This window comes from Schistocerca nitens, chromosome 3, assembly GCF_023898315.1.
Source record: "Schistocerca nitens isolate TAMUIC-IGC-003100 chromosome 3, iqSchNite1.1, whole genome shotgun sequence".
NCBI classification, from domain to species: domain Eukaryota; kingdom Metazoa; phylum Arthropoda; class Insecta; order Orthoptera; family Acrididae; genus Schistocerca; species Schistocerca nitens.
The window spans coordinates 92580012-92724190 of record NC_064616.1 but is presented as its reverse complement, the minus strand read 5'-3'; positions in this window follow the sequence as shown (position 1 = coordinate 92724190).

Genomic DNA, 144179 nt, shown 5'->3' with positions numbered 1-144179 from the left:
GCCAAAGTAAAAAAAAAAATGTGTATTTGGGTGAGCAACTAGCAGGAATCACTATGACACTCATAGGGTAGCCAATGCCTCGTCACCAGCATAATCACATCAGCAACTTCAAGAAACCCCTGGCAAAAGTTACAATGACTCTTAAGATACACAACTAGTGGCGTAGCTATCAGGCAGACTGGAAAGAGTATCTAAAAAATGTGTATTTGGGTGAGCAACTGGCAGGAAACACTGTGACTCTCTTAGGGTAGCCAATATCTCGTCACCAGTATAATCACAGCTTCAAAGTCAAGAAACCGCTGGCAAGAGTAACGATGTTTCTCTTAAGATACACAACTAGTGGCGTATCGCTTCAGGCAGACTGGCCACAGTATCTCAAAATGTGTATTTGGGTGAGCAACTGGCAGGAAGCACTATGACTCTCTTAAGGTAGCCAATGCCTCGTCACCAAGATAATCCCATCACCAACTTCAGGAAACCGCTTGCAAAGGTAACGAAGCTTCTCATAAGATACACAGCTAGTGGGGTGTCACTTGAGGCAGACTGGCCAAAGTAAAAAAAAAATGTGTATTTGGGTGAGCAACTAGCAGGAATCACTATGACACTCATAGGGTAGCCAATGCCTCGTCACCAGCATAATCACATCAGCAACTTCAAGAAACCCCTGGCAAAAGTTACAATGACTCTTAAGATACACAACTAGTGGCGTAGCTATCAGGCAGACTGGAAAGAGTATCTAAAAAATGTGTATTTGGGTGAGCAACTGGCAGGAAACACTGTGACTCTCTTAGGGTAGCCAATATCTCGTCACCAGTATAATCACAGCTTCAAAGTCAAGAAACCGCTGGCAAGAGTAACGATGTTTCTCTTAAGATACACAACTAGTGGCGTATCGCTTCAGGCAGACTGGCCACAGTATCTCAAAAAGTGTATTTGAGTGAGCAACTGGCAGGAATCACTATGACTCTCTTAAGGTAGCCAATGCCTCGTCACCAACATAATCCCATCACCAACTTCAGGAAACCGCTTGCAAAGGTAACGAAGCTTCTCATAAGATACACAGCTAGTGGGGTGTCACTTTAGGCAGACTGGCCAAAGTATCAAAAAAATGTGTATTTGGGTGAGCAACTAGCAGGAATCACTATGACACTCATAGGGTAGCCAATGCCTCGTCACCAGCATAATCACATCAGCAACTTCAAGAAACCCCTGGCAAAAGTTACAATGACTCTTAAGATACACAACTAGTGGCGTAGCTATCAGGCAGACTGGAAAGAGTATCTAAAAAATGTGTATTTGGATGAGCAACTGGCAGGAAACACTGTGACTCTCTTAGGGTAGCCAATATATCGTCACCAGTATAATCACATCTTCAAAGTGAAGAAACCGCTGGCAAGAGTAACGATGTTTTTCTTAAGATACACAACTAGTGGCGTATCGCCTCAGGCAGACTGGCCACAGTATCTCAAAATGTGTATTTGGGTGAGCAACTGGCAGGAAGCACTATGACTCTCTTAAGGTATGCAATGCCTCGTCACCAACATAATCCCATCACCAACTTCAGGAAACCGCTTGCAAAGGTAACGAAGCTTCTCATAAGATACACAGCTAGTGGGGTGTCACTTGAGGCAGACTGGCCAAAGTATCAAAAAAATGTGTATTTGGGTGAGCAACTAGCAGGAATCACTATGACACTCATAGGGTAGCCAATGCCTCGTCACCAGCATAATCACATCAGCAACTTCAAGAAACCCCCTGGCAAAAGTTACAATGACTCTTAAGATACACAACTAGTGGCGTAGCTATCAGGCAGACTGGAAAGAGTATCTAAAAAATGTGTAATTGGGTGAAGAACTGGAAGAAATCTCTATGACTCTCTAGAGGTAGCCAATGCCTCGTCACCAGCAGAATCAAATCTGCAACTTCTAGAAACCCCTGGCAAAAGTAACGATGTTTCTCTTAAGATACACAACTAGTGGCGTATCGCTTCAGGCACACTGGAAACAGTATCTAAAAAATGTGTATTTGGGTGAGCAACTGGCACGAAACACTGTGACTCTCTTAGGGTAACCAATATCTCGTCACCAGTATAATCACATCTTAAAAGTCAAGAAACCGTTGGCAAGAGTAACGATGTTTCTCTAAAGATACACAACTAGTGGCGTACCCCTTCAGGCAGACTGGCCACAGTATCTCAAAATGAGTATTTGGGTGAGCAACTGGCAGAAAGCACTATGACTCTCTTAAGGTAGCCAATGCCTCGTCACCAACATTATCACATCACCAACTTCAAGAAACCGCTTGCAAAGGTAACGAAGCTTCTCATAAGATATACAGCTAGTGGGGTGTCACTTGAGGCAGACTGGCCAAAGTATCAAAAAAATGTGTATTTGGGTGAGCAACTAGCAGGAATCACTATGACACTCATAGGGTAGCCAATGCCTCGTCACCAGCATAATCACATCAGCAACTTCAAGAAACCCCTGGCAAAAGTTACAATGACTCTTAAGATACACAACTAGTGGCGTAGCTATCAGGCAGACTGGAAAGACTATCTAAAAAAGGTGTATTTGGATGGGCAACTGGTAGGAAACACTGTGACTCTCTTAGGGTAGCCAATATCTCGTCACCAGTATAATCACATCTTCAAAGTCAAGAAACCGTTGGCAAGAGTAACTATGTTTCTCTTAAGATACACAACTAGTGGCGTACCCCTTCAGGCAGACTGGCCACAGTATCTCAAAATGAGTATTTGGGTGAGCAACTGGCAGAAAGCACTATGACTCTCTTAAGGTAGCCAATGCCTCGTCACCAGCATAATCACATCAGCAACTTCAAGAAACCCCTGGCAAAAGTTACAATGACTTTTAAGATACACAACTAGTGGCGTAGCTATCAGGCAGACTGGAAAGAGTATCTAAAAAATGTGTATTTGGGTGAAGAACTGGCAGGAATCTCTATGACTCTCTTGAGGTAGCCAATGCTTCGTCACCAGCAGAATCAAATGAGCAACTTCTAGAAACCCCTTTCAAACGTAACGATGTTTCTCTTAAGATACACAACTAGTGGCGTATCGCTTCAGGCACACTGGAAACAGTATCTAAAAAATGTGTATTTGGGTGGGCAACTGGCACGAAACACTGTGACTCTCTTAGGGTAGCCAATATCTCGTCACCAGTTTAATCACTGCTTCAAAGTCAAGAAACCGCTGGCAAGAGTAACGATGTTTCTCTTAAGATACACAACTAGTGGCGTATCGCTTCAGGCAGACTGGCCACAGTATCTCAAAATGTGTATTTGGGTGAGCAACTGGCAGGAAGCACTAGGACTCTCTTAGGGTATGCAATGCCTCGTCACCAACATAATCCCATCACCAGCTTCAGGAAACCGCTTACAAAGGTAACGAAGCTTCTCATAAGATACACAGCTAGTGGGGTGTCACTTGAGGCAGACTGGCCAAAGTATCAAAAAAATGTGTATTTGGGTGAGCAACTAGCAGGAATCACTATGACACTCATAGGGTAGCCAATGCCTCGTCACCAGCATTATCACATCAGCAACTTCAAGAAACCTCCTGGCAAAAGTTACAATGACTCTTAAGTTACACAACTAGTGGCGTAGCTATCAGGCACACTGGAAAGAGTATCTAAAAAATGTGTAATTGGGTGAAGAACTGGAAGGAATCTCTATGACTCTCTAGAGGTAGCCAATGCCTCGTCACCAGCAGAATCAAATCAGCAACTTCTAGAAACCCCTGGCATAAGTAACGATGTTTCTCTTAAGATACACAACTAGTGGCGTATCGCTTCAGGCACACTGGAAACAGTATCTAAAAAAATGTGTATTTGGGTGAGCAACTGGCACGAAACACTGTGACTCTCTTAGGGTAACCAATATCTCGTCACCAGTATAATCACATCTTCAAAGTCAAGAAACCGTTGGCAAGAGTAACGATGTTTCTCTTAAGATACACAACTAGTGGCGTACCGCTTCAGGCAGACTGGCCACAGTATCTCAAAATGTGTAATTGGGTGAGCAACTGGCAGGAAGCACTATGACTCTCTTAAGGTAGCCAATGCCTCGTCACCAACATAATCCCATCACCAACTTCAGGAAACCGCTTGCAAAGGTAACGAAGCTTCTCATAAGATACACAGCTAGTGGGGTGTCACTTGAGGCAGACTGGCCAAAGTATCAAAAAAATGTGTATTTGGGTGAGCAACTAGCAGGAATCACTATGACACTCATAGGGTAGCCAATGCCTCGTCACCAGCATAATCACATCAGCAACTTCTAGAAACCCCTGGCAAAAGTTACAATGACTTTTAAGATACACAACTAGTGGCGTAGCTATCAGGCAGACTGGAAAGAGTATCTAAAAAATGTGTATTTGGGTGAAGAACTGGCAGGAATCTCTATCACTCTCTTGAGGTAGCCAATGCTTCGTCACCAGCAGAATCAAATGAGCAACTTCTAGAAACCCCTTTCAAAAGTAACGATGTTTCTCTTAAGATACACAACTAGCGGCGTATCGCTTCAGGCACACTGGAAACAGTATCTAAAAGATGTGTATTTGGGTGGGCAACTGGCACGAAACACTGTGACTCTCTTAGGGTAGCCAATATCTTGTCACCAGTATAATCACTGCTTCAACGTCAAGAAACCGCTATCAAGAGTAACGATGTTTCTCTTAGGATACACAACTAGGGGCGTATCGCTTCCGGCAGACTGGCCACAGTATCTAAAAATGTGTATTTGGGTGAGCAACTGGCAGGAAGCACTATGACTCTCTTAAGGTAGCCAATGCCTCGTCACCAACATAATCCCATCACCAACTTCAAGAAACCGCTTGCAAAGGTAACGAAGCTTCTCATAAGATACACAGCTAGTGGGGTGTTACTTTGGCAGACTGGCCAAAGTATCAAAAAAATGTGTATTTGGGTGAGCAACTAGCAGGAATCACTATGACACTCATAGGGTAGCCAATGCCTCGTCACCAGCATAATCACATCAGCAACTTCAAGAAACCCCTGGAAAAAGTTACAAAGACTCTTAAGATACACAACTAGTGGCGTAGCTATCAGGCAGACTGGAAAGAGTATCTAAAAAATGTGTAATTGGGTGAAGAACTGGAAGAAATCTCTATGACTCTCTAGAGGTAGCCAATGCCTCGTCACCAGCAGAATCAAATCTGCAACTTCTAGAAACCCCTGGCAAAAGTAACGATGTTTCTCTTAAGATACACAACTAGTGGCGTATCGCTTCAGGCACACTGGAAACAGTATCTAAAAAATGTGTATTTGGGTGAGCAACTGGCACGAAACACTGTGACTCTCTTAGGGTAACCAATATCTCGTCACCAGTATAATCACATCTTCAAAGTCAAGAAACCGTTGGCAAGAGTAACGATGTTTCTCTAAAGATACACAACTAGTGGCGTACCCCTTCAGGCAGACTGGCCACAGTATCTCAAAATGAGTATTTGGGTGAGCAACTGGCAGAAAGCACTATGACTCTCTTAAGGTAGCCAATGCCTCGTCACCAACATAATCACATCACCAACTTCAAGAAACCGCTTGCAAAGGTAACGAAGCTTCTCATAAGATATACAGCTAGTGGGGTGTCACTTGAGGCAGACTGGCCAAAGTATCAAAAAAATGTGTATTTGGGTGAGCAACTAGCAGGAATCACTATGACACTCATAGGGTAGCCAATGCCTCGTCACCAGCATAATCACATCAGCAACTTCAAGAAATCCCTGGCAAAAGTTACAATGATTCTTAAGATACACAATTAGTGGCGTAGCTATCAGGCAGACTGGAAAGACTATCTAAAAAAGGTGTATTTGGATGGGCAACTGGCAGGAAACACTGTGACTCTCTTAGGGTAGCCAATATCTCGTCACCAGTATAATCACATCTTCAAAGTCAAGAAACCGTTGGCAAGAGTAACGATGTTTCTCTTAAGATACACAACTAGTGGCGTACCCCTTCAGGCAGACTGGCCACAGTATCTCAAAATGAGTATTTGGGTGAGCAACTGGCAGAAAGCACTATGACTCTCTTAAGGTAGCCAATGCCTCGTCACCAGCATAATCACATCAGCAACTTCAAGAAACCCCTGGCAAAAGTTACAATGACTTTTAAGATACACAACTAGTGGCGTAGCTATCAGGCAGACTGGAAAGAGTATCTAAAAAATGTGTATTTGGGTGAGGAACTGGCAGGAATCTCTATGACTCTCTTGAGGTAGCCAATGCTTCGTCACCAGCAGAATCAAATGAGCAACTTCTAGAAACCCCTTTCAAACGTAACGATGTTTCTCTTAAGATACACAACTAGTGGCGTATCGCTTCAGGCACACTGGGAACAGTATCTAAAAAATGTGTATTTGGGTGGGCAACTGGCACGAAACACTGTGACTCTCTTAGGGTAGCGAATATCTCGTCACCAGTTTAATCACTGCTTCAAAGTCAAGAAACCGCTGGCAAGAGTAACGATGTTTCTCTTAAGATACACAACTAGTGGCGTATCGCTTCAGGCAGACTGGCCACAGTATCTCAAAATGTGTATTTGGGTGAGCAACTGGCAGGAAGCACTATGACTCTCTTAGGGTATGCAATGCCTCGTCACCAACATAATCCCATCACCAACTTCAGGAAACCGCTTACAAAGGTAACGAAGCTTCTCATAAGATACACAGCTAGTGGGGTGTCACTTGAGGCAGACTGGCCAAAGTATCAAAAAAATGTGTATTTGGGTGAGCAACTAGCAGGAATCACTATGACACTCATAGGGTAGCCAATGCCTCGTCACCAGCATTATCACATCAGCAACTTCAAGAAACCTCCTGGCAAAAGTTACAATGACTCTTAAGTTACACAACTAGTGGCGTAGCTATCAGGCACACTGGAAAGAGTATCTAAAAAATGTGTAATTGGGTGAAGAACTGGAAGGAATCTCTATGACTCTCTAGAGGTAGCCAATGCCTCGTCACCAGCAGAATCAAATCAGCAACTTCTAGAAACCCCTGGCATAAGTAACGATGTTTCTCTTAAGATACACAACTAGTGGCGTATCGCTTCAGGCACACTGGAAACAGTATCTAAAAAAATGTGTATTTGGGTGAGCAACTGGCACGAAACACTGTGACTCTCTTAGGGTAACCAATATCTCGTCACCAGTATAATCACATCTTCAAAGTCAAGAAACCGTTGGCAAGAGTAACGATGTTTCTCTTAAGATACACAACTAGTGGCGTACCGCTTCAGGCAGACTGGCCACAGTATCTCAAAATGTGTAATTGGGTGAGCAACTTTCAGGAAGCACTATGACTCTCTTAAGGTAGCCAATGCCTCGTCACCAACATAATCCCATCACCAACTTCAGGAAACCGCTTGCAAAGGTAACGAAGCTTCTCATAAGATACACAGCTAGTGGGGTGTCACTTGAGGCAGACTGGCCAAAGTATCAAAAAAATGTGTATTTGGGTGAGCAACTAGCAGGAATCACTATGACACTCATAGGGTAGCCAATGCCTCGTCACCAGCATAATCACATCAGCAACTTCTAGAAACCCCTGGCAAAAGTTACAATGACTTTTAAGATACACAACTAGTGGCGTAGCTATCAGGCAGACTGGAAAGAGTATCTAAAAAATGTGTATTTGGGTGAAGAACTGGCAGGAATCTCTATCACTCTCTTGAGGTAGCCAATGCTTCGTCACCAGCAGAATCAAATGAGCAACTTCTAGAAACCCCTTTCAAAAGTAACGATGTTTCTCTTAAGATACACAACTAGCGGCGTATCGCTTCAGGCACACTGGAAACAGTATCTAAAAGATGTGTATTTGGGTGGGCAACTGGCACGAAACACTGTGACTCTCTTAGGGTAGCCAATATCTTGTCACCAGTATAATCACTGCTTCAACGTCAAGAAACCGCTATCAAGAGTAACGATGTTTCTCTTAGGATACACAACTAGGGGCGTATCGCTTCAGGCAGACTGGCCACAGTATCTAAAAATGTGTATTTGGGTGAGCAACTGGCAGGAAGCACTATGACTCTCTTAAGGTAGCCAATGCCTCGTCACCAACATAATCCCATCACCAACTTCAAGAAACCGCTTGCAAAGGTAACGAAGCTTCTCATACGATACACAGCTAGTGGGGTGTTACTTTGGCAGACTGGCCAAAGTATCAAAAAAATGTGTATTTGGGTGAGCAACTAGCAGGAATCACTATGACACTCATAGGGTAGCCAATGCCTCGTCACCAGCATAATCACATCAGCAACTTCAAGAAACCCCTGGAAAAAGTTACAATGACTCTTAAGATACACAACTAGTGGCGTAGCTATCAGGCAGACTGGAAAGAGTATCTAAAAAATGTGTATTTGGGTGAAGAACTGGCAGGAATCTCTATGACTCTCTTGAGGTAGCCAATGCCTCGTCACCAGCAGAATCAAATGAGCAACTTCTAGAAACCCCTTTCAAAAGTAACGATGTTTCTCTTAAGATACACAACTAGTGGCGTATCGCTTCAGGCACACTGGAAACAGTATCTAAAAAATGTGTATTTGGGTGAGCAACTGGCACGAAACACTGTGACTCTGTTAGGGTAACCAATATCTCGTCACCAGTATAATCACATCTTCAAAGTCAAGAAACCGTTGGCAAGAGTAACGATGTTTCTCTTAAGATACACAACTAGTGGCGTACCGCTTCAGGCAGACTGGCCACAGTATCTCAAAATGAGTATTTGTGTGAGCAACTGGCAGAAAGCACTATGACTCTCTTAAGGTAGCCAATGCCTCGTCACCAACATAATAACATCACCAACTTCAAGAAACCGCTTGCAAAGGTAACGAAGCTTCTCATAAGATATACAGCTAGTGGGGTGTCACTTGAGGCAGACTGGCCAAAGTATCAAAAATATGTGTATTTGGGTGAGCAACTAGCAGGAATCACTATGACACTCATAGGGTAGCCAATGCCTCGTCACCAGCATAATCACATCAGCAACTTCAAGAAACCCCTGGCAAAAGTTGCAATGACTCTTAAGATACACAACTAGTGGCGTAGCTATCAGGCAGACTGGAAAGAGTATCTAAAAAATGTGTATTTGGATGAGCAACTGGCAGGAAACACTGTGACTCTCTTAGGGTAGCCAATATCTCGTCACCAGTATAATCACATCTTCAAAGTCAAGAAACCGCTGGCAAGAGTAACGATGTTTCTCTTAAGATACACAACTAGTGGCGTATCGCTTCAGGCAGACGCCACAGTATCTCAAAATGTGTATTTGGTTGAGCAACTGGCAGGAAGCACTATGACTCTCTTAAGGTAGCCAATGCCTCGTCACCAACATAATCACATCACCAACTTCAAGAAACCGCTTGCAAAGGTAACGAAGCTTCTCATAAGATACACAGCTAGTGGGGTGTCACTTGAGGCAGACTGGCCAAAGTATCAAAAAATATGTATTTGGGTGAGCAACTAGCAGGAATCACTATGACACTCATAGGGTAGCCAATGCCTCGTCACCAGCATAATCACAGCAGCAGCTTCAAGAAACCCCTGGCAAAAGTTACAATGACTCCTAAGATACACAACTAGTGGCGTAGCTATCAGGTAGACTGGAAAGAGTATCTAAAAAATGTGTATTTGGGTGAAGAACTGGCAGGAATTTCTATGACTCTCTTGAGGTAGCCAATGCCTCGTCACCAGCAGAATCAAATCAGCAACTTCTAGAAACCCCTGGCAAAAGTAACGATGTTTCTCTTAAGATACACAACTAGTGGCGTATCGCTTCAGGCACACTGGAAACAGTATCTAAAAAATGTGTATTTGGGTGAGCAACTGGCACGAAACACTGTGACTCTCTTAGGGTAACCAATATCTCGTCACCAGTATAATCACATCTTCAAAGTCAAGAAACCGCTGGCAAGAGTAACGATGTTTCTCTTAAGATACACAACTAGTGGCGTACCCCTTCAGGCAGACTGGCCACAGTATCTCAAAATGAGTATTTGGGTGAGCAACTGGCAGAAAGCACTATGACTCTCTTAAGGTAGCCAATGCCTCGTCACCAGCATAATCACATCAGCAACTTCAAGAAACCCCTGGCAAAAGTTACAATGACTTTTAAGATACACAACTAGTGGCGTAGCTATCAGGCAGACTGGAAAGAGTATCTAAGAAATGTGTATTTGGGTGAAGAACTGGCAGGAATCTCTATGACTCTCTTGAGGTAGCCGATGCTTCGTCACCAGCAGAATCAAATGAGCAACTTCTAGAAACCCCTTTCAAACGTAACGATGTTTCTCTTAAGATACACAACTAGTGGCGTATCGCTTCAGGCACACTGGAAACAGTATCTAAAAAATGTGTATTTGGGTGGGCAACTGGCACGAAACACTGTGACTCTCTTAGGGTAGCCAATATCTCGTCACCAGTTTAATCACTGCTTCAAAGTCAAGAAACCGCTGGCAAGAGTAACGATGTTTCTCTTAAGATACACAACTAGTGGCGTATCGCTTCAGGCAGACTGGCCACAGTATCTCAAAATGTGTATTTGGGTGAGCAACTGGCAGGAAGCACTATGACTCTCATAGGGTATGCAATGCCTCGTCACCAACATAATCCCATCACCAACTTCAGGAAACCGCTTACAAAGGTAACGAAGCTTCTCATAAGATACACAGCTAGTGGGGTGTCACTTGAGGCAGACTGGCCAAAGTATCAAAAAAATGTGTATTTGGGTGAGCAACTAGCAGGAATCACTATGACACTCATAGGGTAGCCAATGCCTCGTCACCAGCATTATCACATCAGCAACTTCAAGAAACCTCCTGGCAAAAGTTACAATGACTCTTAAGTTACACAACTAGTGGCGTAGCTATCAGGCACACTGGAAAGAGTATCTAAAAAATGTGTAATTGGGTGAAGAACTGGAAGGAATCTCTATGACTCTCTAGAGGTAGCCAATGCCTCGTCACCAGCAGAATCAAATCAGCAACTTCTAGAAACCCCTGGCATAAGTAACGATGTTTCTCTTAAGATACACAACTAGTGGCGTATCGCTTCAGGCACACTGGAAACAGTATCTAAAAAAATGTGTATTTGGGTGAGCAACTGGCACGAAACACTGTGACTCTCTTAGGGTAACCAATATCTCGTCACCAGTATAATCACATCTTCAAAGTCAAGAAACCGTTGGCAAGAGTAACGATGTTTCTCTTAAGATACACAACTAGTGGCGTACCGCTTCAGGCAGACTGGCCACAGTATCTCAAAATGTGTAATTGGGTGAGCAACTGGCAGGAAGCACTATGACTCTCTTAAGGTAGCCAATGCCTCGTCACCAACATAATCCCATCACCAACTTCAGGAAACCGCTTGCAAAGGTAACGAAGCTTCTCATAAGATACACAGCTAGTGGGGTGTCACTTGAGGCAGACTGGCCAAAGTATCAAAAAAATGTGTATTTGGGTGAGCAACTAGCAGGAATCACTATGACACTCATAGGGTAGCCAATGCCTCGTCACCAGCATAATCACATCAGCAACTTCTAGAAACCCCTGGCAAAAGTTACAATGACTTTTAAGATACACAACTAGTGGCGTAGCTATCAGGCAGACTGGAAAGAGTATCTAAAAAATGTGTATTTGGGTGAAGAACTGGCAGGAATCTCTATCACTCTCTTGAGGTAGCCAATGCTTCGTCACCAGCAGAATCAAATGAGCAACTTCTAGAAACCTCTTTCAAAAGTAACGATGTTTCTCTTAAGATACACAACTAGCGGCGTATCGCTTCAGGCACACTGGAAACAGTATCTAAAAGATGTGTATTTGGGTGGGCAACTGGCACGAAACACTGTGACTCTCTTAGGGTATCCAATATCTTGTCACCAGTATAATCACTGCTTCAACGTCAAGAAACCGCTATCAAGAGTAACGATGTTTCTCTTAGGATACACAACTAGGGGCGTATCGCTTCAGGCAGACTGGCCACAGTATCTAAAAATGTGTATTTGGGTGAGCAACTGGCAGGAAGCACTATGACTCTCTTAAGGTAGCCAATGCCTCGTCACCAACATAATCCCATCACCAACTTCAAGAAACCGCTTGCAAAGGTAACGAAGCTTCTCATAAGATACACAGCTAGTGGGGTGTTACTTTGGCAGACTGGCCAAAGTATCAAAAAAATGTGTATTTGGGTGAGCAACTAGCAGGAATCACTATGACACTCATAGGGTAGCCAATGCCTCGTCACCAGCATAATCACATCAGCAACTTCAAGAAACCCCTGGAAAAAGTTACAATGACTCTTAAGATACACAACTAGTGGCGTAGCTATCAGGCAGACTGGAAAGAGTATCTAAAAAATGTGTATTTGGGTGAAGAACTGGCAGGAATCTCTATGACTCTCTTGAGGTAGCCAATGCCTCGTCACCAGCAGAATCAAATCAGCAACTTCTAGAAACCCCTGGCAAATGTAACGATGTTTCTCTTAAGATACACAACTAGTGGCGTAAGGCTTCAGGCAGACTGTCCACAGTATCTCAAAATGTGTATTTGGATGAGCAACTGGCAGGAAGCACTATGACTCTCTTAAGGTAGCCAATGCCTCGTCACCAACATAATCCCATCACCAACTTCAGGAAACCGCTTGCAAAGGTAATGAAGCTTCTCGTAAGATACACAGCTAGTGGGGTGTCACTTGAGGCAGACTGGCCAAAGTATCAAAAAAATGTGTATTTGGGTGAGCAACTAGCAGGAATCACTATGACACTCATTGGGTAGCCAATGCCTCGTCACCAGCATAATCACATCAGCAACTTCAAGAAACCCCTGGCAAAAGTTACAATGACTTTTAAGATACACAACTAGTGGCGTAGCTATCAGGCACACTGGAAAGAGTATCTAAAAAATGTGTATTTGGGTGAAGAACTGGCAGGAATCTCTATGACTCTCTTGAGGTAGCCAATGCTTCGTCACCAGCAGAATCAAATGAGCAACTTCTAGAAACCCCTTTCAAAAGTAATGATGTTTCTCTTAAGATACACAACTAGTGGCGTATCGCTTCAGGCACACTGGAAACAGTATCTAAAAAATGTGTATTTGGGTGAGCAACTGGCACGAAACACTGTGACTCTCTTAGGGTAACCAATATCTCGTCACCAGTATAATCACATCTTCAAAGTCAAGAAACCGTTGGCAAGAGTAACGATGTTTCTCTTAAGATACACAACTAGTGGCGTACCGCTTCAGGCAGACTGGCCACAGTATCTCAAAATGAGTATTTGTGTGAGCAACTGGCAGAAAGCACTATGACTCTCTTAAGGTAGCCAATGCCTCGTCACCAACATAATAACATCACCAACTTCAAGAAACCGCTTGCAAAGGTAACGAAGCTTCTCATAAGATATACAGCTAGTGGGGTGTCACTTGAGGCAGACTGGCCAAAGTATCAAAAAAAATGTGTATTTGGGTGAGCAACTAGCAGGAATCACTATGACACCCATAGGGTAGCCAATGCCTCGTCACCAGCATAATCACATCAGCAACTTCAAGAAACCCCTGGCAAAAGTTGCAATGACTCTTAAGATACACAACTAGTGGCGTAGCTATCAGGCAGACTGGAAAGAGTATCTAAAAAATGTGTATTTGGATGAGCAACTGGCAGGAAACACTGTGACTCTCTTAGGATAGCCAATATCTCGTCACCAGTATAATCACATCTTCAAAGTCAAGAAACCGCTGGCAAGAGTAACGATGTTTCTCTTAAGATACACAACTAGTGGCGTATCGCTTCAGGCAGACGCCACAGTATCTCAAAATGTGTATTTGGTTGAGCAACTGGCAGGAAGCACTATGACTCTCTTAAGGTAGCCAATGCCTCGTCACCAACATAATCACATCACCAACTTCAAGAAACCGCTTGCAAAGGTAACGAAGCTTCTCATAAGATACACAGCTAGTGGGGTGTCACTTGAGGCAGACTGGTCAAAGTATCAAAAAATGTGTATTTGGGTGAGCAACTAGCAGGAATCACTATGTCACTCATAGGGTAGCCAATGCCTCGTCACCAGCATAATCACAGCAGCAGCTTCAAGAAACCCCTGGCAAAAGTTACAATGACTCCTAAGATACACAACTAGTGGCGTAGCTATCAGGTAGACTGGAAAGAGTATCTAAAAAATGTGTATTTGGGTGAAGAACTGGCAGGAATTTCTATGACTCTCTTGAGGTAGCCAATGCCTCGTCACCAGCAGAATCAAATCAGCAACTTCTAGAAACCCCTGGCAAAAGTAACGATGTTTCTCTTAAGATACACAACTAGTGGCGTATCGCTTCAGGCACACTGGAAACAGTATCTAAAAAATGTGTATTTGGGTGAGCAACTGGCACGAAACACTGTGACTCTCTTAGGGTAACCAATATCTCGTCACCAGTATAATCACATCTTCAAAGTCAAGAAACCGCTGGCAAGAGTAACGATGTTTCTCTTAAGATACACAACTAGTGGCGTACCCCTTCAGGCAGACTGGCCACAGTATCTCAAAATGAGTATTTGGGTGAGCAACTGGCAGAAAGCACTATGACTCTCTTAAGGTAGCCAATGCCTCGTCACCAACATAATCACGTCACCAACTTCAAGAAACCGCTTGCAAAGGTAACGAAGCTTCTCATAAGATATACAGCTAGTGGGGTGTCACTTGAGGCAGACTGGCCCAAGTATCAAAAAAATGTGTATTTGGGTGAGCAACCAGCAGGAATCACTATGACACTCATAGGATAGCCAATGCCTCGTCACCAGCATAATCACATCAGCAACTTCAAGAAACCCCTGGCAAAAGTTACAATGACTCTTAAGATACACAACTAGTGGCGTAGCTATCAGGCAGACTGGAAAGACTATCTAAAAAAGGTGTATTTGGATGAGCAACTGGCAGGAAACAGTGTGACTCTCTTAGGGTAGCCAATATCTCGTCACCAGTATAATCACAGCTTCAAAGTCAAGAAACCGCTGGCAAGAGTAACGATGTTTCTCTTAAGATACACAACTAGTGGCGTATCGCTTCAGGCAGACTGGCCACAGTATCTCAAAATGTGTATTTGGGTGAGCAACTGGCAGGAAGCACTATGACTCTCTTAAGGTAGCCAATGCCTCTTCACCAACATAATCCCATCACCAACTTCAGGAATCCGCTTGCAAAGGTAACGAAGCTTCTCATAAGATACACAGCTAGTGGGGTGTCACTTGAGGCAGACTGGCCAAAGTATCAAAAAAATGTGTATTTGGGTGAGCAACTAGCAGGAATCACTATGACACTCATAGGGTAGCCAATGCCTCGTCACCAGCATAATCATATCAGCAACTTCAAGAAACCCCTGGCAAAAGTACCAATGACTTTTAAGATACACAACTAGTGGCGTAGCTATCAGGCAGACTGGAAAGAGTATCTAAAACATGTGTATTTGGGTGAAGAACTGGCAGGAATCTCTATGACTCTCTTGAGGTAGCCAATGCTTCGTCACCAGCAGAATCAAATCAGCAACTTCTAGAAACCCCTTCCAAAAGTAACCATGTTTCTCTTAAGATACACAACTAGTGGCGTATCGCTTCAGGCACACTGGAAACAGTATCTAAAAAATGTGTATTTGGGTGAGCAACTGGCACGAAACACTGTGACTCTCTTAGGGTAACCAATATCACGTCATCAGTATAATCACATCTTCAAAGTCAAGAAACTGCTGGCAAGAGTAACGATGTTTCTCTTAAGATACACAACTAGTGGCGTATCGCTTCAGGCAGACGCCACAGTATCTCAAAATGTGTATTTGGGTGAGCAACTGGCAGGAAGCACTATGACTCTCTTAAGGTAGCCAATGCCTTGTCACCAACATTATCCCATCACCAACTTCAGGAAACCGCTTGCAAAGGTAACGAAGCTTCTCATAAGATACACAGCTAGTGGGGTGTCACTTGAGACAGACTGGCCAAATTATCAAAAAAATGTGTATTTGGGTGAGCAACTAGCAGGAATCACTATGACACTCATAGGGTAGCCAATGCCTCGTCACCAGCATAATCACATCAGCAACTTCAAGAAACCCCTAGCAAAAGTTACAATGACTCTTAAGATACACAACTAGTGGCGTAGCTATCAGGCAGACTGGAAAGAGTATCTAAAAAATGTGTATTTGGGTGAAGAACTGGCAGGAATCTCTATGACTTTCTTGAGGTAGCCAATGCCTCGTCACCAGCAGAATCAAATCAGCAACTTCTAGAAACCCCTGGCAAAAGTAACGATGTTTCTCTTAAGATACACAACTAGTGGCGTATCGCTTCAGGCACACTGGAAACAGTATTTAAAAATGTGTATTTGCGTGAGCAACTGGCACGAAACACTGTGACTCTCTTAGGGTAGCCAATATCTCGTCACCAGTATAATCACAGCTTCAAAGTCAAGAAACCGCTGGCAAGAGTAACGATGTTTCTCTTAAGATACACAACTAGTGGCGTATCGCTTCAGGCAGACTGGCCACAGTATCTCAAAATGTGTATTTGGGTGAAGAACTGGCAGGAATCTCTATGACTCTCTTGAGGTAGCCAATGCCTCGTCACCAACATAATCACATGACCAACTTCAAGAAACCGCTTGCAAAGGTAACGAAGCTTCTCATAAGATACACAGCTAGTGGGGTGTCACTTGAGGCAGACTGGCCAAAGTATCAAAAAATGTGTATTTGGGTGAGCAACTAGCAGGAATCACTATGACACTCATAGGGTAACCAATGCCTCGTCACCAGCATAATCACATCAGCAACTTCAAGAAACCCCTGGCAAAAGTTACAATGACTCTTAAGATACACAACTAGTGGCGTATCACTTCAGGCACACTGGAAACAGTATCTAAAAATGTGTATTTGGGTGAGCAACTGGCACGAAACACTGTGACTCTCTTAGGGTAGCCAATATCTCGTCACCAGTATAATCACAGCTTCAAAGTCAAGAAACCGCTGGCAAGAGTAACGATGTTTCTCTTAAGATACACAACTAGTGGCGTATCGCTTCAGGCAGACTGGCCACAGTATCTCAAAATGTGTATTTGGGTGAAGAACTGGCAGGAATCTCTATGACTCTCTTGAGGTAGCCAATGCCTCGTCATCAGCCTAATCAAATCAGCAACTTCTAGAAACCCCTGGCAAAAGTAACGATGTTTCTCTTAAGATACACAACTAGTGGCCTATAGCTTCAGGCACACTGGAAACAGTATCTAAAAAATGTGTATTTGGGTGAGCAACTGGCACGAAACACTGTGACTCTCTTAGGGTAACCAATATCTCGTCACCAGTATAATCACATCTTCAAAGTCAAGAAACCGTTGGCAAGAGTAACGATGTTTCTCTTAAGATACACAACTAGTGGCGTATCGCTTCAGGCAGACTGGCCACAGTATCTCAAAATGTGTATTTGGGTGAGCAACTGGCAGAAAGCACTATGATTCTCTTAACGTAGCCAATGCCTCGTCACCAACATAATCACATCACCAACTTCAAGAAACCGCTTGCAAAGGTAACGAAGCTTCTCATAAGATACACAGCTAGTGGGGTGTCACTTGAGGCAGACTGGCCAAAGTATCAAAAAAATGGGTATTTGGGTGAGCAACTAGCAGGAATCACTATGACACTCATAGGGTAGCCAATGCCTCGTCACCAGCATAATCACATCAGCAACTTCAAGAAACCCCTGGCAAAAGTTACAATGACTCTTAAGATACACAACTAGTGGCGTAGCTATCAGGCAGACTGGAAAGAGTATCTAAAGAATGTGTATTTGGGTGAAGAACTGGCAGGAATCTCTATGACTCTCTTGAGGTAGCCAATGCTTCGTCACCAGCAGAATCAAATCAGCAACTTCTAGAAACCCCTTTCAAAAGTAACGATGTTTCTCTTAAGATACACAACTAGTGGCGTATCGCCTCAGGCACACAGGAAACAGTATCTAAAAAATGTGTATTTGGATGAGCAACTGGCACGAAACACTGTGACTCTCTTAAGGTAGCCAATATGTCGTCACCAGTATAATCACAGCTTCAAAATCAAGAAACCGCTGGCAAGAGTAACGATGTTTCTCTTGAGATACACAACTAGTGGCGTATCGCTTCAGGCAGACTGGCCACAGTATCTCAAAATGTGTATTTGGGTGAGCAACTGGCAGGAAGCACTATGACTCTCTTAAGGTAGCCAATGCCTCTTCACCAACATAATCACATCACCAACTTCAAGAAACCGCTTGCAAAGGTAACGAAGCTTCTCATAAGATACTCAGCTAGTGGGGTGTCACTTGAGGCAGACTGGCCAAAGTATCAAAAAAATGTGTATTTGGGTGAGCAAATAGCAGGAATCACTATGACACTCATAGGGTAGCCAATGCCTCGTCACCAGCATAATCACATCAGCAACTTCAAGAAACCCCTGGCAAAAGTTACAATGACTCTTAAGATACACAACTAGTGGCGTAGCTATCAGGCAGACTCGAAAGAGTATCTAAAAAATGTGTATTTGGATGAGCAACTGGCAGGAAACACTGTGACTCTCTTAGGGTAGCCAATATCTCGTCACCAGTATAATCACATCTTCAAAGTCAAGTAACCGCTGGCAAGAGTAACGATGTTTCTCTTAAGATACACAACTAGTGGCGTATCGCTTCAGGCACACTGGAAACAGTATCTAAAAAATGTGTATTTGGGTGAGCAACTGGCACGAAACACTGTGACTCTCTTAGGGTAACCAATATCTCGTCACCAGTATAATCACATCTTCAAAGTCAAGAAACTGCTGGCAAGAGTAACGATGTTTCTCTTAAGATACACAACTAGTGGCGTATCGCTTCAGGCAGAATGGCCACAGTATCTCAAAATGTGTATTTGGGTGAGCAACTGGCAGGAAGCACTATGACTCTCTTAAGGTAGCCAATGCCTTGTCACCAACATTATCCCATCACCAACTTCAGGAAACCGCTTGCAAAGGTAACGAAGCTTCTCATAAGATACACAGCTAGTGGGGTGTCACTTGAGACAGACTGGCCAAAGTATCAAAAAAAAGGGGATTTGGGTGAGCAACTAGCAGGAATCACTATGACACTCATAGGGTAGCCAATGCCTCGTCACCAGCATAATCACATCAGCAACTTCAAGAAACCCCTAGGAAAAGTTACAATGACTCTTAAGATACACAACTAGTGGCGTAGCTATCAGGCAGACTGGAAACAGTATCTAAAAAATGTGTATTTGGGTGAAGAACTGGCAGGAATCTCTATGACTTTCTTGAGGTAGCCAATGCCTCGTCACCAGCAGAATCAAATCAGCAACTTCTAGAAACCCCTGGCAAAAGTAACGATGTTTCTCTTAAGATACACAACTAGTGGCGTATCGCTTCAGGCACACTGGAAACAGTATTTACAAATGTGTATTTGCGTGAGCAACTGGCACGAAACACTGTGACTCTCTTAGGGTAGCCAATATCTCGTCACCAGTATAATCACAGCTTCAAAGTCAAGAAACCGCTGGCAAGAGTAACGATGTTTCTCTTAAGATACACAACTAGTGGCGTATCGCTTCAGGCAGACTGGCCACAGTATCTCAAAATGTGTATTTGGGTGAAGAACTGGCAGGAATCTCTATGACTCTCTTGAGGTAGCCAATGCCTCGTCACCAACATAATCACATGACCAACTTCAAGAAACCGCTTGCAAAGGTAACGAAGCTTCTCATAAGATACACAGCTAGTGGGGTGTCACTTGAGGCAGACTGGCCAAAGTATCAAAAAAATGTGTATTTGGGTGAGCAACTAGCAGGAATCACTATGACACTCATAGGGTAACCAATGCCTCGTCACCAGCATAATCACATCAGCAACTTCAAGAAACCCCAGGCAAAAGTTACAATGACTCTTAAGATACACAACTAGTGGCGTAGCTATCAGGCAGACTGGAAAGAGTATCTAAAAAATGTGTATTTGGGTGAGCAACTGGCACGAAACACTGTGACTCTCTTAGGGTAGCCAATATCTCGTCACCAGTATAATCACAGCTTCAAAGTCAAGAAACCGCTGGCAAGAGTAACGATGTTTCTCTTAAGATACACAACTAGTGGCGTATCGCTTCAGGCAGACTGGCCACAGTATCTCAAAATGTGTATTTGGGTGAAGAACTGGCAGGAATCTCTATGACTCTCTTGAGGTAGCCAATGCCTCGTCACCAGCATAATCAAATCAGCAACTTCTAGAAACCCCTGGCAAAAGTAACGATGTTTCTCTTAAGATACACAACTAGTGGCCTATCGCTTCAGGCACACTGGAAACAGTATCTAAAAAATGTGTATTTGGGTGAGCAACTGGCACGAAACACTGTGACTCTCTTAGGGTAACCAATATCTCGTCACCAGTATAATCACATCTTCAAAGTCAAGAAACCGTTGGCAAGAGTAACGATGTTTCTCTTAAGATACACAACTAGTGGCGTATCGCTTCAGGCAGACTGGCCACAGTATCTCAAAATGTGTATTTGGGTGAGCAACTGGCAGAAAGCACTATGATTCTCTTAACGTAGCCAATGCCTCTTCACCAACATAATCACATCACCAACTTCAAGAAACCGCTTGCAAAGGTAACGAAGCTTCTCATAAGATACACAGCTAGTGGGGTGTCACTTGAGGCAGACTGGCCAAAGTATCAAAAAAATGTGTATTTGGGTGAGCAACTAGCAGGAATCACTATGACACTCATAGGGTAGCCAATGCCTCGTCACCAGCATAATCACATCAGCAACTTCAAGAAACCCCTGGCAAAAGTTACAATGACTCTTAAGATACACAACTAGTGGCGTAGCTATCAGGCAGACTGGAAAGAGTATCTAAAGAATGTGTATTTGGGTGAAGAACTGGCAGGAATCTCTATGACTCTCTTGAGGTAGCCAATGCTTCGTCACCAGCAGAATCAAATCAGCAACTTCTAGAAACCCCTTTCAAAAGTAACGATGTTTCTCTTAAGATACACAACTAGTGGCGTATCGCTTCAGGCACACTGGAAACAGTATCTAAAAAATGTGTATTTGGGTGAGCAACTGGCACGAAACACTGTGACTCTCTTAGGGTAGCCAATATCTCGTCACCAGTATAATCACAGCTTCAAAATCAAGAAACCGCTGGCAAGAGTAACGATGTTTCTCTTGAGATACACAACTAGTGGCGTATCGCTTCAGGCAGACTGGCCACAGTATCTCAAAATGTGTATTTGGGTGAGCATCTGGCAGGAAGCACTATGACTCTCTTAAGGTAGCCAATGCCTCTTCACCAACATAATCACATCACCAACTTCAAGAAACCGCTTGCAAAGGTAACGAAGCTTCTCATAAGATACTCTGCTAGTGGGGTGTCACTTGAGGCAGACTGGCCAAAGTATCAAAAAAATGTGTATTTGGGTGAGCAAATAGCAGGAATCACTATGACACTCATAGGGTAGCCAATGCCTCGTCACCAGCATAATCACATCAGCAACTTCAAGAAACCCCTGGCAAAAGTTACAATGACTCTTAAGATACACAACTAGTGGCGTAGCTATCAGGCAGACTGGAAAGAGTATCTAAAAAATGTGTATTTGGATGAGCAACTGGCAGGAAACACTGTGACTCTCTTAGGGTAGCCAATATCTCGTCACCAGTATAATCACATCTTCAAAGTCAAGTAACCGCTGGCAAGAGTAACGATGTTTCTCTTAAGATACACAACTAGTGGCGTATCGCTTCAGGCACACTGGAAACAGTATCTAAAAAATGTGTATTTGGGTGAGCAACTGGCACGAAACACTGTGACTCTCTTAGGGTAGCCAATATCTCGTCACCAGTATAATCACATTTTCAAAGTCAAGAAACCGCTGGCAAGAGTAACGATGTTTCTCTTAAGATACACAACTAGTGGCGTATCGCTTCAGGCAGACTGGCCACAGTATCTCAAAATGTGTATTTGGGTGAGCAACTGGCAGGAAGCACTATGACTCTCTTAAGGTAGCCAATGCCTTGTCACCAACATTATCCCATCACCAACTTCAGGAAACCGCTTGCAAAGGTAACGAAGCTTCTCATAAGATACACAGCTAGTGGGGTGTCACTTGAGACAGACTGGCCAAAGTATCAAAAAAATGTGTATTTGGGTGAGCAACTAGCAGGAATCACTATGACACTCATAGGGTAGCTAATGCCTCGTCACCAGCATAATCACATCAGCAACTTCAAGAAACCTCTAGCAAAAGTTACAATGACTCTTAAGATACACAACTAGTGGCGTAGCTATCAGGCAGACTGGAAAGAGTATCTAAAAAATTTGTATTTGGGTGAAGAACTGGCAGGAATCTCTATGACTTTCTTGAGGTAGCCAATGCCTCGTCACCAGCAGAATCAAATCAGCAACTTCTAGAAACCCCTGGCAAAAGTAACGATGTTTCTCTTAAGATACACAACTAGTGGCGTATCACTTCAGGCACACTGGAAACAGTATCTAAAAATGTGTATTTGGGTGAGCAACTGGCACGAAACACTGTGACTCTCTTAGGGTAGCCAATATCTCGTCACCAGTATAATCACAGCTTCAAAGTCAAGAAACCGCTGGCAAGAGTAACGATGTTTCTCTTAAGATACACAACTAGTGGCGTATCGCTTCAGGCAGACTGGCCACAGTATCTGAAAATGTGTTTTTGCGTGAAGAACTGGAAGGAATCTCTATGACTCTCTTGAGGTAGCCAATGCCTCGTCACCAGCATAATCAAATCAGCAACTTCTAGAAACCCCTGGCAAAAGTAACGATGTTTCTCTTAAGATACACAACTAGTGGCCTATCGCTTCAGGCACACTGGAAACAGTATCTAAAAAATGTGTATTTGGGTGAGCAACTGGCACGAAACACTGTGACTCTCTTAGGGTAACCAATATCTCGTCACCAGTATAATCACATCTTCAAAGTCAAGAAACCGTTGGCAAGAGTAACGATGTTTCTCTTAAGATACACAACTAGTGGCGTATCGCTTCAGGCAGACTGGCCACAGTATCTCAAAATGTGTATTTGGGTGAGCAACTGGCAGAAAGCACTATGATTCTCTTAACGTAGCCAATGCCTCTTCACCAACATAATCACATCACCAACTTCAAGAAACCGCTTGCAAAGGTAACGAAGCTTCTCATAAGATACACAGCTAGTGGGGTGTCACTTGAGGCAGACTGGCCAAAGTATCAAAAATATGTGTATTTGGGTGAGCAACTAGCAGGAATCACTATGACACTCATAGGGTAGCCAATGCCTCGTCACCAGCATAATCACATCAGCAACTTCAAGAAACCCCTGGCAAAAGTTACAATGACTCTTAAGATACACAACTAGTGGCGAAGCTATCAGGCAGACTGGAAAGAGTATCTAAAGAATGTGTATTTGGGTGAAGAACTGGCAGGAATCTCTATGACTCTCTTGAGGTAGCCAATGCTTCGTCACCAGCAGAATCAAATCAGCAACTTCTAGAAACCCCTTTCAAAAGTAACGATGTTTCTCTTAAGATACACAACTAGTGGCGTATCGCTTCAGGCACACTGGAAACAGTATCTAAAAAATGTGTATTTGGGTGAGCAACTGGCACGAAACACTGTGACTCTCTTAGGGTAGCCAATATCTCGTCACCAGTATAATCACAGCTTCAAAATCAAGAAACCGCTGGCAAGAGTAACGATGTTTCTCTTGAGATACACAACTAGTGGCGTATCGCTTCAGGCAGACTGGCCACAGTATCTCAAAATGTGTATTTGGGTGAGCAACTGGCAGGAAGCACTATGACTCTCTTAAGGTAGCCAATGCCTCTTCACCAACATAATCACATCACCAACTTCAAGAAACCGCTTGCAAAGGTAACGAAGCTTCTCATAAGATACTCAGCTAGTGGGGTGTCACTTGAGGCAGACTGGCCAAAGTATCAAAAAAATGTGTATTTGGGTGAGCAAATAGCAGGAATCACTATGACACTCATAGGGTAGCCAATGCCTCGTCACCAGCATAATCACATCAGCAACTTCAAGAAACCCCTGGCAAAAGTTACAATGACTCTTAAGATACACAACTAGTGGCGTAGCTATCAGGCAGACTGGAAAGAGTATCTAAAAAATGTGTATTTGGATGAGCAACTGGCAGGAAACACTGTGACTCTCTTAGGGTAGCCAATATCTCGTCACCAGTATAATCACATCTTCAAAGTCAAGTAACCGCTGGCAAGAAAACGATGTTTCTCTTAAGATACACAACTAGTGGCGTATCGCTTCAGGCACACTGGAAACAGTATCTAAAAAATGTGTATTTGGGTGAGCAACTGGCACGAAACACTGTGACTCTCTTAGGGTAACCAATATCTCGTCACCAGTATAATCACATCTTCAAAGTCAAGAAACTGCTGGCAAGAGTAACGATGTTTCTCTTAAGATACACAACTAGTGGCGTATCGCTTCAGGCAGACTGGCCACAGTATCTCAAAATGTGTATTTGGGTGAGCAACTGGCAGGAAGCACTATGACTCTCTTAAAGTAGCCAATGCCTTGTCACCAACATTATCCCATCACCAACTTCAGGAAACCGCTTGCAAAGGTAACGAAGCTTCTCATAAGATACACAGCTAGTGGGGTGTCACTTGAGACAGACTGGCCAAAGTATCAAAAAAATGTGTATTTGGGTGAGCAACTAGCAGGAATCACTATGACACTCATAGGGTAGCTAATGCCTCGTCACCAGCATAATCACATCAGCAACTTCAAGAAACCTCTAGCAAAAGTTACAATGACTCTTAAGATACACAACTAGTGGCGTAGCTATCAGGCAGACTGGAAAGAGTATCTAAAAAATGTGTATTTGGGTGAAGAACTGGCAGGAATCTCTATGACTTTCTTGAGGTAGCCAATGCCTCGTCACCAGCAGAATCAAATCAGCAACTTCTAGAAACCCCTGGCAAAAGTAACGATGTTTCTCTTAAGATACACAACTAGTGGCGTATCACTTCAGGCACACTGGAAACAGTATCTAAAAATGTGTATTTGGGTGAGCAACTGGCACGAAACACTGTGACTCTCTTAGGGTTGCCAATATGTCGTCACCAGTATAATCACAGCTTCAAAGTCAAGAAACCGCTGGCAAGAGTAACGATGTTTCTCTTAAGATACACAACTAGTGGCGTATCGCTTCAGGCAGACTGGCCACAGTATCTCAAAATGTGTATTTGGGTGAAGAACTGGCAGGAATCTCTATGACTCTCTTGAGGTAGCCAATGCCTCGTCGTCAGCATAATCAAATCAGCAACTTCTAGAAAACCCTGGCAAAAGTAACGATGTTTCTCTTAAGATACACAACTAGTGGCGTATCGCTTCAGGCACACTGGAAACAGTATCTAAAAAATGTGTATTTGGGTGAGCAACTGGCACGAAACACTGTGACTCTCTTAGGGTAGCCAATATCTCGTCACCAGTATAATCACAGCTTCAAAGTCAAGAAACCGCTGGCAAGAGTAACGATGTTTCTCTTAAGATACACAACTAGTGGCGTATCGCTTCAGGCAGACTGGCCACAGTATCTCAAAATGTGTATTTGGGTGAGCAACTGGCAGGAAGCACTATGACTCTCTTAAGGTAGCCAATGACTCGTCACCAACATAATCCCATCACCAACTTCAGGAAACCGCTTGCAAAGGTAACGAAGCTTCTCATAAGATACACAGCTAGTGGGGTGTCACTTGAGGCAGACTTGCCAAAGTATCAAAAAAATGTGTATTTGGGTGAGCAACTAGCAGGAATCACTATGACACTCATAGGGTAACCAATGCCTCGTCACCAGCATAATCACATCAGCAACTTCAAGAAACCCCTGGCAAAAGTTACAATGACTCTTAAGATACACAACTAGTGGCGTAGCTATCAGGCAGACTGGAAAGAGTATCTAAAAATGTGTATTTGGGTGAAGAACTGGCAGGAATCTCTATGACTTTCTTGAGGTAGCCAATGCCTCGTCACCAGCAGAATCAAATCAGCAACTTCTAGAAACCCCTGGCAAAAGTAACGATGTTTCTCCTAAGATACACAACTAGTGGCGTATCACTTCAGGCACACTGGAAACAGTATCTAAAAATGTGTATTTGGGTGAGCAACTGGCACGAAACACTGTGACTCTCTTAGGGTAGCCAATATCTCGTCACCAGTATAATCACAGCTTCAAAGTCAAGAAACCGCTGGCAAGAGTAACGATGTTTCTCTTAAGATACACAACTAGTGGCGTATCGCTTCAGGCAGACTGGCCACAGTATCTCAAAATGTGTATTTGGGTGAAGAACTGGCAGGAATCTCTATGACTCTCTTGAGGTAGCCAATGCCTCGTCATCAGCATAATCAAATCAGCAACTTCTAGAAACCCCTGGCAAAAGTAACGATGTTTCTCTTAAGATACACAACTAGTGGCCTATAGCTTCAGGCACACTGGAAACAGTATCTAAAAAATGTGTATTTGGGTGAGCAACTGGCACGAAACACTGTGACTCTCTTAGGGTAACCAATATCTCGTCACCAGTATAATCACATCTTCAAAGTCAAGAAACCGTTGGCAAGAGTAACGATGTTTCTCTTAAGATACACAACTAGTGGCGTATCGCTTCAGGCAGACTGGCCACAGTATCTCAAAATGTGTATTTGGGTGAGCAACTGGCAGAAAGCACTATGATTCTCTTAACGTAGCCAATGCCTCGTCACCAACATAATCACATCACCAACTTCAAGAAACCGCTTGCAAAGGTAACGAAGCTTCTCATAAGATACACAGCTAGTGGGGTGTCACTTGAGGCAGACTGGCCAAAGTATCAAAAAAATGTGTATTTGGGTGAGCAACTAGCAGGAATCACTATGACACTCATAGGGTAGCCAATGCCTCGTCACCAGCATAATCACATCAGCAACTTCAAGAAACCCCTGGCAAAAGTTACAATGACTCTTAAGATACACAACTAGTGGCGTAGCTATCAGGCAGACTGGAAAGAGTATCTAAAGAATGTGTATTTGGGTGAAGAACTGGCAGGAATCTCTATGACTCTCTTGAGGTAGCCAATGCTTCGTCACCAGCAGAATCAAATCAGCAACTTCTAGAAACCCCTTTCAAAAGTAACGATGTTTCTCTTAAGATACACAACTAGTGGCGTATCGCTTCAGGCAGACTGGCCACAGTATCTCAAAATGTGTATTTGGGTGAGCAACTGGCAGAAAGCACTATGATTCTCTTAACGTAGCCAATGCCTCGTCACCAACATAATCACATCACCAACTTCAAGAAACCGCTTGCAAAGGTAACGAAGCTTCTCATAAGATACACAGCTAGTGGGGTGTCACTTGAGGCAGACTGGCCAAAGTATCAAAAAAATGTGTATTTGGGTGAGCAAATAGCAGGAATCACTATGACACTCATAGGGTAGCCAATGCCTCGTCACCAGCATAATCACATCAGCAACTTCAAGAAACCCCTGGCAAAAGTTACAATGACTCTTAAGATACACAACTAGTGGCGTAGCTATCAGGCAGACTGGAAAGAGTATCTAAAAAATGTGTATTTGGATGAGCAACTGGCAGGAAACACTGTGACTCTCTTAGGGTAGCCAATATCTCGTCACCAGTATAATCACATCTTCAAAGTCAAGAAACTGCTGGCAAGAGTAACGATGTTTCTCTTAAGATACACAACTAGTGGCGTATCGCTTCAGGCAGACTGGCCACAATATCTCAAAATGTGTATTTGGGTGAGCAACTGGCAGGAAGCACTATGACTCTCTTAAGGTAGCCAATGCCTTGTCACCAACATTATCCCATCACCAACTTCAGGAAACCGCTTGCAAAGGTAACGAAGCTTCTCATAAGTTACACAGATAGTGGGGTGTCACTTGAGACAGACTGGCCAAAGTATCAAAAAAATGTGTATTTGGGTGAGCAACTAGCAGGAATCACTATGACACTCATAGGGTAGCCAATGCCTCGTCACCAGCATAATCACATCAGCAACTTCAAGAAACCTCTAGCAAAAGTTACAATGACTCTTAAGATACACAACTAGTGGCGTAGCTATCAGGCAGACTGGAAAGAGTATCTAAAAAATGTGTATTTGGGTGAAGAACTGGCAGGAATCTCTATGACTTTCTTGAGGTAGCCAATGCCTCGTCTCCAGCAGAATCAAATCAGCAACTTCTAGAAACCCCTGGCAAAAGTAACGATGTTTCTCTTAAGATACACAACTAGTGGCGTATCACTTCAGGCACACTGGAAACAGTATCTAAAAATGTGTATTTGGGTGAGCAACTGGCACGAAACACTGTGACTCTCTTAGGGTAGACAATATCTCGTCACCAGTATAATCACAGCTTCAAAGTCAAGAAACCGCTGGCAAGAGTAACGATGTTTCTCTTAAGATACACAACTAGTGGCGTATCGCTTCAGGCAGACTGGCCACAGTATCTCAAAATGTGTATTTGGGTGAAGAACTGGCAGGAATCTCTATGACTCTCTTGAGGTAGCCAATGCCTCGTCACCAGCATAATCAAATCAGCAACTTCTAGAAACCCCTGGCAAAAGTAACGATGTTTCTCTTAAGATACACAACTAGTGGCCTATCGCTTCAGGCACACTGGAAACAGTATCTAAAAAATGTGTATTTGGGTGAGCAACTGGCACGAAACACTGTGACCCTCTTAGGGTAACCAATATCTCGTCACCAGTATAATCACATCTTCAAAGTCAAGAAACCGTTGGCAAGAGTAACGATGTTTCTCTTAAGATACACAACTAGTGGCGTATCGCTTCAGGCAGACTGGCCACAGTATCTCAAAATGTGTATTTGGGTGAGCAACTGGCAGAAAGCACTATGATTCTCTTAACGTAGCCAATGCCTCTTCACCAACATAATCACATCACCAACTTCAAGAAACCGCTTGCAAAGGTAACGAAGCTTCTCATAAGATACACAGCTAGTGGGGTGTCACTTGAGGCAGACTGGCCAAAGTATCAAAAAAATGTGTATTTGGGTGAGCAACTAGCAGGAATCACTACGACACTCATAGGGTAGCCAATGCCTCGTCACCAGCATAATCACATCAGCAACTTCAAGAAACCCCTGGCAAAAGTTACAATGACTCTTAAGATACACAACTAGTGGCGTAGCTATCAGGCAGACTGGAAAGAGTATCTAAAGAATGTGAATTTGGGTGAAGAACTGGCAGGAATCTCTATGACTCTCTTGAGGTAGCCAATGCTTCGTCACCAGCAGAATCAAATCAGCAACTTCTAGAAACCCCTTTCAAAAGTAACGATGTTTCTCTTAAGATACACAACTAGTGGCGTATCGCTTCAGGCACACTGGAAACAGTATCTAAAAAATGTGTATTTGGGTGAGCAACTGGCACGAAACACTGTGACTCTCTTAGGGTAGCCAATATCTCGTCGCCAGTATAATCACAGCTTCAAAATCAAGAAACCGCTGGCAAGAGTAACGATGTTTCTCTTAAGATACACAAAAAGTGGCGTATCGCTTCAGGCAGACTGGCCACAGTATCTCAAAATGTGTATTTGGGTGAGCAACTGGCAGAAAGCACTATGACTCTCTTAAGGTAGCCAATGCCTGGTCACCAACATAATCACATGACCAACTTCAAGAAACCGCTTCCAAAGGTAACGAAGCTTCTCATAAGATACACAGCTAGTGGGGTGTCACTTGAGGCAGACTGGCCAAAGTATCAAAAAAATGTGTATTTGGGTGAGCAACTAGCAGGAATCACTATGACACTCATAGGGTAACCAATGCCTCGTCACCAGCATAATCACATCAGCAACTTCAAGAAACCCCTGGCAAAAGTTACAATGACTCTTAAGATACACAACTAGTGGCGTAGCTATCAGGCGGACTGGAAAGAGTATCTAAAAATGTGTATTTGGATGAGCAACTGCCAGGAAACACTGTGACTCTCTTAGGGTAGCCAATATCTCGTCACCAGTATAATCACAGCTTCAAAGTCAAGAAACCGCTGGCAAGAGTAACGATGTTTCTCTTGAGATACACAACTAGTGGCGTATCGCTTCAGGCAGACTGGCCACAGTATCTCAAAATGTGTATTTGGGTGAGCAACTGGCAGGAAGCACTATGACTCTCTTAAGGTAGCCAATGCCTTGTCACCAACATTATCCCATCACCAACTTCAGGAAACCGCTTGCAAAGGTAACGAAGCTTCTCATAAGATACACAGCTAGTGGGGTGTCACTTGAGACAGACTGGCCAAAGTATCAAAAAAATGTGTATTTGGGTGAGCAACTAGCAGGAATCACTATGACACTCATAGGGTAGCCAATGCCTCGTCACCAGCATAATCACATCAGCAACTTCAAGAAACCTCTAGCAAAAGTTACAATGACTCTTAAGATACACAACTAGTGGCGTAGCTATCAGGCAGACTGGAAAGAGTATCTAAAAAATGTGTATTTGGGTGAAGAACTGGCAGGAATCTCTATGACTTTCTTGAGGTAGCCAATGCCTCGTCACCAGCAGAATCAAATCAGCAACTTCTAGAAACCCCTGGCAAAAGTAACGATGTTTCTCTTAAGATACACAACTAGTGGCGTATCACTTCAGGCACACTGGAAACAGTATCTAAAAATGTGTATTTGGGTGAGCAACTGGCACGAAACACTGTGACTCTCTTAGGGTAGCCAATATCTCGTCACCAGTATAATCACAGCTTCAAAGTCAAGAAACCGCTGGCAAGAGTAACGATGTTTCTCTTAAGATACACAACTAGTGGCGTATCGCCTCAGGCAGACTGGCCACAGTATCTCAAAATGTGTATTTGGGTGAAGAACTGGCAGGAATCTCTATGACTCTCTTGAGGTAGCCAATGCCTCGTCACCAGCATAATCAAATCAGCAACTTCTAGAAACCCCTGGCAAAAGTAACGATGTTTCTCTTAAGATACACAACTAGTGGCCTATCGCTTCAGGCACACTGGAAACAGTATCTAAAAAATGTGTATTTGGGTGAGCAACTGGCACGAAACACTGTGACTCTCTTAGGGTAACCAATATCTCGTCACCAGTATAATCACATCTTCAAAGTCAAGAAACCGTTGGCAAGAGTAACGATGTTTCTCTTAAGATACACAACTAGTGGCGTATCGCTTCAGGCAGACTGGCCACAGTATCTCAAAATGTGTATTTGGGTGAGCAACTGGCAGAAAGCACTATGATTCTCTTAACGTAGCCAATGCCTCTTCACCAACATATTCACATCACCAACTTCAAGAAACCGCTTGCAAAGGTAACGAAGCTTCTCATAAGATACACAGCTAGTGGGGTGTCACTTGAGGCAGACTGGCCAAAGTATCAAAAAAATGTGTATTTGGGTGAGCAACTAGCAGGAATCACTATGACACTCATAGGGTAGCCAATGCCTCGTCACCAGCATAATCACATCAGCAACTTCAAGAAACCCCTGGCAAAAGTTACAATGACTCTTAAGATACACAACTAGTGGCGTAGCTATCAGGCAGACTGGAAAGAGTATCTAAAGAATGTGTATTTGGGTGAAGAACTGGCAGGAATCTCTATGACTCTCTTGAGGTAGCCAATGCTTCGTCACCAGCAGAATCAAATCAGCAACTTCTAGAAACCCCTTTCAAAAGTAACGATGTTTCTCTTAAGATACACAACTAGTGGCGTATCGCTTCAGGCACACTGGAAACAGTATCTAAAAAATGTGTATTTGGGTGAGCAACTGGCACGAAACACTGTGACTCTCTTAGGGTAGCGAATATCTCGTCACCAGTATAATCACAGCTTCAAAATCAAGAAACCGCTGGCAAGAGTAACGATGTTTCTCTTAAGATACACAAAAAGTGGCGTATCGCTTCAGGCAGACTGGCCACAGTATCTCAAAATGTGTATTTGGGTGAGCAACTGGCAGGAAGCACTATGACTCTCTTAAGGTAGCCAATGCCTCTTCACCAACATAATCACATCACCAACTTCAAGAAACCGCTTGCAAAGGTAACGAAGCTTCTCATAAGATACACAGCTAGTGGGGTGTCACTTGAGGCAGACTGGCCAAAGTATCAAAAAAATGTGTATTTGGGTGAGCAACTAGCAGGAATCACTATGACACTCATAGGGTAGCCAATGCCTCGTCACCAGCATAATCACATCAGCAACTTCAAGAAACCCCTGGCAAAAGTTACAATGACTCTTAAGATACACAACTAGTGGCGTAGCTATCAGGCAGACTGGAAAGAGTATCTAAAAAATGTGTATTTGGGTGAAGAACTGGCAGGAATCTCTATGACTCTCTTGAGGTAGCCAATGCTTCGTCACCAGCAGAATCAAATCAGCAACTTCTAGAAACCCCTGGCGAAAGTAACGATGTTTCTCTTAAGATACACAACTAGTGGCGTATCGCTTCAGGCAGACTGGCCACAGTATCTCAAAATGTGTATTTGGGTGAGCAACTGGCAGAAAGCACTATGACTCTCTTAAGGTAGCCAATGCCTCGTCACCAGCATAATCCCATCACCAATTTCAAGAAACCGCTTGCAAAGGTAACGAAGCTTCTCATAAGATACACAGCTAGTGGGGTGTCACTTGAGGCAGACTGGCCAAAGTATCAAAAAAATGTGTATTTGGGTGAGCAACTAGCAGGAATCACTATGACACTCATAGGGTAGCCAATGCCTCGTCACCAGCATAATTACATCAGCAACTTCAAGAAACCCCTGGCAAAAGTTACAATGTCTCGTAAGATACACAACTAGTGGCGTAGCTATCAGGCAGACTGGAAAGAGTATCTAAAAAATGTGTATTTGGGTGAAGAACTGGCAGGAATCTCTATGACTCTCTTGAGGTAGCCAATGCTTCGTCACCAGCAGAATCAAATCAGCAACTTCTAGAAACCCCTTTCAAAAGTAACGATGTTTCTCTTAAGATACACAACTAGTGGCGTATCGCTTCAGGCACACTGGAAACAGTATCTAAAAAATGTGTATTTGGGTGAGCAACTGGCACGAAACACTGTGACTCTCTTAGGGTAGCCAATATCTCGTCACCAGTATAATCACAGCTTCAAAGTCAAGAAACCGCTGGCAAGAGTAACGAAGCTTCTCATAAGATACACAGCTAGTGGGGTGTCACTTGAGGCAGACTGGCCAAAGTATCAAAAAAATGTGTATTTGGGTGAGCAACTAGCAGGAATCACTATGACACTCATAGGGTAACCAATGCCTCGTCACCAGCATAATCACATCAGCAACTTCAAGAAACCCCTGGCAAAAGTTACAATGACTCTTAAGATACACAACTAGTGGCGTAGCTATCAGGCGGACTGGAAAGAGTATCTAAAAATGTGTATTTGGATGAGCAACTGCCAGGAAACACTGTGACTCTCTTAGGGTAGCCAATATCTCGTCACCAGTATAATCACATCTTCAAAGTCAAGAAACCGCTGGCAAGAGTAACGATGTTTCTCTTGAGATACACAACTAGTGGCGTATCGCTTCAGGCAGACTGGCCACAGTATCTCAAAATGTGTATTTGGGTGAGCAACTGGCAGGAAGCACTATGACGCTCTTAAGGTAGCCAATGCCTCTTCACCAACATAATCACATCACCAACTTCAAGAAACCGCTTGCAAAGGTAACGAAGCTTCTCATAAGATACACAGCTAGTGGGGTGTCACTTGAGGCAGACTGGCCAAAGTATCAAAAAAATGTGTATTTGGGTGAGCAACTAGCAGGAATCACTATGACACTCATAGGGTAGCCAATGCCTCGTCACCAGCATAATCACATCAGCAACTTCAAGAAACCCCTGGCAAAAGTTACAATGACTCTTAAGATACACAACTAGTGGCGTAGCTATCAGGCAGACTGGAAAGAGTATCTAAAAAATGTGTATTTGGGTGAAGAACTGGCAGGAATCTCTATGACTCTCTTGAGGTAGCCAATGCTTCGTCACCAGCAGAATCAAATCAGCAACTTCTAGAAACCCCTGGCGAAAGTAACGATGTTTCTCTTAAGATACACAACTAGTGGCGTATCGCTTCAGGCAGACTGGCCACAGTATCTCAAAATGTGTATTTGGGTGAGCAACTGGCAGAAAGCACTATGACTCTCTTAAGGTAGCCAATGCCTCGTCACCAGCATAATCCCATCACCAATTTCAAGAAACCGCTTGCAAAGGTAACGAAGCTTCTCATAAGATACACAGCTAGTGGGGTGTCACTTGAGGCAGACTGGCCAAAGTATCAAAAAAATGTGTATTTGGGTGAGCAACTAGCAGGAATCACTATGACACTCATAGGGTAGCCAATGCCTCGTCACCAGCATAATTACATCAGCAACTTCAAGAAACCCCTGGCAAAAGTTACAATGTCTCGTAAGATACACAACTAGTGGCGTAGCTATCAGGCAGACTGGAAAGAGTATCTAAAAAATGTGTATTTGGGTGAAGAACTGGCAGGAATCTCTATGACTCTCTTGAGGTAGCCAATGCTTCGTCACCAGCAGAATCAAATCAGCAACTTCTAGAAACCCCTTTCAAAAGTAACGATGTTTCTCTTAAGATACACAACTAGTGGCGTATCGCTTCAGGCACACTGGAAACAGTATCTAAAAAATGTGTATTTGGGTGAGCAACTGGCACGAAACACTGTGACTCTCTTAGGGTAGCCAATATCTCGTCACCAGTATAATCACAGCTTCAAAGTCAAGAAACCGCTGGCAAGAGTAACGAAGCTTCTCATAAGATACACAGCTAGTGGGGTGTCACTTGAGGCAGACTGGCCAAAGTATCAAAAAAATGTGTATTTGGGTGAGCAACTAGCAGGAATCACTATGACACTCATAGGGTAACCAATGCCTCGTCACCAGCATAATCACATCAGCAACTTCAAGAAACCCCTGGCAAAAGTTACAATGACTCTTAAGATACACAACTAGTGGCCTAGCTATCAGGCAGACTGGAAAGAGTATCTAAAAAATGTGTATTTGGATGAGCAACTGGCAGGAAACACTGTGACTCTCTTAGGGTAGCCAATATCTCGTCACCAGTATAATCACATCTTCAAAGTCAAGAAACCGCTGGCAAGAGTAACGATGTTTCTCTTGAGATACACAACTAGTGGCGTATCGCTTCAGGCAGACTGGCCACAGTATCTCAAAATGTGTATTTGGGTGAGCAACTGGCAGGAAGCACTATGACTCTCTTAATGTAGCCAATGCCTCGTCACCAACATAATCACATCACCAACTTCAAGAAACCGCTTGCAAAGGTAACGAAGCTTCTCATAAGATACACAGCTAGTGCGGTGTCACTTGAGGCAGACTGGCCAAAGTATCAAAAAAATGTGTATTTGGGTGAGCAACTAGCAGGAATCACTATGACACTCATAGGGTAGCCAATGCCTCGTCACCAGCATAATCACATCAGCAACTTCAAGAAACCCCTGGCAAAAGTTACAATGACTCTTAAGATACACAACTAGTGGCGTAGCTATCAGGCAGACTGGAAAGAGTATCTAAAAAATGTGTATTTGGGTGAAGAACTGGCAGGAATCTCTATGACTCTCTAGAGGTAGCCAATGCTTCGTCACCAGCAGAATCAAATCAGCAACTTCTAGAAACCCCTTTCAAAAGTAACGATGTTTCTCTTTATATACACAACTAGTGGCGTATCGCTTCAGGCAGAATGGCCACAGTATCTAAAAAATGTGTATTTGGGTGAGCAACTGGCACGAAACACTGTGACTCTCTTAGGGTAACCAATATCTCGTCACCAGTATAATCACATCTTCAAAGTCTAGAAACCGTTGGCAAGAGTAACGATGTTTCTCTTAAGATACACAACTAGTGGCGTATCGCTTCAGGCAGACTGGCCACAGTATCTCAAAATGTGTATTTGGGTGAGCAACTGGCAGAAAGCACTATGACTCTCTTAAGGTAGCCAATGCCTCGTCACCAACATAATCACATCACCAACTTCAAGAAACCGCTCGCAAAGGTAACGAAGCTTCTCATAAGATACACAGCTAGTGGGGTGTCACTTGAGGCAGACTGGCCAAAGTATCAAAAAAATGTGTATTTGGGTGAGCAACTAGCAGGAATCACTATGACACTCATAGGGTAGCCAATGCCTCGTCACCAGCATAATCACATCAGCAAGTTCAAGAAACCCCTGGCAAAAGTTACAATGACTCTTAAGATACACAACTAGTGGCGTAGCTATCAGGCAGACTGGAAAGAGTATCTAAAAAATGTGTATTTGGATGAGCAACTGGCAGGAAACACTGTGACTCTCTTAGGGTAGCCAATAGCTCGTCACCAGTATAATCACATCTTCAAAGTCAAGAAACCGCTGGCAAGAGTAACGATGTTTCTCTTAAGATACACAACTAGTGGCGTATCGCCTCAGGCAGACTGGCCACAGTATCTCAAAATGTGTATTTGGGTGAGCAACTGGCAGGAAGCACTATGACTCTCTTAAGGTATGCAATGCCTCGTCACCAACATAATCCCATCACCAACTTCAGGAAACCGCTTGCAAAGGTAACGAAGCTTCTCATAAGATACACAGCTAGTGGGGTGTCACTTGAGGCAGACTGGCCAAAGTATCAAAAAAATGTGTATTTGGGTGAGCAACTAGCAGGAATCACTATGACACTCATAGGGTAGCCAATGCCTCGTCACCAGCATAATCACATCAGCAACTTCAAGGAACCCCCTGGCAAAAGTTACAATGACTCTTAAGATACACAACTAGTGGCGTAGCTATCAGGCAGACTGGAAAGAGTATCTAAAAAATGTGTAATTGGGTGAAGAACTGGAAGGAATCTCTATGACTCTCTAGAGGTAGCCAATGCCTCGTCACCAGCAGAATCAAATCAGCAACTTCTAGAAACCCCTGGCAAAAGTAACGATGTTTCTCTTAAGATACACAACTAGTGGCGTATCGCTTCAGGCACACTGTAAACAGTATCTAAAAAATGTGTATTTGGGTGAGCAACTGGCACGAAACACTGTGACTCTCTTAGGGTAACCAATATCTTGTCACCAGTATAATCACATCTTCAAAGTCAAGAAACCGTTGGCAAGAGTAACGATGTTTATCTTAACATACACAACTAGTGGCGTACCGCTTCAGGCAGACTGGCCACAGTATCTCAAAATGAGTATTTGGGTGAGCAACTGGCAGATAGCACTATGACTCTCTTAAGGTAGCCAATGCCTCGTCACCAACATAATCACATCACCAACTTCAAGAAACCCCTGGCAAAAGTTACAATGACTCTTAAGATACACAACTAGTGGCGTAGCTATCAGGCAGACTGGAAAGAGTATCTAAAAAATGTGTATTTGGATGAGCAACTGGCAGGAAACACTGTGACTCTCTTGAGGTAGCCAATGCCTCGTCACCAGCAGAATCAAATCAGCAACTTCTAGAAACCCCTGGCAAAAGTAACGATGTTTCTCTTAAGATACACAACTAGTGGCGTATCGCTTCAGGCAGACTGGCCACAGTATCTAAAAAATGTGTATTTGGGTGAGCAACTGGCACGAAACACTGAGACTCTCTTAGGGTAACCAATATCTCGTCACCAGTATAATCACATCTTCAAAGTCTAGAAACCGTTGGCAAGAGTAACGATGTTTCTCTTAAGATACACAACTAGTGGCGTATCGCTTCAGGCAGACTGGCCACAGTATCTCAAAATGTGTATTTGGGTGAGCAACTGGCAGAAAGCACTATGACTCTCTTAAGGTAGCTAATGCCTCGTCACCAACATAATCACATCACCAACTTCAAGAAACCGCTTGCAAAGGTAACGAAGCTTCTCATAAGATACACAGCTAGTGGGGTGTCACTTGAGGCAGACTGGCCAAAGTATCAAAAAAATGTGTATTTGGGTGAGCAACTAGCAGGAATCACTATGACACTCATAGGGTAGCCAATGCCTCGTCACCAGCATAATCACATCAGCAAGTTCAAGAAACCCCTGGCAAAAGTTACAATGACTCTTAAGATACACAACTAGTGGCGTAGCTATCAGGCAGACTGGAAAGAGTATCTAAAAAATGTGTATTTGGATGAGCAACTGGCAGGAAACACTGTGACTCTCTTAGGGTAGCCAATATCTCGTCACCAGTATAATCACATCTTCAAAGTCAAGAAACCGCTGGCAAGAGTAACGATGTTTCTCTTAAGATACACAACTAGTGGCGTATCGCCTCAGGCAGACTGGCCACAGTATCTCAAAATGTGTATTTGGGTGAGCAACTGGCAGGAAGCACTATGACTCTCTTAACGTATGCAATGCCTCGTCACCAACATAATCCCATCACCAACATCAGGAAACCGCTTGCAAAGGTAACGAAGCTTCTCATAAGATACACAGCTAGTGGGGTGTCACTTGAGGCAGACTGGCCAAAGTATCAAAAAAATGTGTATTTGGGTGAGCAACTAGCAGGAATCACTATGACACTCATAGGGTAGCCAATGCCTCGTCACCAGCATAATCACATCAGCAAGTTCAAGAAACCCCTGGCAAAAGTTATAATGACTCTTAAGATACACAACTAGTGGCGTAGCTATCAGGCAGACTGGAAAGAGTATCTAAAAAATGTGTATTTGGGTGAAGAACTGGCAGGAATCTCTATGCCTCTCTTGAGGTAGCCAATGCTTCGTCACCAGCAGAATCAAATGAGCAACTTCTAGAAACCCCTTTCAAAAGTAACGATGTTTCTCTTAAGATACACAACTAGCGGCGTATCGCTTCAGGCACACTGGAACCAGTATCTAAAAAATGTGTATTTGGGTGGGCAACTGGCACGAAACACTGTGACTCTCTTAGGGTAGCCAATATCTCGTCACCAGTATCATCACATCTTCAAAGTCAAAAAACCGCTGGCAAGAGTAACGATGTTTCTCTTAAGATACACAACTAGTGGCGTATCGCTTCAGGCAGACTGGCCACAGTATCTCAAAATGTGTATTTGGGTGAGCAACTGGCAGGAAGCACAATGACTCTCTTAAGGTCGCCAATGCCTCGTCACCAACATAATCCCATCACCAACTTCAGGAAACCGCTTGCAAAGGTAACGAAGCTTCTCATAAGATACACAGCTAGTGGGGTGTCACTTGAGGCAGACTGGCCAAAGTATCAAAAAAATGTGTATTTGGGTGAGCAACTAGCAGGAATCCCTATGACACTCATAGGGTAGCCAATGCCTCGTCACCAGCATAATCACATCAGCAACTTCAAGAAACCCCTGGCAAAAGTTACAATGACTCTTAAGATATACAACTAGTGGCGTAGCTATCAGGCAGACTGGAAAGAGTATCTAAAAAATGTGTATTTGGGTGAAGAACTGGCAGGAATCTCTATGACTCTCTTGAGGTAGCCAATGCCGCGTCACCAGCAGAATCAAATCAGCAACTTCTAGAAACCCCTGGCAAAAGTAACGATGTTTCTCTTAAGATACACAACTAGTGGCGTATCGCTTCAGGCACACTGTAAACAGTATCTAAAAAATGTGTATTTGGGTGAGCAACTGGCACGAAACACTGTGACTCTCTTAGGGTAACCAATATCTCGTCACCAGTATAATCACATCTTCAAAGTCAAGAAACCGTTGCAAGAGTAACGATGTTTCTCTTAAGATACACAACTAGTGGCGTACCGCTTCAGGCAGACTGGCCACAGTATCTCAAAATGAGTATTTGGGTGAGCAACTGGCAGAAAGCACTATGACTCTCTTAAGGTAGCCAATGCCTCGTCACCAACATAATCACATCACCAACTTCAAGAAACCGCTTGCAAAGGTAACGAAGCTTCTCATAAGATATACAGCTAGTGGGGTGTCACTTGAGGCAGACTGGCCAAAGTATCAAAAAAATGTGTATTGGGTGAGCAACTAGCAGGAATCACTATGACAATCATAGGGTAGCCAATGCCTCGTCACCAGCATAATCACATCAGCAACTTCAAGAAACCCCTGGCAAAAGTTACAATGACTCTTAAGATACACAACTAGTGACGTAGCTATCAGGCAGACTGGAAAGAGTATCTAAAAAATGTGTATTTGGATGAGCAACTGGCAGGAAACACTGTGACTCTCTTGAGGTAGCCAATACCTCGTCACCAGCAGAATCAAATCAGCAACTTCTAGAAACCCCTGGCAAAAGTAACGATGTTTCTCTTAAGATACACAACTAGTGGCGTATCGCTTCAGGCAGACTGGCCACAGTATCTAAAAAATGTGTATTTGGGTGAGCAACTGGCACGAAACACTGTGACTCTCTTAGGGTAACCAATATCTCGTCACCAGTATAATCACATCTTCAAAGTCTAGAAACCGTTGGCAAGAGTAATGATGTTTCTCTTAAGATACACAACTAGTGGCGTATCGCTTCAGGCAGACTGGCCACAGTATCTCAAAATGTGTATTTGGGTGAGCAACTGGCAGAAAGCACTATGACTCTCTTAAGGTAGCCAATGCCTCGTCACCAACATAATCACATCACCAACTTCAAGAAACCGCTTGCAAAGGTAACGAAGCTTCTCATAAGATACACAGCTAGTGGGGTGTCACTTGAGGCAGACTGGCCAAAGTATCAAAAAAAATGTGTATTTGGGTGAGCTACTAGCAGGAATCACTATGAGACTCATAGGGTAGCCAATGCCTCGTCACCAGCATAATCACATCAGCAACTTCAAGAAACCCCCTGGCAAAAGTTACAATGACTCTTAAGATACACAACTAGTGGCGTAGCTATCAGGCAGACTGGAAAGAGTATCTAAAAAATGTGTATTTGGATGAGCAACTGGCAGGAAACACTGTGACTCTCTTAGGGTAGCCAATATCTCGTCACCAGTATAATCACATCTTCAAAGTCAAGAAACCGCTGGCAAGAGTAACGATGTTTCTCTTAAGATACACAACTAGTGGCGTATCGCCTCAGGCAGACTGGCCACAGTATCTCAAAATGTGTATTTGGGTGAGCAACTGGCAGGAAGCACTATGACTCTCTTAAGGTATGCAATGCCTCGTCACCAACATAATCCCATCACCAACTTCAGGAAACCGCTTGCAAAGGTAATGAAGCTTCTCATAAGATACACAGCTAGTGGGGTGTCACTTGAGGCAGACTGGCCAAAGTATCAAAAAAATGTGTATTTGGGTGAGCAACTAGCAGGAATCACTATGACACTCATAGGGTAGCCAATGCCTCGTCACCAGCATAATCACATCAGCAAGTTCAAGAAACCCCTGGCAAAAGTTACAATGACTCTTAAGATACACAACTAGTGGCGTAGCTATCAGGCATACTGGAAAGAGTATGTAAAAAATGTGTAATTGGGAGAAGAACTGGAAGGAATCTCTATGACTCTCTAGAGGTAGCCAATGCCTCGTCACCAGCAGAATCAAATGAGCAACTTCTAGAAACCCCTGGCAAAAGTAACGATGTTTCTCTTAAGATACACAACTAGTGGCGTATCGCTTCAGGCACACTGTAAACAGTATCTAAAAAATGTGTATTTGGGTGAGCAACTGGCACGAAACACTGTGACTCTCTTAGGGTAACCAATATCTCGTCACCAGTATAATCACATCTTCAAAGTCTAGAAACCGTTGGCAAGAGTAACGATGTTTCTCTTAAGATACACAACTAGTGGCGTATCGCTTCAGGCAGACTGGCCACAGTATCTCAAAATGTGTATTTGGGTGAGCAACTGGCAGAAAGCACTATGACTCTCTTAAGGTAGCCAATGCCTCGTCACCAACATAATCACATCACCAACTTCAAGAAACCGCTTGCAAAGGTAACGAAGCTTCTCATAAGATACACAGCTAGTGGGGTGTCACTTGAGGCAGACTGGCCAAAGTATCAAAAAAATGTGTATTTGGGTGAGCTACTAGGAGGAATCACTATGACACTCATAGGGTAGCCAATGCTTCGTCACCAGCATAATCACATCAGCAACTTCTAGAAACCCCCTGGCAAAAGTTACAATGACTCTGAAGATACACAACTAGTGGCGTAGCTATCAGGCAGACTGGAAAGAGTATCTAAAAAATGTGTATTTGGATGAGCAACTGGCAGGAAACACTGTGACTCTCTTAGGGTAGCCAATATCTCGTCACCAGTATAATCACATCTTCAAAGTCAAGAAACCGCTGGCAAGAGTAACGATGTTTCTCTTAAGATACACAACTAGTGGCGTATCGCTTCAGGCAGAATGGCCACAGTATCTCAAAATGTGTATTTGGGTGAGCAACTGGCAGGAAGCACTATGACTCTCTTAAGGTAGCCAATGCCTCGTCACCAACATAATCCCATCACCAACTTCCGGAAACCGCATGCAAAGGTAACGAAGCTTCTCATAAGATACACAGCTAGTGGGGTGTCACTTGAGGCAGACTGGCCAAAGTATCAAAAAAATGTGTATTTGGGTGAGCAACTAGCAGGAATCACTATGACACTCATAGGGTAGCCAATGCCTCGTCACCAGCATAATCACATCAGCAAGTTCAAGAAACCCCTGGCAAAAGTTACAATGACTCTTAAGATACACAACTAGTGGCGTAGCTATCAGGCAGACTGGAAAGAGTATCTAAAAAATGTGTATTTGGATGAGCAACTGGCAGGAAACACTGTGACTCTCTTAGGGTAGCCAATATATCGTCACCAGTATAATCACATCTTCAAAGTCAAGAAACCGCTGGCAAGAGTAACGATGTTTCTCTTGAGATACACAACTAGTGGCGTATCGCTTCAGGCAGACTGGCCACAGTATCTCAAAATGTGTATTTGGGTGAGCAACTGGCAGGAAGCACTATGACTCTCTTAAGGTCGCCAATGCCTCGTCACCAACATAATCCCATCACCAACTTCAGGAAACCGCTTGCAAAGGTAACGAAGCTTCTCATAAGATACACAGCTAGTGGGGTGTCACTTGAGGCAGACTGGCCAAAGTATCAAAAAAATGTGTATTTGGGTGAGCAACTAGAAGGAATCACTATGACACTCATAGGGTAGCCAATGCCTCGTCACCAGCATAATCACATCAGCAAGTTCAAGAAACCCCTGGCAAAAGTTACAATGACTCTTAAGATACACAACTAGTGGCGTAGCTATCAGGCAGACTGGAAAGAGTATCTAAAAAATGTGTATTTGGATGAGCAACTGGCAGGAAACACTGTGACTCTCTTAGGGTAGCCAATATCTCGTCACCAGTATAATCACATCTTCAAAGTCAAGAAACCGCTGGCAAGAGTAACGATGTTTCTCTTAAGATACACAACTAGTGGCGTATCGCCTCAGGCAGACTGGCCACAGTATCTCAAAATGTGTATTTGGGTGAGCAACTGGCAGGAAGCACTATGACTCTCTTAAGGTATGCAATGCCTCGTCACCAACATAATCCCATCACCAACTTCAGAAAACCGCTTGCAAAGGTAACGAAGCTTCTCATAAGATACACAGCTAGTGGGGTGTCACTTGAGGCAGACTGGCCAAAGTATCAAAAAAATGTGTATTTGGGTGAGCAACTAGCACGAATCACTATGACACTCATAGGGTAGCCAATGCCTCGTCACCAGCATAATCACATCAGCAAGTTCAAGAAACCCCTGGCAAAAGTTACAATGACTCTTAAGATACACAACTAGTGGCGTAGCTATCAGGCAGACTGGAAATAGTATCTAAAAAATGTGTATTTGGGTGAAGAACTGGCAGGAATCTCTATGACTCTCTTGAGGTAGCCAATGCTTTGTCACCAGCAGAATCAAATGAGCAACTTCTAGAAACCCCTTTCAAAAGTAACGATGTTTCTCTTAAGATACACAACTAGCGGCGTATCGCTTCAGGCACACTGTAAACAGTATCTAAAAAATGTGTATTTGGGTGGGCAACTGGCACGAAACACTGTGACTCTCTTAGGGTAGCCAATATCTCGTCACCAGTATAATCACTGCTTCAAAGTCAAGAAACCGCTGGCAAGAGTAACGATGTTTCTCTTAAGATACACAACTAGTGGCGTATCGCTTCGGGCAGACTGGCCACAGTATCTCAAAATGTGTATTTGGGTGAGCAACTGGCAGGAAGCACTATGACTCTCTTAAGGTAGCCAATGCCTCGTCACCAACATAATCCCATCACCAACTTCAGGAAACCGCTTGCAAAGGTAACGATGCTTCTCATAAGATACACAGCTAGTGGGGTGTCACTTGAGGCAGACTGGCCAAAGTATCAAAAAAATGTGTATTTGGGTGAGCAACTAGCAGGAATCACTATGACACTCATAGGGTAGCCAATGCCTCGTCACCAGCATAATCACATCAGCAAGTTCAAGAAGCCCCTGGCAAAAGTTACAATGACTCTTAAGATACACAACTAGTGGCGTAGCTATCAGGCAGACTGGAAAGAGTATCTAAAAAATGTGTATTTGGATGAGCAACTGGCAGGAAACACTGTGACTCTCTTAGGGTAGCCAATATCTCGTCACCAGTATAATCACATCTTCAAAGTCAAGAAACCGCTGGCAAGAGTAACGATGTTTCTCTTAAGATACACAACTAGTGGCGTATCGCTTCAGGCAGACTGGCCACAGTATCTCAAAATGTGTATTTGGGTGAGCAACTGGCAGGAAGCACTATGACTCTCTTAAGGTAGCCAATGCCTCGTCACCAACATAATCCCATCACCATCTTCAGGAAACCGCTTGCAAAGGTAACGAAGCTTCTCATAAGATACACAGCTAGTGGGGTGTCACTTGAGGCAGACTGGCCAAAGTATCAAAAAAATGTGTATTTGGGTGAGCAACTAGCAGGAATCACTATGACACTCATAGGGTAGCCAATGCCTCGTCACCAGCATAATCACATCAGCAACTTCAAGAAACCCCTGGCAAAAGTTACAATGACTCTTAAGATACACAACTAGTGGCGTAGCTATCAGGCAGACTGGAAAGAGTATCTAAAAAATGTGTATTTGGATGAGCAACTGGCAGGAAACACTGTGACTCTCTTAGGGTAGCCAATATATCGTCACCAGTATAATCACATCTTCAAAGTCAAGAAACCGCTGGCAAGAGTAACGATGTTTCTCTTGAGATACACAACTAGTGGCGTATCGCTTCAGGCAGACTGGCCACAGTATCTCAAAATGTGTATTTGGGTGAGCAACTGGCAGGAAGCACTATGACTCTCTTAAGGTCGCCAATGCCTCGTCACCAACATAATCCCATCACCAACTTCAGGAAACCGCTTGCAAAGGTAACGAAGCTTCTCATAAGATACACAGCTAGTGGGGTGTCACTTGAGGCAGACTGGCCAAAGTATCAAAAAAATGTGTATTTGGGTGAGCAACTAGCAGGAATCACTATGACACTCATAGGGTAGCCAATGCCTCGTCACCAGCATAATCACATCAGCAAGTTCAAGAAACCCCTGGCAAAAGTTACAATGACTCTTAAGATACACAACTAGTGGCGTAGCTATCAGGCATACTGGAAAGAGTATCTAAAAAAATGTGTAATTGGGTGAAGAACTGGAAGGAATCTCTATGACTCTCTAGAGGTAGCCAATGCCTCGTCACCAGCAGAATCAAATGAGCAACTTCTAGAAACCCCTGGCAAAAGTAACGATGTTTCTCTTAAGATACACAACTAGTGGCGTATCGCTTCAGGCACACTGTAAACAGTATCTAAAAAATGTGTATTTGGGTGAGCAACTGGCACGAAACACTGTGACTCTCTTAGGGTAACCAATATCTCGTCACCAGTATAATCACATCTTCAAAGTCAAGAAACCGTTGGCAAGAGTAACGATGTTTCTCTTAAGATACACAACTAGTGGCGTACCGCTTCAGGCAGACTGGCCACAGTATCTCAAAATGAGTATTTGGGTGAGCAACTGGCAGAAAGCACTATGACTCTCTTAAGGTAGCCAATGCGTCATCACCAACATAATCACATCACCAACTTCAAGAAACCGCTTCCAAAGGTAACGAAGCTTCTCATAAGATATACAGCTAGTGGGGTGTCACTTGAGGCAGACTGGCCAATGTATCAAAAAAATGTGTATTGGGTGAGCAACTAGCAGGAATCACTATGACACTCATAGGGTAGCCAATGCCTCGTCACCAGCATAATCACATCAGCAACTTCAAGAAACCCCTGGCAAAAGTTACAATGACTCTTAAGATACACAACTAGTGGCGTAGCTATCAGGCAGACTGGAAAGAGTATCTAAAAAATGTGTATTTGGATGAGCAACTGGCAGGAAACACTGTGACTCTCTTGAGGTAGCCAATGCCTCGTCACCAGCAGAATCAAATCAGCAACTTCTAGAAACCCCTGGCAAAAGTAACGATGTTTCTCTTAAGATACACAACTAGTGGCGTATCGCTTCAGGCAGACTGGCCACAGTATCTAAAAAATGTGTATTTGGGTGAGCAACTGGCACGAAACACTGTGACTCTCTTAGGGTAACCAATATCTCGTCACCAGTATAATCACATTTTCAAAGTCTAGAAACCGTTGGCAAGAGTAACGATGTTTCTCTTAAGATACACAACTAGTGGCGTATCGCTTCAGGCAGACTGGCCACAGTATCTCAAAATGTGTGTTTGGGTGAGCAACTGGCAGAAAGCACTATGACTCTCTTAAGGTAGCCAATGCCTCGTCACCAACATAATCACATCACCAACTTCAAGAAACCGCTTGCAAAGGTAACGAAGCTTCTCATAAGATACACAGCTAGTGGGGTGTCACTTGAGGCAGACTGGCCAAAGTATCAAAAAAATGTGTATTTGGGTGAGCTACTAGCAGGAATCACTATGAGACTCATAGGGTAGCCAATGCCTCGTCACCAGCATAATCACATCAGCAACTTCAAGAAACCACTGGCAAAAGTTACAATGACTCTTAAGATACACAACTAGTGGCGTAGCTATCAGGCAGACTGGAAAGAGTATCTAAAAAATGTGTATTTGGATGAGCAACTGGCAGGAAACACTGTGACTCTCTTAGGGTAGCCAATATCTCGTTACCAGTATAATCACATCTTCAAAGTCAAGAAACCGCTGGCAAGAGTAACGATGTTTCTCTTAAGATACACAACTAGTGGCGTATCGCTTCAGGCAGACTGGCCACAGTATCTCAAAATGTGTATTTGGGTGAGCAACTGGCAGAAAGCACTATGACTCTCTTAAGGTAGCTAATGCCTCGTCACCAACATAATCCTATCACCAACTTCAGGAAACCGGTTGCAAAGGTAACGAAGCTTCTCATAAGATACACAGCTAGTGGGGTGTCACTTGAGGCAGACTGGCCAAAGTATCAAAAAAATGTGTATTTGGGTGAGCAACTAGCAGGAATCACTATGACACTCATAGGGTAGCCAATGCCTCGTCACCAGCATAATCACATCAGCAAGTTCAAGAAACCCCTGGCAAAAGTTACAATGACTCTTAAGATACACAACTAGTGGCGTAGCTATCAGGCAGACTGGAAAGAGTATCTAAAAAATGTGTATTTGGATGAGCAACTGGCAGGAAACACTGTGACTCTCTTAGGGTAGCCAATATCTCGTCACCAGTATAATCACATCTTCAAAGTCAAGAAACCGCTGGCAAGAGTAACGATGTTTCTCTTAAGATACACAACTAGTGGCGTATCGCCTCAGGCAGACTGGCCACAGTATCTCAAAATGTGTATTTGGGTGTGCAACTGGCAGGAAGCACTATGACTCTCTTAAGGTATGCAATGCCTCGTCACCAACATAATCCCATCACCAACTTCAGAAAACCGCTTGCAAAGGTAATGAAGCTTCTCATAAGATACACAGCTAGTGGGGTGTCACTTGAGGCAGACTGGCCAAAGTATCAAAAAAATGGGTATTTGGGTGAGCAACTAGCAGGAATCACTATGACACTCATAGGGTAGCCAATGCCTCGTCACCAGCATAATCACATCAGCAAGTTCAAGAAACCCCTGGCAAAAGTTACAATGACTCTTAAGATACACAACTAGTGGCGTAGCTATCAGGCATACTGGAAAGAGTATGTAAAAAATGTGTAATTGGGAGAAGAACTGGAAGGAATCTCTATGACTCTCTAGAGGTAGCCAATGCCTCGTCACCAGCAGAATCAAATGAGCAACTTCTAGAAACCCCTGGCAAAAGTAACGATGTTTCTCTTAAGATACACAACTAGTGGCGTATCGCTTCAGGCACACTGTAAACAGTATCTAAAAAATGTGTATTTGGGTGAGCAACTGGCACGAAACACTGTGACTCTCTTAGGGTAACCAATATCTCGTCACCAGTATAATCACATCTTCAAAGTCAAGAAACCGTTGGCAAGAGTAACGATGTTTCTCTTAAGATACACAACAAGTGGCGTACCGCTTCAGGCAGACTGGCCACAGTATCTCAAAATGAGTATTTGGGTGAGCAACTGGCAGTAAGCACTATGACTCTCTTAAGGTAGCCAATGCCTCGTCACCAACATAATCACATCACCAACTTCAAGAAACCGCTTGCAAAGGTAACGAAGCTTCTCATAAGATATACAGCTAGTGGGGTGTCACTTGAGGCAGACTGGCCAATGTATCAAAAAAATGTGTATTGGGTGAGCAACTAGCAGGAATCACTATGACACTCATAGGGTAGCCAATGCCTCGTCACCAGCATAATCACATCAGCAACTTCAAGAAACCCCTGGCAAAAGTTACAATGACTCTTAAGATACACAACTAGTGGCGTAGCTATCAGGCAGACTGGAAAGAGTATCTAAAAAATGTGTATTTGGATGAGCAACTGGCAGGAAACACTGTGACTCTCTTGAGGTAGCCAATGCCTCGTCACCAGCAGAATCAAATCAGCAACTTCTAGAAACCCCTGGCAAAAGTAACGATGTTTCTCTTAAGATACACAACTAGTGGCGTATCGCTTCAGGCAGACTGGCCACAGTATCTAAAAAATGTGTATTTGGGTGAGCAACTGGCAGGAAACACTGTGACTCTCTTGAGGTAGCCAATGCCTCGTCACCAGCATAATCACATCAGCAACTTCAAGAAACCCCCTGGCAAAAGTTACAATGACTCTGAAGATACACAACTAGTGGCGTAGCTATCAGGCAGACTGGAAAGAGTATCTAAAAAATGTGTATTTGGATGAGCAACTGGCAGGAAACACTGTGACTCTCTTAGGGTAGCCAATATCTCGTCACCAGTATAATCACATCTTCAAAGTCAAGAAACCGCTGGCAAGAGTAACGATGTTTCTCTTAAGATACACAACTAGTGGCGTATCGCTTCAGGCGGAATGGGCACAGTATCTCAAAATGTGTATTTGGGTGAGCAACTGGCAGGAAGCACTATGACTCTCTTTAGGTAGCCAATGCCTCGTCACCAACATAATCCCATCACCAACTTCCGGAAACCGCATGCAAAGGTAACGAAGCTTCTCATAAGATACACAGCTAGTGGGGTGTCACTTGAGGCAGACTGGCCAAAGTATCAAAAAAATGTGTATTTGGGTGAGCAACTAGCAGGAATCACTATGACACTCATAGGGTAGCCAATGCCTCGTCACCAGCATAATCACATCAGCAAGTTCAAGAAACCCCTGGCAAAAGTTACAATGACTCTTAAGATACACAACTAGTGGCGTAGCTATCAGGCAGACTGGAAAGAGTATCTAAAAAACGTGTATTTGGATGAGCAACTGGCAGGAAACACTGTGACTCTCTTAAGGTAGCCAATGCCTCGTCACCAACATAATCCCATCACCAACTTCAGGAAACCGCTTGCAAAGGTAACGAAGCTTCTCATAAGATACACAGCTAGTGGGGTGTCACTTGAGGCAGACTGGCCAAAGTATCAAAAAAATGTGTATTTGGGTGAGCAACTAGCAGGAATCACTATGACACTCATAGGGTAGCCAATGCCTCGTCACCAGCATAATCACATCAGCAACTTCAAGAAACCCCTGGCAAAAGTTACAATGACTCTTAAGATACACAACTTGTGGCGTAGCTATCAGGCAGACTGGAAAGAGTATCTAAAAAATGTGTATTTGGATGAGCAACTGGCAGGAAGCACTGTGACTCTCTTGAGGTAGCCAATGCCTCGTCACCAGCAGAATCAAATCAGCAACTTCTAGAAACCCCTGGCAAAAGTAACGATGTTTCTCTTAAGATACACAACTAGTGGCGTATCGCTTCAGGCAGACTGGCCACAGTATCTAAAAATGTGTATTTGGGTGAGCAACTGGCACGAAACACTGTGACTCTCTTAGGGTAACCAATATCTCGTCACCAGTATAATCACATCTTCAAAGTCTAGAAACCGTTGGCAAGAGTAACGATGTTTCTCTTAAGATACACAACTAGTGGCGTATCGCTTCAGGCAGACTGGCCACAGTATCTCAAAATGTGTATTTGGGTGAGCAACTGGCAGAAAGCACTATGACTCTCTTAAGGTAGCCAATGCCTCGTCACCAACATAATCACATCACCAACTTCAAGAACCCGCTTGCAAAGGTAACGAAGCTTCTCATAAGATACACAGCTAGTGGGGTGTCACTTGAGGCAGACTGGCCAAAGTATCAAAAAAATGTGTATTTGGGTGAGCTACTAGCAGGAATCACTATGACACTCATAGGGTAGCCAATGCCTCGTCACCAGCATAATCACATCAGCAACTTCAAGAAACCCCCTGGCAAAAGTTACAATGACTCTTAAGATACACAACTAGTGGCGTAGCTATCAGGCAGACTGGAAAGAGTATCTAAAAAATATGTATTTGGATGAGCAACTGGCAGGAAACACTGTGACTCTCTTAGGGTAGCCAATATCTCGTCACCAGTATAATCACATCTTCAAAGTCAAGAAACCGCTGGCAAGAGTAACGATGTTTCTCGTAAGATACACAACTAGTGGCGTATCGCTTCAGGCAGACTGGCCACAGTATCTCAAAATGTGTATTTGGGTGAGCAACTGGCAGGAAGCACTATGACTCTCTTAAGGTAGCCAATGCCTCGTCACCAACATAATCCTATCACCAACTTCAGGAAACCGGTTGCAAAGGTAACGAAGCTTCTCATAAGATACACAGCTAGTGGGGTGTCACTTGAGGCAGACTGGCCAAAGTATCAAAAAAATGTGTATTTGGGTGAGCAACTAGCAGGAATCACTATGACACTCATAGGGTAGCCAATGCCTCGTCACCAGCATAATCACATCAGCAACTTCAAGAAACCCCTGGCAAAAGTTACAATGACTCTTAAGATACACAACTAGTGGCGTAGCTATCAGGCAGACTGGAAAGAGTATCTAAAAAATGTGTATTTGGATGAGCAACTGGCAGGAAACACTGTGACTCTCTTAGGGTAGCCAATATCTCGTCACCAGTATAATCACATCTTCAAAGTCAAGAAACCGCTGGCAAGAGTAACGATGTTTCTCTTAAGATACACAACTAGTGGCGTATCGCCTCAGGCAGACTGGCCACAGTATCTCAAAATGTGTATTTGGGTGAGCAACTGGCAGGAAGCACTATGACTCTCTTAAGGTATGCAATGCCTCGTCACCAACATAATCCCATCACCAACTTCAGAAAACCGCTTGCAAAGGTAATGAAGCTTCTCATAAGATACACAGCTAGTGGGGTGTCACTTGAGGCAGACTGGCCAAAGTATCAAAAAAATGGGTATTTGGGTGAGCAACTAGCAGGAATCACTATGACACTCATAGGGTAGCCAATGCCTCGTCACCAGCATAATCACATCAGCAAGTTCAAGAAACCCCTGGCAAAAGTTACAATGACTCTTAAGATACACAACTAGTGGCGTAGCTATCAGGCATACTGGAAAGAGTATGTAAAAAATGTGTAATTGGGAGAAGAACTGGAAGGAATCTCTATGACTCTCTAGAGGTAGCCAATGCCTCGTCACCAGCAGAATCAAATGAGCAACTTCTAGAAACCCCTGGCAAAAGTAACGATGTTTCTCTTAAGATACACAACTAGTGGCGTACCGCTTCAGGCAGACTGGCCACAGTATCTCAAAATGAGTATTTGGGTGAGCAACTGGCAGTAAGCACTATGACTCTCTTAAGGTAGCCAATGCCTCGTCACCAACATAATCACATCACCAACTTCAAGAAACCGCTTGCAAAGGTAACGAAGCTTCTCATAAGATATACAGCTAGTGGGGTGTCACTTGAGGCAGACTGGCCAATGTATCAAAAAAATGTGTATTGGGTGAGCAACTAGCAGGAATCACTATGACACTCATAGGGTAGCCAATGCCTCGTCACCAGCATAATCACATCAGCAACTTCAAGAAACCCCTGGCAAAAGTTACAATGACTCTTAAGATACACAACTAGTGGCGTAGCTATCAGGCAGACTGGAAAGAGTATCTAAAAAATGTGTATTTGGATGAGCAACTGGCAGGAAACACTGTGACTCTCTTGAGGTAGCCAATGCCTCGTCACCAGCAGAATCAAATCAGCAACTTCTAGAAACCCCTGGCAAAAGTAACGATGTTTCTCTTAAGATACACAACTAGTGGCGTATCGCTTCAGGCAGACTGGCCACAGTATCTAAAAAATGTGTATTTGGGTGAGCAACTGGCAGGAAACACTGTGACTCTCTTGAGGTAGCCAATGCCTCGTCACCAGCATAATCACATCAGCAACTTCAAGAAACCCCCTGGCAAAAGTTACAATGACTCTGAAGATACACAACTAGTGGCGTAGCTATCAGGCAGACTGGAAAGAGTATCTAAAAAATGTGTATTTGGATGAGCAACTGGCAGGAAACACTGTGACTCTCTTAGGGTAGCCAATATCTCGTCACCAGTATAATCACATCTTCAAAGTCAAGAAACCGCTGGCAAGAGTAACGATGTTTCTCTTAAGATACACAACTAGTGGCGTATCGCTTCAGGCGGAATGGCCACAGTATCTCAAAATGTGTATTTGGGTGAGCAACTGGCAGGAAGCACTATGACTCTCTTTAGGTAGCCAATGCCTCGTCACCAACATAATCCCATCTCCAACTTCCGGAAACCGCATGCAAAGGTAACGAAGCTTCTCATAAGATACACAGCTAGTGGGGTGTCACTTGAGGCAGACTGGCCAAAGTATCAAAAAAATGTGTATTTGGGTGAGCAACTAGCAGGAATCACTATGACACTCATAGGGTAGCCAATGCCTCGTCACCAGCATAATCACATCAGCAAGTTCAAGAAACCCCTGGCAAAAGTTACAATGACTCTTAAGATACACAACTAGTGGCGTAGCTATCAGGCAGACTGGAAAGAGTATCTAAAAAACGTGTATTTGGATGAGCAACTGGCAGGAAACACTGTGACTCTCTTAAGGTAGCCAATGCCTCGTCACCAACATAATCCCATCACCAACTTCAGGAAACCGCTTGCAAAGGTAACGAAGCTTCTCATAAGATACACAGCTAGTGGGGTGTCACTTGAGGCAGACTGGCCAAAGTATCAAAAAAATGTGTATTTGGGTGAGCAACTAGCAGGAATCACTATGACACTCATAGGGTAGCCAATGCCTCGTCACCAGCATAATCACATCAGCAACTTCAAGAAACCCCTGGCAAAAGTTACAATGACTCTTAAGATACACAACTAGTGGCGTAGCTATCAGGCAGACTGGAAAGAGTATCTAAAAAATGTGTATTTGGATGAGCAAGTGGCAGGAAACACTGTGACTCTCTTAGGGTAGCCAATATATCGTCACCAGTATAATCACATCTTCAAAGTCAAGAAACCGCTGGCAAGAGTAACGATGTTTCTCTTGAGATACACAACTAGTGGCGTATCGCTTCAGGCAGACTGGCCACAGTATCTCAAAATGTGTATTTGGGTGAGCAACTGGCAGGAAGCACTATGACTCTCTTAAGGTCGCCAATGCCTCGTCACCAACATAATCCCATCACCAACTTCAGGAAACCGCTTGCAAAGGTAACGAAGCTTCTCATAAGATACACAGCTAGTGGGGTGTCACTTGAGGCAGACTGGCCAAAGTATCAAAAAAATGTGTATTTGGGTGAGCAACTAGCAGGAATCACTATGACACTCATAGGGTAGCCAATGCCTCGTCACCAGCATAATCACATCAGCAAGTTCAAGAAATCCCTGGCAAAAGTTACAATGACTCTTAAGATACACAACTAGTGGCGTAGCTATCAGGCAGACTGGAAAGAGTAGCTAAAAAATGTGTATTTGGGTGAAGAACTGGCAGGAATCTCTATGACTCTCTTGAGGTAGCCAATGCCTCGTCACCAGCAGAATCAAATCAGCAACTTCTAGAAACCCCTGGCAAAAGTAACGATGTTTCTCTTAAGATACACAACTAGTGGCGTATCGCTTCAGGCAGACTGGCCACAGTATCTAAAAAATGTGTATTTGGGTGAGCAACTGGCACGAAACACTGTGACTCTCTTAGGGTAACCAATATCTCGTCACCAGTATAATCACATCTTCAAAGTCTAGAAACCGTTGGCAAGAGTAACGATGTTTCTCTTAAGATACACAACTAGTGGCGTATCGCTTCAGGCAGACTGGCCACAGTATCTCAAAATGTGTATTTGGGTGAGCAACTGGCAGAAAGCACTATGACTCTCTTAAGGTAGCTAATACCTCGTCACCAACATAATCACATCACCAACTTCAAGAAACCGCTTGCAAAGGTAACGAAGCTTCTCATAAGATACACAGCTAGTGGGGTGTCACTTGAGGCAGACTGGCCAAAGTATCAAAAAAATGTGTATTTGGATGAGCAACTAGCAGGAATCACTATGACACTCATAGGGTAGCCAATGCCTCGTCACCAGCATAATCACATCAGCAACTTCAAGAAACCCCTGGCAAAAGTTACAATGACTCTTAAGATACACAACTAGTGGCGTAGCTATCAGGCAGACTGGAAAGAGTATCTAAAAAATGTGTATTTGGATGAGCAACTGGCAGGAAACACTGTGACTCTCTTAGGGTAGCCAATATCTCGTCACCAGTATAATCACATCTTCAAAGTCAAGAAACCGCTGGCAAGAGTAACGATGTTTCTCTTAAGATACACAACTAGTGGCGTGTCGCTTCAGGCAGACTGGCCACAGTATCTCAAAATGTGTATTTGGGTGAGCAACTGGCAGGAAGCACTATGACTCTCTTAAGGTAGCCAATGCCTCGTCACCAACATAATCCCATCACCAACTTCAGGAAACCGCTTGCAAAGGTAACGAAGCTTCTCATAAGATACACAGCTAGTGGGGTGTCACTTGAGGCAGACTGGCCAAAGTATCAAAAAAATGTGTATTTGGGTGAGCAACTAGCAGGAATCACTATGACACTCATAGGGTAGCCAATGCCTCGTCACCAGCATAATCACATCAGCAACTTCAAGAAACCCCTGGCAAAAGTTACAATGACTCTTAAGATACACAACTAGTGGCGTAGCTATCAGGCAGACTCGAAAGAGTATCTAAAAAATGTGTATTTGGATGAGCAACTGGCAGGAAACACTGTGACTCTCTTAGGGTAGCCAATATCTCGTCACCAGTATAATCACATCTTCAAAGTCAAGAAACCGCTGGCAAGAGTAACGATGTTTCTCTTAAGATACACAACTAGTGGCGTATCGCCTCAGGCAGACTGGCCACAGTATCTCAAAATGTGTATTTGGGTGAGCAACTGGCAGGAAGCACTATGGCTCTCTTAAGGTATGCAATGCCTCGTCACCAACATAATCCCCTCACCAACTTCAGAAAACCGCTTGCAAAGGTAACGAAGCTTCTCATAAGATACACAGCTAGTGGGGTGTCACTTGAGGCAGACTGGCCAAAGTATCAAAAAAATGTGTATTTGGGTGAGCAACTAGCAGGAATCACTATGACACTCATAGGGTAGCCAATGCCTCGTCACCAGCATAATCACATCAGCAACTTCAAGAAACCCCTGGCAAAAGTTACAATGACTCTTAAGATACACAACTAGTGGCGTAGCTATCAGGCAGACTGGAAAGAGTATCTAAAAAATGTGTATTTGGATGAGCAACTGGCAGGAAACACTGTGACTCTCTTGAGGTAGCCAATGCCTCGTCACCAGCAGAATCAAATCAGCAACTTCTAGAAACCCCTGGCAAAAGTAACGATGTTTCTCTTAAGATACACAACTAGTGGCGTATCGCTTCAGGCACACTGTAAACAGTATGTAAAAAATGTGTATTTGGGTGTGCAACTGGCACGAAACACTGTGACTCTCTTAGGGTAACCAATATCTCGTCACCAGAATAATCACATCTTCAAAGTCAAGAAACCGTTGGCAAGAGTAACGATGTTTCTCTTAAGATACACAACTAGTGGCGTATCGCTTCAGGCAGACTGGCCACAGTATCTCAAAATGTGTATTTGGGTGAGCAACTGGCAGAAAGCACTATGACTCTCTTAAGGTAGCCAATGCCTCGTCACCAACATAATCACATCACCAACTTCAAGAAATCGCTTGCAAAGGTAACGAAGCTTCTCATAAGATACACAGCTAGTGGGGTGTCACTTTAGGCAGACTGGCCAAAGTATCAAAAAAATGTGTATTTGGGGGAGCTACTAGCAGGAATCACTATGAGACTCATAGGGTAGCCAATGCCTCGTCACCAGCATAATCACATCAGCAACTTCAAGAAACCCCCTGGCAAAAGTTACAATGACTCTTAAGATACACAACTAGTGGCGTAGCTATCAGGCAGACTGGAAAGAGTATCTAAAAAATGTGTATTTGGATGAGCAACTGGCAGGAAACACTGTGACTCTCTTAGGGTAGCCAATATCTCGTTACCAGTATAATCACATCTTCAAAGTCAAGAAACCGATGGCAAGAGTAACGATGTTTCTCTTAAGATACACAACTAGTGGCGTATCGCTTCAGGCAGACTGGCCACAGTATCTCAAAATGTGTATTTGGGTGAGCAACTGGCAGAAAGCACTATGACTCTCTTAAGGTAGCTAATGCCTCGTCACCAACATAATCAAATTACCAACTTCAAGAAACCGCTTGCAAAGGTAACGAAGCTTCTCATAAGATACACAGCTAGTGGGGTGTCACTTGAGGCAGACTGGCCAAAGTATCAAAAAAATGTGTATTTGGGTGAGCAACTAGCAGGAATCACTATGACACTCATAGGGTAGCCAATGCCTCGTCACCAGCATAATCACATCAGCAACTTCAAGAAACCCCTGGCAAAAGTTACAATGACTCTTAAGATACACAACTAGTGGCGTAGCTATCAGGCAGACTGGAAAGAGTATCTAAAAAATGTGTATTTGGATGAGCAACTGGCAGGAAACACTGTGACTCTCTTAAGGTAGCCAATATATCGTCACCAGTATAATCACATCTTCAAAGTCAAGAAACCGCTGGCAAGAGTAACGATGTTTCTCTTGAGATACACAACTAGTGGCGTATCGCTTCAGGCAGACTGGCCACAGTATCTCAAAATGTGTATTTGGGTGAGCAACTGGCAGGAAGCACTATGACTCTCTTAAGGTCGCCAATGCCTCGTCACCAACATAATCCCGTCACCAACTTCAGGAAACCGCTTGCAAAGGTAACGAAGCTTCTCATAAGATACACAGCTAGTGGGGTGTCACTTGAGGCAGACTGGCCAAAGTATCAAAAAACTGTGTATTTGGGTGAGCAACTAGCAGGAATCACTATGACACTCATAGGGTAGCCAATGCCTCGTCACCAGCATAATCACATCAGCAACTTCAAGAAACCCCCTGGCAAAAGTTACAATGACTCTTAAGATACACAACTAGTGGCGTAGCTATCAGGCATACTGGAAAGAGTATCTAAAAAATGTGTAATTGGGTGAAGAACTGGAAGGAATCTCTATGACTCTCTAGAGGTAGCCAATGCCTCGTCACCAGCAGAATCAAATGAGCAACTTCTAGAAACCCCTGGCAAAAGTAACGATGTTTCTCTTAAGATACACAACTAGTGGCGTATCGCTTCAGGCACACTGTAAACAGTATCTAAAAAATGTGTATTTGGGTGAGCAACTGGCACGAAACACTGTGACTCTCTTAGGGTAACCAATATCTCGTCACCAGTATAATCACATCTTCAAAGTCAAGAAACCGTTGGCAAGAGTAACGATGTTTCTCTTAAGATACACAACTAGTGGCGTACCGCTTCAGGCAGACTGGCCACAGTATCTCAAAATGAGTATTTGGGTGAGCAACTGGCAGAAAGCACTATGACTCTCTTAAGGTAGCCAATGCCTCATCACCAACATAATCACATCACCAACTTCAAGAAACCGCTTCCAAAGGTAACGAAGCTTCTCATAAGATATACAGCTAGTGGGGTGTCACTTGAGGCAGACTGGCCAATGTATCAATAAAATGTGTATTGGGTGAGCAACTAGCAGGAATCACTATGACACTCATAGGGTAGCCAATGCCTCGTCACCAGCATAATCACATCAGCAACTTCAAGAAACCCCCTGGCAAAAGTTACAATGACTCTTAAGATACACAACTAGTGGCGTAGCTATCAGGCAGACTGGAAAGAGTATCTAAAAAATGTGTATTTGGATGAGCAACTGGCAGGAAACACTGTGACTCTCTTAGGGTAGCCAATATCTCGTCACCAGTATAATCACATCTTCAAAGTCAAGAAACCGCTGGCAAGAGTAACGATGTTTCTCTTAAGATACACAACTAGTGGCGTATCGCCTCAGGCAGACTGGCCACAGTATCTCAAAATGTGTATTTGGGTGAGCAACTGGCAGGAAGCACTATGACTCTCTTAAGGTATGCAATGCCTCGTCACCAACATAATCCCATCACCAACTTCAGAAAACCGCTTGCAAAGGTAACGAAGCTTCTCATAAGATACACAGCTAGTGGGGTGTCACTTGAGGCAGACTGGCCAAAGTATCAAAAAAATGTGTATTTGGGTGAGCAACTAGCAGGAATCACTATGACACTCATAGGGTAGCCAATGCCTCGTCACCAGCATAATCACATCAGCAAGTTCAAGAAACCCCTGGCAAAAGTTACAATGACTCTTAAGATACACAACTAGTGGCGTAGCTATCAGGCATACTGGAAAGAGTATCTAAAAAATGTGTAATTGGGTGAAGAACTGGAAGGAATCTCTATGACTCTCTAGAGGTAGCCAATGCCTCGTCACCAGCTGAATCAAATGAGCAACTTCTAGAAACCCCTGGCAAAAGTAACGATGTTTCTCTTAAGATACACAACTAGTGGCGTATCGCTTCAGGCACACTGTAAACAGTATCTAAAAAATGTGTATTTGGGTGAGCAACTGGCACGAAACACTGTGACTCTCTTAGGGTAACCAATATCTCGTCACCAGTATAATCACATCTTCAAAGTCAAGAAACCGTTGGCAAGAGTAACGATGTTTCTCTTAAGATTCACAACTAGTGGCGTACCGCTTCAGGCAGACTGGCCACAGTATCTCAAAATGAGTATTTGGGTGAGCAACTGGCAGAAAGCACTATGACTCTCTTAAGGTAGTCAATGCCTCGTCACCAACATAATCACATCACCAACTTCAAGAAACCGCTTGCAAAGGTAACGAAGCTTCTCATAAGATATACAGCTAGTGGGGTGTCACTTGAGGCAGACTGGCCAATGTATCAAAAAAATGTGTATTGGGTGAGCAACTAGCAGGAATCACTATGACACTCATAGGGTAGCCAATGCCTCGTCACCAGCATAATCACATCAGCAACTTCAAGAAACCCCTGACAAAAGTTCCAATGACTCTTAAGATACACAACTAGTGGCGTAGCTATCAGGCAGACTGGAAAGAGTATCTAAAAAATGTGTATTTGGATGAGCAACTGGCAGGAAACACTGTGACTCTCTTGAGGTAGCCAATGCCTCGTCACCAGCAGGATCAAATCAGCAACTTCTAGAAACCCCTGGCAAAAGTAACGATGTTTCTCTTAAGATACACAACTAGTGGCGTATCGCTTCAGGCAGACTGGCCACAGTATCTAAAAAATGTGTATTTGGGTGAGCAACTGGCACGAAACACTGTGACTCTCTTAGGGTAACCAATATCTCGTCACCAGTATAATCACATCTTCAAAGTCTAGAAACCGTTGGCAAGAGTAACGATGTTTCTCTTAAGATACACAACTAGTGGCGTATCGCTTCAGGCAGACTGGCCACAGTATCTCAAAATGTGTATTTGGGTGAGCAACTGGCAGAAAGCACTATGACTCTCTTAAGGTAGCCAATGCCTCGTCACCAACATAATCACATCACCAACTTCAAGAAACCGCTTGCAAAGGTAACGAAGCTTCTCATAAGATACACAGCTAGTGGGGTGTCACTTGAGGCAGACTGGCCAAAGTATCAAAAAAATGTGTATTTGGGTGAGCTACTAGCAGGAATCACTATGACACTCATAGGGTAGCCAAAGCCTCGTCACCAGCATAATCACATCAGCAACTTCAAGAAACCCCCTGGCAAAAGTTACAATGACTCTTAAGATACACAACTAGTGGCGTAGCTATCAGGCAGACTGGAAAGAGTATCTAAAAAATGTGTATTTGGATGAGCAACTGGCAGGAAACACTGTGACTCTCTTAGGGTAGCCAATATCTCGTTACCAGTATAATCACATCTTCAAAGTCAAGAAACCGTTGGCAAGAGTATCGATGTTTCTCTTAAGATACACAACTAGTGGCGTATCGCTTCAGGCAGACTGGCCACAGTATCTCAAAATGTGTATTTGGGTGAGCAACTGGCAGCAAGCACTATGACTCTCTTAAGGTATGCAATGCCTCGTCACCAACATAATCCCATCACCAACTTCAGGAAACCGCTTGCAAAGGTAACGAAGCTTCTCATAAGATACACAGCTAGTGGGGTGTCACTTGAGGCAGACTGGCCAAAGTATCAAAAAAATGTGTATTTGGGTGAGCAACTAGCAGGAATCACTATGACACTCATTGGGTAGCCAATGCCTCGTCACCAGCATAATCACATCAGCAACTTCAAGAAACCGCCTGGCAAAAGTTACAATGACTCTTAAGATACACAACTAGTGGCGTAGCTATCAGGCAGACTGGAAAGAGTATCTAAAAAATGTGTAATTGGGTGAAGAACTGGAAGGAATCTCTATGACTCTCTAGAGGTAGCCAATGCCTCGTCACCAGCAAAATCAAATCAGCAACTTCTAGAAACCCCTGGCAAAAGTAACGATGTTTCTCTTAAGATACACAACTAGTGGCGTATCGCTTCAGGCACACTGGAAACAGTATCTAAAAAATGTGTATTTGGGTGAGCAACTGGCACGAAACACTGTGACTCTCTTAGGGTAACCAATATCTCGTCACCAGTATAATCCCATCTTCAAAGTCTAGAAACCGTTGGCAAGAGTAACGATGTTTCTCTTAAGATACACAACTAGTGGCGTATCGCTTCAGGCAGACTGGCCACAGTATCTCAAAATGTGTATTTGGGTGAGCAACTGGCAGAAAGCACTATGACTCTCGTAAGGTAGCCAATGCCTCGTCACCAACATAATCACATCACCAACTTCAAGAAACCGCTTGCAAAGGTAACGAAGCTTCTCATAAGATACACAGCTAGTGGGGTGTCACTTGAGGCAGACTGGCCAAAGTATCAAAAAAATGTGTATTTGGGTGAGCAACTAGCAGGAATCACTATGACACTCATAGGGTAGCCAATGCCTCGTCACCAGCATAATCACATCAGCAACTTCAAGAAACCCCTAGCAAAAGTTACAATGACTCTTAAGATACACAACTAGTGGCGTAGCTATCAGGCAGACTGGAAAGAGTATCTAAAAAATGTGTATTTGAATGAGCAACTGGCAGGAAACACTGTGACTCTCTGAGGGTAGCCAATATCACGTCACCAGTATAATCACATCTTCAAAGTCAAGAAACCGCTGGCAAGAGTAACGATGTTTCTCTTAAGATACACAACTAGTGGCGTATCGCTTCAGGCAGACTGGCCACAGTATCTCAAAATGTGTATTTGGGTGAGCAACTGGCAGGAAGCACTATGACTCTCTTAAGGTATGCAATGCCTCGTCACCAACATAATCCCATCACCAACTTCAGGAAACCGCTTGCAAAGGTAACGAAGCTTCTCATAAGATACACAGCTAGTGGGGTGACACTTGAGGCAGACTGGCCAAAGTATCAAAAAAATGTGTATTTGGGTGAGCAACTAGCAGGAATCACTATGACACTCATAGGGTAGCCAATGCCTCGTCACCAGCATAATCACATCAGCAACTTCAAGAAACCCCCTGGCAAAAGTTACAATGACTCTTAAGATACACAACTAGTGGCGTAGCTATCAGGCAGACTGGAAAGAGTATCTAAAAAATGTGTATTTGGGTGAAGAACTGGAAGGAATCTCTATGACTCTCTAGAGGTAGCCAATGCCTCGTCACCAGCAGAATCAAATCAGCAACTTCTAGAAACCCCTGGCAAAAGTAACGATGTTTCTCTTAAGATACACAACTAGTGGCGTATCGCTTCAGGCACACTGTAAACAGTATCTAAAAAATGTGTATTTGGGTGAGCAACTGGCACGAAACACTGTGACTCTCTTAGGGTAACCAATATCTCGTCACCAGTATAATCACATCTTCAAAGTCAAGAAACCGTTGGCAAGAGTAACGATGTTTCTCTTAAGATACACAACTAGTGGCGTACCGCTTCAGGCAGACTGGCCACAGTATCTCAAAATGAGTATTTGGGTGAGCAACTGGCAGAAAGCACTATGACTCTCTTAAGGTAGCCAATGCCTCGTCACCAACATAATCACATCACCAACTTCAAGAAACCGCTTGCAAAGGTAACGAAGCTTCTCATAAGATATACAGCTAGTGGGGTGTCACGTGAGGCAGACTGGCCAAAGTATCAAAAAAATGTGTATTTGGGTGAGCAACTAGCAGGAATCACTATGACACTCATAGGGTAGCCAATGCCTCCTCACCAGCATAATCACATCAGCAACTTCAAGAAACCCCTGGCAAAAGTTGCAATGACTCTTAAGATACACAACTAGTGGCGTAGCTATCAGGCAGACTGGAAAGAGTATCTAAAAAATGTGTATTTGGATGAGCAACTGGCAGGAAACACTGTGACTCTCTTAGGGTAGCCAATATCTCGTCACCAGTATAATCAAATCTTCAAAGTCAAGAAACCGCTGGCAAGAGTAACGATGTTTCTCTTAAGATACACAACTAGTGGCGTATCGCTTCAGGCAGACGCCACAGTATCTCAAAATGTGTATTTGGTTGAGCAACTGGCAGGAAGCACTATGACTCTCTTAAGGTAGCCAATGCCTCGCCACCAACATAATCACATCACCAACTTCAAGAAACCGCTTGCAAAGCTAACGAAGCTTCTCATAAGATACACAGCTAGTGGGGTGTCACTTGAGGCAGACTGGCCAAAGTATCAAAAAATGTGTATTTGGGTGAGCAACTAGCAGGAATCACAATGACACTCATAGGGTAGCCAATGCCTCGTCACCAGCATAATCACAGCAGCAGCTTCAAGAAACCCCTGGCAAAAGTTACAATGACTCCTAAGATACACAACTAGTGGCGTAGCTATCAGGTAGACTGGAAAGAGTATCTAAAAAATGTGTATTTGGGTGAAGAACTGGCAGGAATTTCTATGACTCTCTTGAGGTAGCCAATGCCTCGTCACCAGCAGAATCAAATCAGCAACTTCTAGAACCCCTGGCAAAAGTAACGATGTTTCTCTTAAGATACACAACTAGTGGCGTATCGCTTCAGGCACACTGGAAACGGTATCTAAAAAATGTGTATTTGGGTGAGCAACTGGCACGAAACACTGTGACTCTCTTAGGGTAACCAATATCTCGTCACCAGTATAATCACATCTTCAAACTCAAGAAACCGCTGGCAAGAGTAGCGATGTTTCTCTTAAGATACACAACTAGTGGCGTATCGCTTCAGGCAGACTGGCCACAGTATCTCAAAATGTGTATTTGGGTGAGCAACTGGCAGAAAGCACTATGACTCTCTTAAGGTAGCCAATGCCTCGTCACCAACATAATCACATCACAAACTTCAAGAAAACGCTTGCAAAGGTAACGAAGCTTCTCATAAGATACTCAGCTAGTGGGGTGTCACTTGAGGCAGACTGGCCACAGTATCTCAAAATGTGTATTTGGGTGAGCAACTGGCAGGAAGCACTATGACTCTCTTAAGGTATGCAATGCCTCGTCACCAACATAATCCCATCACCAACTTCAGGAAACCGCTTGCAAAGGTAACGAAGCTTCTCATAAGATACACAGCTAGTGGGGTGACACTTGAGGCAGACTGGCCAAAGTATCAAAAAAATGTGTATTTGGGTGAGCAACTAGCAGGAATCACTATGACACTCATAGGGTAGCCAATGCCTCGTCACCAGCATAATCACATCAGCAACTTCAAGAAACCCCTGGCAAAAGTTACAATGACTTTTAAGATACACAACTAGTGGCGTAGCTATCAGGCAGACTGGAAAAAGTATCTAAAAAATTTGTATTTGGGTGAAGAACTGGCAGGAATCTCTATGACTCTCTTGAGGTAGCCAATGCTTCGTCACCAGCAGAATCAAATCAGCAACTTCTACAAACCCCTTTCAAAAGTAACGATGTTTCTCTTAAGATACACAACTAGTGGCGTATCGCTTCAGGCACACTGGAAACAATATCTAAAAAATGTGTATTTGGGTGAGCAACTGGCAGGAAGCACTATGACTCTCTTAAGGTATCCAACGCCTCGTCACCAACATAATCCCATCACCAACTTCAAGAAACCGCTTGCAAAGGTAACGAAGCTTCTCATAAGATACACAGCTAGTGGGGTGTTACTTTGGCAGACTGGCCAAAGTATCAAAAAAATGTGTATTTGGGTGAGCAACTAGCAGGAATCACTATGACACTCATAGGGTAGCCAATGCCTCGTCACCAGCATAATCACATCAGCAACTTCAAGAAACCCCTGGCAAAAGTTACAATGACTCTTAAGATACACAACTAGTGGCGTAGCTATCAGGCAGACTGGAAAGAGTATCTAAAAAATGTGTATTTGGGTGAAGAACTGGCAGGAATCTCTATGACTCTCTTGAGGTAGCCAATGCCTCGACAGCAGCAGAATCAAATCAGCAACTTCTAGAAACCCCTGGCAAAAGTAACGATGTTTCTCTTAAGATACACAACTAGTGGCGTATCGCTTCAGGCACACTGGAAACAGTATCTAAAAATTGTGTATTTGGGTGAGCAACTGGCACGAAACACTGTGACTCTCTTAGGGTAACCAATATCTCGTCACCAGTATAATCACATCTTCAAAGTCAAGAAACCGTTGGCAAGAGTAACGATGTTTCTCTTAAGATACACAACTAGTGGCGTACCGCTTCAGGCAGACTGGCCACAGTATCTCAAAATGAGTATTTGGGTGAGCAACTGGCAGAAAGCACTATGACTCTCTTAAGGTAGCCAATGCCTCGTCACCAACATAATCACATCACCAACTTCAAGAAACCGCTTGCAAAGGTAACGAAGCTTCTCATAAGATATACAGCTAGTGGGGTGTCACGTGAGGCAGACTGGCCAAAGTATCAAAAAAATGTGTATTTGGGTGAGCAACTAGCAGGAATCACTATGACACTCATAGGGTAGCCAATGCCTCGTCACCAGCATAATCACATCAGCAACTTCAAGAAACCCCTGGCAAAAGTTGCAATGACTCTTAAGATACACAACTAGTGGCGTAGCTATCAGGCAGACTGGAAAGAGTATCTAAAAAATGTGTATTTGGATGAGCAACTGGCAGGAAACACTGTGACTCTCTTAGGGTAGCCAATATCTCGTCACCAGTATAATCACATCTTCAAAGTCAAGAAACCGCTGGCAAGAGTAACGATGTTTCTCTTAAGATACACAACTAGTGGCGTATCGCTTCAGGCAGACTGGCCACAGTATCTCAAAATGTGTATTTGGTTGAGCAACTGGCAGGAAGCACTATGACTCTCTTAAGGTAGCCAATGCCTCGCCACCAACATAATCACATCACCAACTTCAAGAAACCGCTTGCAAAGGTAACGAAGCTTCTCATAAGATACACAGCTAGTGGGGTGTCACTTGAGGCAGACTGGCCAAAGTATCAAAAAATGTGTATTTGGGTGAGCAACTAGCAGGAATCACTATGACACTCATAGGGTAGCCAATGCCTCGTCACCAGCATAATCACAGCAGCAGCTTCAAGAAACCCCTGGCAAAAGTTACAATGACTCCTAAGATACACAACTAGTGGCGTAGCTATCAGGTAGACTGGAAAGAGTATCTAAAAAATGTGTATTTGGGTGAAGAACTGGCAGGAATTTCTATGACTCTCTTGAGGTAGCCAATGCCTCGTCACCAGCAGAATCAAATCAGCAACTTCTAGAAACCCCTGGCAAAAGTAACGATGTTTCTCTTAAGATACACAACTAGTGGCGTATCGCTTCAGGCACACTGGAAACGGTATCTAAAAAATGTGTATTTGGGTGAGCAACTGGCACGAAACACTGTGACTCTCTTAGGGTAACCAATATCTCGTCACCAGTATAATCACATCTTCAAAGTCAAGAAACCGTTGGCAAGAGTAACGATGTTTCTCTTAAGATACACAACTAGTGGCGTATCGCTTCAGGCAGACTGGCCACAGTATCTCAAAATGTGTATTTGGGTGAGCAACTGGCAGAAAGCACTATGACTCTCTTAAGGTAGCCAATGCCTCGTCACCAACATAATCACATCACCAACTTCAAAAACCGCTTGCAAAGGTAACGAAGCTTCTCATAAGATATACAGCTAGTGGGGTGTCACTTGAGGCAGACTGGCCAAAGTATCAAAAAAATGTGTATTTGGGTGAGCAACTAGCAGGAATCACTATGACACTCATAGGGTAGCCAATGCCTCGTCACCAGCATAATCACATCAGCAACTTCAAGAAACCCCTGGCAAAAGTTACAATGACTCTTAAGATACACAACTAGTGGCGTAGCTATCAGGCAGACTGAAAAGACTATCTAAAAAAGGTGTATTTGGATGAGCAACTGGCAGGAAACACTGTGACTCTCTTAGGGTAGCCAATATCTCGTCACCAGTATAATCACAGCTTCAAAGTCAAGAAACCGCTGGCAAGAGTAACGATGTTTCTCTTAAGATACACAACTAGTGGCGTATCGCTTCAGGCAGACGCCACAGTATCTCAAAATGTGTATTTGGGTGAGCAACTGGCAGGAAGCACTATGACTCTCTTAAGGTAGCCAATGCCTCGTCACCAACATAATCCCATCACCAACTTCAGGAAACCGCTTGCAAAGGTAACGAAGCTTCTCATAAGATACACAGCTAGTGGGGTGTCACTTGAGGCAGACTGGCCAAAGTATCAAAAAAATGTGTATTTGGGTGAGCAACTAGCAGGAATCACTATGACACTCATAGGGTAGCCAATGCCTCGTCACCAGCATAATCAAATCAGCAACTTCAAGAAACCCCTGGCAAAAGTTACAATGACTTTTAAGATACACAACTAGTGGCGTAGCTATCAGGCAGACTGGAAAGAGTAGCTAAAACATGTGTATTTGGGTGAAGAACTGGCAGGAATCTCTATGACTCTCTTGAGGTAGCCAATGCTTCGTCACCAGCAGAATCAAATCAGCAACTTCTATAAACCCCTTCTTAAAGTAACCATGTTTCTCTTAAGATACACAACTAGTGGCGTATCGCTTCAGGCACACTGGAAACAGTATCTAAAAAATGTGTATTTGGGTGAAGAACTGGCACGAAACACTGTGACTCTCTTAGGGTAACCAATATCTCGTCACCAGTATAATCACATCTTCAAAGTCAAGAAACTGCTGGCAAGAGTAACGATGTTTCTCTTAAGATACACAACTAGTGGCGTATCGCTTCAGGCAGACTGGCCACAGTATCTCAAAATGTGTATTTGGGTGAGCAACTGGCAGAAAGCACTATGACTCTCTTAAGGTAGCCAATGCCTCGTCACCAACATAATCACATCACAAACTTCAAGAAAACGCTTGCAAAGGTAACGAAGCTTCTCATAAGATACACAGCTAGTGGGGTGTCACTTGAGACAGACTGGCCAAAGTATCCAAAAAATGTGTATTTGTGTGAGCAACTAGCAGGAATCACTATGACACTCATAGGGTAGCCAATGCCTCGTCACCAGCATAATCACATCAGCAACTTCAAGAAACCCCTGGCAAAAGTTACAATGACTCTTAAGATACACAACTAGTGGCGTAGCTATCAGGCATACTGGAAAGAGTATCTAAAAATGTGTATTTGGGTGAAGAACTGGCAGGAATCGCTATGACTTTCTTGAGGTAGCCAATGCCTCGTCACCAGCAGAATCAAATCAGCAACTTCTAGAAACCCCTGGCAAAAGTAACGATGTTTCTCTTAAGATACACAACTAGTGGCGTATCGCTTCAGGCACACTGGAAACAGTATCTAAAAATGTGTATTTGGGTGAGCAACTGGCACGAAACACTGTGACTCTCTTAGGGTAGCCAATATCTCGTCACCAGTATAATCACAGCTTCAAAGTCAAGAAACCGCTGGCAAGAGTAACGATGTTTCTCTTAAGATACACAACTAGTGGCGTATCGCTTCAGGCAGACTGGCCACAGTATCTCAAAATGTGTATTTGGGTGAATAACTGGCAGGAATCTCTATGACACTCTTGAGGTAGCGAATGCCTCGTCACCAGCATAATCAAATCAGCAACTTCAAGAAACCCCTGGCAAAAGTAACGATGTTTCTCTTAAGATACACAACTAGTGGCGTATCGCTTCAGGCAGACTGCCCACAGTATCTAAGTAATGTGTATTTGGGTGAGCAACTGGAAGGAATCACTATGACCGTCTTAAGGTAGCCAATGCCTCGTCACCAGCAAAATCACATCAGCAACTTCAAGAAACACCTGGCAAAAGTAACGATGACTCTTAAGATACACAGCAAGTGGCGTATCGCTTCAGGCAGCCTGGCCACAGTATCTAAGAAATGTGTATTTGCGTGCGCACCTGGCGGTAATCACTATGACTCTCGTTAGGTAGCAAGTGCCTCATCGACAGCAGAATCACATCAGCAACTTCAAGAAACCCCTAGCAAAAGTAACGATGTTCCTCTTAAGATACACAACTAGCGGTGTATCGCTTCAGGTGGATTCCACAGTATCTAAAAATGTGTATTTGGGTGGGCAAGTGGCAGGATTCACTATGACTCTCTTAAGGTAGCCAATACCTCGTCACCAGCAGAATCACATCAGCAACTTCAAGAAACCCCTGGCAAAAGTATCTATATGTCACTTAAGATACACAACTAGTGGCGTATCTCTTCAGGCACATCGGAAACAGTATCTAAAAAATGTGTATTTGGGTGAGCAACTGGCAGGAAACACTGTGACTCTCTTAGGGTCGCCAATATCTCGTCACCAATATAATCACATCTTCAAAGTCAAGAAACCGCTGGGAAGAGAAACGATGTTTCTCTTAAGATACACAACTAGTGGCGTATCGCTTCAGGCAGACTGGCCACAGTATCTAAAAATGTGTATTTGGGTGAGCAACTGGCAGGAAGCACTATGACTCTCTTAAGGTAGCCAATGGCTCGTCACCAACATAATCCCATCACCAACTTCAAGAAACCCCTTGCAAATGTAACGATGCTTCTCATAAGATACACAGCTAGTGGTGTGTCACTTCAGGCAGACTCGCCAAAGTATCAAAAAAATGTGTATTTGGGTGAGCAACTGGCAGGAAGCACTATGACTCTCTTAAGGTAGCCAATGCCTCGTCACAAAAATAATCACATCAGCAACATCAAGAAACCCCAGGCAAAAGTAACGATGTTTCTCTTATGAAACACAACTATAGCGTATAGCATCAGGCAGTCTGCCCACAGTATGTAAGTAATGTGTATTTGGGTGAACAACTGGCAGGAATCACTATGAATCTCTTAAGGTAGCCAATGCCTCATATCCTGCAGAATCATTTCAGCATGTTCAAGACACCCGTGGCAAGAGTGACGATGTTTCTCTTAAGATATAAGACTAGTAGCGTATCTCTTCAGGCAGACTGGCCAAAGAATATACAAAAATGTGTATTTTGGGTGAGCAACTGGAAGGAATCACTATGACCGTCTTAAGGTAGCCAATGCCTCGTCACCAGCAAAATCACATCAGCAACTTCAAGAAACACCTGGCAAAAGTAACGATGACTCTTAAGATACACAGCAAGTGGCGTATCGCTTCAGGCAGCCTGGCCACAGTATCTAAGAAATGTGTATTTGGGTGCGCACCTGGCGGTAATCACTATGACTCTCTTTAGGTAGCAAGTGCCTCATCACCAGCAGAATCACATGAGCAACTTCAAGAAACCCCTAGCAAAAGTAACGATGTTCCTCTTAAGATACACAACTAGCGGTGTATCGCTTCAGTTGGACTCCACAGCATCTAAAAATGTGTATTTGGGTGGGCAAGTGGCAGGATTCACTATGACTCTCTTAAGGTAGCCAATACCTCGTCACCAGCAGAATCACATCATCAACTTCAAGAAACCCCTGGCAAAAGTAACGATGTTTCTCTTAAGATATACAACTAGTGGCGTATCGCTTCAGGCACACTGGAATCAGTATCTAAAAAATGTGTATTTGTGTGAAGAACTGGCAGGAATCTCTATGACTCTCTTGAGGTAGCCAATGCCTCGTCAGCAGCAGAATCAAATCAGCAACTTCTAGAAACCCCTGGCAAAAGTAACGATGTTCCTCTTAAGATACACAACTAGCGGTGTATCGCTTCAGGTGGATTCCACAGTATCTAAAAATGTGTATTTGGGTGGGCAAGTAACAGGATTCACTATGACTCTCTTAAGGTAGCCAATACCTCGTCACCAGCAGAATCACATCAGCAACTTCAAGAAACCCCTGGCAAAAGTATCTATATGTCACTTAAGATACACAACTAGTGGCGTATCTCTTCAGGCACATCGGAAACAGTATCTAAAAAATGTGTATTTGGGTGAGCAACTGGCAGGAAACACTGTGACTCTCTTAGGGTCGCCAATATCTCGTCACCAATATAATCACATCTTCAAAGTCAAGAAACCGCTGGGAAGAGAAACGATGTTTCTCTTAAGATACACAACTAGTGGCGTATCGCTTCAGGCAGACTGGCCACAGTATCTAAAAATGTGTATTTGGGTGAGCAACTGGCAGGAAGCACTATGACTCTCTTAAGGTAGCCAATGGCTCGTCACCAACATAATCCCATCACCAACTTCAAGAAACCCCTTGCAAATGTAACGATGCTTCTCATAAGATACACAGCTAGTGGTGTGTCACTTCAGGCAGACTCGCCAAAGTATCAAAAAAATGTGTATTTGGGTGAGCAACTGGCAGGAAGCACTATGACTCTCTTAAGGTAGCCAATGCCTCGTCACAAAAATAATCACATCAGCAACATCAAGAAACCCCAGGCAAAAGTAACGATGTTTCTCTTATGAAACACAACTATAGCGTATAGCATCAGGCAGTCTGCCCACAGTATCTAAGTAATGTGTATTTGGGTGAACAACTGGCAGGAATCACTATGAATCTCTTAAGGTAGCCAATGCCTCATATCCTGCAGAATCATTTCAGCATGTTCAAGACACCCGTGGCAAGAGTGACGATGTTTCTCTTAAGATATAAGACTAGTAGCGTATCTCTTCAGGCAGACTGGCCAAAGAATATACAAAAATGTGTATTTTGGGTGAGCAACTGGAAGGAATCACTATGACCGTCTTAAGGTAGCCAATGCCTCGTCACCAGCAAAATCACATCAGCAACTTCAAGAAACACCTGGCAAAAGTAACGATGACTCTTAAGATACACAGCAAGTGGCGTATCGCTTCAGGCAGCCTGGCCACAGTATCTAAGAAATGTGTATTTGGGTGCGCACCTGGCGGTAATCACTATGACTCTCTTTAGGTAGCAAGTGCCTCATCACCAGCAGAATCACATGAGCAACTTCAAGAAACCCCTAGCAAAAGTAACGATGTTCCTCTTAAGATACACAACTAGCGGTGTATCGCTTCAGTTGGACTCCACAGCATCTAAAAATGTGTATTTGGGTGGGCAAGTGGCAGGATTCACTATGACTCTCTTAAGGTAGCCAATACCTCGTCACCAGCAGAATCACATCATCAACTTCAAGAAACCCCTGGCAAAAGTAACGATGTTTCTCTTAAGATATACAACTAGTGGCGTATCGCTTCAGGCACACTGGAATCAGTATCTAAAAAATGTGTATTTGTGTGAAGAACTGGCAGGAATCTCTATGACTCTCTTGAGGTAGCCAATGCCTCGTCAGCAGCAGAATCAAATCAGCAACTTCTAGAAACCCCTGGCAAAAGTAACGATGTTCCTCTTAAGATACACAACTAGCGGTGTATCGCTTCAGGTGGATTCCACAGTATCTAAAAATGTGTATTTGGGTGGGCAAGTAACAGGATTCACTATGACTCTCTTAAGGTAGCCAATACCTCGTCACCAGCAGAATCACATCAGCAACTTCAAGAAACCCCTGGCAAAAGTATCTATATGTCACTTAAGATACACAACTAGTGGCGTATCTCTTCAGGCACATCGGAAACAGTATCTAAAAAATGTGTATTTGGGTGAGCAACTGGCAGGAAACACTGTGACTCTCTTAGGGTCGCCAATATCTCGTCACCAATATAATCACATCTTCAAAGTCAAGAAACCGCTGGGAAGAGAAACGATGTTTCTCTTAAGATACACAACTAGTGGCGTATCGCTTCAGGCAGACTGGCCACAGTATCTAAAAATGTGTATTTGGGTGAGCAACTGGCAGGAAGCACTATGACTCTCTTAAGGTAGCCAATGGCTCGTCACCAACATATTCCCATCACCAACTTCAAGAAACCCCTTGCAAAGGTAACGATGCTTCTCATAAGATACACAGCTAGTGGGGTGTCACTTGAGGCAGACTGGCCAAAGTATCAAAAAAATGTGTATTTGGGTGAACAACTGGCAGGAATCACTATGAATCTCTTAAGGTAGCCAATGCCTCATATCCTGCAGAATCATTTCAGCATGTTCAAGACACCCGTGGCAAGAGTGACGATGTTTCTCTTAAGATATAAGACTAGTAGCGTATCTCTTCAGGCAGACTGGCCACAGAATATACAAAAATGTGTATTTTGGGTGAGCAACTGGAAGGAATCACTATGACCGTCTTAAGGTAGCCAATGCCTCGTCACCAGCAAAATCACATCAGCAACTTCAAGAAACACCTGGCAAAAGTAACGATGACTCTTAAGATACACAGCAAGTGGCGTATCGCTTCAGGCAGCCTGGCCACAGTATCTAAGAAATGTGTATTTGGGTGCGCACCTGGCGGTAATCACTATGACTCTCTTTAGGTAGCAAGTGCCTCATCACCAGCAGAATCACATGAGCAACTTCAAGAAACCCCTAGCAAAAGTAACGATGTTCCTCTTAAGATACACAACTAGCGGTGTATCGCTTCAGTTGGACTCCACAGCATCTAAAAATGTGTATTTGGGTGGGCAAGTGGCAGGATTCACTATGACTCTCTTAAGGTAGCCAATACCTCGTCACCAGCAGAATCACATCATCAACTTCAAGAAACCCCTGGCAAAAGTAACGATGTTTCTCTTAAGATATACAACTAGTGGCGTATCGCTTCAGGCACACTGGAATCAGTATCTAAAAAATGTGTATTTGTGTGAAGAACTGGCAGGAATCTCTATGACTCTCTTGAGGTAGCCAATGCCTCGTCAGCAGCAGAATCAAATCAGCAACTTCTAGAAACCCCTGGCAAAAGTAACGATGTTCCTCTTAAGATACACAACTAGCGGTGTATCGCTTCAGGTGGATTCCACAGTATCTAAAAATGTGTACTTGGGTGGGCAAGTAACAGGATTCACTATGACTCTCTTAAGGTAGCCAATACCTCGTCACCAGCAGAATCACATCAGCAACTTCAAGAAACCCCTGGCAAAAGTATCTATATGTCACTTAAGATACACAACTAGTGGCGTATCTCTTCAGGCACATCGGAAACAGTATCTAAAAAATGTGTATTTGGGTGAGCAACTGGCAGGAAACACTGTGACTCTCTTAGGGTCGCCAATATCTCGTCACCAATATAATCACATCTTCAAAGTCAAGAAACCGCTGGGAAGAGAAACGATGTTTCTCTTAAGATACACAACTAGTGGCGTATCGCTTCAGGCAGACTGGCCACAGTATCTAAAAATGTGTATTTGGGTGAGCAACTGGCAGGAAGCACTATGACTCTCTTAAGGTAGCCAATGGCTCGTCACCAACATAATCCCATCACCAACTTCAAGAAACCCCTTGCAAAGGTAACGATGCTTCTCATAAGATACACAGCTAGTGGGGTGTCACTTGAGGCAGACTGGCCAAAGTATCAAAAAAATGTGTATTTGGGTGAGCAACTAGCAGGAATCATTATGACACTCATAAGGTAGCCAATGCCTCGTCACCAGCATAATCACATCACCAACTTCAAGAAACCACTGGCAAAAGTTACAATTACTCTTAAGATACACAACTAGTGGCGTAGCTATCAGGCAGACTGGAAAGAGTATCTAAAAAATGTGTATTTGGGTGAAGAACTGGCAGGAATCTCTATGACTCTCTTGAGGTAGCCAATGCCTCGTCAAAAGCAGAATCAAATCAGCAACTTCTGGAAACCCCTGGCAAAACTACGATGTTTCTCTTAAGATACACAACTAGTGGCGTATCGCTTCAGGCAGACTGGCCACAGTATCTCAAAATGTGTATTTGGGTAAGCAACTGGCAGAGAGCACTATGACTCTCTTAAGGTAGCCAATGTCTCGTCACCAACATAATCACATCACCAACTTCAAGAAACCGCTTGCAAAGGTAACGAAGCTTCTCATAAGATACACAGCTAGTGGGGTGTCACTTGAGGCAGACTGGCCAAAGTATCAAAAAAATGTGTATTTGGGTGAGCAACTAGCAGGAATCATTATGACACTCATAAGGTAGCCAATGCCTCATATGCTGCAGAATCATTTCAGCATGTTCAAGAAACCCGTGGCAAGAGTTACGATGTTTCTCTTAAGATATAAGACTAGTAGCGTATCTCTTCAGGCAGACTGGCCACAGAATATACAAAAATGTGTATTTTGGGTGAGCAACTGGAAGGAATCACTATGACCGTCTTAAGGTAGCCAATGCCACGTCACCAGCAAAATCACATCAGCAACTTCAAGAAACACCTGGCAAAAGTAACGATGACTCTTAAGATACACAGCAAGTGGCGTAACGCTTCAGGCAGCCTGGCCACAGTATCTAAGAAATGTGTATTTGGGTGCGCACCTGGCGGTAATCACTATGACTCTCTTTAGGTAGCAAGTGCCTCATCACCAGCAGAATCACATCAGCAACTTCAAGAAACCCCTAGCAAAAGTAACGATGTTCCTCTTAAGATACACAACTAGCGGTGTATCGCTTCAGGTGGACTCCACAGTATCTAAAAATGTGTATTTGGGTGGGCAAGTGGCAGGATTCACTATGACTCTCTTAAGGTAGCGAATACCTCGTCACCAGCAGAATCACATCAGACACTTCAAGAAACCCTTGGCAAAAGTATCTATATGTCACTTAAGATACACAACTAGTGGCGTATCTCTTCAGGCACATCGGAAACAGTGTCGAAAAAATGTGTATTTGGGTGAGGAACTGGCAGGAAACACTGTGACACTCTTAGGGTAGCCAATATCTCGTCACCAGTATAATCACATCTTCAAAGTCAAGAAAACGCTGGCAAGATTAACGTTGTTTCTCTTAAGATACGCAACTAATGGCGTATCGCCTCAGGCAGACGCCACAGTATCCAAAAATGTGTATTTGGGTGAGCAACTGGCAGGAAGCACTATGACACTCTTAAGGTAGGCAATGGCTCGCTACAGCATAATCACATCACCAACTTCAAGTAACCCCTTGCTAAGGTAACGAAGGTTCTCATAAGATACACAGCTAGTTGCGTGTCACTTCAGGCAGACTGGCCAAAGTATCAAAAAAATGTGTATTTGGGTGAGCAAATGGCAGGAATCACTATGACACTCATAAGGTAGCCAATGCCTCGTCACCAGCATAATCACATCACCAACTTCAAGAAACCACTGGCAAAAGTTACAATGACTCTTAAGATACACAACTAGTGGCGTAGCTATCAGGCAGACTGGAAAGAGTATCTAAAAAATGTGTATTTGGGTGAAGAACTGGCAGGAATCTCTATGACTCTCTTGAGGTAGCCAATGCCTCGTCAAAAGCAGAATCAAATCAGCAACTTCTGGAAACCCCTGGCAAAACTACGATGTTTCTCTTAAGATACACAACTAGTGGCGTATCGCTTCAGGCAGACTGGCCACAGTATCTCAAAATGTGTATTTGGGTAAGCAACTGGCAGAAAGCACTATGACTCTCTTAAGGTAGCCAATGTCTCGTCACCAACATAATCACATCACCAACTTCAAGAAACCGCTTGCAAAGGTAACGAAGCTTCTCATAAGATACACAGCTAGTGGGGTGTCACTTGAGGCAGGCAGGCCAAAGTATCAAAAAAATGTGTATTTGGGTGAGCAACTAGCAGGAATCACTATGACACTCATAGGGTAGCCAATGCCTCGTCACCAGCATAATCACATCAGCAACTTCAAGAAACCCCTGGCAAAAGTTACAATGACTCTTAAGATACACAACTAGTGGCGTAGCTATCAGGCAGACTGGAAAGAGTATCTAAAAAATGTGTATTTGGATGAGCAACTGGCAGGAAACACTGTGACTCTCTTAGGGTAGCCAATATCTCGTCACCAGTATAATCACATCTTCAAAGTGAAGAAACCGCTGGCAAGAGTAACGATGTTTCTCTTAAGATACACAACTAGTGGCGTATCGCTTCAGGCAGACTGGCCACAGTATCTCAAAATGTGTATTTGGGTGAGCAACTGGCAGGAAGCACTATGACTCTCTTAAGGTAGCCAATGCCTCGTCAACAACATAATCACATCACCAACTTCAAGAAACCGCTTGCAAAGGTAACGAAGCTTCTCATAAGATACACAGCTAGTGGGGTGTCACTTGAGGCAGACTGGCCAAAGTATCAAAAAAATGTGTATTTGGGTGAGCAACTAGCAGGAATCACTATGACACTCATAGGGTAGCCAATGCCTCGTCACCAGCATAATCACATCAGCAACTTCAAGAAACCCCTGGCAAAAGTTACAATGACTCTTAAGATACACAACTAGTGGCGTAGCTATCAGGCAGACTGGAAAGAGTATCTAAAAAATGTGTATTTGGGTGAAGAACTGGCAGGAATCTCTATGACTCTCTTGAGGTAGCCAATGCTTCGTCACCAGCAGAATCAAATCAGCAACTTCTAGAAACCCCTGGCAAAAGTAACGATGTTTCTCTTAAGATACACAACTAGTGGCGTATCGCTTCAGGCAGACTGGCCACAGTATCTCAAAATGTGTATTTGGGTGAGCAACTGGCAGAAAGCACTATGACTCTCTTAAGGTAGCCAATGCCTCGTCACCAGCATAATCCCATCACCAACTTCAAGAAACCGCTTGCAGAGGTAACGAAGCTTCTCATAAGATACACAGCTAGTGGGGTGTCACTTGAGGCAGACTGGCCAAAGTATCATAAAAATGTGTATTTGGGTGAGCAACTAGCAGGAATCACTATGACACTCATAGGGTAGCCAATGCCTCATCACCAGCATAATCACATCAGCAACTTCAAGAAACCCCTGGCAAAAGTTACAATGACTCTTAAGATACACAACTAGTGGCGTAGCTATCAGGCAGACTGGAAAGAGTATCTAAAAAATGTGTATTTGGGTGAAGAACTGGCAGGAATCTCTATGACTCTCTTGAGGTAGCCAATGCCTCGTCACCAGCAGAATCAAATCATCAACTTCTAGAAACACCTTTCAAAAGTAACGATGTTCCTCTTAAGATACACAACTAGTGGCGTATCGCTTCAGGCACACTGGAAACAGTATCTAAAAAATGTGTATTTGGGTGAGCAACTGGCACGAAACACTGTGACTCTCTTAGGGTAGCCAATATCTCGTCACCAGTATAATCACAGCTTCAAAGTCAAGAAACCGCTGGCAAGAGTAACGATGTTTCTCTTAAGATACACAACTAGTGGCGTATCGCTTCAGGCAGACTGGCCACAGTATCTCAAAATGTGTATTTGGGTAAGCAACTGGCAGAAAGCACTATGACTCTCTTAAGGTAGCCAATGTCTCGTCACCAACATAATCACATCACCAACTTCAAGAAACCGCTTGCAAAGGTAACGAAGCTTCTCATAAGATACACAGCTAGTGGGGTGTCACTTGAGGCAGACTGGCCAAAGTATCAAAAAAATGTGTATTTGGGTGAGCAACTAGCAGGAATCATTATGACACTCATAAGGTAGCCAATGCCTCATATGCTGCAGAATCATTTCAGCATGTTCAAGAAACCCGTGGCAAGAGTTACGATGTTTCTCTTAAGATATAAGACTAGTAGCGTATCTCTTCAGGCAGACTGGCCACAGAATATACAAAAATGTGTATTTTGGGTGAGCAACTGGAAGGAATCACTATGACCGTCTTAAGGTAGCCAATGCCACGTCACCAGCAAAATCACATCAGCAACTTCAAGAAACACCTGGCAAAAGTAACGATGACTCTTAAGATACACAGCAAGTGGCGTATCGCTTCAGGCAGCCTGGCCACAGTATCTAAGAAATGTGTATTTGCGTGCGCACCTGGCGGTAATCACTATGACTCTCGTTAGGTAGCAAGTGCCTCATCGACAGCAGAATCACATCAGCAACTTCAAGAAACCCCTAGCAAAAGTAACGATGTTCCTCTTAAGATACACAACTAGCGGTGTATCGCTTCAGGTGGATTCCACAGTATCTAAAAATGTGTATTTGGGTGGGCAAGTGGCAGGATTCACTATGACTCTCTTAAGGTAGCCAATACCTCGTCACCAGCAGAATCACATCAGCAACTTCAAGAAACCCCTGGCAAAAGTATCTATATGTCACTTAAGATACACAACTAGTGGCGTATCTCTTCAGGCACATCGGAAACAGTATCTAAAAAATGTGTATTTGGGTGAGCAACTGGCAGGAAACACTGTGACTCTCTTAGGGTCGCCAATATCTCGTCACCAATATAATCACATCTTCAAAGTCAAGAAACCGCTGGGAAGAGAAACGATGTTTCTCTTAAGATACACAACTAGTGGCGTATCGCTTCAGGCAGACTGGCCACAGTATCTAAAAATGTGTATTTGGGTGAGCAACTGGCAGGAAGCACTATGACTCTCTTAAGGTAGCCAATGGCTCGTCACCAACATAATCCCATCACCAACTTCAAGAAACCCCTTGCAAATGTAACGATGCTTCTCATAAGATACACAGCTAGTGGTGTGTCACTTCAGGCAGACTCGCCAAAGTATCAAAAAAATGTGTATTTGGGTGAGCAACTGGCAGGAAGCACTATGACTCTCTTAAGGTAGCCAATGCCTCGTCACAAAAATAATCACATCAGCAACATCAAGAAACCCCAGGCAAAAGTAACGATGTTTCTCTTATGAAACACAACTATAGCGTATAGCATCAGGCAGTCTGCCCACAGTATCTAAGTAATGTGTATTTGGGTGAACAACTGGCAGGAATCACTATGAATCTCTTAAGGTAGCCAATGCCTCATATCCTGCAGAATCATTTCAGCATGTTCAAGACACCCGTGGCAAGAGTGACGATGTTTCTCTTAAGATATAAGACTAGTAGCGTATCTCTTCAGGCAGACTGGCCAAAGAATATACAAAAATGTGTATTTTGGGTGAGCAACTGGAAGGAATCACTATGACCGTCTTAAGGTAGCCAATGCCTCGTCACCAGCAAAATCACATCAGCAACTTCAAGAAACACCTGGCAAAAGTAACGATGACTCTTAAGATACACAGCAAGTGGCGTATCGCTTCAGGCAGCCTGGCCACAGTATCTAAGAAATGTGTATTTGGGTGCGCACCTGGCGGTAATCACTATGACTCTCTTTAGGTAGCAAGTGCCTCATCACCAGCAGAATCACATGAGCAACTTCAAGAAACCCCTAGCAAAAGTAACGATGTTCCTCTTAAGATACACAACTAGCGGTGTATCGCTTCAGTTGGACTCCACAGCATCTAAAAATGTGTATTTGGGTGGGCAAGTGGCAGGATTCACTATGACTCTCTTAAGGTAGCCAATACCTCGTCACCAGCAGAATCACATCATCAACTTCAAGAAACCCCTGGCAAAAGTAACGATGTTTCTCTTAAGATATACAACTAGTGGCGTATCGCTTCAGGCACACTGGAATCAGTATCTAAAAAATGTGTATTTGTGTGAAGAACTGGCAGGAATCTCTATGACTCTCTTGAGGTAGCCAATGCCTCGTCAGCAGCAGAATCAAATCAGCAACTTCTAGAAACCCCTGGCAAAAGTAACGATGTTCCTCTTAAGATACACAACTAGCGGTGTATCGCTTCAGGTGGATTCCACAGTATCTAAAAATGTGTATTTGGGTGGGCAAGTAACAGGATTCACTATGACTCTCTTAAGGTAGCCAATACCTCGTCACCAGTAGAATCACATCAGCAACTTCAAGAAACCCCTGGCAAAAGTATCTATATGTCACTTAAGATACACAACTAGTGGCGTATCTCTTCAGGCACATCGGAAACAGTATCTAAAAAATGTGTATTTGGGTGAGCAACTGGCAGGAAACACTGTGACTCTCTTAGGGTCGCCAATATCTCGTCACCAATATAATCACATCTTCAAAGTCAAGAAACCGCTGGGAAGAGAAACGATGTTTCTCTTAAGATACACAACTAGTGGCGTATCGCTTCAGGCAGACTGGCCACAGTATCCAAAAATGTGTATTTGGGTGAGCAACTGGCAGGAAGCACTATGACTCTCTTAAGGTAGCCAATGGCTCGTCACCAACATAATCCCATCACCAACTTCAAGAAACCCCTTGCAAAGGTAACGATGCTTCTCATAAGATACACAGCTAGTGGGGTGTCACTTGAGGCAGACTGGCCAAAGTATCAAAAAAATGTGTATTTGGGTGAACAACTGGCAGGAATCACTATGAATCTCTTAAGGTAGCCAATGCCTCATATCCTGCAGAATCATTTCAGCATGTTCAAGACACCCGTGGCAAGAGTGACGATGTTTCTCTTAAGATATAAGACTAGTAGCGTATCTCTTCAGGCAGACTGGCCAAAGAATATACAAAAATGTGTATTTTGGGTGAGCAACTGGAAGGAATCACTATGACCGTCTTAAGGTAGCCAATGCCTCGTCACCAGCAAAATCACATCAGCAACTTCAAGAAACACCTGGCAAAAGTAACGATGACTCTTAAGATACACAGCAAGTGGCGTATCGCTTCAGGCAGCCTGGCCACAGTATCTAAGAAATGTGTATTTGGGTGCGCACCTGGCGGTAATCACTATGACTCTCTTTAGGTAGCAAGTGCCTCATCACCAGCAGAATCACATGAGCAACTTCAAGAAACCCCTAGCAAAAGTAAAGATGTTCCTCTTAAGATACACAACTAGCGGTGTATCGCTTCAGTTGGACTCCACAGCATCTAAAAATGTGTATTTGGGTGGGCAAGTGGCAGGATTCACTATGACTCTCTTAAGGTAGCCAATACCTCGTCACCAGCAGAATCACATCATCAACTTCAAGAAACCCCTGGCAAAAGTAACGATGTTTCTCTTAAGATATACAACTAGTGGCGTATCGCTTCAGGCACACTGGAATCAGTATCTAAAAAATGTGTATTTGTGTGAAGAACTGGCAGGAATCTCTATGACTCCCTTGAGGTAGCCAATGCCTCGTCAGCAGCAGAATCAAATCAGCAACTTCTAGAAACCCCTGGCAAAAGTAACGATGTTCCTCTTAAGATACACAACTAGCGGTGTATCGCTTCAGGTGGATTCCACAGTATCTAAAAATGTGTATTTGGGTGGGCAAGTAACAGGATTCACTATGACTCTCTTAAGGTAGCCAAAACCTCGTCACCAGCAGAATCACATCAGCAACTTCAAGAAACCCCTGGCAAAAGTATCTATATGTCACTTAAGATACACAACTAGTGGCGTATCTCTTCAGGCACATCGGAAACAGTATCTAAAAAATGTGTATTTGGGTGAGCAACTGGCAGGAAGCACTATGACTCTCTTAAGGTAGCCAATGGCTCGTCACCAACATAATCCCATCACCAACTTCAAGAAACCCCTTGCAAAGGTAACGATGCTTCTCATAAGATACACAGCTAGTGGGGTGTCACTTGAGGCAGACTGGCCAAAGTATCAAAAAAATGTGTATTTGGGTGAGCAACTAGCAGGAATCATTATGACACTCATAAGGTAGCCAATGCCTCATATGCTGCAGAATCATTTCAGCATGTTCAAGAAACCCGTGGCAAGAGTTACGATGTTTCTCTTAAGATATAAGACTAGTAGCGTATCTCTTCAGGCAGACTGGCCACAGAATATACAAAAATGTGTATTTTGGGTGAGCAACTGGAAGGAATCACTATGACCGTCTTAAGGTAGCCAATGCCTCGTCACCAGCAAAATCACATCAGCAACTTCAAGAAACACCTGGCAAAAGTAACGATGACTCTTAAGATACACAGCAAGTGGCGTATCGCTTCAGGCAGCCTGGCCACAGTATCTAAGAAATGTGTATTTGGGTGCGCACCTGGCGGTAATCACTATGACTCACTTTAGGTAGCAAGTGCCTCATCACCAGCAGAATCACATCAGCAACTTCAAGAAACCCCTAGCAAAAGTAACGATGTTCCTCTTAAGATACACAACTAGCGGTGTATCGCTTCAGGTGGACTCCACAGTATCTAAAAATGTGTATTTGGGTGGGCAAGTGGCAGGATTCACTATGACTCTCTTAAGGTAGCGAATACCTCGTCACCAGCAGAATCACATCAGACACTTCAAGAAACCCTTGGCAAAAGTATCTATATGTCACTTAAGATACACAACTAGTGGCGTATCTCTTCAGGCACATCGGAAACAGTGTCGAAAAAATGTGTATTTGGGTGAGGAACTGGCAGGAAACACTGTGACTCTCTTAGGGTAGCCAATATCTCGTCACCAGTATAATCACATCTTCAAAGTCAAGAAAACGCTGGCAAGATTAACGTTGTTTCTCTTAAGATACGCAACTAATGGCGTATCGCCTCAGACAGACGCCACAGTATCCAAAAATGTGTATTTGGGTGAGCAACTGGCAGGAAGCACTATGACACTCTTAAGGTAGGCAATGGCTCGCTACAGCATAATCACATCACCAACTTCAAGTAACCCCTTGCTAAGGTAACGAAGGTTCTCATAAGATACACAGCTAGTTGCGTGTCACTTCAGGCAGACTGGCCAAAGTATCAAAAAAATGTGTATTTGGGTGAGCAAATGGCAGGAATCACTATGACACTCATAAGGTAGCCAATGCCTCGTCACCAGCATAATCACATCACCAACTTCAAGAAACCACTGGCAAAAGTTACAATGACTCTTAAGATACACAACTAGTGGCGTAGCTATCAGGCAGACTGGAAAGAGTATCTAAAAAATGTGTATTTGGGTGAAGAACTGGCAGGAATCTCTATGACTCTCTTGAGGTAGCCAATGCCTCGTCAAAAGCAGAATCAAATCAGCAACTTCTGGAAACCCCTGGCAAAACTACGATGTTTCTCTTAAGATACACAACTAGTGGCGTATCGCTTCAGGCAGACTGGCCACAGTATCTCAAAATGTGTATTTGGGTAAGCAACTGGCAGAAAGCACTATGACTCTCTTAAGGTAGCCAATGTCTCGTCACCAACATAATCACATCACCAACTTCAAGAAACCGCTTGCAAAGGTAACGAAGCTTCTCATAAGATACACAGCTAGTGGGGTGTCACTTGAGGCAGGCAGGCCAAAGTATCAAAAAAATGTGTATTTGGGTGAGCAACTAGCAGGAATCACTATGACACTCATAGGGTAGCCAATGCCTCGTCACCAGCATAATCACATCAGCAACTTCAAGAAACCCCTGGCAAAAGTTACAATGACTCTTAAGATACACAACTAGTGGCGTAGCTATCAGGCAGACTGGAAAGAGTATCTAAAAAATGTGTATTTGGATGAGCAACTGGCAGGAAACACTGTGACTCTCTTAGGGTAGCCAATATCTCGTCACCAGTATAATCACATCTTCAAAGTGAAGAAACCGCTGGCAAGAGTAACGATGTTTCTCTTAAGATACACAACTAGTGGCGTATCGCTTCAGGCAGACTGGCCACAGTATCTCAAAATGTGTATTTGGGTGAGCAACTGGCAGGAAGCACTATGACTCTCTTAAGGTAGCCAATGCCTCGTCACCAACATAATCACATCACCAACTTCAAGAAACCGCTTGCAAAGGTAACGAAGCTTCTCATAAGATACACAGCTAGTGGGGTGTCACTTGAGGCAGACTGGCCAAAGTATCAAAAAAATGTGTATTTGGGTGAGCAACTAGCAGGAATTACTATGACACTCATAGGGTAGCCAATGCCTCGTCACCAGCATAATCACATCAGCAACTTCAAGAAACCCCTGGCAAAAGTTACAATGACTCTTAAGATACACAACTAGTGGCGTAGCTATCAGGCAGACTGGAAAGAGTATCTAAAAAATGTGTATTTGGGTGAAGAACTGGCAGGAATCTCTATGACTCTCTTGAGGTAGCCAATGCTTCGTCACCAGCAGAATCAAATCAGCAACTTCTAGAAACCCCTGGCAAAAGTAACGATGTTTCTCTTAAGATACACAACTAGTGGCGTATCGCTTCAGGCAGACTGGCCACAGTATCTCAAAATGTGTATTTGGGTGAGCAACTGGCAGAAAGCACTATGACTCTCTTAAGGTAGCCAATGCCTCGTCACCAGCATAATCCCATCACCAACTTCAAGAAACCGCTTGCAGAGGTAACGAAGCTTCTCATAAGATACACAGCTAGTGGGGTGTCACTTGAGGCAGACTGGCCAAAGTATCATAAAAATGTGTATTTGGGTGAGCAACTAGCAGGAATCACTATGACACTCATAGGGTAGCCAATGCCTCATCACCAGCATAATCACATCAGCAACTTCAAGAAACCCCTGGCAAAAGTTACAATGACTCTTAAGATACACAACTAGTGGCGTAGCTATCAGGCAGACTGGAAAGAGTATCTAAAAAATGTGTATTTGGGTGAAGAACTGGCAGGAATCTCTATGACTCTCTTGAGGTAGCCAATGCCTCGTCACCAGCAGAATCAAATCATCAACTTCTAGAAACACCTTTCAAAAGTAACGATGTTCCTCTTAAGATACACAACTAGTGGCGTATCGCTTCAGGCACACTGGAAACAGTATCTAAAAAATGTGTATTTGGGTGAGCAACTGGCACGAAACACTGTGACTCTCTTAGGGTAGCCAATATCTCGTCACCAGTATAATCACATCTTCAAAGTCAAGAAAACGCTGGCAAGATTAACGTTGTTTCTCTTAAGATACGCAACTAATGGCGTATCGCCTCAGGCAGACGCCACAGTATCTAAAAATGTGTATTTGGGTGAGCAACTGGCAGGAAGCACTATGACACTCTTAAGGTAGGCAATGGCTCGTCAACAGCATAATCACATCACCAACTTCAAGTAACCCCTTGCAAAGGTAACGAAGGATCTCATAAGATACACAGCTAGTTGCGTGTCACTTCAGGCAGACTGGCCAAAGTATCAAAAAAATGTGTATTTGGGTGAGCAACTAGCAGCAATCACTATGACACTCATAAGGTAGCCAATGCCTCGTCACCAGCATAATCACATCACCAACTTCAAGAAACCACTGGCAAAAGTTACAATGACTCTTAAGATACACAATTAGTGGCGTAGCTATCAGGCAGACTGGAAAGAGTATCTAAAAAATGTGTATTTGGGTGAAGAACTGGCAGGAATCTCTATGACTCTCTTGAGGTAGCCAATGCCTCGTCACCAGCAGAATCAAATCAGCAACTTCTGGAAACCCCTGGCAAAACTAACGATGTTTCTCTTAAGATACACAACTAGTGGCGTATCGCTTCCGGCACAATGGAAACAGTATATAAAAAATGTGTATTTGGGTGAGCAACTGGCAGGAAACCTGTGACTCTCTTAGGGTAGCCAATATCTCGTCACCAATATAATCACATCTTCAAAGTCAAGAAACCGCTGGGAAGAGAAACGATGTTTCTCTTAAGATACACAACTAGTGGCGTATCGCTTCAGGCAGACTGCCCACCGTATCTATGTAATGTGTATACCTCGTCACCAGCAGAATCACATCAGCAACTTCAAGAAACCCCTGGCAAAAGTATCTATACGTCACTTAAGATACACAACTAGTGGCGTATCTCTTCAGGCACATCGGAAACAGTATCTAAAAAATGTGTATTTGGGTGAGCAACTGGCAGGAAACACTGTGACTCTCTTAGGGTAGCCAATATCTCGTCACCAATATAATCACATCTTCAAAGTCAAGAAACCGCTGGGAAGAGAAACGATGTTTCTCTTAAGATACACAACTAGTTTCGTATCGCTTCAGGCAGACTGGCCACAGTATCTAAAAATGTGTGTTTGGGTGAGCAACTTCAAGAAACCCCTTGCAAAGGTAACGATGCTTCTCATAAGATACACAGCTAGTGGCGTGTCACTTCAGGCAGACTGGCCAAAGTATCAAAAAAATGTGTATTTGGGAGAGCAACTGGCAGGAAGCACTATGACTCTCTTAAGGTAGCCAATTCCTTGTCACAAAAATAATCACATCAGCAACATCAAGAAACCCCAGGCAAAAGTAACGATGTTTCTCTTATGAAACACAACTATAGCGTATAGCATCAGGCAGTCTGCCCACAGTATCTAAGTAATGTGTATTCGGGTGAACAACTGGCAGGAATCACTATGAATCTCTTAAGGTAGCCAATGCCTCTTATCCTGCAGAATCATTTCAGCATGTTCAAGAAACCCGTGGCAAGAGTTACGATGTTTCTCTTAAGATATAAGACTAGTAGCGTATCTCTTCAGGCAGACTGGCCAAAGAATATACAAAAATGTGTATTTTGGGTGAGCAACTGGAAGGAATCACTATGACCGTCTTAAGGTAGCCAATGCCACGTCACCAGCAAAATCACATCAGCAACTTCAAGAAACACCTGGCAAAAGTAACGATGACTCTTAAGATACACAGCAAGTGGCGTATCGCTTCAGGCAGCCTGGCCACAGTATCTAAGAAATGTGTATTTGCGTGCGCACCTGGCGGTAATCACTATGACTCTCGTTAGGTAGCAAGTGCCTCATCACCAGCAGAATCACATCAGCAACTTCAAGAAACCCCTAGCAAAAGTAACGATGTTCCTCTTAAGATACACAACTAGCGGTGTATCGCTTCAGGTGGATTCCACTGTATCTAAAAATGTGTATTTGGGTGGGCAAGTGGCAGGATTCACTATGACTCTCTTAAGGTAGCCAATACCTCGTCACCAGCAGAATCACATCAGCAACTTCAAGAAACCCCTGGCAAAAGTATCTATATGTCACTTAAGATACACAACTAGTGGCGTATCTCTTCAGGCACATCGGAAACAGTATCTAAAAAATGTGTATTTGGGTGAGCAACTGGCAGGAAACACTGTGACTCTCTTAGGGTAGTCAATATGTCGTCACCAGTATAATCACATCTTCAAAGTCAAGAAAACGCTGGCACGAGTAACGATGTTTCTCTTAAGATACGCAACTAGTGGCGTATCGCCTCAGGCAGACTGGCCACAGTATTTAAAAATGTGTATTTGGGTGAGCAACTGGCAGGAAGCACTATGACTCTCTTAAGGTAGCCAATGCATCGTCAACAGCATAATCACATCACCAACTTCAAGAAACCCCTTGCAAAGGTAACGAAGGTTCTCATAAGTTACACAGCTAGTGGCGTGTCACTTCAGGCAGACTGGCCAAAGTATCAAAAAAATGTGTATTTGGGTGAGCAACTAGCAGGAATCACTATGACACTCATAAGGTAGCCAATGCCTCATATCCTGCAGAATCATTTCAGCATGTTCAAGAAACCCGTGGCAAGAGTTACGATGTTTCTCTTAAGATATAAGACTAGTAGCGTATCTCTTCAGGCAGACTGGCCACAGAATATAAAAAAGAATAGTATTTTGGGTGAGCAACTGGAAGGAATCACTATGACCCTCTTAAGGTAGCCAATGCCTCGTCACCAGCAAAATCACATCAGCAACTTCAAGAAACACCTGGCAAAAGTAACTATGACTCTTAAGATACACAGCAAGTGGCGTATCGCTTCAGGCAGCCTGGCCACAGCATCTAAGAAATGTGTATTTGGGTGCGCACCTGGCCGTAATCACTATGACTCTCTTTAGGTAGCAAGTGCCTCATCACCAGCAGAATCACATCAGCAACTTCAAGAAACCCCTAGCAAAAGTAACGATGTTCCTCTTAAGATACACAACTAGCGGTGTATCGCTTCAGTTGGACTCCACAGTATCTAAAAATGTGTATTTGGGTGGGCAAGAGGCAGGATTCACTATGACTCTCTTAAGGTAGCCAATACCTCGTCACCAGCAGAATCACATCATCAACTTCAAGAAACCCCTGGCAAAAGTAACGATGTTTCTCTTAAGATATACAACTAGTGGCGTATCGCTTCAGGCACACTGGAATCAGTATCTAAAAAATGTGTATTTGTGTGAAGAACTGGCAGGAATCTCTATGACTCTCTTGAGGTAGCCAATGCCTCGTCAGCAGCAGAATCAAATCAGCAACTTCTAGAAACCCCTGGCAAAATTAACGATGTTTCTCTTAAGATATACAACTAGTGGCGTATCGCTTCAGGCAGACTGGCCACAGTATCTAAAAATGTGTATTTGGGTGAGCAACTGGCAGGAAGCACTATGACTCTCTTAAGGTAGCCAATGCCTCGTCACCAGCATAATCACATCACCAACTTCAAGAAACCCCTTGCAAAGGTAACGATGCTTCTCATAAGATACACAGCTAGTGGCGTGTCACTTCAGGCAGACTGGCCAAAGTATCAAAAAAATGTGTATTAGGGTGAGCAACTGGCAGGAAGCACTATGACTCTCTTAAGGTAGCCAATGCCTCGTCACAAAAACAATCACATCAGCAACATCAAGAAACCCCTGGCAAAAGTAACGATGTTTCTCTTATGAAACACAACTATAGCGTATAGCATCAGGCAGTCTGCCCACAGTATCTAAGTAATGTGCATTTGGGTGAACAACTGGCAGGAATCACTATGAATCTCTTAAGGTAGCCAATGCCTCATAACCTGCAGAAACATATCAGCATATTCAAGAAACCCGTGGCAAGAGTTACGATGTTTCTCTTAAGATATAAGACTAGTAGCGTATCTCTTCAGGCAGACTGGCCACAGAATATACAAAAATGTGTATTTTGGGTGAGCAACTGGAAGGAATCACTATGACCGTCTTAATGTAGCCAATGACTCGTCACCAGCAAAATCACATCAGCAACTTCAAGAAACCCCAAGCAAAAGTAACGATGTTCCTCTTAAGATACACAACTAGCGGTGTATCGCTTCAGGTGGACTCCACAGTATCTAAAAATGTGTATTTGGGTGGGCAAGTGGCAGGATTCACTATGACTCTCTTAAGGTAGCCAATACCTCGTCACCAGCAGAATCACATCAGCAACTTCAAGAAACCCCTGGCAAAAGTATCTATATGTCACTTAAGATACACAACTGGTGGCATATCTCTTCAGGTACATCGGAAACAGTATCTAAAAAATGTGTATTTGGGTGAGCAACTGGCAGGAAACACTATGACACTTATAAGGTAGCCAATTGCTCGTCACCAGCATAATCACATCAGCAACTTCAAGAAACCCCTGGCAAAAGTTACAATGACTCTTAAGATACACAACTAGTGGCGTAGCTATCAGGCAGACTGGAAAGAGTATCTAAAAAATGTGTATTTGGGTGAAGAACTCGCAGGAATCTCTATGACTCTCTTGAGGTAGCCAATGCCTCGTCACCAGCAGAATCAAATCAGCAACTTCCAGAAACCCCTGGCAAAAGTAACGATGTTTCTCTTAAGATACACAACTAGTGGCGTATCGCTTCAGGCAGACGACACAGTATCTAAAAATGTGTATTTGGGTGAGCAACTGGCAGGAAGCACTATGACTCTCTTAAGGTAGCCAATGCGTCGTCACCAAAATAATCACATCAGCAACATCAAGAAGCCCCTGGAAAAAGTAACGATGTTTCTCTTATGAAACACAACTAGTGGCGTATAGCATCAGGCACACTGGAAACAGTATCTAAAATATGGGTATTTGGGTGAGCAACTGGCAGGAAACAGTGTGACTCTCTTAAGGTAGCCAATGCCTCGTCACCAAAATAATCACATCAGCAACATCAAGAAACCCCTGGCAAAAGTAACGAGGATTCTCTTATGAAACACAACTATAGCGTATAGCATCAGGCAGACTGCCCACAGTATCTAAGTAATGTGTATTTGGGTGAACAACTGGCAGGAATCACTATGAACCTCTTAAGGTAGCCAATGCCCCATATCCTGCAGAATCATTTCAGGATGTTCAAGAAACCCATGGCAAGAGTTACGATGTTACTCTTAAGATATAAGACTAGTAGCGTATCTCTTCAGGCAGACTGGCCACAGAATATAAAAAAATTAGTATTTTGGGTGAGCAACTGGAAGGAATCACTATGACCCTCTTAAGGTAGCCAATGACTCGTCACCAGCAAAATCACATCAGCAACTTCAAGAAACACCTGGCAAAAGTAACGATGACTCTTAAGATACACAGCAAGTGGCGTATCGCTTCAGGCAGCCTGGCCACAGCATCTAAGAAATGTGTATTTGGGTAAGCACCTGGCGGTAATCACTATGACTCTCTTTAGGTAGCAAGTGCCTCATCACCAGCCGAATCACATCAGCAACTTCAAAAAACCCCTAGCAAAAGTAACGATGTTCCTCTTAAGATACACAACTAGCGGTGTATCGCTTCAGGTGGACTCCACAGTATCTAAAAATGTGTATTTGGGTGGGCAAGTTGCAGGATTCACTATGACTCTCTTAAGGTAGCGAATACCTCGTCACCAGCAGAATCACATCAGCAACTTCAAGAAACCCCTGGCAAAAGTATCTATATGTCCCTTAAGATACACAACTAGTGGCGTATCTCTTCAGGCACACTGGAATCAGTATCTAAAAAATATGTATTTGGGTGAGCAACTGGCAGCAAACACTGTAACTCTCTTAGGGTAGCCAATATCTCGTCACCAGTATAATCACATCTTCAAAGTCAAGAAAACGCTGGCAAGAGTAACGATGTTTCTCTTAAGATACACAACTAGTGGCGTAGCTATCAGGCAGATTGGAAAGAGTATCTAAAAAATGTGTATTTGGGTGAGCAACTGGCAGGAAACACTGTGACTCTCTTAGGGTAGCCAATATCTCGTCACCAGTATAATCACATCTTCAAAGTCAAGAAACCGCTGGCAAGAGCAACTGGCAGGAAGAACTATGACCCTCTTAAGGTAGCCAATGCATCGTCACCAACATAATCACATCACCAACTTCAAGAAACCCCTTGCAAAGGTAACGAAGTTTCTCATAAGATACACAGCTAGTGGCGTGTCACTTCAGGCAGACTGGCCAAAGTATCAAAAAAATGTGTATTTGGGTGAGCAACTAGCAGGAATCACTATGACACTCATAAGGTAGCCAATGCCTCGTCACCAGCATAATCACATCAGCAACTTCAAGAAACCCCTGGCAAAAGTTACAATGACTCTTAAGATACACAACTAGTGGCGTATCGCTTCAGGCAGACGCCACAGTATCTAAAAATGTGTATTTGGGTGAGCATGTGGCAGGAAGCACTATGACTCTCTTAAGGTAGCCAATGCGTCGTCACCAAAATAATCACATCAGCAACATCAAGAAACCCCTGGCAAAAGTAACGATGTTTCTCTTAAGATACACAACTAGTGGCGTATAGCATCAGGCAGACTGCCCACAGTATCTAAGTAATGTGTATATGGGTGAACAACTGGCAGGAATCACTATGAATCTGTTAAGGTAGCCAATGCCTCATATCCTGCAGAATCGTTTCAGCATGTTCAAGAAACCCGTGGCAAGAGTTACGATGTTTCTCATAAGATATAAGACTAGTAGCATATCTCTTCAGGCAGACTGGCCACAGAATATAAAAAATGTGTATTTTGGGTGAGCAACTGGAAGGAATCACTATGACCCTCTTAAGGTAGCCAATGCCTCGTCACCAGCAGAATCACATCAGCAACTTCAAGAAACACCTGGCAAAAGTAACGATGAATTTCTTAAGATACACAGCAAGTGGCGTATCGCTGCAGGCAGCCTGGCCACAGTATCTAAAAATTTGTATTTGGGTGGGCAAGTGGCAGGATTCACTATGACTCTCTTAAGGTAGCCAATGCACCGTCACCAACATAATCACATCACCAACTTCAAGAAACCCCTTGCAAAGGTAACGAAGCCTCACATAAGATACACAGCTAGTGGCGTGTCACTTCATGCAGACTGGCCAAAGTATCAAAAAAATGTGTATTTGGGTGAGCAACTAGCAGGAATCACTATGACACTTATAAGGTAGCCAATTGCTCGTCACCAGCATAATCACATCAGCAACTTCAAGAAACCCCTGGCAAAAGTAACGATGTTTCTCTTATGAAACACAACTAGTGGCGTAGCTATCAGGCAGACTGGAAAGAGTATCTAAAAAATGTGTATTTGGGTGAAGAACTCGCAGGAATCTCTATGACTCTCTTGAGGTAGCCAATGCCTCGTCACCAGCAGAATCAAATCAGCAACTTCCAGAAACCCCTGGCAAAAGTAACGATGTTTCTCTTAAGATACACAACTAGTGGCGTATCGGTTCAGGCAGACGACACAGTATCTAAAAATGTGTATTTGGGTGAGCAACTGGCAGGAAGCACTATGACTCTCATAAGGTAACCAATGCCTCGTCACCAACATAATCCCATCAACAACTTCAAGAAACCCCTTGCAAAGGTAACGAAGCTTCTCATAAGATACACAGCTAGTGGCGTGTCACTTCAGGCAGACTGGCCAAAGTATTAAAAAAATGTGTATTTGGGTGAGCAACTAGCAGGAATCACTATGACACTTATAAGGTAGCCAATGCCTCGTCACCAGCATAATCACATCAGCAACTTCAAGAAACCCCTGGCAAAAGTTACAATGACTCTTAAGATACACAACTAGTGGCGTAGCTATCAGGCAGACTGGAAAGAGTATCTAAAAAATGTGTATTTGGGTGAAGAACTGGCAGGAATCTCTATGACTCTCTTGAGGTAGCCAATGCCTCGTCACCAAAATAATCACATCAGCAACATCAAGAAACCCCTGGCAAAAGTAACGATGTTTCTCTTAAGATACACAACTAGTGGCGTATAGCATCAGGCAGACTGCCAACAGTATCTAAGTAATGTGTATATGGGTGAACAACTGGCAGGAATCACTATGAATCTGTTAAGGTAGCCAATGCCTCATATCCTGCAGAATCGTTTCAGCATATTCAAGAAACCCGTGGCAAGAGTTACGATGTTTCTCTTATGATATAAGACTAGTAGCGTATCTCTTCAGGCAGACTGGCCACAGAATATACAAAAATGTGTATTTTGGGTGAGCAACTGGAAGGAATCACTATGACCCTCTTAAGGTATCCAATGCCTCGTCACCAGCAGAATCACATCAGCAACTTCAAGAAACACTTGGCAAAAGTAACGATGAATTTCTTAAGATACACAGCAAGTGGCGTATCGCCTCAGGCAGCCTGGCCACAGTATCTAAGAAATGTGTTTTTGGGTGCGCACCTGGCGGTAATCACTATGGCTCTCTTTAGTTAGCAAGTGCCTCATCACCAGCAGAATCACATCAGCAATTTCAAGAAACCCCTTGCAAAAGTAACGATGTTCCTCTTAAGATACAAAACTAGCGGCGTATCGCTTCAGGTGGACTCCACAGTATCTAAAAATGTGTATTTGGTTGAGCACCTGGCGGTAATCACTATGACTTTCTTTAGGTAGCAAGTGCCTCATCACCAGCAGAATCACATCAGCAACTTCAAGAAACCCCTAGCAAAAGTAACGATGTTCCTCTTAAGATACACAACTAGCGGCGTATCGCTTCAGGTGGACTGGCCACAGTATCTAAAAATGTGTATTTGGGTGAGCAACTGGCAGGAAGCACTATAACTCTCTTAAGGTAGACAATGCCTCGTCACCAACATAATCACATCACCAACTTCAAGAAGCCCCTTGCAAAGGTAACGAAGCCTCTCATAAGATACACAGCTAGTGGCGTGACACTTCAGGCAGACTGGCCAAAGTATCAAAAAAATGTGTATTTGGGTGAGCAACTAGCAGGAATCACTATGACACTCATAAGGTAGCCAATGCCCCGTCACCAGCATAATCACATCAGCAACTTCAAGAAACCCCTGGCAAAAGTTATAATGTCTCTTAAGATACACAACTAGTGGCGTAGCTATCAGGCAGACTGGAAGGAGTATCTAAAAAATGTGTATTTGGGTGAAGAACTGGCAGGAATCTCTATGACTCTCTTGAGGTAGCCAATGCCTCGTCACCAAAATAATCACATCAGCAACATCAAGAAACCCCTGGCAAAAGTAACGATGTTTCTCTTATGAAACACAACTAGTGGCGTATAGCATCAGGCACACTGGAAACAGTATCTAAAATATGGGTATTTGGGTGAGCAACTGGCAGGAAACAGTGTGACTCTCTTAAGGTAGCCAATGCCTCGTCACCAAAATAATCACATCAGCAACATCAAGAAACCCCTGGCAAAAGTAACGAGGTTTCTCTTATGAAACACAAGTATAGCGTATAGCATCAGGCAGACTGCCCACAGTATCTAAGTAATGTGTATTTGGGTGAACAACTGGCAGGAATCACTATGAATCTCTTAAGGTAGCCAATGCCCCATATCCTGCAGAATCATTTCAGGATGTTCAAGAAACCCATGGCAAGAGTTACGATGTTACTCTTAAGATATAAGACTAGTAGCGTATCTCTTCAGGCAGACTGGCCACAGAATATAAAAAAATTAGTATTTAGGGTGAGCAACTGGAAGGAATCACTATGACCCTCTTAAGGTAGCCAATGACTCGTCACCAGCAAAATCACATCAGCAACTTCAAGAAACACCTGGCAAAAGTAACGATGACTCTTAAGATACACAGCAAGTGGCGTATCGCTTCAGGCAGCCTGGCCACAGCATCTAGGAAATGTGTATTTGGGTGCGCACCTGGCGGTAATCACTATGACCCTCTTTAGGTAGCAAGTGCCTCATCACCAGCCGAATCACATCAGCAACTTCAAAAAACCCCTAGCAAAAGTAACGATGTTCCTCTTAAGATACACAACTAGCGGTGTATCGCTTCAGGTGGACTCCACAGTATCTAAAAATGTGTATTTGGGTGAGCAACTGGCAGGAAGCAATATGACTCTCTTAAGGTAGCCAATGCCGCGTCACAAATATAATCACATCACCAACTTCAAGAAACCCCTTGCAAAGGTAACGAAGCTTCTCATAAGATACACAGCTAGTGGCGTGTCACTTCAGGCAGACTGGCCAAAGTATCAAAAAAATGTGTATTTGGGTGAGCAACTAGCAGGAATCACTATGAACTTATAAGGTAGCCAATGCCTCGTCAAAAGCATAATCACATCACCAACTTCAAGAAACCCCTGGCAAAAGTTACAATGACTCCTAAGATACACAACTACTGGCGTGTCACTCAGGCAGACTGGCCAAAGTATCAAAAAAATGTGTATTTGGGTGAGCAACTAGCAGGAATCACTATGACACTCATAAGGTAGCCAACTTCTCGTCACCAGCAGAATCAAATCAGCAACTTCTAGAAACCCATGGCAAAAGTAACGATGTTTCTCTTAAGATACACAACTAGTGGCGTAGCTATCAGGCAGATTGGAAAGAGTATCTAAAAAATGTGTATTTGGGTGAGCAACTGGCAGGAAACACTGTGACTCTCTTAGGGTAGCCAATATCTCGTCACCAGTATAATCACATCTTCAAAGTCAAGAAACCGCTGGCAAGAGCAACTGGCAGGAAGAACTATGACTCTCTTAAGGTAGCCAATGCATCGTCACCAACATAATCACATCACCAACTTCAAGAAACCCCTTGCAAAGGTAACGAAGCTTCTCATAAGATACACAGCTAGTGGCGTGTCACTTCAGGCAGACTGGCCAAAGTATCAAAAAAATGTGTATTTGGGTGAGCAACTAGCAGGAATCACTATGACACTCATAAGGTAGCCAATGCCTCGTCACCAGCATAATCACATCAGCAACTTCAAGAAACCCCTGGCAAAAGTTGCAATGACTCTTAAGATACACAACTAGTGGCGTATCGCTTCAGGCAGACGCCACAGTATCTAAAAATGTGTATTTGGGTGAGCATGTGGCAGGAAGCACTATGACTCTCTTAAGGTAGCCAATGCGTCGTCACCAAAATAATCACATCAGCAACATCAAGAAACCCCTGGCAAAAGTAACGATGTTTCTCTTAAGATATAAGACTAGTAGCATATCTCTTCAGGCAGACTGGCCACAGAATATAAAAAATGTGTATTTTGGGTGAGCAACTGGAAGGAATCACTATGACCCTCTTAAGGTAGCCAATGCCTCGTCACCAGCAGAATCACATCAGCAACTTCAAGAAACACCTGGCAAAAGTAACGATGAATTTCTTAAGATACACAGCAAGTGGCGTATCGCTGCAGACAGCCTGGCCACAGTATCTAAAAATTTGTATTTGGGTGGGCAAGTGGCAGGATTCACTATGACTCTCTTAAGGTAGCCAATGCACCGTCACCAACATAATCACATCACCAACTTCAAGAAACCCCTTGCAAAGGTAACGAAGCCTCACATAAGATACACAGCTAGTGGCGTGTCACTTCAGGCAGACTGGCCAAAGTATCAAAAAAATGTGTATTTGGGTGAGCAACTAGCAGGAATCACTATGACACTCATAAGGTAGCCAATGCCTCGTCACCAGCATAATCACATCACCAACTTCAAGAAACCCCTGGCAAAAGTTACAATGAATCTTAAGATACACAACTAAAGGCGTAGCTATCAGGCAGACTGGAAAGAGTATCTAAAAAATGTGTATTTCGGTGAAGAACTGGCAGGAATCTCTATGACTCTCTTGAGGTAGCCAATGCGTCGTCACCAAAATAATCACATCAGCAACATCAAGAAACCCCTGGCAAAAGTAACGATGTTTCTCTTAAGATACACAACTAGTGGCGTATAGCATCAGGAAGACTGCCCACAGTATCTAAGTAATGTGTATATGGGTGAACAACTGGCAGGAATCACTATGAATCTGTTAAGGTAGCCAATGCTTCATATCCTGCAGAATCGTTTCAGCATATTCAAGAAACCCGTGGCAAGAGTTACGATGTTTCTCTTATGATATAAGACTAGTAGCGTATCTCTTCAGGCAGACTGGCCACAGAATATACAAAAATGTGTATTTTGGGTGAGCAACTGGAAGGAATCACTATGACCGTCTTAAGGTAGCCAATGCCTCGTCACCAGCAAAATCACATCAGCAACTTCAAGAAACCCCTAGCAAAAGTAACGATGTTCCTCTTAAGATACACAACTAGCGGTGTATCGCTTCAGGTGGACTCCACAGTATCTAAAAATGTGTATTTGGGTGGGCAAGTGGCAGGATTCACTATGACTCTCTTAAGGTAGCCAATACCTCGTCACCAGCAGAATCACATCAGCAACTTCAAGAAACCCCTGGCAAAAGTATCTATATGTCCGTTAAGATACACAACTAGTGGCGTATCTCTTCAGGCACACTGGAATCAGTATCTAAAAAATGTGTATTTGTGTGAAGAACTGGCAGGAATCTCTATGACTCTCTTGAGGTAGCCAATGCCTCGTCAGCAGCAGAATCAAATCAGCAACTTCTACAAACCCCTGGCAAAAGTAACGATGTTTCTCTTAAGATATACAACTAGTGGCGTATCGCTTCAGGCACACTGGCCACAATATCTAAAAATGTGTATTTGGGTGAGCAACTGGCAGAAAGCACTATGACTCTCTTAAGGTAGCCAATGCCTCGTCACCAGCATAATCACATCACCAACTTCAAGAAACCCCTTGCAAAGGTAACGATGCTTCTCATAAGATACACAGCTAGTGGCGTGTCACTTCAGGCAGACTGGCCAAAGTATCAAAAAAATGTGTATTTGGGTGAGCAACTGGCAGGAAGCACTATGACTCTCTTAAGGTAGCCAATGCCTCGTCACCAGCATAATCACATCAGCAACATCAAGAAACCCCTGGCAAAAGTAACGACGTTTCTCTTATGAAACACAACTATAGCGTATTACATCAGGCAGTCTGCCCACAGTATCCAAGTAATGTGTATTTGGGTGAACAACTGGCAGGAATCACTATGAATCTCTTAAGGTAGCCAATGCCTCATATCCTGCAGAATCGTTTCAGCATATTCAAGAAACCCGTGGCAAGAGTTACGATGTTTCTCTTAAGATATAAGACTAGTAGCGTATCTCTTCAGGCAGACTGGCCACAGAATATACAAAAATGTGTATTTTGGGTGAGCAACTGGAAGGAATCACTATGACCGTCTTAAGGTAGCCAATGCCTCGTCACCAGCAAAATCACATCAGCAACTTCAAGAAACACCTGGCAAAAGTAACGATGACTCTTAAGATACACAGCAAGTGGCGTATCGCTTCAGGCAGCCTGGCCACAGTATCTATGAAATGTGTATTTGGGTGCGCACCTGGCGGTAATCACTATGACTCTCTTTAGGTAGCAAGTGCCTCATCACCAGCAGAATCACATCAGCAACTTCAAGAAACCCCTAGCAAAAGTAACGATGTTCCTCTTAAGATACACAACTAGCGGTGTATCGCTTCAGGTGGACTCCACAGTATCTAAAAATGTGTATTTGGGTGGGCAAGTGGCAGGATTCACTATGACTCTCTTAAGGTAGCCAATACCTCGTCACCAGCAGAATCACATCAGCAACTTCAAGAAACCCCTGGCAAAAGTATCTATATGTCACTTAAGATACACAACTAGTGGCGTATCTCTTCAGGCACATCGGAAACAGTATCTAAAAAATGTGTATTTGGGTGAGCAACTGGAAGGAAACACTGTGACTCTCTTAAGGTAGCCAATGCCTCGTCAACAGCATAATCACATCACCAACTTCAAGAAACCCCTTGCAAAGGTAACGAAGCTTCTCATAAGATACACAGCTGGTGGCGTGTCACTTCAGGCAGACTGGCCAAAGTATCAAAAAAATGTGTATTTGGGTGAGCAACTAGCAGGAATCACTATGACACTTATAAGGTAGCCAATGCCTCGTCACCAGCATAATCACATCAGCAACTTCAAGAAACCCCTGGCAAAAGTTACAATGACTTTTAAGATACACAAATAGTGGCGTAGCTATCAGGCAGACTGGAAAGAGTATCTAAAAAATGTGTATTTGGGTGAAGAACTGGCAGGAATCTCTATGACTCTCTTGAGGTAGCCAATGCCTCGTCACCAGCAGAATCAAATAAGCAACTTCTAGAAACCCCTGGCAAAAGTAACGATGTTTCCCATTAGGATACACAACTAGTGGCGTATCGCGTCAGGCAGACGACACAGTATCTAAAAATGTGTATTTGGGTGAGCAACTGGCAGAAAGCACTATGACTCTCTTAAGGTAGCCAATGCCTCGTCACCAGCATAATCACATCAGCAACATCAAGAAACCCCTGGCAAAAGTAACGACGTTTCTCTTATGAAACACAACTATAGCGTATTACATCAGGCAGTCAGCCCACAGTATCTAAGTAATGTGTATTTGGGTGAACAACTGGCAGGAATCACTATGAATCTCTTAAGGTAGCCAATGCCTCATATCCTGCAGAATCATTTCAGCATATTCAAGAAACCCGTGGCAAGAGTTACGATGTTTCTCTTAAGATATAAGACTAGTAGCGTATCTCTTCAGGCAGACTGGCCACAGAATATACAAAAATGTGTATTTTGGGTGAGCAACTGGAAGGAATCACTATGACCGTCTTAAGGTAGCCAATGCCTCGTCACCAGCAAAATCACATCAGCAACTTCAAGAAACACCTGGCAAAAGTAACGATGACTCTTAAGATACACAGCAAGTGGCGTATCGCTTCAGGCAGCCTGGCCACAGTATCTATGAAATGTGTATTTGGGTGCGCACCTGGCGGTAATCACTATGACTCTCTTTAGGTAGCAAGTGCCTCATCACCAGCAGAATCACATCAGCAACTTCAAGAAACCCCTAGCAAAAGTAACGATGTTCCTCTTAAGATACACAACTAGCGGTGTATCGCTTCAGGTGGACTCCACAGTATCTAAAAATGTGTATTTGGGTGGGCAAGTGGCAGGATTCACTATGACTCTCTTAAGGTAGCCAATACCTCGTCACCAGCAGAATCACATCAGCAACTTCAAGAAACTCCTGGCAAAAGTATCTATATGTCACTTAAGATACACAACTAGTGGCGTATCTCTTCAGGCACATCGGAAACAGTATCTAAAAAATGTGTATTTGGGTGAGCAACTGGAAGGAAACACTGTGACTCTCTTAAGGTAGCCAATGCCTCGTCAACAGCATAATCACATCACCAACTTCAAGAAACCCCTTGCAAAGGTAACGAAGCTTCTCATAAGATACACAGCTAGTGGCGTGTCACTTCAGGCAGACTGGCCAAAGTATCAAAAAAATGTGTATTTGGGTGAGCAACTAGCAGGAATCACTATGACACTTATAAGGTAGCCAATGCCTCGTCACCAGCATAATCACATCAGCAACTTCAAGAAACCCCTGGCAAAAGTTACAATGACTTTTAAGATACACAAATAGTGGCGTAGCTATCAGGCAGACTGGAAAGAGTATCTAAAAAATGTGTATTTGGGTGAAGAACTGGCAGGAATCTCTATGACTCTCTTGAGGTAGCCAATGCCTCGTCACCAGCAGAATCAAATCAGCAACTTCTAGAAACCCCTGGCAAAAGTAACGATGTTTCCCATTAGGATACACAACTAGTGGCGTATCGCGTCAGGCAGACGACACAGTATCTAAAAATGTGTATTTGGGTGAGCAACTGGCATGAAGCACTATGACTCTCTTAAGGTAGCCAATGCCTCGTCACCAAAATAATCACATCAGCAACATCAAGAAGCCCCTGGAAAAAGTAACGATGTTTCTCTTATGAAACACAACTAGTGGCGTATAGCGACAGACAGACTGCCCACAGTATCTAAGTAATGTGTATTTGGGTGAACAACTGGCAGGAATCACTATGAATCTCTTAAGGTAGCCAATGCCTCATATCCTGCAGAATCATTTCAGCATGTTCAAGAAACCCGTGGCAAGAGTTACGATGTTTCTCTTAAGATATAAGGCTAGTAGTGTATCTCTTCAGGCAGACTGGCCACAGAATATAAAAAATGTGTATTTCGGGTGAGCAACTGGAAGGAATCACTAGGACCGTCTTAAGGTAGCCAATGCCTCGTCACCAGCAGAATCACATCAGAAACTTCTAGAAACACCTGGCAAAAGTAACGATGAATTTCTTAAGATACACAGCAAGTGGCGTATCGCTTCAGGCAGCCTGGCCACAGTATCTAAAAATGTGTATTTGGGTGAGCAACTGGCAAGAAGCACTATGACTCTCTTAAGGTAGCCAATGCCTCGTCACCAAAATAATCACATCAGCAACATCAAGAAACCCGTGGCAAAAGTAACGATGTTTCTCTTACGAAACACAACTATAGCGTATAGCATCAGGCAGACTGCCCACAGTATCTAAGTAATGTGTATTTGTGTGAACAACTGGCAGGAATCACTATGAATCTTTTAAGGTAGCCAATGCCTCATATCCTGCAGAATCATTTCAGCATGTTCAAGAAACCCGTGGCAAGAGTTACGATGTTTCTCTAAAGATATAAGACTAGTAGCGTATCTCTTCAGGCAGACTGGCCACAGAATATAAAAAAATTAGTATTTTGGGTGAGCAACTGGAAGGAATCACTATGACCCTCTTAAGGTAGCCAATGCCTCGTCACCAGCAAAATCACATCAGCAACTTCAAGAAACCCCTAGCAAAAGTAACGATGTTCCTCTTAAGATACACAACTAGCGGTGTATCGCTTCAGGTCGACTCCACAGTATCTAAAAATGTGTATTTGGGTGGGCAAGTTGCAGGATTCACTATGACTCTCTTAAGGTAGCGAATACCTCGTCACCAGCAGAATCACATCAGCAACTTCAAGAAACCCCTGGCAAAAGTATCTATATGTCCCTTAAGATACACAACTAGTGGCGTATCTCCTCAGGCACACTGGAATCAGTATCTAAAAAATATGTATTTGGGTGAGCAACTGGCAGCAAACACTGTGACTCTCTTAGGGTAGCCAATATCTCGTCACCAGTATAATCACATCTTCAAAGTCAAGAAAACGCTGGCAAGAGTAACGATGTTTCTCTTAAGATACACAACTAGTGGCGTATCGCTTCAGGCAGACTGGCCACAGTATCTCAAAATGTGTATTTGGGTGAGCAACTGGCAGGAAGCAATATGACTCTCTTAAGGTAGCCAATGCCGCGTCACAAATATAATCACATCACCAACTTCAAGAAACCCCTTGCAAAGGTAACGAAGCTTCTCATAAGATACACAGCTAGTGGCGTGTCACTTCAGGCAGACTGGCCAAAGTATCAAAAAAATGTGTATTTGGGTGAGCAACTAGCAGGAATCACTATGAACTTATAAGGTAGCCAATGCCTCGTCAAAAGCATAATCACATCACCAACTTCAAGAAACCCCTGGCAAAAGTTACAATGACTCCTAAGATACACAACTACTGGCGTGTCACTCAGGCAGACTGGCCAAAGTATCAAAAAAATGTGTATTTGGGTGAGCAACTAGCAGGAATCACTATGACACTCATAAGGTAGCCAACTTCTCGTCACCAGCAGAATCAAATCAGCAACTTCTAGAAACCCATGGCAAAAGTAACGATGTTTCTCTTAAGATACACAACTAGTGGCGTAGCTATCAGGCAGATTGGAAAGAGTATCTAAAAAATGTGTATTTGGGTGAGCAACTGGCAGGAAACACTGTGACTCTCTTAGGGTAGCCAATATCTCGTCACCAGTATAATCACATCTTCAAAGTCAAGAAACCGCTGGCAAGAGCAACTGGCAGGAAGAACTATGACTCTCTTAAGGTAGCCAATGCATCGTCACCAACATAATCACATCACCAACTTCAAGAAACCCCTTGCAAAGGTAACGAAGCTTCTCATAAGATACACAGCTAGTGGCGTGTCACTTCAGGCAGACTGGCCAAAGTATCAAAAAAATGTGTATTTGGGTGAGCAACTAGCAGGAATCACTATGACACTCATAAGGTAGCCAATGCCTCGTCACCAGCATAATCACATCAGCAACTTCAAGAAACCCCTGGCAAAAGTTGCAATGACTCTTAAGATACACAACTAGTGGCGTATCGCTTCAGGCAGACGCCACAGTATCTAAAAATGTGTATTTGGGTGAGCATGTGGCAGGAAGCACTATGACTCTCTTAAGGTAGCCAATGCGTCGTCACCAAAATAATCACATCAGCAACATCAAGAAACCCCTGGCAAAAGTGACGATGTTTCTCTTAAGATACACAACTAGTGGCGTATAGCATCAGGCAGACTGCCCACAGTATCTAAGTAATGTGTATATGGGTGAACAACTGGCAGGAATCACTATGAATCTGTTAAGGTAGCCAATGCCTCATATCCTGCAGAATCGTTTCAGCATGTTCAAGAAACCCGTGGCAAGAGTTACGATGTTTCTCTTAAGATATAAGACTAGTAGCATATCTCTTCAGGCAGACTGGCCACAGAATATAAAAAATGTGTATTTTGGGTGAGCAATTGGAAGGAATCACTATGACCCTCTTAAGGTAGCCAATGCCTCGTCACCAGCAGAATCACATCAGCAACTTCAAGAAACACCTGGCAAAAGTAACGATGAATTTCTTAAGATACACAGCAAGTGGCGTATCGCTGCAGACAGCCTGGCCACAGTATCTAAAAATTTGTATTTGGGTGGGCAAGTGGCAGGATTCACTATGACTCTCTTAAGGTAGCCAATGCACCGTCACCAACATAATCACATCACCAACTTCAAGAAACCCCTTGCAAAGGTAACGAAGCCTCACATAAGATACACAGCTAGTTGCGTGTCACTTCAGGCAGACTGGCCAAAGTATCAAAAAAATGTGTATTTGGGTGAGCAACTAGCAGGAATCACTATGACATAAGGTAGCCAATGCCTCGTCACCAGTATAATCACATCACCAACTTCAAGAAACCCCTGGCAAAAGTTACAATGAATCTTAAGATACACAACTAAAGGCGTAGCTATCAGGCAGACTGGAAAGAGTATCTAAAAAATGTGTATTTCGGTGAAGAACTGGCAGGAATCTCTATGACTCTCTTGAGGTAGCCAATGCGTCGTCACCAAAATAATCACATCAGCAACATCAAGAAACCCCTGGCAAAAGTATCTATATGTCCGTTAAGATACACAACTAGTGGCGTATCTCTTCAGGCACACTGGAATCAGTATCTAAAAAATGTGTATTTGTGTGAAGAACTGGCAGGAATCTCTATGACTCTCTTGAGGTAGCCAATGCCTCGTCAGCAGCAGAATCAAATCAGCAACTTCTAGAAACCCCTGGCAAAAGTAACGATGTTTCTCTTAAGATATACAACTAGTGGCGTATCGCTTCAGGCAGACTGGCCAAAGTATCAAAAAAATGTGTATTTGGGTGAGCAACTGGCAGGAAGCACTATGACTCTCTTAAGGTAGCCAATGCCTCGTCACAAAAATAATCACATCAGCAACATCAAGAAACCCCTGGCAAAAGTAACGACGTTTCTCTTATGAAACACAACTATAGCGTATTACATCAGGCAGTCTGCCCACAGTATCTAAGTAATGTGTATTTGGGTGAACAACTGGCAGGAATCACTATGAATCTCTTAAGGTAGCCAATGCCTCATATCCTGCAGAATCATTTCAGCATATTCAAGAAACCCGTGGCAAGAGTTACGATGTTTCTCTTAAGATATTAGACTAGTAGCGTATCTCTTCAGGCAGACTGGCCACAGAATATACAAAAATGTGTATTTTGGGTGAGCAACTGGAAGGAATCACTATGACCGTCTTAAGGTAGCCAATGCCTCGTCACCAGCAAAATCACATCAGCAACTTCAAGAAACACCTGGCAAAAGTAACGATTACTCTTAAGATACACAGCAAGTGGCGTATCGCTTCAGGCAGCCTGGCCACAGTATCTATGAAATGTGTATTTGGGTGCGCACCTGGCGGTAATCACTATGACTCTCTTTAGGTAGCAAGTACCTCATCACCAGCAGAATCTTATCAGCAACTTCAAGAAACCCCTAGCAAAAGTAACGATGTTCCTCTTAAGATACACAACTAGCGGTGTATCGCTTCAGGTGGACTCCACAGTATCTACAAATGTGTATTTGGGTGCGCAAGTGGCAGGATTCACTATGACTCTCTTAAGGTAGCCAATACCTCGTCACCAGCAGAATCACATCAGCAACTTCAAGAAACCCCTGGCAAAAGTATCTATATGTCACTTAAGATACACAACTAGTGGCGTATCTCTTCAGGCACATCGGAAACAGTATCTAAAAAATGTGTATTTGGGTGAGCAACTGGCAGGAAACACTGTGACTCTCTTAGGGTAGCCAATATCTCGTCACCAGTATAATTACATCATCAAAGTCAAGAAAACGCTGGCAAGAGTAACGATGTTTCTCTTAAGATACGCAACTAGTGGCGTATCGCCTCAGGCAGACTGGCCACAGTATCTAAAAATGTGTATTTGGGTGAGCAACTGGCAGGAAGCACTATGACTCTCTTAAGGTGGCCAATGCCTCGTCAACAGCATAATCACATCACCAACTTCAAGAAACCCCTTGCAAAGGTAACGAAGCTTCTCATAAGATACACAGCTAGTGGCGTGTCACTTCAGGCAGACTGGCCAAAGTATCAAAAAAATGTGTATTTGGGTGAGCAACTAGCAGGAATCACTATGACACTTATAAGGTAGCCAATGCCTCGTCACCAGCATAATCACATCAGCAACTTCAAGAAACCCCTGGCAAAAGTTACAATGACTCTTAAGATACACAAATAGTGGCGTAGCTATCAGGCAGACTGGAAAGAGTATCTAAAAAATGTGTATTTGGGTGAAGAACTGGCAGGAATCTCTATGACTCTCTTGAGGTAGCCAATGCCTCGTCACCAGCAGAATCAAATCAGCAACTTCTAGAAACCCCTGGCAAAAGTAACGATGTTTCCCATTAGGATACACAACTAGTGGCGTATCGCGTCAGGCAGACGACACAGTATCTAAAAATGTGTATTTGGGTGAGCAACTGGCAGGAAGCACTATGACTCTCTTAAGGTAGCCAATGCCTCGTCACCAAATAATCACATCAGCAACATCAAGAAGCCCCTGGAAAAAGTAACGATGTTTCTCTTATGAAACACAACTAGTGGCGTATAGCGACAGACAGACTGCCCACAGTATCTAAGTAATGTGTATTTGGGTGAACAACTGGCAGGAATCACTATGAATCTCTTAAGGTAGCCAATGCCTCATATCCTGCAGAATCATTTCAGCATGTTCAAGAAACCCGTGGCAAGAGTTACGATGTTTCTCTTAAGATATAAGACTAGTAGTGTATCTCTTCAGGCAGACTGGCCACAGAATATAAAAAATGTGTATTTCGGGTGAGCAACTGGAAGGAATCACTAGGACCGTCTTAAGGTAGCCAATGCCTCGTCACCAGCAGAATCACATCAGCAACTTCTAGAAACACCTGGCAAAAGTAACGATGAATTTCTTAAGATACACAGCAAGTGGCGTATCGCTTCAGGCAGCCTGGCCACAGTATCTAAAAATGTGTATTTGGGTGAGCAACTGGCAAGAAGCACTATGACTCTCTTAAGGTAGCCAATGCCTCGTCACCAAAATAATCACATCAGCAACATCAAGAAACCCGTGGCAAAAGTAACGATGTTCCTCTTACGAAACACAACTATAGCGTATAGCATCAGGCAGACTGCCCACAGTATCTAAGTAATGTGTATTTGGGTGAACAACTGGCAGGAATCACTATGAATCTTTTAAGGTAGCCAATGCCTCATATCCTGCAGAATCATTTCAGCATGTTCAAGAAACCCGTGGCAAGAGTTACGATGTTTCTCTAAAGATATAAGACTAGTAGCGTATCTCTTCAGGCAGACTGGCCACAGAATATACAAAAATGTGTATTTTGGGTGAGCAACTGGAAGGAATCACTATGACCGTCTTAAGGTAGCCAATGCCTCGTCACCAGCAAAATCACATCAGCAACTTCAAGAAACCCCTAGCAAAAGTAACGATGTTCCTCTTAAGATACACGACTAGCGGTGTATCGCTTCAGGTGGACTCCACAGTATCTAAAAATGTGTATTTGGGTGGGCAAGTAGCAGGATTCACTATGACTCTCTTAAGGTAGCCAATACCTCGTCACCAGCAGAATCACATCAGCAACTTCAAGAAACCCCTGGCAAAAGTATCTATATGTCCCTTAAGATACACAACTAGTGGCGTATCTCTTCAGGCACACTGGAATCAGTATCTAAAAAATGTGTATTTGTGTTAAGAACTGGCAGGAATCTCTATGACTCTCTTGAGGTAGCCAATGCCTCGTCAGCAGCAGAATCAAATCAGCAACTTCTAGAAACCCCTGGCAAAAGTAACGATGTTTCTCTTAAGATATACAACTAGTGGCGTATCGCTTCAGGCACACTGGCCACAGTATCTAAAAATGTGTATTTCGGTGAGCAACTGGCAGGAAGCACTATGACTCTCTCAAGGTAGACAATGCCTCGTCACCAGCATAATCACATCACCAACTTCAAGAAACCCCTTGCAAAGGTAACGATGCTTCTCATAAGATACACAGCTAGTGGCGTGTCACTTCAGGCAGACTGGCCAAAGTATCAAAAAAATGTGTATTTGGGTGAGCAACTGGCAGGAAGCAGTATGACTCTCTTAAGGTAGCCAATGCCTCGTCACAAAAATAATCACATCAGCAACTTCAAGAAACACCTGGCAAAAGTAACGATGACTCTTAAGATACACAGCAAGTGGCGTATCGCTTCAGGCAGCCTGGCCACAGCATCTAAGAAATGTGTATTTGGGTGCGCACCTGGCGGTAATCACTATGACTCTCTTTAGGTAGCAAGTGCCTCATCACCAGCAGAATCTTATCAGCAACTTCAAGAAACCCCTAGCAAAAGTAACGATGTTCCTCTTAAGATACACAACTAGCGGTGTATCGCTTCAGGTGGACTCCACAGTATCTAAAAATGTGTATTTGGGTGGGCAAGTGGCAGGATTCACTATGACTCTCTTAAGGTAGCCAATACCTCGTCACCAGCAGAATCACATCAGCAACTTCAAGAAACCCCTGGCAAAAGTATCTATATGTCACTTAAGATACACAACTAGTGGCGTATCTCTTCAGGCACATCGGAAACAGTATCTAAAAAATGTGTATTTGGGTGAGCAACTGTCAGGAAACACTGTGACTCTCTTAGGGTAGCCAATATCTCGTCACCAGTATAATTACATCTTCAAAGTCAAGAAAACGCTGGCAAGAGTAACGATGTTTCTCTTAAGATACGCAACTAGTGGCGTATCGCCTCAGGCAGACTGGCTACAGTATCTAAAAATGTGTATTTGGGTGAGCAACTGGCAGGAAGCACTATGACTCTCTTAAGGTAGCCAATGCCTCGTCAACAGCATAATCACATCACCAACTTCAAGAAACCCCTTGCAAAGGTAACGAAGCTTCTCATAAGATACACAGCTAGTGGCGTGTCACTTCAGGCAGACTGGCCAAAGTATCAAAAAAATGTGTATTTGGGTGAGCAACTAGCAGGAATCACTATGAACTTATAAGGTAGCCAATGCCTCGTCAAAAGCATAATCACATCACCAACTTCAAGAAACCCCTGGCAAAAGTTACAATGACTCCTAAGATACACAACTACTGGCGTGTCACTCAGGCAGACTGGCCAAAGTATCAAAAAAATGTGTATTTGGGTGAGCAACTAGCAGGAATCACTATGACACTCATAAGGTAGCCAACTTCTCGTCACCAGCAGAATCAAATCAGCAACTTCTAGAAACCCATGGCAAAAGTAACGATGTTTCTCTTAAGATACACAACTAGTGGCGTAGCTATCAGGCAGATTGGAAAGAGTATCTAAAAAATGTGTATTTGGGTGAGCAACTGGCAGGAAACACTGTGACTCTCTTAGGGTAGCCAATATCTCTTCACCAGTATAATCACATCTTAAAAGTCAAGAAACCGCTGGCAAGAGCAACTGGCAGGAAGAACTATGACTCTCTTAAGGTGGCCAATGCATCGTCACCAGCATAATCACATCAGCAACTTCAAGAAACCCCTGGCAAAAGTTGCAATGACTCTTAAGATACACAACTAGTGGCGTATCGCCTCAGGCAGACGCCACAGTATCTAAAAATGTGTATTTGGGTGAGCATGTGGCAGGAAGCACTATGACTCTCTTAAGGTAGCCAATGCGTCGTCACCAAAATAATCACATCAGCAACATCAAGAAACCCCTGGCAAAAGTAACGATGCTTCTCTTAAGATACACAACTAGTGGCGTATAGCATCAGGCAGACTGCCCACAGTATCTAAGTAATGTGTATATGGGTGAACAACTGGCAGGAATCACTATGAATCTGTTAAGGTAGCCAAGGCCTCATATCCTGCAGAATCGTTTCAGCATGTTCAAGAAACCCGTGGCAAGAGTTACGATGTTTCTCTTAAGATATAAGACTAGTAGCATATCTCTTCAGGCAGACTGGCCACAGAATATAAAAAATGTGTATTTTGAGTGAGCAACTGGAAGGAATCACTATGACCCTCTTAAGGTAGCCAATGCCTCGTCACCAGCAGAATCACATCAGCAACTTCAAGAAACACCTGGCAAAAGTAACCATGAATTTCTTAAGATACACAGCAAGTGGCGTATCGCTGCAGACAGCCTGGCCACAGTATCTAAAAATTTGTATTTGGGTGGGCAAGTGGCAGGATTCACTATGACTCTCTTAAGGTAGCCAATGCACCGTCACCAAAATAATCACATCACCAAACTTCAAGAAACCCCTTGCAAAGGTAACGAAGCCTCACATAAGATACACAGATAGTGGCGTGTCACTTCAGGCAGACTGGCCAAAGTATCAAAAAAATGTGTATTTGGGTGAGCAACTAGCAGGAATCACTATGACATAAGGTAGCCAATGCCTCGTCACCAGCATAATCACATCACCAACTTCAAGAAACCCCTGGCAAAAGTTACAATGAATCTTAAGATACACAACTAAAGGCGTAGCTATCAGGCAGACTGGAAAGAGTATCTAAAAAATGTGTATTTCGGTGAAGAACTGGCAGGAATCTCTATGACTCTCTTGAGGTAGCAAATGCGTCGTCACCAAAATAATCACATTAGCAACATCAAGAAACCCCTGGCAAAAGTAACGATGTTTCTCTTAAGATACACAACTAGTGGCGTATAGCATCAGGCAGACTGCCCACAGTATCTAAGTAATGTGTATATGGGTGAACAACTGGCAGGAATCACTATGAATCTGTTAAGGTAGCCAATGCCTCATATCCTGCAGAATCGTTTCAGCATATTCAAGAAACCCGTGGCAAGAGTTACGATGTTTCTCTTATGATATAAGACTAGTAGCGTATCTCTTCAGGCAGACTGGCCACAGAATATACAAAAATGTGTATTTTGGGTGAGCAACTGGAAGAAATCACTATGACCGTCTTAAGGTAGCCAATGCCTCGTCACCAGCAAAATCACATCAGCAACTTCAAGAAACCCCTAGCAAAAGTAACGATGTTCCTCTTAAGATACACAACTAGCGGTGTATCGCTTCAGGTGGACTCCACAGTATCTAAAAATGTGTATTTGGGTGGGCAAGTGGCAGGATTCACTATGACTCTCTTAAGGTAGCCAATACCTCGTCACCAGCAGAATCACATCAGCAACTTCAAGAAACCCCTGGCAAAAGTATCTATATGTCCGTTAAGATACACAACTAGTGGCGTATCTCTTCAGGCACACTGGAATCAGTATCTAAAAAATGTGTATTTGTGTGAAGAACTGGCAGGAATCTCTATGACTCTCTTGAGGTAGCCAATGCCTCGTCAGCAGCAGAATCAAATCAGCAACTTCTAGAAACCCCTGGCAAAAGTAACGATGTTTCTCTTAAGATATACAACTAGTGGCGTATCGCTTCAGGCACACTGGCCACAGTATCTAAAAATGTGTATTTGCGTGAGCAACTGGCAGAAAGCACTATGACTCTCTTAAGGTAGCCAATGCCTCGTCACCAGCATAATCACATCACCAACTTCAAGAAACCCCTTGCAAAGTTAACGATGCTTCTCATAAGATACACAGCTAGTGGCGTGTCACTTCAGGCAGACTGGCCAAAGTATCAAAAAAATGTGTATTTGGGTGAGCAACTGGCAGGAAGCACTATGACTCTCTTAAGGTAGCCAATGCCTCGTCACAAAAATAATCACATCAGCAACATCAAGAAACCCCTGGCAAAAGTAACGACGTTTCTCTTATGAAACACAACTATAGCGTATTACATCAGGCAGTCTGCCCACAGTATCTAAGTAATGTGTATTTGGGTGAACAACTGGCAGGAATCACTATGAATCTCTTAAGGTAGCCAATGCCTCATATCCTGCAGAATCATTTCAGCATATTCAAGAAACCCGTGGCAAGAGTTACGATGTTTCTCTTAAGATATAAGACTAGTAGCGTATCTCTTCAGGCAGACTGGCCACAGAATATACAAAAATGTGTATTTTGGGTGAGCAACTGGAAGGAATCACTATGACCGTCTTAAGGTAGCCAATGCCTCGTCACCAGCAAAATCACATCAGCAACTTCAAGAAACACCTGGCAAAAGTAACGATGACTCTTAAGATACACAGCAAGTGGCGTATCGCTTCAGGCAGCCTGGCCACAGTATCTATGAAATGTGTATTTGGGTGCGCACCTGGCGGTAATCACTATGACTCTCTTTAGGTAGCAAGTGCCTCATCACCAGCAGAATCACATCAGCAACTTCAAGAAACCCCTAGCAAAAGTAACGATGTTCCTCTTAAGATACACAACTAGCGGTGTATCGCTTCAGGTGGACTCCACAGTATCTACAAATGTGTATTTGGGTGCGCAAGTGGCAGGATTCACTATGACTCTCTTAAGGTAGCCAATACCTCGTCACCAGCAGAATCACATCAGCAACTTCAAGAAACCCCTGGCAAAAGTATCTATATGTCACTTAAGATACACAACTAGTGGCGTATCTCTTCAGGCACATCGGAAACAGTATCTAAAAAATGTGTATTTGGGTGAGCAACTGGCAGGAAACACTGTGACTCTCTTAGGGTAGCCAATATCTCGTCACCAGTATAATTACATCTTCAAAGTCAAGAAAACGCTGGCAAGAGTAACGATGTTTCTCTTAAGATACGCAACTAGTGGCGTATCGCCTCAGGCAGACTGGCCACAGTATCTAAAAATGTGTATTTGGGTGAGCAACTGGCAGGAAGCACTATGACTCTCTTAAGGTAGCCAATGCCTCGTCAACAGCATAATCACATCACCAACTTCAAGAAACCCCTTGCAAAGGTAACGAAGCTTCTCATAAGATACACAGCTAGTGGCGTGTCACTTCAGGCAGACTGGCCAAAGTATCAAAAAAATGTGTATTTGGGTGAGCAACTAGCAGGAATCACTATGACACTTATAAGGTAGCCAATGCCTCGTCACCAGCATAATCACATCAGCAACTTCAAGAAACCCCTGGCAAAAGTTACAATGACTCTTAAGATACACAAATAGTGGCGTAGCTATCAGGCAGACTGGAAAGAGTATCTAAAAAATGTGTATTTGGGTGAAGAACTGGCAGGAATCTCTATGACTCTCTTGAGGTAGCCAATGCCTCGTCACCAGCAGAATCAAATCAGCAACTTCTAGAAACCCCTGGCAAAAGTAACGATGTTTCCCATTAGGATACACAACTAGTGGCGTATCGCGTCAGGCAGACGACACAGTATCTAAAAATGTGTATTTGGGTGAGCAACTGGCAGGAAGCACTATGACTCTCTTAAGGTAGCCAATGCCTCGTCACCAAAATAATCACATCAGCAACATCAAGAAGCCCCTGGAAAAAGTAACGATGTTTCTCTTATGAAACACAACTAGTGGCGTATAGCGACAGACAGACTGCCCACAGTATCTAAGTAATGTGTATTTGGGTGAACAACTGGCAGGAATCACTATGAATCTCTTAAGGTAGCCAATGCCTCATATCCTGCAGAATCATTTCAGCATGTTCAAGAAACCCGTGGCAAGAGTTACGATGTTTCTCTTAAGATATAAGACTAGTAGTGTATCTCTTCAGGCAGACTGGCCACAGAATATAAAAAATGTGTATTTCGGGTGAGCAACTGGAAGGAATCACTAGGACCGTCTTAAGGTAGCCAATGCCTCGTCACCAGCAGAATCACATCAGCAACTTCTAGAAACACCTGGCAAAAGTAACGATGAATTTCTTAAGATACACAGCAAGTGGCGTATCGCTTCAGGCAGCCTGGCCACAGTATCTAAAAATGTGTATTTGGGTGAGCAACTGGCAAGAAGCACTATGACTCTCTTAAGGTAGCCAATGCCTCGTCACCAAAATAATCACATCAGCAACATCAAGAAACCCGTGGCAAAAGTAACGATGTTTCTCTTATGAACCACAACTATAGCGTATAGCATCAGGCAGACTGCCCACAGTATCTAAGTAATGTGTATTTGGGTGAACAACTGGCAGGAATCACTATGAATCTTTTAAGGTAGCCAATGCCTCATATCCTGCAGAATCATTTCAGCATGTTCAAGAAACCCGTGGCAAGAGTTACGATGTTTCTCTAAAGATATAAGACTAGTAGCGTATCTCTTCAGGCAGACTGGCCACAGAATATAAAAAAATTAGTATTTTGGGTGAGCAACTGGAAGGAATCACTATGACCCTCTTAAGGTAGCCAATGCCTCGTCACCAGCAAAATCACATCAGCAACTTCAAGAAACACCTGGCAAAAGTAACGATTACTCTTAAGATACACAGCAAGTGGAGTATCGCTTCAGGCAGCCTGGCCACAGCATCTAAGAAATGTGTATTTGGGTGCGCACCTGGCGGTAATCACTATGACTCTCTTTAGGTAGCCAGTGCCTCATCACCAGCAGAATCACATCAGCAACTTCAAGAAACCCCTAGCAAAAGTAACGATGTTCCTCTTAAGATACACAACTAGCGGTGTATCGCTTCAGGTCGACTCCACAGTATCTAAAAATGTGTATTTGGGTGGGCAAGTTGCAGGATTCACTATGACTCTCTTAAGGTAGCGAATACCTCGTCACCAGCAGAATCACATCAGCAACTTCAAGAAACCCCTGGCAAAAGTATCTATATGTCCCTTAAGATTCACAACTAGTGGCGTATCTCTTCAGGCACACTGGAATCAGTATCTAAAAAATGTGTATTTGTGTGAGCAAGTGGCAGGAAACACTGTGACTCTCTTAGGGTAGCCAATATCTCGTCACCAGTATAATCACATCTTCAAAGTCAAGAAAACGCTGGCAAGAGTAACGATGTTTCTCTTAAGATACACAACTAGTGGCGTATCGCTTCAGGCAGACTGGAAAGAGTATCTAAAAAAATGTGTATTTGTGTGAAGAACTGGCAGGAATCTCTATGACTCTCTTGAGGTAGCCAATGCCTCGTCACCAGCAGAATCAAATCAGCAACTTCTAGAAACCCCTGGCAAAAGTAACGATGTTTCTCTTAAGATACACAACTAGTGGCGTATCGCTTCAGGCAGACTGGCCAAAGTATCAAAAAAATGTGTATTTGGGTGAGCAACTAGCAGGAATCACTATGACACTTATAAGGTAGCCAATGCCTCGTCACCAGCATAATCACATCAGCAACTTCAAGAAACCCCTGGCAAAAGTTACAATGACTCTTAAGATACACAAATAGTGGCGTATCGCTTCAGGCACACTGGCCACAGTATCTAAAAATGTGTATTTGGGTGAGCAACTGGCAGAAAGCACTATGACTCTCTTAAGGTAGTCAATGCCTCGTCACCAGCATAATCACATCACCAACTTCAAGAAACCCCTTGCAAAGGTAACGATGCTTCTCATAAGATACACAGCTAGTGGCGTGTCACTTCAGGCAGACTGGCCAAAGTATCAAAAAAATGTGTATTTGGGTGAGCAACTGGCAGGAAGCACTATGACTCTCTTAAGGTAGCCAATGCCTCGTCACAAAAATAATCACATCAGCAACATCAAGAAACCCCTGGCAAAAGTAACGACGTTTCTCTTATGAAACACAACTATAGCGTATTACATCAGGCAGTCTGCCCACAGTATCTAAGTAATGTGTATTTGGGTGAACAACTGGCAGGAATCACTATGAATCTCTTAAGGTAGCCAATGCCTCATATCCTGCAGAATCATTTCAGCATATTCAAGAAACCCGTGGCAAGAGTTACGATGTTTCTCTTAAGATGTAAGACTAATAGCGTATCTCTTCAGGCAGACTGGCCACAGAATATACAAAAATGTGTATTTTGGGTGAGCAACTGGAAGGAATCACTATGACCGTCTTAAGGTAGCCAATGCCTCGTCACCAGCAAAATCACATCAGCAACTTCAAGAAACACCTGGCAAAAGTAACGATGACTCTTAAGATACACAGCAAGTGGCGTATCGCTTCAGGCAGCCTGGCCACAGTATCTATGAAATGTGTATTTGGGTGCGCACCTGGCGGTAATCACTATGACTCTCTTTAGGTAGCAAGTGCCTCATCACCAGCAGAATCACATCAGCAACTTCAAGAAACCCCTAGCAAAAGTAACGATGTTCCTCTTAAGATACACAATTAGCGGTGTATCGCTTCAGGTGGACTCCACAGTATCTAAAAATGTGTATTTGGGTGGGCAAGTGGCAGGATTCACTATGACTCTCTTAAGGTAGCCAATACCTCGTCACCAGCAGAATCACATCAGCAACTTCAAGAAACCCCTGGCAAAAGTATCTATATGTCACTTAAGATACACAACTAGTGGCGTATCTCTTCAGGCACATCGGAAACAGTATCTAAAAAATGTGTATTTGGGTGAGCAACTGGCAGGAAACACTGTGACTCTCTTAGGGTAGCCAATATCTCGTCACCAGTATAATTACATCTTCAAAGTCAAGAAAACGCTGGCAAGAGTAACGATGTTTCTCTTAAGATACGCAACTAGTGGCGTATCGCCTCAGGCAGACTGGCCACAGTATCTAAAAATGTGTATTTGGGTGAGCAACTGGCAGGAAGCACTATGACTCTCTTAAGGTAGCCAATGCCTCGTCAACAGCATAATCACATCACCAACTTCAAGAAACCCCTTGCAAAGGTAACGAAGCTTCTCATAAGATACACAGCTAGTGGCGTGTCACTTCAGGCAGACTGGCCAAAGTATCAAAAAAATGTGTATTTGGGTGAGCAACTAGCAGGAATCACTATGACACTTATAAGGTAGCCAATGCCTCGTCACCAGCATAATCACATCAGCAACTTCAAGAAACCCCTGGCAAAAGTTACAATGACTCTTAAGATACACAAATAGTGGCGTAGCTATCAGGCAGACTGGAAAGAGTATCTAAAAAATGTGTATTTGGGTGAAGAACTGGCTGGAATCTCTATGACTCTCTTGAGGTAGCCAATGCCTCGTCACCAGCAGAATCAAATCAGCAACTTCTAGAAACCCCTGGCAAAAGTAACGATGTTTCCCATTAGGATACACAACTAGTGGCGTATCGCGTCAGGCAGACGACACAGTATCTAAAAATGTGTATTTGGGTGAGCAACTGGCAGGACGCACTATGACTCTCTTAAGGTAGCCAATGCCTCGTCACCAAAATAATCACATCAGCAACATCAAGAAGCCCCTGGAAAAAGTAACGATGTTTCTCTTATGAAACACAACTAGTGGCGTATAGCGACAGACAGACTGCCCACAGTATCTAAGTAATGTGTATTTGGGTGAACAACTGGCAGGAATCACTATGAATCTCTTAAGGTAGCCAATGTCTCATATCCTGCAGAATCATTTCAGCATGTTCAAGAAACCCGTGGCAAGAGTTACGATGTTTCTCTTAAGATATAAGACTAGTAGTGTATCTCTTCAGGCAGACTGGCCACAGAATATAAAAAATGTGTATTTCGGGTGAGCAACTGGAAGGAATCACTAGGACCGTCTTAAGGTAGCCAATGCCTCGTCACCAGCAGAATCACATCAGCAACTTCTAGAAACACCTGGCAAAAGTAACGATGAATTTCTTAAGATACACAGCTAGTGGCGTATCGCTTCAGGCAGCCTGGCCACAGTATCTAAAAATGTGTATTTGGGTGAGCAACTGGCAAGAAGCACTATGACTCTCTTAAGGTAGCCAATGCCTCGTCACCAAAATAATCACATCAGCAACATCAAGAAACCCGTGGCAAAAGTAACGATGTTTCTCTTATGAAACACAACTATAGCGTATAGCATCAGGCAGACTGCCCACAGTATCTAAGTAATGTGTATTTGGGTGAACAACTGGCAGGAATCACTATGAATCTTTTAAGGTAGCCAATGCCTCATATCCTGCAGAATCATTTCAGCATGTTCAAGAAACCCGTGGCAAGAGTTACGATGTTTCTCTAAAGATATAAGACTAGTAGCGTATCTCTTCAGGCAGACTGGCCACAGAATATAAAAAAATTAGTATTTTGGGTGAGCAACTGGAAGGAATCACTATGACCCTCTTAAGGTAGCCAATGCACCGTCACCAGCAAAATCACATCAGCAACTTCAAGAAACACCTGGCAAAAGTAACGATTACTCTTAAGATACACAGCAAGTGGCGTATCGCTTCAGGCAGCCTGGCCACAGCATCTAAGAAATGTGTATTTGGGTGCGCACCTGGCGGTAATCACTATGAATCTCTTTAGGTAGCCAGTGCCTCATCACCAGCAGAATCACATCAGCAACTTCAAGAAACCCCTAGCAAAAGTAACGATGTTCCTCTTAAGATACACAACTAGCGGTGTATCGCTTCAGGTCGACTCCACAGTATCTAAAAATGTGTATTTGGGTGGGCAAGTTGCAGGATTCACTATGACTCTCTTAAGGTAGCGAATACCTCGTCACCAGCAGAATCACATCAGCAACTTCAAGAAACCCCTGGCAAAAGTATCTATATGTCCCTTAAGATTCACAACTAGTGGCGTATCTCTTCAGGCACACTGGAATCAGTATCTAAAAAATGTGTATTTGTGTGAGCAAGTGGCAGGAAACACTGTGACTCTCTTAGGGTAGCCAATATCTCGTCACCAGTATAATCACATCTTCAAAGTCAAGAAAACGCTGGCAAGAGTAACGATGTTTCTCTTAAGATACACAACTAGTGGCGTATCGCTTCAGGCAGACTGGAAAGAGTATCTAAAAAAATGTGTATTTGTGTGAAGAACTGGCAGGAATCTCTATGACTCTCTTGAGGTAGCCAATGCCTCGTCACCAGCAGAATCAAATCAGCAACTTCTAGAAACCCCTGGCAAAAGTAACGATGTTTCTCTTAAGATACACAACTAGTGGCGTATCGCTTCAGGCACACTGGCCACAGTATCTAAAAATGTGTATTTGGGTGAGCAACTGGCAGAAAGCACTATGACTCTCTTAAGGGAGCCAATGCCTCGTCACCAGCATAATCACATCACCAACTTCAAGAAACCCCTTGCAAAGGTAACGATGCTTCTCATAAGATACACAGCTAGTGGCGTGTCACTTCAGATAGACTGGCCAAAGTATCAAAAAAATGTGTATTTGGGTGAGCAACTGGCAGGAAGCACTATGACTCTCTTAAGGTAGCCAATGCCTCGTCAAAAAAATAATCACATCAACAACATCAAGAAACACCTGGCAAAAGTAACGACGTTTCTCTTATGAAACACAACTATAGCGTATTACATCAGGCAGTCTGCCCACAGTATCTAAGTAATGTGTATTTGGGTGAACAACTGGCAGGAATCACTATCAATCTCTTAAGGTAGCCAATGCCTCATATCCTGCAGAATCATTTCAGCATATTCAAGAAACCCGTGGCAAGAGTTACGATGTTTCTCTTAAGATATAAGACTAATAGCGTATCTCTTCAGGCAGACTGGCCACAGAATATACAAAAATGTGTATTTTGGGTGAGCAACTGGAAGGAATCACTATGACCGTCTTAAGGTAGCCAATGCCTCGTCACCAGCAAAATCACATCAGCAACTTCAAGAAACACTTGGCAAAAGTAACGATGACTCTTAAGATACACAGCAAGTGGCGTATCGCTTCAGGCAGCCTGGCCACAGTATCTATGAAATGTGTATTTGGGTGCGCACCTGGCGGTAATCACTATGACTCTCTTTAGGTAGCAAGTGCCTCATCACCAGCAGAATCACATCAGCAACTTCAAGAAACCCCTGGCAAAAGTATCTATATGTCACTTAAGATACACAACTAGTGGCGTATCTCTTCAGTCACATCGGAAACAGTATCTAAAAAATGTGTATTTGGGTGAGCAACTGGCAGGAAACACTGTGACTCTCTTAGGGTAGCCAATATCTCGTCACCAGTATAATTACATCTTCAAAGTCAAGAAAACGCTGGCAAGAGTAACGATGTTTCTCTTAAGATACGCAACTAGTGCGTATCGCCTCAGGCAGACTGGCCACAGTATCTAAAAATGTGTATTTGGGTGAGCAACTGGCAGGAAGCACTATGACTCTCTTAAGGTAGCCAATGCCTCGTCAACAGCATAATCACATCACCAACTTCAAGAAACCCCTTGCAAAGGTAACGAAGCTTCTCATAAGATACACAGCTAGTGGCGTGTCACTTCAGGCAGACTGGCCAAAGTATCAAAAAAATGTGTATTTGGGTGAGCAACTAGCAGGAATCACTATGACACTTATAAGGTAGCCAATGCCTCGTCACCAGCATAATCACATCAGCAACTTCAAGAAACCCCTGGCAAAAGTTACAATGACTCTTAAGATACACAAATAGTGGCGTAGCTATCAGGCAGACTGGAAAGAGTATCTAAAAAATGTGTATTTGGGTGAAGAACTGGCAGGAATCTCTATGACTCTCTTGAGGTAGCCAATGCCTCGTCACCAGCAGAATCAAATCAGCAACTTCTAGAAACCCCTGGCAAAAGTAACGATGTTTCCCATTAGGATACACAACTAGTGGCGTATCGCGTCAGGCAGACGACACAGTATCTAAAAATGTGTATTTGGGTGAGCAACTGGCAGGAAGCACTATGACTCTCTTGAGGTAGCCAATGCCTCGTCACCAGCAGAATCACATCAGCAACTTCTAGAAACACCTGGCAAAAGTAACGATGAATTTCTTAAGATACACAGCAAGTGGCGTATCGCTTCAGGCAGCCTGGCCACAGTATCTAAAAATGTGTATTTGGGTGAGCAACTGGCAAGAAGCACTATGACTCTCTTAAGGTAGCCAATGCCTCGTCACCAAAATAATCACATCAGCAACATCAAGAAACCCCTGGCAAAAGTAACGATGTTTCTCTTATGAAACACAACTATAGCGTATAGCATCAGGCAGACTGCCCACAGTATCTAAGTAATGTGTATTTGGGTGAACAACTGGCAGGAATCACTATGAATCTTTTAAGGTAGCCAATGCCTCATATCCTGCAGAATCATTTCAGCATGTTCAAGAAACCCGTGGCAAGAGTTACGATGTTTCTCTAAAGATATAAGACTAGTAGCGTATCTCTTCAGGCAGACTGGCCACAGAATATAAAAAAATTAGTATTTTGGGTGAGCAACTGGAAGGAATCACTATGACCCTCTTAAGGTAGCCAATGCCTCGTCACCAGCAAAATCACATCAGCAACTTCAAGAAACACCTGGCAAAAGTAACGATTACTCTTAAGATACACAGCAAGTGGCGTATCGCTTCAGGCAGCCTGGCCACAGCATCTAAGAAATGTGTATTTGGGTGCGCACCTGGCGGTAATCACTATGACTCTCTTTAGGTAGCCAGTGCCTCATCACCAGCAGAATCACATCAGCAACTTCAAGAAACCCCTAGCAAAAGTAACGATGTTCCTCTTAAGATACACAACTAGCGGTGTATCGCTTCAGGTCGACTCCACAGTATCTAAAAATGTGTATTTGGGTGGGCAAGTTGCAGGATTCACTATGACTCTCTTAAGGTAGCGAATACCTCGTCACCAGCAGAATCACATCAGCAACTTCAAGAAACCCCTGGCAAAAGTATCTATATGTCCCTTAAGATTCACAACTAGTGGCGTATCTCTTCAGGCACACTGGAATCAGTATCTAAAAAATGTGTATTTGTGTGAGCAAGTGGCAGGAAACACTGTGACTCTCTTAGGGTAGCCAATATCTCGTCACCAGTATAATCACATCTTCAAAGTCAAAAAAACACTGGCAAGAGTAACGATGTTTCTCTTAAGATACACAACTAGTGGCGTATCGCTTCAGGCAGACTGGAAAGAGTATCTAAAAAAATGTGTATTTGTGTGAAGAACTGGCAGGAATCTCTATGACTCTCTTGAGGTAGCCAATGCCTCGTCACCAGCAGAATCAAATCAGCAACTTCTAGAAACCCCTGGCAAAAGTAACGATGTTTCTCTTAAGATACACAACTAGTGGCGTATCGATTCAGGCACACTGGCCACAGTATCTAAAAATGTGTATTTGGGTGAGCAACTGGTAGAAAGCACTATGACTCTCTTAAGGTAGCCAATGCCTCGTCACCAGCATAATCACATCACCAACTTCAAAAAACCCCTTGCAAAGGTAACGATGCTTCTCATAAGATACACAGCTAGTGGCGTGTCACTTCAGGCAGACTGGCCAAAGTATCAAAAAAATGTGTATTTGGGTGAGCAACTGGCAGGAAGCACTATGACTCTCTTAAGGTAGCCAATGCCTCGTCACAAAAATAATCACATCAGCAACATCAAGAAACCCCTGGCAAAAGTAACGACGTTCCTCTTATGAAACACAACTATAGCGTATTACATCAGGCAGTCTGCCCACAGTATCTAAGTAATGTGTATTTGGGTGAACAACTGGCAGGAATCACTATCAATCTCTTAAGGTAGCCAATGCCTCATATCCTGCAGAATCATTTCAGCATATTCAAGAAACCCGTAGCAAGAGTTACGATGTTTCTCTTAAGATATGAGACTAATAGCGTATCTCTTCAGGCAGACTGGCCACAGAATATACAAAAATGTGTATTTTGGGTGAGCAACTGGAAGGAATCACTATGACCGTCTTAAGGTAGCCAATGCCTCGTCACCAGCAAAATCACATCAGCAACTTCAAGAAACACTTGGCAAAAGTAACGATGACTCTTAAGATACACAGCAAGTGGCGTATCGCTTCAGGCAGCCTGGCCACAGTATCTATGAAATGTGTATTTGGGTGCGCACCTGGCGGTAATCACTATGACTCTCTTTAGGTAGCAAGTGCCTCATCACCAGCAGAATCACATCAGCAACTTCAAGAAACCCCTGGCAAAAGTATCTATATGTCACTTAAGATACACAACTAGTGGCGTATCTCTTCAGTCACATCGGAAACAGTATCTAAAAAATGTGTATTTGGGTGGGCAAGTGGCAGGATTCACTATGACTCTCTTAAGGTAGCCAATACCTCGTCACCAGCAGAATCACATCAGCAACTTCAAGAAACCCCTGGCAAAAGTATCTATATGTCACTTAAGATACACAACTAGTGGCGTATCTCTTCAGGCACCCTGGAAACAGTATTTAAAAAATTTGTATTTGGGTGAGCAACTGGCAGGAAACACTGTGACTCTCTTAGGGTAGCCAATATCTCGTCACCAGTATAATCACATCTTCAAAGTCAAGAAACCGCTGGCAAGAGTAACGATGTTTCTCTTAAGATACACAACTAGTGGCGTATCGCTTCAGGCAGACTGGCCAAAGTATCAAAAAAATGTGTATTTGGGTGAGCACCTAGCAGGAATCACTATGACACTCATAAGGTAGCCAATGCCTCTTCACCAGCAGAATCAAATCAGCAACTTCAAGAAACCCCTAGCAAAAGTAACGATGTTTCTCTTAAGATACACAACTAGCGGCGTATCGCTTCAGGCAGACTGGCCACAGTATCTAAAAATGTGTATTTGGGTGAGCAACTGGCAGGAAGAACTATGACTCTCTTAAGGTAGCCAATGGATCGTCACCAACATAATCACATCACCAACTTCAAGAAACCCCTTGCAAAGGTAACGAAGCTTCTCATAAGATAACCAGCTAGTGGCGTGTCACTTCAGGCAGACTGGCCAAAGTATCAAAAAAATGTGTATTTGGGTGAGCAACTAGCAGGAATCACTATGACACTCATAAGCTAGCCAAAGCCTCGTCACCAGCATAATCACATCAGCAACTTCAAGAAACCCCTGGCAAAAGTTACAATGACTCTTAAGATACACAACTAGTGGCGTATCGCCTCAGGCAGACGCCACAGTATCTAAAAATGTGTATTTGGGTGAGCAACTGGCAGGAAGCACTATGACTCTCTTAAGGTAGCCAATGCCTCGTCACCAGCATAAACACTTCAGCAACATCAAGAAACCCCTGGCAAAAGTAACGATGTTTCTCTTAAGATACACAGCTAGTGGCGTATAGCATCAGGCAGACTGCCCACAGTATCTAAGTAATGTGTATATGGGTGAACTACTGGCAGGAATCACTATTAAACTCTTAAGGCAGCCAATGCCTCATATCCTGCAGAATCATTTCAGCATGTTCAAGAAACCCGTGGCAAGAGTTACGATGTTTCTCTTAAGATATAAGACGAGTAGCATATCTCTTCAGGCAGACTGGCCACAGAAAAAAAAATGTGTATTTTGGGTGAGCAACTGGAAGGAATCACTATGACCCTCTTAAGGTAGCCAATGCCTCGTCACCAGCAGAATCACCTCAGCAACTTCAAGAAACACCTGGCAAAAGTAACGATGAATTTCTTAAGATACACAGCAAGTGGCGTATCGCTTCAGGCAGCCTGGCCACAGTATCTAAAAATGTGTATTTGGGTGGGCAAGTGGCAGGATTCACTATGACTCTCTTAAGGTAGCCAATGCATCGTAACCAACATAATCACATCACCAACTTCAAGAAACCCCTTGCAAAGGTAACGAAGCTTCTCATAAGATACACAGCTAGTGGCGTGTCACTTCAGGCAGACTGGCCAAAGTATCAAAAAAATGTGTATTTGGGTGAGCAACGAGCAGGAATCACTATGACATAAGGTAGCCAATGCCCCGTCGCCAGCATAATCACATCAGCAACTTCAAGAAACCCCTGGCAAAAGTTACAATGAATCTTAAGATACACAACTAAAGGCGTAGCTATCAGGCAGACTGGAAAGAGTATCGAAAAAATGTGTATTTCGGTGAAGAACTGGCAGGAATCTCTATGACTCTCTTGAGGTAGCCAATGCCTCGTCATCAGCAGAATCAAATCAGCAACGTCTTGAAACCCCTGGCAAAAGTAACGATGTTTCTCTTAAGATACACAACTAGTGGCGTATCTCTTCAGGCACACTGGAAACAGTATCTAAAAAATGTGTATTTGGGTGAGCAACTGGCAGGAAACACTGTGACTCTCTTAGGGTAGCCAATATCTCGTCACCAGTATAATCACATCTTCAAAGTCAAGAAACCGCTGGCAAGAGTAACGATGTTTCTCTTAAGATACACAACTAGTGGCGTATCGCTTCAGGCAGACTGGCCAAAGTATCAAAAAAATGTGTATTTGGGTGAGCAACTAGCAGGAATCACTATGACACTCATAAGATAGCCAATGCCTCGTCACCAGCATAATCACATCAGCAACTTCAAGAAACCCCTGGCAAAAGTTACAATGACTCTTAAGATACACAACTAGTGCCGTGTCACTTCAGGCAGACTGGCCAAAGTATCAAAAAAATGTGTATTTGGGTGAGCAACTAGCAGGAATCACTATGACACTCATAAGGTAGCCAATGCCTCGTCACCAGCAGAATCAAATCAGCAACTTCTAGAAACCCCTGGCAAAAGTAACGATGTTTCTCTTAAGATACACAACTAGTGGCGTATCTCTTCAGGCACACTGGAAACAGTATCTAAAAAATGTGTATTTGCGTGAGCAACTGGCAGGAAACACTGTGACTCTCTTAGGGTAGCCAATATCTCGTCACCAGTATAATCACATCTTCAAAGTCAAGAAACCGCTGGCAAGAGTAACGATGTTTCTCTTAAGATACACAACTAGTGGCGTATCGCTTCAGGCAGACTGGCCACAGTATCTCAAAATGTGTATTTGGGTGAGCAACTGGCAGGAAGCACTATAACTCTCTTAAGGAAGACAATGCCTCGTCACCAACATAATCACATAACCAACTTCAAGAAACCCCTTGCAAAGGTAACGAAGCCTCTCATAAGATACACAGCTAGTGGCGTGTCACTTCAGGCAGACTGTCCAAAGTATCAAAAGAATGTGTATTTGGGTGAGCAACTAGCAGGAATCACTATGACATAAGGTAGCCAATGCCTCGTCACCAGCATAATCACATCAGCAACTTCAAGAAATCCCTGGCAAAAGTTACAATGAATCTTAAGATACACAACTAGTAGCGTATCTCTTCAGGCAGACTGGCCACAGAATATAAAAAATGTGTATTTTGGGTGAGCAACTGGAAGGAATCATTATGACCCTCTTAAGGTAGCAAATGCCTCGTCACCAGCAGAATCACATCAGCAACTTCAAGAAACACCTGGCAAAAGTAACGATGAATTTCTTAAGATACACAGCCAGTGGCGTATCGCTTCAGGCAGATTGGCCACAGTATCTATGAAATGTGTATTTGGGTGCGCACCTGGCGGTAATCACTATGACTCTCTTTAGTTAGCAAGTGCCTCATCACCAGCAGAATCACATCAGCAATTTCATGAAACCCCGAGCAAAAGTAACGATGTTCCTCTTAAGATACAAAACTAGCGGCGTATCGCATCAGGTGAACTCCACAGTATCTAAAAATGTGTATTTGGGTGCGCACCTGGCGGTAATCACTATGACTCTCTTTAGGTAGCAAGTGCCTCATCACCAGCAGAATCATATCGGCAACTTCAACAAACCCCTAGCAAAAGTAACGGTGTTCCTCTTAAGATACACAACTAGCGGCGTATCGCTTCAGGTGGACTCCACAGTATCTAAAAATGTGTATTTGGGTGGGCAACTGGCAGGATTCACTATGACTCTCTTAAGGTAGCCAATACCTCGTCACCAGCAGAATCACATCAGCAACTTCAAGAAACCCTTGGCAAAAGTATCTATATGTCCCTTAAGATACACAACTAGTGGCGTATCTCTTCAGGCACACTGGAAACACTATCCAAAAATGTTTTACATTCCGATGCACCTCTGCAGGTTTACTGCATCCCTTGGACCTTCCCATTGTTGATGAAACACAGAAATTGCATTAGAATTAAATATAAGAGACACAATGGCGACTTCAGTACAAGAAGACTGAGTCTTCTTACGGTCTATGTTTTGAGCGTTTCCTGTGTCACCAGTTTTACATTCCGATGCACCTCCGCAGGTTTACTGTATCCCTTGGACCTTCACGGTGACGATGAAACACAGAAATTGCATCGTAATTAAATGTAAGAGACACAATGCCGACTTAAGTACAAGAAAACTGAGTCTTCTTAGTGTCTATATTTTGAGCGTTTCCTGTGTCACCAGTTTTACATTCCGATGCACCTCTGCAGGTTTACTGTATCCCTTGGACCTTCCCATTGACGATGAAACACAGAAATTGCATCGGAATTAAATATAAGAAACACAATGGCGACTTACGTACAAGAAGAAGGAGTCTTCTTACTGTCCATGTTTTGAGCTTTTCCTGTGTCACCAGTTTTACATTCCGAGGAACCCCTGCAGGTTTACTGTATCCCTTGGACCTTCACAGTGACGATGAAACACAGAAATTGCATCGGAATTAAATATAAGAGACACAATGCCTACTTAAGTACAAGAAAACGGAGTCTTCTTACGGTGTATGTTTTGAGCAATTTTTGTGTCACCAGTTTTACATTCCGATGCACCTCTGCCGGTCTACTGTATCCCTTGGACCTTCACACTGACGAAGAAACACAAAAATTGCATCGGAATTAAATATAACAGACACAATGCCGACTTAAGTACACGAAGACTGAGACTTTTTACTGTCCATGCTTTCAGAATTTCCTGTGTCTCCACTTTTACATTCCGATGCACCTCTGCAGGTTTACCGCATCCCTTGGACCTTCCCATTGACGATGAAACACAGAAATTGCACAGGACTAAATGTAAGAGACACAATGGCGACTTAAGTACAAGAAGACTGAGTCTTCTTACTGTCTATGTTTTGAGCGTTTCCTGTGTCACCAGTTTTACATTCCGATGCACCTCTGCAGGTTAACTGTATCAATTTCACCATCACAGTGACGATGAAACACAGAAATTGCAACGGAATTAAATATAAGAAACACAATGGCAACTTACGTACAAGAAGACGGAGTCTTCTTACTGTCTTCGTTTTGAGCTTTTCCTGTGTCACCAGTTTTACATTCCGATGCACCTCTGCAGGTTTACTGTATCCCTTGGACCTCCCCTGGACGATGAAACATAACAATTGCATCGGAATTAATTTTAAGAGACACAATGGCGACTTAAGTACAAGAAGACTGAGTCTTCTTACTGTCTATGTTTTGAGCGTTTCCTGTGTCACCAGTTTTACATTCCGATGCACCTCTGCAGGATCACTTTATCAATTTCACCTTCACAGTGACGATGAAACACAGAAATTGCATCGGAATTAAATATAAGACACACAATGGCGACTTACGTACAAGAAGATTGAGTCTTCTTACTATCTAAGCTTTGAGCGTTTCCTGTGTCACCAGTTTTACATTCCGATGCGCCTCTGCAGGTATACTGCATCCCTTGGACATTCTCATTGACGATGAAACACAGAAATTGCATCGGAATGAAATATAAGAGACACAATGGAGACTTGAGTACAAGAAGACTGAGTCTTCTTACAGTCTATGTTTTGAGCGTTTCGTATGTCACCAGTTTTACATTCCGATGCACCTCTGCAGGTTTACTGTATCTCTTGGACCTACACAGTGACGATGAAACACAGAAATTGCATCGGAATTAAATATAAGAGACACAATGCCGACATCAGTACAAGAAAACTGAGGCTTCTTACGGTCTATGTTTTGAGCGTTTCCTGTGTCACCAGTTTTACAATCCGATGCACCTCTGCAGGTTTACTGTATTCCTTGGACCTTCCCATTGACCATGAAACACAGCAATTGCATCGGAAATAAATATAAGAGACAAAGTGACGACTTTAGTACAAGAACACTGAGTCTTCTTACTGTCTTGGTTTTGAGCTTTTCCTGTGTCACCACTTTTACATTCCGATGCACCTCTGCAGGTTTACTGTATCCCTTGGACCGTCACAGTGACGATGAAACACAACAATTGCATCGGAATTAAATATAAGAGACACAATGCCTACTTAAGTACAAGAAAACTGAGTCTTCTTACGGTCTATGTTTTGAGCGTTTCCTGTGTCACCAGTTTTACATTCCGACCCACCTCTGCCGGTTTACTGTATCCCTTGGACCTTCACACTGTCGAAGAAACACAGAAATTGCATCGGAATTAAAGATAATAGACACAATGCTGACTTAAGTACACGAAGACTGAGTCTTTCTACTGTCCATGCTTTCAGCGTTTCCTGTGTCACCAGTTTTACATTCCAATGCACCTCTGCACATTTACTGCATCCCTTGGACCTTCCCATTGACGATGAAACACAGAAATTGCATCGGAATTAAATATAAGAGACATAATGGCGACTTAAGTACAAGAAGACTGAGTCTTCTTACTATCAATGTTTTGAGCGTTTCCTGTGTAACCAGTGTTACATTCCGATGCACCTCTGCAGGTTTACTGTATCAATTGGACCTTCACAGTGACGATGAAACACAGAAATTCCATCGGAATTAAATATAAGAGACACAATGGCGAATTACGTACAAGAAGGCTGTGTCTTCTTACTATCTATGTTTTCAGCGTTTCCTGTGTCACCAGTTTTACATTCCGATGCACCTCTTCAGCTTTACTGCATCCCTTGGACCTTCCCATTGACGATGAAACACAGAAATTGCATCGGAATTAAATGTAAGAGGCACAATGGCGACTTACGTACAAGAAGACTGAGTCTTCTTACTGTCTATGTTTTGAGCGTTTCCTGTGTCACCAGTTTTACATTCCGATGCACCTCTGCAGGTTTACTGTTTCCCTTGGACCTTCACAGTGACGATGAGACATAGAAATTGCATCGGAATAAAATGTAAGAGACACAATGCTACTTAAGTACAAGAAAACTGCGTCTTCTTACAGTCTATGTTTTGAGCGTTTCCTGTGTCACCAGTTTTTCATTCCGATGCACCTCTGCCGGTTTACTGTTTCCCTTGGACCTTCACACTGACGAAGAAACACAAAAATTGCACCGGAATTATATATAACAGACACAATGCCGACTTAAGTACACGAGGACAGAGTCTTTTTACTGTCCATGCTTTCAGAGTTTCCTGTGTCTCCAGTTTTACATTCCGATGCACCTCTGCAGGTTTACCGCATCCCTTGGACCTTCCCCTTGACGATGAAACACAGAAGTTGCATCGGATTAAATGTAAGAGACTCAATGACGACTTAAGTACAAGAAGACTGAGTCTTCTTACTGTCTATGTTTTGAGCGTTTCCTGTGTCACCAGTTTTACATTCCGATGCACTTCTGCAGGTTTACTGTATGAATTTGACCTTCATACAGACGACGAAACACAGAAATTGCATCGGAAATAAATATAAGAGACACAATCGCGACTTACGTACAAGAAGACTGAGTCTTCTTACTGTCTATGTTTTGAGCGTTTCCTGTGTCACCAGTTTTACATTCCGATGCACCTCTGCAGGTTTACTGTATCCCTTGGACCTTCCCATTAATGATGAAACACAGAAATTGCATCGGAATTAAATATAAGAAACACAATGGTGACTTACGTACAAGAAGACGGAGGCTTCTTACTGTCTATGTTTAGAGCGTTTCCTGTGTCACCAGTTTTATATTCCGATGCACCTTCGCAGTTTTACTGTATCCCTTGGACCTTCACAGTCACGATGAAACACAGAAATTGCATCGGAATTAAATATAAGAGACACAATGCCGACTTGAGTACAAGATAACTGAGTCTTCTTACGGTCTATGTTTTGAGCGTTTCCTGTGTCACCAGTTTCACATTCCGATGCACCTCTGCAGGTTTACTGTATCCCTTGGTCCTTCTCATTGACGATGGAACACAGAAATTGCATCGGAAATAAATATAAGAGACACAGTGCCGACTTAAGTACAAGAAGACTGAGTCTTCTAACTGTCTATGATTTGAGCTTTTCCTGTGTCACCAGTTTTGCATTCCGAGGAACCTCTGCAGGTTCACTGTATCCCTTGGACCTTCACAGTGACGATGAAACACAGAAATTGCATCGGAATTAAATATAAGAGACACAATGCCGACATCAGTACAAGAAAACTGAGGCTTCTTACGGTCTATGTTTTGAGCGTTTCCTGTGTCACTAGTTTTACAATCCGATGCACCTCTGCAGGTTTACTGTATTCCTTGGACCTTCCCATTGACCATGAAACACAGCAATTGCATCGGAAATAAATATAAGAGACAAAGTGACGACTTTAGTACAAGAACACTGAGTCTTCTTACTGTCTTGGTTTTGAGCTTTTCCTGTGTCACCACTTTTACATTCCGATGCACCTCTGCAGGTTTACTGTATCCCTTGGACCGTAACAGTGACGATGAAACACAACAATTGCATCGGAATTAAATATAAGAGACACAATGCCTACTTAAGTACAAGAAAACTGAGTCTTCTTACGGTCTATGTTTTGAGCGTTTCCTGTGTCACCAGTTTTACATTCCGATGCACCTCTGCCGGTTTACTGTATCCCTTGGACTTTCACACTGTCGAAGAAACACAGAAATTGCATCGGAATTAAAGATAATAGACACAATGCTGACTTAAGTACACGAAGACTGAGTCTTTCTACTGTCCATGCTTTCAGCGTTTCCTGTGTCACCAGTTTTACATTCCGATGCACCTCTGCACATTTACTGCACCCCTTGGACCTTCCCATTGACGATGAAACACAGAAATTGCATCGGAATTAAATATAAGAGACATAATGGCGACTTAAGTACAAGAAGACTGAGTCTTCTTACTATCAATGTTTTGAGCGTTTCCTGTGTAACCAGTGTTACATTCCGATGCACCTCTGCAGGTTTACTGTATCAATTGGACCTTCACAGTGACGATGAAACACAGAAATTCCATCGGAATTAAATATAAGAGACACAATGGCGAATTACGTACAAGAAGACTGTGTCTTCTTACTATCTATGTTTTCAGCGTTTCCTGTGTCACCAGTTTTACATTCCGATGCACCTCTTCAGCTTTACTGCATCCCTTGGACCTTCCCATTGACGATGAAACACAGAAATTGCATCGGAATTAAATGTAAGAGGCACAATGGCGACTTACGTACAAGAAGACTGAGTCTTCTTACTGTCTATGTTTTGAGCGTTTCCTGTGTCACCAGTTTTACATTCCGATGCACCTCTGCAGGTTTACTGTTTCCCTTGGACCTTCACAGTGACGATGAAACATAGAAATTGCATCGGAATAAAATGTAAGAGACACAATGCTTACTTAAGTACAAGAAAACTGCGTCTTCTTACAGTCTATGTTTTGAGCGTTTCCTGTGTCACCAGTTTTTCATTCCGATGCACCTCTGCCGGTTTACTGTTTCCCTTGGACCTTCACACTGACGAAGAAACACAAAAATTGCACCGGAATTATATATAACAGACACAATGCCGACTTAAGTACACGAAGACAGAGTCTTTTTACTGTCCATGCTTTCAGAGTTTCCTGTGTCTCCAGTTTTACATTCCGATGCACCTCTGCAGGTTTACCGCATCCCTTGGACCTTCCCCTTGACGATGAAACACAGAAATTGCATCGGATTAAATGTAAGAGACTCAATGACGACTTAAGTACAAGAAGACTGAGTCTTCTTACTGTCTATGTTTTGAGCGTTTCCTGTGTCACCAGTTTTACATTCCGATGCACTTCTGCAGGTTTACTGTATGAATTTGACCTTCATACAGACGATGAAACACAGAAATTGCATCGGAAATAAATATAAGAGACACAATGGAGTCTTACGTACAAGAAGACTGAGTCTTCTTACTGTCTATGTTTTGAGCGTTTCCTGTGTCACCAGTTTTACATTCCGATGCATCTCTGCAGGTTTACTGTATCCCTTGGACCTTCCCATTAATGATGAAACACAGAAATTGCATCGGAATTAAATATAAGAAACACAATGGTGACTTACGTACAAGAAGACGGAGGCTCCTTACTGTCTATGTTTTGAGCGTTTGCTGTGTCACCAGTTTTATATTCCGATGCACCTTTGCAGGTTTACTGTATCCCTTGGACCTTCACAGTCACGATGAAACACAGAAATTGCATCGGAATTAAATATAAGAGACACAATGCCGACTTGAGTACAAGATAACTGAGTCTTCTTACGGTCTATGTTTTGAGCGTTTCCTGTGTCACCAGTTTTACATTCCGATGCACCTCTGCAGGTTTACTGTATCCCTTGGTCCTTCTCATTGACGATGGAACACAGAAATTGCATCGGAAATAAATATAAGAGACACAGTGCCGACTTAAGTAGAAGAAGACTGAGTCTTCTTACTGTCTATTATTTGAGCTTTTCCTGTGTCACCAGTTTTGCATTCCGAGGAACCTCTGCAGGTTCACTGTATCCCTTGGACCTTCACAGTGACGATGAAACACAGAAATTGCATCGGAATTAAATATAAGAGACACAATGCCGACATCAGTACAAGAAAACTGAGGCTTCTTACGGTCTATGTTTTGAGCGTTTCCTGTGTCACTAGTTTTACAATCCGATGCACCTCTGCAGGTTTACTGTATTCCTTGGACCTTCCCATTGACCATGAAACACAGCAATTGCATCGGAAATAAATATAAGAGACAAAGTGACGACTTTAGTACAAGAACACTGAGTCTTCTTACTGTCTTGGTTTTGAGCTTTTCCTGTGTCACCACTTTTACATTCCGATGCACCTCTGCATGTTTACTGTATCCCTTGGACCGTCACAGTGACGATGAAACACAACAATTGCATCGGAATTAAATATAAGAGACACAATGCCTACTTAAGTACAAGATAACTGAGTCTTCTTACGGTCTATGTTTTGAGCGTTTCCTGTGTCACCAGTTTTACATTCCGATGCACCTCTGCCGGTTTACTGTATCCCTTGGACCTTCACACTGTCGAAGAAACACAGAAATTGCATCGGAATTAAAGATAATAGACACAATGCTGACTTAAGTACACGAAGACTGAGTCTTTCTACTGACCATGCTTTCAGCGTTTCCTGTGTCACCAGTTTTACATTCCGATGCACCTCTGCACATTTACTGCACCCCTTGGACCTTCCCATTGACGATGAAACACAGAAATTGCATCGGAATTAAATATAAGAGACATAATGGCGACTTAAGTACAAGAAGACTGAGTCTTCTTACTATCAATGTTTTGAGCGTTTCCTGTGTAACCAGTGTTACATTCCGATGCACCTCTGCAGGTTTACTGTATCAATTGGACCTTCACAGTGACGATGAAACACAGAAATTCCATCGGAATTAAATATAAGAGACACAATGGCGAATTACGTACAAGAAGACTGTGTCTTCTTACTATCTATGTTATCAGCGTTTCCTGTGTCACCAGTTTTACATTCCGATGCACCTCTTCAGCTTTACTGTATCCCTTGGACCTTCCCATTGACGATGAAACACAGAAATTGCATCGGAATTAAATGTAAGAGGCACAATGGCGACTTACGTACAAGAAGACTGAGTCTTCTTACTGTCTATGTTTTGAGCGTTTCCTGTGTCACCAGTTTTACATTCCGATGCACCTCTGCAGGTTTACTGTTTCCCTTGGACCTTCACAGTGACGATGAAACATAGAAATTGCATCGGAATAAAATGTAAGAGACACAATGCTTACTTAAGTACAAGAAAACTGCGTCTTCTTACAGTCTATGTTTTGAGCGTTTCCTGTGTCACCAGTTTTTCATTCCGATGCACCTCTGCCGGTTTACTGTTTCCCTTGGACCTTCACACTGACGAAGAAACACAAAAATTGCACCGGAATTATATATAACAGACACAATGCCGACTTAAGTACACGAAGACAGAGTCTTTTTACTGTCCATGCTTTCAGAGTTTCCTGTGTCTCCAGTTTTACATTCCGATGCACCTCTGCAGGTTTACCGCATCCCTTGGACCTTCCCCTTGACGATGAAACACAGAAATTGCATCGGATTAAATGTAAGAGACTCAATGACGACTTAAGTACAAGAAGACTGAGTCTTCTTACTGTCTATGTTTTGAGCGTTTCCTGTGTCACCAGTTTTACATTCAGATGCACTTCTGCAGGTTTACTGTATGAATTTGACCTTCATACAGACGATGAAACACAGAAATTGCATCGGAAATAAATATAAGAGACACAATGGCGACTTACGTACAAGAAGACTGAGTCTTCTTACTGTCTATGTTTTGAGCGTTTCCTGTGTCACCAGTTTTACATTCCGATGCACCTCTGCAGGTTTACTGTATCCCTTGGACCTTCCCATTAATGATGAAACACAGAAATTGCATCGGAATTAAATATAAGAAACACAATGGTGACTTACGTACAAGAAGACGGAGGCTTCTTACCGTCTATGTTTTGAGCGTTTGCTGTGTCACCAGTTTTATATTCCGATGCACCTTTGCAGGTTTACTGTATCCCTTGGACCTTCACAGTCACGATGAAACACAGAAATTGCATCGGAATTAAATATAAGAGACACAATGCCGACTTGAGTACAAGATAACTGAGTCTTCTTACGGTCTATGTTTTGAGCGTTTCCTGTGTCACCAGTTTTACATTCCGATGCACCTCTGCAGGTTTACTGTATCCCTTGGTCCTTCTCATTGACGATGGAACACAGAAATTGCATCGGAAATAAATATAAGAGACACAGTGCCGACTTAAGTACAAGAAGACTGAGTCTTCTTACTGTCTATGATTTGAGCTTTTCCTGTGTCACCAGTTTTGCATTCCGAGGAACCTCTGCAGGTTCACTGTATCCCTTGGACCTTCACAGTGACGATGAAACACAGAAATTGCATCGGAAATAAATATAAGAGACACAGTGCTACTTTAGTACAAGAACACTGAGTCTTCTTAATGTCTTTGTTTTGAGCTTTTCCTGTGTCACCAGTTTTACATTCCGATTCACCTCTGCAGGTCTACTGTATCCCTTGGACCTTCCCAGTGACGTTGAAACACAGAAGTTGCATCGGATTAAATGCAAGAGACACAAGGGCGACTTACGTACAAGAAGACTGAGTCTTCTTACTGTCTATGCTTTGAGCGTTTCCTGTGTCACCAGTTTTACATTCCGATGCACCTCTGCAGGTTTACTGTATCCCTTGGACCTTCACAGTGACGATGAAATACAGAAATTGCATCGGAATTAAATATAAGAGACACAATGCCGACATTCATACAAGAAATATGAGGCTTCTTACGGTCTATGTTTTGAGCGTTTCCTGTGTCACCAGTTTTACATTCCGATGCACCTCTGCAGGTTTACTGTATCCCCTGGACCTTCAAATTGACGATGAAACACAGAAATTGCATCGGAAATAAATATAAGAGACACAGTGCTACTTTAGTACAAGAACACTGAGTCTTCTTAATGTCTTTGTTTTGAGCTTTTCCTGTGTCACCAGTTTTACATTCCGATTCACCTCTGCAGGTCTACTGTATCCCTTGGACCTTCACAGTGACGATGAAACACAGAAATTGCATCGGAAATAAATATAAGAGACACAGTGCCGACTTAAGTACAAGATAACTGAGTCTTCTTACGGTCTATGTTTTGAGCGTTTCCTGTGTCACCAGTTTTACATTCCGATGCACCTCTGCAGGTTTACAGTATCCCTTGGTCCTTCCCATTGACGATGAAACACAGAAATTGCATCGGAAATAAATATAAGAAAAACAGTGCCGCCATAAGTACAAGAAGACTGAATCTTCTTACTGTCTATGATTTGAGCTTTTCCTGTGTCAACAGTTTTACATTCCGAGGATCCTCTGCAGGTTTACTGTATCCCTTGGACCTTCACACTGACGAAGAAACACAAAAATTGCACCGGAATTAAATATAACAGACACAATACCGACTTAAGTACACGAAGACTGAGTCTTTTTACTGTCCATGCTTTCAGAATTTCCCGTGTCTCCAGTTTTACATTCCGATGCACCTCTGCAGGTTCACCGCATCCCTTGGACCTTCCCATTGACGATGAAACACAGAAAATGCATCGGATTAAATGCAAGAGACACAAGGGCGACTTACGTACAAGAAGACTGAGTGTTCTTACTGTCTATGCTTTGAGCGTTTCCTGTGTCACCAGTTTTACATTCCGATGCACCTCTGCAGGTTTACTGTATCCCTTGGACCTTCACACTGTCGAAGAAACACAAAAATTGCATCGGAATTAAATATAACAGACACAATGCTGACTTAAGTACACGAAGACTGAGTCTTTTTACTGTCCATGCTTTCAGCGTTTCCTGTGTCACCAGTTTTACATTCCGATGCACCTCTGCAGGTTTACTGCATCACTTGGACCTTCCCATTGACGATGAAACACAGAAATTGCATCGGAATTAAATATAAGAGACATAATGGCGACTTTAGTTCAAGAAGACTGAGTCTTCTTACTTTCTATGTTTTGAGAGTTTCCTGTGTAACCAGTTTTACATGCCGATGCACCTCTGCAGGTTTACTGTATCAATTTGACCTTCACAGCGACGATGAAACACAGAAATTCCATCGGAATTAAATATAAGAGACACAATGGCGACTTACGTACAAGAAGACTGAGTCTTCTAACTATCTATGTTTTGAGCGTTTCCTGTGTCACCAGTTTTACGTTCCGATGCACCTCTGCAGGTTTACTGTATCCCTTGGACCTTCACACTGACGATGAAACACAGAAATTGCATCGGAATTAAATATAAGAGACACTATGCCGACTTAAGTACAAGATAACTGAGTCTTCTTACGGTGTATGTTTTGAGCGTTTCCTGTGTCACCAGTTTTACATCCCGATGCACCTCTGCCGGTTTACTGTATCCCTTGATCCCTTGGACCTTCACACTGACGAAGAAACACAAAAATTGCAACTGAATTATATATAACAGACACAATGCCGACTTAAGTACACGAAGACAGAGTCTTTTTACTGTCCATGCTTTCAGAGTTTCCTGTGTCTCCAGTTTTACATTCCGATGCACCTCTGCAGGTTTACCGCATCCCTTGGACCTTCCCCTTGACGATGAAACACAGAAATTGCATCGGATTAAATGTAAGAGACTCAATGACGACTTAAGTACAAGAAGACTGAGTCTTCTTACTGTCTATGTTTTGAGCGTTTCCTGTGTCACCAGTTTTACATTCAGATGCACTTCTGCAGGTTTACTGTATGAATTTGACCTTCATACAGACGATGAAACACAGAAATTGCATCGGAAATAAATATAAGAGACACAATGGCGACTTACGTACAAGAAGACTGAGTCTTCTTACTGTCTATGTTTTGAGCGTTTCCTGTGTCACCAGTTTTACATTCCGATGCACCTCTGCAGGTTTACTGTATCCCTTGGACCTTCCCATTAATGATATAACACAGAAATTGCATCGGAATTAAATATAAGAAACACAATGGTGACTTACGTACAAGAAGACGGAGGCTTCTTACTGTCTATGTTTTGAGCGTTTGCTGTGTCACCAGTTTTATATTCCGATGCACCTTTGCAGGTTTACTGTATCCCTTGGACCTTCACAGTCACGATGAAACACAGAAATTGCATCGGAATTAAATATAAGAGACACAATGCCGACTTGAGTACAAGATAACTGAGTCTTCTTACGGTCTATGTTTTGAGCGTTTCCTGTGTCACCAGTTTTACATTCCGATGCACCTCTGCAGGTTTACTGTATCCCTTGGTCCTTCTCATTGACGATGGAACACAGAAATTGCATCGGAAATAAATATAAGAGACACAGTGCCGACTTAAGTACAAGAAGACTGAGTCTTCTTACTGTCTATGATTTGAGCTTTTCCTGTGTCACCAGTTTTGCATTCCGAGGAACCTCTGCAGGTTCACTGTATCCCTTGGACCTTCACAGTGACGATGAAACACAGAAATTGCATCGGAAATAAATATAAGAGACACAGTGCTACTTTAGTACAAGAACACTGAGTCTTCTTAATGTCTTTGTTTTGAGCTTTTCCTGTGTCACCAGTTTTACATTCCGATTCACCTCTGCAGGTCTACTGTATCCCTTGGACCTTCCCAGTGACGTTGAAACACAGAAGTTGCATCGGATTAAATGCAAGAGACACAAGGGCGACTTACGTACAAGAAGACTGAGTCTTCTTACTGTCTATGCTTTGAGCGTTTCCTGTGTCACCAGTTTTACATTCCGATGCACCTCTGCAGGTTTACTGTATCCCTTGGACCTTCACAGTGACGATGAAATACAGAAATTGCATCGGAATTAAATATAAGAGACACAATGCCGACATTCATACAAGAAATATGAGGCTTCTTACGGTCTATGTTTTGAGCGTTTCCTGTGTCACCAGTTTTACATTCCGATGCACCTCTGCAGGTTTACTGTATCCCCTGGACCTTCAAATTGACGATGAAACACAGAAATTGCATCGGAAATAAATATAAGAGACACAGTGCTACTTTAGTACAAGAACACTGAGTCTTCTTAATGTCTTTGTTTTGAGCTTTTCCTGTGTCACCAGTTTTACATTCCGATTCACCTCTGCAGGTCTACTGTATCCCTTGGACCTTCACAGTGACGATGAAACACAGAAATTGCATCGGAAATAAATATAAGAGACACAGTGCCGACTTAAGTACAAGATAACTGAGTCTTCTTACGGTCTATGTTTTGAGCGTTTCCTGTGTCACCAGTTTTACATTCCGATGCACCTCTGCAGGTTTACAGTATCCCTTGGTCCTTCCCATTGACGATGAAACACAGAAATTGCATCGGAAATAAATATAAGAAAAACAGTGCCGCCATAAGTACAAGAAGACTGAATCTTCTTACTGTCTATGATTTGAGCTTTTCCTGTGTCAACAGTTTTACATTCCGAGGATCCTCTGCAGGTTTACTGTATCCCTTGGACCTTCACACTGACGAAGAAACACAAAAATTGCATCGGAATTAAATATAACAGACACAATACCGACTTAAGTACACGAATACTGAGTCTTTTTACTGTCCATGCTTTCAGAATTTCCTGTGTCTCCAGTTTTACATTCCGATGCACCTCTGCAGGTTCACCGCATCCCTTGGACCTTCCCATTGACGATGAAACACAGAAAATGCATCGGATTAAATGCAAGAGACACAAGGGCGACTTACGTACAAGAAGACTGAGTGTTCTTACTGTCTATGCTTTGAGCGTTTCCTGTGTCACCAGTTTTACATTCCGATGCACCTCTGCAGGTTTACTGTATCCCTTGGACCTTCACACTGTCGAAGAAACACAAAAATTGCATCGGAATTAAATATAACAGACACAATGCTGACTTAAGTACACGAAGACTGAGTCATTTTACTGTCCATGCTTTCAGCGTTTCCTGTGTCACCAGTTTTACATTCCGATGCACCTCTGCAGGTTTACTGCATCACTTGGACCTTCCCATTGACGATGAAACACAGAAATTGCATCGGAATTAAATATAAGAGACATAATGGCGACTTTAGTTCAAGAAGACTGAGTCTTCTTACTTTCTATGTTTTGAGAGTTTCCTGTGTAACCAGTTTTACATGCCGATGCACCTCTGCAGGTTTACTGTATCAATTTGACCTTCACAGCGACGATGAAACACAGAAATTCCATCGGAATTAAATATAAGAGACACAATGGCGACTTACGTACAAGAAGACTGAGTCTTCTAACTATCTATGTTTTGAGCGTTTCCTGTGTCACCAGTTTTACGTTCCGATGCACCTCTGCAGGTTTACTGTATCCCTTGGACCTTCACACTGACGATGAAACACAGAAATTGCATCGGAATTAAATATAAGAGACACTATGCCGACTTAAGTACAAGATAACTGAGTCTTCTTACGGTGAATGTTTTGAGCGTTTCCTGTGTCACCAGTTTTACATCCCGATGCACCTCTGCCGGTTTACTGTATCCCTTGATCCCTTGGACCTTCACACTGACGAAGAAACACAAAAATTGCAACTGAATTATATATAACAGACACAATGCCGTCTTAAGTACACGAAGACTGAGTCTTTTTACTGTCCATGTTTCAGAGTTTCCTGTGTCTCCAGTTTTACATTCCGATGCACCTCTGCAGGTTTACTGTATCTCTTGGACCTTCACAGTGACGATGAAACACAGAAATTGCATCGGAATTAAATGTAAGAGGCACAATGGCGACTTACGTACAAGAAGACTGAGTCTTCTTAATGTCTTTGTTTTGAGCGTTTCCTGTGTCACCAGTTTTACATTCCGATGCACCTCTGCACGTTTACTGTAGCCCTTGGACCTTCACAGTGACGATGAAACACAGAAATTGCATCGGAATAAAATGTAAGAGACACAATGCCGACTTAAGTACAAGAAAACTGAGTCTTCTTAGTGTCTATATTTTGAGCGTTTCCTGTGTCACCAGTTTCACATTCCGATGCACCTCTGCAGGTTTACTGTATCCCTTGGACCTTCCCATTGACGATGAAACACAGAAATTGCATCGGAATTAAATATAAGAAACACAATGGCGCCTTACGTACAAGAAGACTGAGTCTTCTTACGGTCTATGTTTTGAGCGTTTCGTATGTCACCAGTTTTACATTCCGATGCACCTCTGCAGGTTTACTGAATCTCTTGGACCTTCACAGTGACGATGAAACACAGAAATTGCATCGGAATTAAATATAAGAGACACAATGCCGACATCAGTACAAGAAAACTGAGGCTTCTTACGGTCTATGATTTGAGCGTTTCCTGTGTCACCAGTTTTACAATCCGATGCACCTCTGCAGGTTTACTGTATTCCTTGGACCTTCCCATTGACCATGAAACACAGCAATTGCATCGGAAATAAATATAAGAGACAAAGTGACGACTTTAGTACAAGAACACTGAGTCTTCTTACTGTCTTGGTTTTGAGCTTTTCCTGTGTCACCACTTTTACATTCCGATGCACCTCTGCAGGTTTACTGTATCCCTTGGACCGTCACAGTGACGATGAAACACAACAATTGCATCGGAATTAAATATAAGAGACACAATGCCTACTTAAGTACAAGAAAACTGAGTCTTCTTACGGTCTATGTTTTGAGCGTTTCCTGTGTCACCAGTTTTACATTCCGATGCACCTCTGCCGGTTTACTGTATCCCTTGGACCTTCACACTGTCGAAGAAACACAGAAATTGCATCGGAATTAAAGATAATAGACACAATGCTGACTTAAGTACACGAAGACTGAGTCTTTCTACTGTCCATGCTTTCAGCGTTTCCTGTGTCACCAGTTTTACATTCCGATGCACCTCTGCATAATTACTGCACCCCTTGGACCTTCCCATTGACGATGAAACACAGAAATTGCATCGGAATTAAATATAAGAGACATAATGGCGACTTAAGTACAAGAAGACTGAGTCTTCTTACTATCTATGTTTTCAGCTTTTCCTGTGTCACCAGTTTTACATTCCGATGCACCTCTTCAGCTTTACTGCATCCCTTGGACCTTCCCATTGACGATGAAACACAGAAATTGCATCGGAATTAAATGTAAGAGGCACAATGGCGACTTACGTACAAGAAGACTGAGTCTTCTTACTGTCTATGTTTTGAGCGTTTCCTGTGTCACCAGTTTTACATTCCGATGCACCTCTGCAGGTTTACTGTTTCCCTTGGACCTTCACAGTGACGATGAAACATAGAAATTGCATCGGAATAAAATGTAAGAGACACAAAGCCTACTTAAGTACAAGAAAACTGCGTCTTCTTACAGTCTATGTTTTGAGCGTTTCCTGTATCGCAAGTTCTTCATTCCGATGCACCTCTGCCGGTTTACTGTTACCCTTGGACCTTCACACTGACGAAGAAACACAAAAATTGCACCGGAATTATATATAACAGACACAATGCCGACTTAAGTACACGAAGACAGAGTCTTTTTACTGTCCATGATTTCAGAGTTTCCTGTGTCTCCAGTTTTATATTCCGATGCACCTCTGCAGGTTTACCGCGTCCCTTGGACCTTCCCCTTGACGATGAAACACAGAAATTGCATCGGATTAAATGTAAGAGACTCAATGACGACTTAAGTACAAGAAGACTGAGTCTTCTTACTGTCTATGTTTTGAGCGTTTCCTGTGTCACCAGTTTTACATTCCGATGCACTTCTGCAGGTTTACTGTATGAATTTGACCTTCATACAGACGATGAAACACAGAAATTGCATCGGAAATAAATATAAGAGACACAATGGCGACTTACGTACAAGAAGACTGAGTCTTCTTACTGTCTATGTTTTGAGCGTTTCCTGTGTCACCAGTTTTATATTCCGATGCACCTCTGCAGGTTTACTGTATCCCTTGGACCTTCCCATTAATGATGAAACACAGATATTGCATCGGAATTAAATATAAGAAACACAATGGTGACTTACGTACAAGAAGACGGAGGCTTCTTACTGTCTATGTTTTGAGCGTTTCCTGTGTCACCAGTTTTATATTCCGATGCACCTTTGCAGGTTTACTGTATCCCTTGGACCTTCACAGTCACG